This window comes from Falco peregrinus, chromosome 9, assembly GCF_023634155.1.
Source record: "Falco peregrinus isolate bFalPer1 chromosome 9, bFalPer1.pri, whole genome shotgun sequence".
NCBI classification, from domain to species: Eukaryota; Metazoa; Chordata; class Aves; order Falconiformes; family Falconidae; genus Falco; species Falco peregrinus.
In genome coordinates this window covers 12,987,573-13,131,751 of record NC_073729.1, presented here as the reverse complement: position 1 = coordinate 13,131,751, position 144,179 = coordinate 12,987,573, and the positions used below count along the sequence as shown (strand labels likewise).

Here is a 144,179-nt window from a genome sequence, read left to right as displayed (position 1 = left end):
CCTTTAGCAGATATCTTTGAAGAAAAACATCACAATAAGTTTTCTAGGCTAAGGAGGTATGTATTAGTCCAACCATGGGTGGTTTTTTTTTCAAACTGCAATTTTGCAGAACATCCTAAATGTTACTGTAGAGCAAGAAGGAGCCTGTAATCTCACTGTCCCTTGAATCAGACTGAGACACTAACCAGAAAAAGGAAGGATGACTGTCCAAATTGTCACCACTACTTACTCAGAGATCTCTCACAATGATGATCGCTTGCAGGTCACAGCTGAGAGCACGCCATGGACTAACAGTTTAGTTTCCAGTGCAAGGTCTTAGAATATCATTAAAGGCTCTCTGACAGTGAGCCTTTAAAGCGCCTTATCTTGTTTTAATGCTCTTTAAAGAATTAAATAGGACTAATACATTCACAATGAAGTTTATATGAATAGTTCAAGAATGCCTGCATTATGCTCCAATTTTTGTTTTGCAGGGATCGAAGTAGTGACCAGGTATAGATCATATGAAACACATTCAGTTCCCACCAATAAATATCTCTGTACATCACAACTTTGCTCAGCACTTCCTCATGACCTAACAACTAGTCTCTGTGGCTTGCACCTCCTTTTCCTGTCAACACAGTGTGCACCATCAGGGCAGGGATTAGTCTGCGTCATACTATGACTGGCAGGAGTTGAAACACTCAAAATCAGTTCTTGAATCTTTTTGTGGTAGTTGCTGGATGCTACTCTAACAATGCCACAGACTTAAGCTGCAGCACTGTATAATCTTTGACAAATCTTTCCTGAAAAAAAATCTGTGCACCAAGTCACAGGGTTCCTCAGTTCTTAGCTCCAAGCCTTTCAGTACTGCAATAGTTTTAAATTAAATGATTGGTGATGAACAAATATTCTTTCCACATGTATTGTACACTTCAACACACCACTGACAGTTTTAAAAACTCATGCATTAAAATCATTGTCTAGCTATGTATTTAAAACAATTAAGTCATCATTAATTCAGTAAATGCCATAATAGGCTTTTAGAAATTACAAAAGAATCCTTTCCCATGACATACATCGATATGATATTTGTCTAACTAGGTGATCTGCTTATTATGCACTAATTTAATGCTTTCTTAAAATATGTAGCAACAAAATGCACAAAGGAACAGAGTTACCCTATGTAATTATTTGACATCGCAAGTTTCAAAATCCTGACATGCCAAGCTAACTAAAAACACATTAGTGCCACCACAGGACCTCCCAATTCATTTGGCACCAAGGGGTTAATCCCACACATTTAATATCCTACCTCAAACAAGAATAATTGTAGCAGGAAGCAAGCTCTTATGGTAGCCTTAGTAAGACCATGCTACTTCTTCAGAACACAACAGTAAAAAAGCCATGCAAATGGAGATGAATGGAGCACAAGCCACCGAGGTAATTAAAAATGTATTTTCCATCTCCTAGTAATTGAATTGTGTACAAGCTGCAAGTTAATGAGGTCATCTACCCTCGAGCACTGACAGGAAAGCAGGAATAATTATCTTTCAATTTTTTCTTATGTAGCAATTAATTTTAACCATTCGCCTACACCCCACTCTCACTTCCCTCATTCCAGTCAGTCAAAGTCATCGCTAAGCCGAATTGACAAGCAATTGATACGGTAGTGGCACGGAGCTGCCGAGGCAGGCAAGGTAATCAAGGGGCTGCAGCTGTTGAGGGCTAAGCGCTTCCAGGTGAATGTCACCTGAGATTTTGCATTCTGCCACTCGGAGGACTTGGGACACACAGTAGTGCCTGACAGCACATCTGGTGCCAGGTGGGCAGGGAGGGGACATTGCTGATTCGGGAACGGAACAGAAGGATGGACAAGGATTGATGAATGGACAAGACTTGAAACAAAAATGTCTTTTTTTAAGGCTTATCTACTATCCTTGAGTATTGCATGCTACATTTGGTAGCTGTATGAAAAAAGTGTCATGCCTCGTCTTTTAATTCAAAAACACAAACACCAGTTAGACTCAAACCCTTATGATGTCTCCTGTAACTATCTGACATGGACTTACAGCAAGTATACACTTAAAAGGAACTAAACATGTGCCAAATCAAATCTGTGAGTAGGACACAAAGAACATTTTGGCACTCTGACCTGCGGACTGAGGCTTCTCAAGTTCTGTGCAGATGCCCACACTTATAATTACAATGGCAATCTCTGTGGTTGTTCCTTTGACCTGCACCATCTTTCAGCAGCTGAATTGAGCAGTTCTGTTCACAGAAAATGCAGGCAGCTAGGGACCTTTTAACAATGACATCACCACCACCAATGTAACAAATGTACTTAAACATTTTACTAAAACTGTTAAGATAAAAGGAGGATGTCTGAGTGTTCGGTTATTAATACAACTTCTACATTTCACCACCCAGTTAAGACTACAAATGTTATCAGCACATTACATGCTAGACAGAGCACACAAAGATGGCCATGTTGGCCCATACCACAGTGACAACTTGTCCTTGTACATCAGTGTATGCCAACTTGTCCCACTTACCCTAAAGCTAAATTTCTTTTCTGATTTTTAATTATTATTTTGGCTAACATTTTTAGGAAGAAGCCCTTTCCCAACAGCAAGAATTCTGATGCAGATGCTCTTACATTCATGGATTATGACAATGATTGTGTCTTACTCGCGTAGCTGATGAGAGTAGCAAGCTTGTCCTCCAGGTAAAACGCCTTCACATTTGCAAGGTATATTAAAAAGTCTTTCTTATATGCACTACTGTAAGTGCAGAGAAACACCATAAAAATGGTGGAAATTATCTGGGTCAACGGTGGTGTAATCAGAGAAGCAATCTCAGGTCATTGCCTTGGACTCCAAGTCCAGAAGCCAGCTGCCTCCTCCTTTTACTAGCCAATTCCAGGGGGATTTTTAAAGTTGACTATATATTTCAGAAGTTTCCAACAAATATATTTCCTTTCAGATGACCATAATTTTCAAAGCAAAGCTCTGTAGAAAAAGTAACAGAAGTTAGTCCCTAGTGCTTTACCTCATTAGAAATGCAAATAATGTTTATTGAGTGGGTGCAAGTTAGTAGGCAACACCTGGAAAAGTGGTACATGTAAAGGTCACCTCAGCTTCAGTACAAAATTAGCATCAGGAATGAAATCAAGGGCAAGCAAATGCCAACATGTAGAGACTGGAGGGAAAAGGAGTCGTCACTTTCTTTTGAGCACATAAAGAATATAACAACACATGACAGTGCAGTAATACAGTAATAGCAGTAATTTCCACACATTTATCACCTAACTTTCTATGTACTTTGCAAAAGTGTCTTCTACTTTTCTTCCCATTGATGCTGCACTTCACAATCTAAAGCTGTTGAGCTAAATATAAATAGACCAGGAAGCGGAAAATAAGAAGTTTGTTTCTCCTGAAACGAGGATCAATTTTTGCTTCTAGCAGGAGACTTCACAATCTCAATTTTTCATGTCATAGGAAGATGTCTGATGCATACCTGTAGCATATGCGAAGAGCAACACCCTCACAAATATCAGCAAAAGGAGTTTTTACCAGAAAAAATGTTATGCCTTTTGCTTTTACCTTCACTACTGAGCAGTGCCAAAGAGACTAGAAATTGAATCAGTATCTATTCTAAGAACTCACAAATGAAAACAAGGGCACTGACTCCCATCTAGCTAACCAGAAATAAATATTCTTGGGTAATCACAAAATAAAGCCCAAAACTTTTGCTCAGGATTGAAACACCACCACAAACACAAAAAAAACCCGAAGCAAAACAAAACAAAAATTCAACTTCCCCCAACAAGCCCCAGTGCTTTAACTAACTGCAGCTAAGTGCAAATCTGGGACAGTTGTTTTGAACACTAGTGACAAATCCAGGTGAAAAGCAGCTACAGTATTACAGAGGAAAGCACATCTGTAAAGCTAGTGTTCTTCACTCAATTAAATTCATTTGAAAACACTATACACAAGGACATGATGGAAAGACATGAATTGTACTACAAAGGCAAAATCATTCTCAGTGGTTAGTTAAATGTTGTCAGTCAATCCTAACCATTTCACAGCCAGCTTTCTCTCTGTAATGGCAGATTAAACTTGGCAGACTTGATGGGGCGTAATAAACTTCACGTAGCTACCACTCCTCTTCTTTTTGCAAAGCTAGGGCATGTTCATCGCTTTAGGTTTACTCCAGAAAGCCCAGATAAAACAAGAAGATCAGTTTCCATGTTCTCTGGAGGTTCTTCTACTCTCATTAGGAGGGAAAGTTAAAATACATGTGCATAAACCAAGGAAGCTGCTTCATCATCTCTCCTGCCCCTGAAGTGCAAAAGGACGAAGGAGGAAGTGCTTACTCCGACAGTGCCAGTCAAAGAGCAAAGACAAGGCTTAAATAAATGGTTAACATTATACCATTTCTTCTTTTCTGAAGATGTACAATGTTCTGCCAGGTCAGATAAATGATCCATCCTGGCAGGCATCCTGTCTCCAACAAAGGGAAAAATGTTATTTCATAAGAGCAAGCAAACTCTATCATTTTTTGTGGTTTGTTTCCCTGTTTTTCCTTTCCTTTCCTCCCAGTATCCAAAACTGTTGTCTTGGCATATTCCTAGGACACATCCTTACTTAAACCTTTCAGTATCTGTTTATAGACCTGTTACCCATCAACTTGTCTACTCCCTCTTTCGATGTGTGGATACTGTTTCTCTGCAACTTTTTGTGACAATTTTAGAGTTTTACTACCCACTGTGTTAATACTTTCTCTGCTTGCTTGTCTTCTGATTTTTTTGAAGTTCTTATATTATGCCAACAAAGTGTCCCTTTTCCTGATCTACTTCTATCACAAACTGATCCTAGCAGTAGAAACAAGAGGTGATTGTTCCTGAAGCTCAGTATAAATCATGTAAGGGTTTGAGAAGAGGAGGAAGGAGAAGAATAATTCTTGCCATTAGAAGCAAACATCTTGCCTTAACTGTAAAAAAAATGTTTTTGCTGAAATCCAAGATGATACTATTTTCTTATTTTCAAGGATTTAAAATATCCTACCCCAGATTTGGCAGACTTGCCCAATGCTGATAAACTAACTTGACTTATTTGACACGGAAATGACATGACAAATTAAAAAAAAGCAAGATTTTGGAATAGCCTCTAATTATAGAAGGCAAATTGTGATGATGCAAAAATGGACATTTTGGGGTTTTTTAATATTTAGCACTGTCAAATTTTCTTCTGCATATTAGTATCAGTTATATTATTTCTATTGAATATATTTACATATTCAGTCACATGAAAATATTTTGGGGATGCTTTTCTTTGTTACAACTTATTGTATTTATACATAACATCTATGTGAATTTTATGTTCACTTTCTGTAAATCGAAGTCTTCAGATTTGGATTGATCCATATTTCCTTTTCTACTATTCCTGCAAAGCAGCTCTGAGAAAAAATAACACGTAAACTACTAGCCCCAGAATCAACACTCTTCAGCTCCTAAACCAAATGTCTTTCTCAAATCATACCAGGGCTAACTATGAATTGGGTTAACCATGAAAAAGAGAACCACCTCTACCTCAACGCACATTGAGCTCCATAACAGTATGTATGTTACCTGGCTACCAAAAAAGCTCTGTGATCAGGAGAATTCTTTCAGCAAATGCGACTCTGAAAAACAGATTAACAGCTTTCTCTCAAAAAAAAGTCAGAAACCTAAAACTTAAAAACCGTTCTGAAACAAACCACAGCCAGAATACAAAGCGAGAAACTACATAAAATGCTTGGGTCTAGAAAAGCAGACTGAGAAATATAACTGTTCTGCTTCACAATCAAAAGCTTCTAGCACACAAATTAAATTGAAATCTCTGCTTGGATGCTGAAGTATAAAGGAACTTATGTTCCCACTACACTGCAAGCAAGACACATTGTCACAGATACACAGGAACAATTACACCTTGATACAATTTTGTTTAAATACAACCTATTCTCTTCAATAATGATCTGCATAGGAGAGATGATATGATTTAATCCTATGAAAAGTCTGAAGGCATCAAGACAAGCCATCCTAAACACCAACATAAGCACAAATATGAAGTTTTGATTTGTCTAAAATTTGATAACCAAAGTGCCAGTTTGAAAGGTAGAACTTTTCACACATCCGTCTCAGACTTTTTTTAAGTGTAGCTGGGTTTGGTCTAGTATAAGTTTTACAGTGTGAACTGAGAACATTGCACAGCATCCCAGTCTGTTTGCCTATACTGCATTTTCTTTCTATTACTGTGAATACGCTGAGAGAAGCAACCCGGCAGAACCTGCTCAGTCCATTACCTTCTCTTAAGGTAACAGCTATGAGACCCGTCCCTGCAGAGAGATGTGCATCCCTAAACCATACCAATCTGCAGAAGAGTATGGTCCCACTCTGGATGTATGTCCAACCTAAGCTTAAAATCTCAGCTTTGAGTTTTGCATTTACAGTATTTAATTTCTGACATAATCGACGCTAACAACTTAACTTGGAGTTGCACAGACTTTTTTATTGTGAAGAGTTCTAGAGAGTTCAACATAATTACTTGCTAGACTAATGCATCTCCTGTAAGTATTTACAGGATATAACTTTTTTTTTAATGCTAAAATCACAGACACAGGCATTCATGAAAGATTAAGGCTGCACCATTAAATAATCCTGGTTTTCTAAAAATCCCATCTACCTAGCTGTTACTTATCAGATATCCATTTAATTACTGTACTCTGTTGTCTTGATCTGGCTTTGCCACACTGTGATAAATTGCACACAGGTGTACTGCACACTGTTCCAGGCACTTTCCCCCTCCCCATTTCTCCAAAGGGTCATAAAGGGCAACTACATGAAGTAAACTGTTATAGGAAGTTTCACACAAATGGGGAAAAGCATTTTTTTTAAAAAGCCTGAGCTCTTAAAAGGACTTTGATCACTCTCAGTAAATAGTATGTCAACTTAACTTACAAGCTGGCCTGTATTGGGGGTCCAAGGTGGTCTGTACAATGGCTCTGAGATATCCAGGCATAAAGAAAATTATGAGTTATAAATCACAAAAAATGCTGAACACTGTATAGTGTTGTACAACACTTACACAACAAGTATACAACACTTACCTCCAGAGCAGGGGATCAGTTTCAATGATTATAATATTTACCAAGGATCCTTGACAAACCTGGTGGCTATTTCCAGCTGTTAAACTACTAGATCAAGGTTATTCCACAGGATCTCTCTATGCCTTCACAGAACAGGCTGCTGACTGTGCAACTCCACAGTGATCATTTAAAAAAAAAAAAAAAAAAAACAAACACACAACCCAATTTACATTCTTCGTTGTCAGTGCTATTTTAGTTTCAAAAGCACTACCATTTAAGGGTATTGCCAATCACCAGCTGGCTAAGCCCTAATTTCTCATCCACCCCTCTCCTAATCACACACAAAAATTAGAGAATATGAAGTTAATATAGCAAAAATGGAAGTTTGTGCTCAAAGTAATCAGAGAAACTGCTTCCTTGAGACACATGATTAAAGTTCTGCATATGAGTTCCAGCCAAGTTAATTTTCTTAAATTGAAAACTCCAATGCAACAAAGTTACATCAAAAAATTCTGTGCAGCGTTGTTTTTCCTAACTATCCTCAGATTTAAATAGAAGTCACATATCGTCAGTTACAGCAGCCTTAATAGTCCTTCAAAGATCATGCACAGGTAGAGTTCTGAATTACTGTCCCCTGGCATCAACACTGATTTACTTTAATTTTTATTTTACTCTTTTCATTGAAAATGTTCTTCCTTCACTCCCACCTCTCCCGAAATGCCATGATATCCAAATACCTATTCTTATGCACCGTCTGCAAGAAAAGTGATTTTAGTTTCTAATCTAAAAAGGTACAGATTACCTACTGAGTTGAAAAACTAGAATGTCTGTCACCAGCCAAGATATGTTGCTCATCACAATTTATGCTTTGCAGTTCCAGAAATCATATATTTCACACTTTCATTCTGTTCACATTCAAATAAGGTATCTAGCAATCAAATATTTAATGGAACAAAATTCTATAACACTTTTCTTTTAAAGAAATATTTTAATGTGATATTTAGAGTATTCAGATGGTTTGCTGCTTTTCCAAAACATGATTCTATTTTATAACTATTAAAAAATAAATTCTGAATAACACACAGAATACTTGAATTAGTTTTTACTGTGAACTATAGAAGAGAAGATAGAAAACTCAGAGAAATACTACATGGGCCAGCACTGCCTAATAACATGTTTTATACTATTGCGTGATGACATAAGAATATTAATAGAAGAAAACAGAACATGAAGTCAGCATCTTCCTTTATAGAACATCATATTGTGGACTATAAAGGTTTTATGAAACATAATTTGAAGCCAAATTTAGAAAAATGCATAATACTTTCAACACCCAGTCTGCATCTGTGGCAGGACTGAACTTCAGCAAAGCAGTACTGCCCTGTGGCATAGCCCAAAATTAAGCCAAATAAAGGCAGGGTGCAAGAAGATCAAAGTAGTAAGACATCCCTGCTTTTCTTCTGTTTCCTAGGTTACTTCTCTATACCTATGTTTCTTTCATGTCCATGTTTTAAAAGAGTCATTTGACATTTACACTTGAATTAATTCCATCTATAAATACCTAGTTTTGGGATGTTAGCAGCTCATAGTACCCATTTCATTAAGATCTTTAGGATTTTAAGTGATAAATCATTAATTATTCTTTCATGTTAAGTAGTGTCTGAAGTATAACAACATAATCAAATCTAGACTAAGCAGGTCTCTGAAGATCTTCTGCCCTTTCAAATTAGTTGTCTGTCCTTATTCAGTAGCATCTCTTGGTTCTTCAAAACAGTTACTCAGAAAACAATTCCCAAATTCTGATTGAGAAAGTCAACCAGAGACAAGCAGCTGGTTTGAACTCTCTCTGCACCTTTTAATCTCTCTAAAGAAACTTCTACCTTAAGTGAAAATCACAACTCATCACAGTAGTGTCTTTTCTGACAGAAAAACACAACCAGGATGGGTCAATGCGCTGACCGGGTCTGCCAGCATAATGCAACCCCTGTTAAAACAGAAATTTTTTTCAGTCCTGGACTAAATAAAAATTAAAGATACAGTCTTTTCAGCCCACTTTTACCAGTTGACCTTCTCCAGCCATTGAAGTATTCTGCTCTTTCAAGTTCAAGGTCAGCTAAGCCCTCACCTTCCTCCAGCAGTGATGACTGCACGTGATTTCAACGTATCCAGAAAAAGAATGACCCTGTGACAAAGTTTGCTAGCTGAGGTGCTGGGACAGCCTACCTGCATTACTACAGCTCTCCTTCTGCTCTCTGCAGCCACATAATTTACTATGCCCAAAGAAAGATCCTGATCACCTTTTCATAATTCACGAAGCCTAATACTCTATGCCTGCTCTGACAGTAAACCTTACACCTTTTTCACCTAGAAGACACACACTGTGAATTAAAATGTAGGGTTTCTTTTTTCCAGTAAAATAGAAATCAGAACTAATCTTCCCTTAGGTCCTTCCCTTCCCCCCCCCAGTTTATGTGGCACAGACCAGCCCGCAATAATCAAGCCAGAGCCATTTAGTGTATAGTCTAGTCTTGCTGTGACTAATAGGATGATTGGTTGTATAGCTTCTTTATGGTTGTTCATTATATCACCCTTACATAAAGTAATTTAATTTCAGTGGGATAATTAGGGTATTTCTAATCTAACTGATAGTCTGAATGAAATGAGATTCTCAGAGGGAGATTTGTGTACCAGGAGATTGGTGACCTTCGGCCCCAATTTTCACACAATGTATTAAGCTGACAGCCTTACTCCCAAGCCCTGCTGCACCAGCTCTTCACCACTTGTGCAGATCTATGTGCTACAGACAGCAACGTTCAATGAGGTACTTCTAACCAAAATCCCGTTATTAAAGGAAATTGTAATATTTTATTTGAATTACAGAAAAATAATCCAGACCATCATTCACTAGCTGGAAATGCAGCACTATTATTGGTCTGCCATGCAAGGCATGCAACTAAATTCTTGCTTTTAGACTGTTCCCTACAAGGCAACATCAGGTATTTACAACATTGACTTGATCAACACCTACACTTTTAGAAGTATTTCAAAGAAAAAAATTGACCAACTCCACCCCCAACTTTTATGGAAACTTATGCAAAAGTTGAAAAAAGCAGCTTCCGTACCACTAGCAAAGCAAACTGAATCAATGCTATATTGTATTTCTGAACCAAAAAATTAGGTTTCTCCACCTTTTGCCATAACCTGTAGTGTCAAGCAGACCAGACTACCTGGCTGACTAACAGACAAGGAAGGCCCTCCATTTCTTCACTGACACTTATATACCAGCATCTATCTTTCTGTCTTTCTGTTCTCTGAAAGCTGACACATTCCTTTCCCACATCCGTCCTGGCTCAGACCAATCAGACTCTCTGAAAGCAGCAAGGGTCTTTTTCCTTCAGTTGAGTGTGGACTGAATCTGGTTACTGCAGCCTAAACCCTTCCAATCATATCTGCAGTATCATCCCTGAGTTGCACATTCTTCTGTAGATCCTAGTCTTTACAAAGGATGACACTTAACTACCAGAAGCCTTCATCCACAGACCTTTGAAATTATTTCCCTGTGATTAGTAAACATCTTCATTCTCAACAGCTAAGCCTTTAATCCTAAGAGCTAACAGAAGTAAAAAAAAGCTTTATGAACGGAGGAAAACACTTTTCTTTGTCATATAATCTATTTTTAGTGTTCCAATATTTGATTTGAAGACAGCAAATAAGTTATAGAACTTTCAAGCTTCTTTGTCCCAGACTAGCATAAACAGTTGAAGTGAGGGACTGAAGATCCCTCACAGACACAATGAAATCCTGTATACAGTGAAGTCAGAGTTCCCACTAACTTCAAAAGCATCCCCATTTCACCTACAGCTCTACAGTTGCACACAATCAATACAGTGTCAAATATATATAGTGTGTACATGTGTACGTATATACACACGCATTTAGTATGTATATATACATACATGAAACTATTAACCTGTTTCCTATTTCAGCATAATAAAACAATTTAATGAAAGCATGTACACTTGTTCTCTGAAAAAGAAACCTCAACACTTACACTTGAGCACAGGGAAAATATATAATCTATAGTATTTATACCTCAACACTTAAAACAATAGACTTCATAGACTTTTCAAGAAATTGTTCTGCAATTAACACCTTTTAAAGAGAGGTATTTTCATTGTTTTTAAAAATCAAAACCCAATAATCTGCTACATATTATAGCTACTAAAGACATTTTCTTTAAACCACCACATGAAAAAACAGTGAGAATTAAGATTCTGTGTAGATCCATTTTTTAAACCCATTTGCCAGGTGAAGTAATAAATCCAGCATAAGAGCAGCCCACCTCAATCTTTATCTCACTCAGTCTCTCACCTTATCATTTTTCAGTACTGGTCATTTGAATTTTTATTTTTGTCACCAAGCCTTGCACTTGCAGCTATATCAGACCACTTCCTTGGAAATTTGTTGTTAGCAAGTCACTAACATGAAATATAGTAATGACTCCTTACAGAAGTAGCAGTCTTGTCAGGGCCTATTTAGAAGACTCTTTAGTTCATGGTTCATTGACCTGATAAACCGAAGAAGCCATTATAGTTTAATGGGTCAATATAGTTCCCATACAAGAAGTATTTATACTAAAGACAACAAAGGACCATTTTCTACTTTTTGCATACCACAGACTTAATCTTAAATAATTTTCAGAGAGAAGACAGTATCAATCAAAAGTAGTTTTAAAATAGTATTTATTTTATAGTATCTTCATCAGATGGCCATCTTAAGATTTGCCAAAGTATTCATCTTGGTCAAAGACAAAAAAATGAACTCCTTGCAACACTTGCAGATAATCTTACATTGATTTCCCAAAAATATATCTAAGGATCAAGAATATTTCCTACAATAAATCTGCTTTACATTAAATCATGAAACCTGAAAAAGCCAAATCAAAACCAAATTAATTATTATTATACTAGTGTATTTAGGAGAACTGACAATGGATAGTACTGGATTCTGCTCCATTTCTGCATCTGCCATCAAGTTAACAGAACTGTACTTTGGATGAGTCTTCACTGAAAGCATCACTAACTCTCCTTTAAAACATACCCTGACATCCTCAGATGAAGTACTATAGACATTTCTGCTTTAAGGGTTCGATTTTTAAAAAAGTTAGGTGTTAAGGAGTGTGCCCAATTTGAGCATTTAATGCTAATATGCACAACATGGAAATTGTATCTATAGTCAGATGCATGTTTACTCATTTGCATGGGCTCATTATTATGCATGCACAAAAGAAAAAAACTGCCCTGAAGTCCTAGCAGCAGGTTCCTCGCCTGCCAGCTAAGACAGCCTTTCAGCACAGCTCTGCTGCCTCAGTCTGCTTCTGTTCTGGATCCTTTCAACCCTGCCAGGACTTAATTTCTTAACCTTTTAAGAGAAATCAAGAGATTGTGCAGTGCTGTGGTGAGCCAAAGATTGGTTATTTTGCTAGGAAAATAAGAGATTAGAGCCCCATGCTATAGTCTAGTTTTATCCAATTAGGAAGACAAGCACTGAAACCTGCTGGACTGAACTATGTTTTATGTACAAGCTAGGCTAGAGCTGTAAGGATAACCTGAGGTGGAAGAGGAGAAAAGGGCTGTAAAAAACTTTTGGCCCATAAAGCACATCTTGAAACCTAGCTACTCCTCCTACAGCCCCTGTACACAAGTTCAAAACCGTTCCTCGTGCCACTGAGCCTTCATAAAAGTTGAAGGTACTCAGCAGCTCCTAAACAATGTTTCACTGCCTCACTGCAGCTTGTCCCTTGTCCCTGAAGAGGCGCAGTGTTTTAAATCAATAGCAGAAAATTATCTTCTTTGTATTTACTAAGTTATGTCCTGATATCAAACAGAGAAAGCACACAAAAACCATGTCCACTCCCCTTAAAAATAATATATGTATTTTTATACTAATTACAGTTAATAGAGTGACAAATTGCTATGGTAAGTCTGCCAGGGAAAGAGAAGACACATCTACTTTCACGTACTTCAGCAACTTTCAAACAATGCCAGCATTAACAATGATATGCTGCAATCACAAGAAGCCTTACTAAAGCTCCATTTTTAAATGCTCCAACTGCTATGAAGACATGATTATAAAATTACTTTATTTCTTATCCATTATATTACTGTCACCAAATAAAATATTTCAATTTTAAAAATCCAGATAGTTTCAAGAAAAGTTTTGAACTAGCTTCACTGTTAGCACCGTTTGGAGGTGGGGGAGAGCCAAACAGAAAGGAGAAAAAATAATCAGAATTTTAAGACAGAAATCACCCTTTCTTAAATTAATCAAGTAATATACTAAAATTTTTACCTTAGTATTCTACCATATTTTTTTTTGCTGAATTTTATTTAGATTCAGAGTTCATGTCTCGCCCTTAAAAGCTACACAATAGTCAAGTGCTCTGTAAAATGACTCCAATGTTGTCTCCAAAGAGACCTGCGAATCATACAATTCTTTGTGAAATGCGTTCAGTGCTTAAAACATTCAAGATTCTCAAGGAAGAGGTTACCTATATAGGTGTGTTATATAAAACTCATTGATTACATAAACTCTGTCACCACATCTCAGCACAACCCATGTAACTAAATTGAGTAATTCTCCAGCATTGCAATGAAAAAAAGTTTTAAAAAGACAAATACATAGTCCACTACACAATTCATACATCATTCACGCCTTGTGCTGTATCATTGTCTTGTTATTTTTTCCTGGGAACTGCAATTGTTTACCTTGTTTCATCCATTTCTATCGTCTCCACTGATAAGTGGAATCGCATTTCCAGGGTAAACAAGGTGAAAAAAAACACCTCTTTCCCACTGTCCCATTTTCTGTCAGGAAGGCTTGAAGCAAAGTAGGCCTCCCAATAAGTTTTCTAATCCAGATAAGCAGGGCTAAGATATCTGACAGCTGTTTCACGCTCTTCATCATCATCTGAAACAATCAGTACGCATTAGAGAGTACTTTTCCCTTTACAAAGGTGATAATTAGATAACAAGCTGAGATTAAAGTAATTACAGTTAGACAGCTGGCAAGGCAGCACAGTCATGTTGAAATATTGTTGATACTTCAGCATCTGGTTCTAATAACAGCACAGGCTAAAAGATTTTACATTAATTACAGCACATAATTTAATATAAACATATTTAATTACAATTGATGAGCGATAAACTGTTCAAGAATGACTTAACCCCTTACACATGTCAAAATGATTGGAACTTCATATATATCTTTCCACTTTAGGAGCAAGCTACAGTCAGTATGAAAGGTTAGGAATCTCCATTTTTAAGAAAGGGTTCTATCTGGAAAGGTGAATTACTGATATGTTATTTAAATCTAATTCAAAACCATGTTAAAACTGACAGCATACTACAGAATTCAGGACCAGCTCCAGTAAGACATTTAGGCAGAATTGCAGCTAAGCCCAAAATTGCCATCTCAAAAATTCCATCAACATTGCCACCCAACCCTGAGGCATCTACAGCTCCCTGGTGCCTGTTTTCCCAAGGATGCTTTCAATTACCCTGATCTTATCAAAGCAAGGCAACACAGAGCCTCTGCTCCTTCCTAAACCACATTGGATCCAGATTCAAGGGTCTGCTCCAGGAGCACAAGAGATGTAAGGGCCCTCCTATGTATTTAGGTAACCATCGGGTAAGACACCAAACAGCCCTAGGAGTGTAGCTGGTAGACTCTTGAAGGTTCTGACTCTAACCATTAACTTCTGCATCACACTCACTCTTGTACTCCTCTGATCTCATCAACATTGTAATTTCTTGTACGTTCCCAGTCAAAACTATTTGTGGTAAGGAAGGTCCCACCAAGATCGCTACAGCTTAAAAATTTAGAGTGGTGGCCAAGAATGGTAGAAATTAGACAAGCTAATCTCTCTGACAACAAGGAAAAAAAACAAAGCCTGATTTCCAGGGAACTCATTTCACTCGTCAATACTGTAAGGATTCCAGTGCTTACCTCCCCTCCTTATGCTCCTCCTTTGCAACCTATCTGTAAGAAGGAGCACTCCTCCTTCTCCAGCGAGAGGCATATGCGCTAGCTCCCCAGAGCAGAAGTATGGCTCGACCTTCCATACAAATGAACCCTTGCAAGGGTACCTGCAAGGCTGGCTGCACACCTCTGCTTCTATCGTAGTCTGACCATGCATGTATATAAAAAAATTGTCATCCTCCGGCTCCTGTCTGACACTCCCCTGAGTCAGCGAACTCTTCGTGCCTTAGTTACATCTCTCTTTGCAGGAAAATTTTCATGTTTGCACCTGACAAAGCCAAAGCTTTATACCTGAACAACAATAACTATTGTTAAAAAAAACCCTTCTGATATCTGTGGCTTTTTCAGGTGAAATGATAAAAAAAATACAAGGACAAGAGAGGCTGTGTATGTTGTGAGCCTGAAGATGGCATGTGATACGAGTAATAAAAAATGGGAAGTGTACACTAATCGTGATGGGGAACCCATTAATGTACATATTAGACCAAACATGTATTAACATCTGTTTTTCTGAACAAATAAAGTCAGAAAGGTGAAATTAAGATGAGCTTAAAAGACAGCACATGCCCTCTACTATAGTTTGGCTCTTTCTTTTAAAAATGTAATTCTTTTTTCCCCCTATCTTCAAACAGGTAATAAGTCAGCCTGCTGCCCTAAGAGAGAAATAGAAAAACCTAAAGCAAAGGTGCAGACAAGCATAATCCTCTTTCCCAGGCCAACCACCATTACAGTTCTACACAGAACATAGGATCCTTTTGTAGCACACCTTACCTAGCACTGACCCTTGGCATATGTAGCACACAGCCTACACAGTGTTTAAACAGTTCTAGTTAGCATAGACCTCACAGTACCTTCAGTCAGAGGTAATATTTCTGGCAAGGCTGTAAAACCATCTTTTTTATGAACCTACTCACCTAGACTCTACTGAAAATAAAACAGGTATCTAGCATACCACATCATTACCTACAGGGCTGCTGAAAAGCAAACCAATAAAGTGGATATCCTGTGAGATGGTATCTTTAAAAAAATAAAAGGATACTTTTAAACATTAAACTTGAGAGAATTCCAGGAAGGATGAACAGGGACTTTAGTCCCATGATTAAAAGAGACATATGTTCCTTACAGGTACTAGGTCAGCAAAGGGAACGAACACCTTTTGGAAATTGATGAGCATTTTGAATTCTTATTTAAAAGCTTCTGTAAAAATCTAGTCCATTCTTTCAACTAGCCCCACATAAGGACATTGGATTTCTTCAAAATAACCAGTGTTCATCTCTTTGCTCCAACCTTCTTTAGCAACATATATTACACTTTCCTGGGTAATGACACATAGAAAAACTGCAACATTTTTCTGTGCTGTGAAACAAACAGCTGCCATTGAGGGGATGCTCAAAATAACAAGCCCTTTGAAAAGACTATCCTAAAGACTGAGTAGGCTGCAACATAATTAATTCAAGAGAAATCATGAAGAGCTTAGTTTTCTACACACCTCTTTCCTTATTTTCTAATCATTACTTTTAAACTTCTGGACAAATGAGTCATTCCACAGATACCGCCAAATAAAGTACAGTGAGTGCTACCTACTTGAATTCCTGTAGTCAAAGAATAGTCATTAGCTCATTTTCCATTTTATTTACTCTTATGAATCTAACAGCCTCTTACCAATTTTAACAATTTTAAGCTGTCCAACAGATTTTTCCTATCATAAACTTTGTTTTTCTGTGTTTCTGCCAAAAAACCCTCTACATTTTTGTCCTCATCTTGTCTTTGGGATTCAGCACCATCAGTGATGTCAACAGAACTGTGACAGTAACTTGTTATTGCATAAATACAGTGCATTAAATAATTTTCTTTGCAAGGTCTTCTTTCAGCCCTACAAAGACAAGTTCTGAAATAGTTTTAAATATTTTAAGCTTAAATGAGATAATATTTGTCCTCAACTAAATTGCTTTCCACCAATGGTACTCTGGTTTTCTTGGGATTAATTTTAAGTGATTAGTTTATTATCTCTTCAAGGATTCCATTTTTAGGACTTCAAACTGCACAATAATAAACCACCCAACATGTATCAGAAGTGATTTCTAGATAATACTTCCACAGAAAGATTAAATACGTGGCCTGAACAAGTGGACAACTTTGATGAACAAATTTTGATGAACTGCTTTTGCTTACCCTCAGTTTCTTGCCATTATTGAATTTCTATGTTGTGTTAAATTTGGGAAGTCAAAACTACTCAATTATGCTGTTGGAGTTACAGCTTCTCCAGCTGTCTACTTACTCTTCTGAACTACAACCAGTCAAAACCAAATCCAAATTCTACTGTTGACATGGAGGTGAGGTCTGAACAAACTTTTCTGCCTTATCGCCAGTGTCCTCTGTGCACATGGAGAAACAGAATATATGTTGTTGGTGCACAGCAAAGATTTAACTTCATTACTCTATGCAAATGCATCAGCCATTTCCCTGACAACTGAAAATTTGTACACAGCTTGCCCACCTAGATTCTCTCAGCAAGACCACAAAAGGAAAGCATGGTCTTTAGCCTGAAGTGACTGATGCAGAATATACAGTAGCTTCCCTCAGATTTTCTGTGGGTCTCAGAAAATAATGTAAACTCATTCTTCTTCACAGTGCTCCCTGTAGCAAGTAGAAACTCTGATATTATGCTGAAAAAGATGAATGGTATCAGGAGTGATGCATTATTCTGTTTCAGCATTGTCTCTCATCACTTAGAACTACCGTGGCCTCACCCCTAATCTTATGACAGACAAAGCAAAGGTGCGGAAATACAGAGCTAAGTTACTGCAAACTTCAGCTTGAGAAGGGAGATGGACATTAACCAGGGCAGGAGGAAGAAAGAGATGGTGGGGAGGGAACAGTAGAAAACAGCTTTGTATCTTTCAACCTTGGTCATTACTTTTCTAAGAAATAAACTACGGGTTACCTTTTCAGAAGAGGCTGAGGTTGAAGAGCTCATTTTCATTCCATGTTTTAAGACTTCAAATTCACTAGCTCAAAAGAAATAGTTAAAAATCCATTTACAGAACAAGATCACTCACATTACCTCATCTTAGACCCTGACCTTCCCAGTAATTTCAGGGCAGAGAGGCCTCTGAGGATGAAAGTATCAGTACTATACTTTTAATTGTGTTGTGCAGAGTCACTGATGTGCTTCAACATGCTTTGTTTTCTGAACACAGATATGTACAAAGAGATTGGGTGTGCCCTAGTGTTTCATGGTAGGTGATCATGCTTTGGTAAAGGATGATGCATGAAAAAATCTGCCATACTACCTAGGTTTTACTTCCTGTACAATTTAATATTTATGTATAATTAATGTTTGGATTAAAACTGTCTGTTTTAATGTTGCTATACCACTCTACCTTATAAAAATCTAAAAAAATAATTATATTCTGTAGGCACATGATTTTGTACAATAATTAAAGAAGCATACTTTACAACAGTTAGCCCTGTTGTAAAACAGGTTATGTTTTCCTTTATGTCAGTCCCAGACAGTTAAAAGCAGAGATGCTGAGAAACCCTCTTGCAGGACATACGAAGTCTTCTGTTTTGTAATGTGGGTCCTTGTAGCACATGAGACATAAGTAAATGCTAACTATGAAAACCTGAATTGCTTTGTGGCCAAGTTACTCATCTCAACCTTCATTCCTAAATCTTGTGTAAATCCATCTGCTTTGAGTACTATATGCCACAAATACTTTTTAAACAATAAACTAACCTTGGTGTTCCTTTATGAGCTATGAATGTAGTAAAGACCTACATATAGGCCGCGATAATTCAAGTGCTTGTGGCCATACCTTAGCAAGTTCTGTCATATGAAACAACAAAAAATATACAAAACACTTTGCTGTATGTCTTTCTGGGTTGCTTTTAAGCCAAATAATTTAATTAATCCTGCTTAGATTGTCGCCACAGATATCTGAGAAGGCACAAAGCAACTCTTACCACTGACTGGTATAATAGGAGTAAAAAGCTGACAAGTGAAAAGAGGAAAGAACCACTTATATCGCAGCCACTGCTGAGATTGTAACAGGGATAACACACCATCAGAAAAGCATTTCATGGTACACTGCAACAGCAGCAAAGCAAGCTGGAAAGTTTCTTTACCTTCTTGTTCCCATGTGTGCAGAGCTGTTACTCCTTAAAATGCTGCCAATACAGCTGTCTGTGGGGTCACAGTACAAACCCATCACTAAAATGATTCAGGTTAGAAAAAATAAGTTATTTGGATCACAGATCATTCTGGCTTATTGATGATCACAACATTGTTTGCCACACAACTGCTAATCAAAAGCAATAGAGCAGAAGCAAAAGCAGATTGAACCTCCTCTGCCAAAGTAGCACTTCATGGATGGACCACTTCAGTCTGCTTGTGGATTCAATTCACTGCTTTATCATTCTTCAGATCCTGTCAGTGAAGCATAACCTAACAGAAATGCAAGACATAAACATGGCTTTAAAATCACCCATATAAATATATATACATACTAATCCCCATGGAGGCATACACATACATGATCAAATAATAGTTGATTATAAAGTAGCTGTAATTGATAACATGTCCATGTTGATCATGATCCTTCCATCTTATTTGTATTGGTAAGAAGCAAGCATAGAGACTATGCTATCAATTACAAGTCCTCAGTCCCTAATTTCACAAATTAGTCAGATAACAGGTGTTTCTGTGCATTGGCCCCAGAAATCCCATCAAAAGCCTCATTTTTCTAAATAACATCAACACAATGCTAAATTAAAATCAAGTACAAAGGTGTACTAACTTTAGCATCACACTTCTAGCAGTTTATGGAAAAATAATCACAGGTCTCAGATACATAACTGTTACAGTTATGCTGATTAAAATCCTTTATGATATATACAAAAGATTTAGGAACATATTTATGTAACAGCTAAGATAACAACACAGTCTTCTCACACTTCAGCTAATACTGTTGTTAGAACAACCTGAAACCAAAAACATTGACTGTCAGATGGTTTTAGGTTCATACCTCTAAAACACATCTATAGGCTCGCATGCAAAAGATTTTGCACCCCTGTCTTCTCACTCCCTTATACACTTAGCAACCTTATTCTGACACTGTTCATCCCTGCTCTCATTCTGACTGAGGAAGGACAGTGTTTGTTTTGTCACCCATTATTTCTCACACGTCATGTGGCTAACTTATACACAATGTACAGAATTCAACTATATAAAGAGAAAAAAGAAGGCCAAAGATCCCAAGATTCAACCCTGTATTTCCTCTTCTATGCTCACACTTTGTTTCCCTAATCTACTCATGCCTTTCTAATCTTTTTAAATTTTATTTCATGTTATTCACCTACTGCTATCTCCCATTCAACCTCCTCATTACAGAGAATATAGACATATAGTGCAAACCATTGTCCCAGTTTCCTTCTCCTCCTCCTCTGTTCAAAACAGAACACCTCTACCAAAGAAAAAAAAAGAAACCTGAAAACCACATCTGCTCCACAACACACTCCAGATGCAATGCCTATTGGTCATGCTGCAATTGTTCTGTGCAACTGCTCACGCCTCTTTAGAGCTAACATGCTTCAGGGCAGAAATTCCTTCATCTGGCACATCTACCTTTTGTGAACCGAAGCAGTGTGCGCTTGGAGGTGAACACAGGGCACTTTCTTTGATGCAGGTTCAAAAAAAGAAACGAAACCTCATACAAACCAGGTCATCAATATAGACTTAAATTAAAGCCCAGGCTCTGACAAATGAATTTAAAAGCTTCTTCACCTGCACCTGAGAGATTTCAGATAGACGATGACTATTTATATTCACTAAGTTCAACACAATTGAGAGAAAGGGGGTGATTTATAAGATTTGGAGGGAGAGGAGGTAGAGTCTAGATCCAATTGTCCCTAAATTTTGGAGTTCAACTCTAGATCAGTATCTTGCATTCCATGATAACTCCAGCACACGTGGTTTGCTCATTGGGAGACTTGGGTTTTTTTATACAGAATGCACAAGTAATCAAGCCTGTCTACAATGACAGAACTTTCATTTCATTCTTCAGCATTTAAAATAGATCAGGACTCCAGGTGGGATTTTAAGAGAGGCAATATTTAAAAATTAGCATATTTATCATGACCATTTTAAAGCAATTTACATCCATCATTTTTTCTTACAGGTTACATATACACTAATGTCCACCCATGTGGACACATCACGGTACTAAAGAAAGAAAAACTGCATGTGTCTGAAGAGTAGTAGGCAGTTTTGATAGACATGTGCTGCAAGGGCAATGGGGCTACTTAATAAAAAGTAGCTAAAAAGATTTGAGCTGGTAGAAGCTGTTGGACTGTAGCACTGCATGCTAGCACAGTTTGATCTTTTTCATTCCATTAGAGGAAAATCTGCTATGCAGCTCAAGAACCTAGCAATAGAGGACGGAAAACAGATGCATGGCTTTGCTTTTTGCCTTCCTGAAAGAATTACGTTCCACTTTTAAAAACAAAAATCCAGCAAGAAAACAGAAGTTTCAGGAAGCTGCAAATACACATTTGTTTTGATAAATTTATTCACAAGGAGAAATAGTACATTTTAAAAAATGTTTTATTTAATTTAATGAAGAAGTATTCATCTTTTTGATAGGTAATAATTAACCATTATTCTGTCATAAACAGAAAAGAAAGATGTACCTATGCAGCACTTAACTGAGCATTGTGTTAATCACACTGCAATGACTCAAAACACAAAAGCGAAGCAGTGAAGTTTCTTAGATGAAGTGTTCCTTTTGCCAAGGAAAATACAGCCTTAACATCCCTGAAAGTTAACTCATGATCACATAAATAAACCTTCAATTCAGTTTTACCCAATCCCTTTTGATTAAATTTCAAAGACAGATAGAAGCTGCTCAGCTGTCAAGATGACAGATTTAAATAATTTACACTGATGTGGAATATTAAGGCTTAGAAACTTCTCTGCATGCACAATTTCAGGAGCTGTGGAGCAATCCCCCCAGATATCCCATGCTTTAAATTAGACAAAAGCAGATGTTGTTGAACATCTATCTTAGCAACTGATAGAGGCACAGACCTCGAGCTCTACTGAGTTGATAGTGGTAAGAAACAGCAAACAGAAGGAGGATTTCTCCAAAGTGCTTAAGACAGTACCTGTGTGGGGACTAGCTAACACGCCTTTGCATCAGCCCTCACAGTAGGAGAAACATCCAATTCACCTTTTCAAAAAAGCAGTAACCACACACCAACTATGATATATGCTACTTCCTTCAAAGTAGCAGCCAAGACTTCCTGCTAATCAGCAGAGTCCAAGGGTAAGGATCACCAATCAAGTAAAACCTTTTACATATAACATTTTTATTAAATATAGTTAAAACTGAAAATGTATGGGTTCAAGTATATTACTTTAAGCAATGAAGAAAAATAAAGTTTAGGTATAAAGAAATTTCAGGTTCTCAATTGCATACCTTTACATTATAATTTTTTTAGATTTATTTTTCCACTTTTCTCCAAGTACATTAATATGAATACTATGTACTTTTCATAATGGAAGAGAGGATGTGAAGGACTTAAAATACTGTGTACATAAATGTCTTTGAGTGGGTACACTGACATGGCTGATTCTACAGAAATCTATAAATTACTTTACAGGCCTTCAAGAGCCAAATAATGGCTCCAATTTAGCAGTCATATGATTAATATAACCAATCCACTACTAGATTTTATTTCCATCCTATTTAGAGAAAATATACAAGCCAATCTGACCCAGTTCAGTCTTGCTTGAAACCTCCAGAGAATTATGCATGGATCTATGACATGAGAAAACTCATTTAAAAACAGATTAACATGCAAATCTGGTTTGAATTATTCACTTTACAGCATTTATATTTTTCCAGAAAAGTTGGGCAGCACATAGACTGTGCTTACAGAAAAGGGCCTCCATATCTGAACTGCTACATCGCAGAGACAACTACTGTAACATTCTCCATTCTCTTAAATTGAACAATATATGGAAGTCAGACAAAAATTGTGGCAGTTGGATTTTTAGCTTAAGGTAACATCTCATTAAATAAAGGAAATCAGAGAAAAGGAACTTGTACTAAAAACCTCATTCTTGAAGTAAGACAATAATGGTTTGGCCTATCTGGACATAAGTCTAATGAGTTCAGCATCTTTTATTTCAAAAGTAATTTTTTCCTCTAATATCTAATTGCAATATGTTTAATTAAAAAAAATAAAATAGACTGGGGCGGGAGGAATTGCTCTTCCCTAATCTGTTGCTTACTTTTTCTACATCCAAACTCTGTTTTCATCCAAAGCATGAAGATCGAGAGAGAGAGAGAGAGAGAGAGAGTGAGTGCATGTGCGTGCGTGCAGAGAAAATGTGAGTGAGAACATAGAGCAGATAAAATTACCTGACAGGATGAGGATGACAATAAATATTTTCAATGAGTTTTTTTGATTTGTAGTGTTTGATATTTTGCCCTCTGGGATATTTAATGACCATTGACATTAACATAGGAGAGAATGGTCCCAGTCACCATCAAGCACAGTCCAGTTCTTGTATTTTCAACTTCTTTGCTCCCCGTCCACTCAAGATAGTAACAGCTTAATGGTGACTGCCTGGAACAGAACCAAGCACTAAGAAGATAACCAGGCTACCTCTGCTGAGATGGCTTCAACAATCTGTACAAACACGGTATAAGTGTTGGTTGTGATCTTGTCACTCTATACCCCCAAAATCAATGGCCTAAGTACATCCTGAAAGCACAATACATATTTGATTACTGAAACTGCAAAGAGTAACAAGATCCCAGAACTTCAGAAGGGTGAATCTGACACTGGAATCATAGAACAGATGCCTGTCCCAAACCAGAATCTTCTTCAGAAGATGATGCCTTCTTTGCTTCTTCAAGGATAAAAACTAATGAAGTGACCCTACATCATCTGAAACATAAAATACTGCTCCCCCAAGTCATGAAAATATAAGGACTGCCAAGTAACACTGAAACAAATAACCTAGACTCAACATGATCAAGCACAAGGAAAATAAAGATGACACATAACTCTACATAAGCTTTGCCACATGAGAAGACACTACTAGCACATCTTAGAGCTTGCATGAGTAGCTCAGGTCAGTGAGGTTAAGCTGAATCAAGGCAAGGCTAAAGAAAGTGTGCTAAACAGTTCAGTTCAGAGCTACTGCACAGTTTTCTTGACTCAAAGGGCGTGCACACAGTTGGTTAATCCAGTCCACAGTTATAAACTAAATTATAGAGTACTACTTTTGATTTAGGATGCCAACACACTCTTAGATATCATTCCTCATAGGTGCTACTGCCACCTCCAGTTAGCTAGAGGATAATAAACATGAGGCATCACAAGTAATTAGGATTACATTTGCATTGTACAGAAGCCAAGTTTAGCACACCAAGGACAGGCAGTGAAAGGTTTCTCTAGAACTGATCTAGTTGCTTACAGAATATAGGGTGACTACAAGAAAACTGGATTAAAGCCCACTGCTTATCACCTTCCCAAGCTCTGCATCATACCAAAAAAATGAATACTAATGAAACTTACTGGAAATAGTCAAACACAACATACAAAAATAAGTTGCAAAGAATCTGAAATTAACTTCTAACTATAAATGCCAAAATCATTACATTGAGCCTTGCTGAAGTGAAGCAGAGTAAAGGTTTGTCTTTGCACCAAACAGATTTTAAATAAAAGTGGTTAATTTAGGATGCAATGCTTTCATAGAGACACTGGACTAATGGAAAGGCAAGGGAGCATTCAGAGTGACCTAAACCTTGAAGCTATGCTTTGGGAGCCTCAGAACTGCAGAGCACAGCCTGCAGAGAATCCAAGGAGGGCTGCGTTGCAAGCTGCCAGGCAAAACTATGAACTTGCAGCAGCCCACAGGAACTGTATCCCTACTTCAGAGAGCAAAGGAACTTACTGTGTAACTGTGAGTAATCCTCAGGGTATTAAATCATTGTGTCGGCCAACTCTGCACATTTCAGACAGACCAAAGTGGTCCAAAATCTGAAACTGAGCTTCCAAGAATGAACAATGCCACACAAAAAAAAGTTTAGAGTTCTGATGTCACTGTAGACATGCGATTCTAAATAGATATGAATTACTTATTTTGTTGGATTTAAGCGTATTTAGTGGAAACAGTGCTCTGAAATTAAGAATAATTAAGAGCACAGGTGATTTCCAAAGATATGCCTGCCAAGAGCCAACATGATTTTCCCAAGTCCTTGTTTATCTGATTAGCTGCATACATTTCTGAAATTATAAATACCTACACTAAAATACGAATTACCTGAATAGATATAAGCCACATTCTCAGGAACTTATCTGCTAGAACAATTAAACAGCTGGTACATACATTAGTCTAGTGAAATCAGTTCCAAGTTAAAGACTGAAATTCTTTATCTTTTTTGAAATATACAAAGGCAAAATGGAATGTTCTATTAATATTAAAGGACAGCTACTGGTAAAAGTCAGGTAGTTCAAAGTTAAATAGAATGATCTGTTGTCCCTAAGCACCGATACACACATTCACACTAACATCTAAGAACCTATCTGTTCTAACCTCCACTGAGCAGTATTGTTGCTAATTGAACATGGAGAATGGGTTTGTTCCATCAGATGTGTTCATTTCTTCTAAGAACACCCTATGGAATATCAAATGTACTAAATATAGCTGTCAACATTAAAAGCATGCAACTTGAAAGTGCTATTAAAGAGCTAAGTGTACTTCACTTGGCATTATAAAGCCAAAGCCCTCTTTAAACATACATCATGTTATTAGCGACTATTCGCATTAATGCAAAAATAATCATTCTTAATATATTTTACAAGACATGTCTAGGCTACTTCCAGGCTCAAGAGTTCCTCAATTTCTCCCACATTTACTGGTAATTACATAAATGAATCAATAGTGTTTCAAGTAAGACAAAAAGAAATAGTTAACTGTAGCAGATTGATACCTTAGCTTTCCATCACAAACCAACTGCATCCAGGTAAAGCTTCAAAATAAGAAATGATGCAATATCAACAAATGTTTGCCAACATCTTATGCTATTGTATTTATTATTGCATTGTCTAGGTGCTATGCATTTTCAGATGTAATCCTGTAGAATTATTACAGGGTTTTAGTTAGAAACTCTGGAAGACTTCTAGGAAAACCTTTGCTCAGTAACAGGGGTGGGGCGGGGGAGGCACAGAAATAGTGCAAAAATAAAAACATGAGGGAATCTAGAAATAGCTAGGCCTGAGGAACAGCTCACAAATCACAAGCATTGTTCCTATGTCATAAGCAGAACTACTGTACATCTGCTTATTTTCAGAGGCCTCTTGCTTCTACCTCTATAATTCCATCCAAATTAACACCAACCCACTGATACTGTTTGAGAGCAAAATTTAACATGTAGCTGGTACTTTGGTTACTGTCAGAGAGGTCTCAGAAACACTAATGGAAGCTCTATTTAAGCACCACTAGAAGTAATAACATGAATATATTTTGTCTGAAGTATTCTATTTAACATGACCCCTACTACATACCTCTGTTAGCCTGCTTGCTTCCAAAACACACAAAATTCATTTCAAAGACATATGATTTTAAGCAATATGGTGTTAAGCACAGCAAACAATATCTCTCTTAACTTACCCCCCTCCCCTTCCAGTTTTTGGGAACTTATAGAATTTTAACTATTTTATATCTATCCTAAAGAATGCACTGAGATCGCTATCTTATTCTAAAAGTAAGAAGTTAAACAAAAAATGTACTTCCAGAAAACTAAAAAAAATACCCAATAACACTTCCAAGAATTCAGTCTGCTTTTTAGTAATTGGATGGATAGAATTAGCCCTGGTATAAAACTACATACCGTGATAAATAGTCTATAAATTCAAATACAGGCTGCATAACTCTAAGGTGTCTCAATTCCAACAATCCAGATAGATAAATAAATGACTAGATCACCTATTGCACACAGGTAAACAAGAACCTCAGAAATAGTCTCCTCTACAGTAAGTTGCGTCAGTTTAAAATACTAAGAGAACCACAGAACAGTAATGTCTTCTAGAATTCAGAATACCGCTTGGCAGAGCACTCAAAAAACCAACTAATTCTGGCCTTTACTGAGACATTCATGTTATTAGTGACAGCATGGTCTAAAACTGAAATCATACCCATAGCAAAACACAGTAAATTCATGAAAGCGAGACTATTTTTTTTATTCTAGATAAAGCCTACTTAATATTCCTATCTGGAGTTAAACACTAATATTGTTCTTCCAACCAAGGCTGATCCAAGAAAAGAAAAAAATCTGTTAAAAGGAAAGAGCGAGACGTACCAAAGCACATTTTATAATCCAGAAAAGATGTGTCCCTTGTTTACTCTGTAAACCATGCATTATTAGAGCCAAATCCCACAGGCCTTGTTTTTATCAAAATTCCCACTGACTTCAGAGGCCATTTTACCTAGTTTTTTCTCAGCCAGGAAAGACAAACACAATCTTTCCATGACACACAGCAGAACCCTGTTATATAGCTCATCGTCTCTTTATTATTGCTTGCTGTCAGAGAGCAGTGACTTTTGTATGGTTACGATTTTCCCATTGCAAGCCTTCAATGAGGACTAGTCAAACTCTGATTAGATATTACAAAACCTTCTCGGAAGGTTTTCTGAACCACAGCCAGTGGGATTCCCTGCAGCATTAAGGGCCAGTCTTGCTCCCACTACAGTCTGTGGGAGTTTTGCCAAGGATGTAAGTGGCATTATGACTGGTCTCTGACAGCAGATATTACCCATCACGCTCAAGACTTGATTAAAGACCTACCCACCTGCAAATATATAACAAATAAAGGGCCTAACTGCATAATGAAATACAAGGGCTTTTAATCCACAATAGAAAACACCACAGATTTTAGGTAGCCCACATACACCAAACAACTCATTAGATCAGTATTTGCTTGACATCAGTTTACAGGAAGATTGCAGAGGGATACAAAGTGTACCTATTTTCAAGAATCAGAGAACACAAACAGAAAGCAATAAAATAAAGTTAAATAAAAGAATACCACCACAGCCTAGACCTACAGGCAGAAATAATTTCATACTGTGCACACAAGCCTCCAACAAAGATTTTCTTCACAATATATGCATGATGGGCAGTGATTTTGAATAGTAAGTACAGTGCTGCTATTAGACTTTTCCTTTTCCAAGGCACCAGGCAGAGATGTAGCAGTGTACACAAGTGGGGTGTAAAGTCAATGGGATTACATTTTCCTAATTATTTTCTGCTTGAGGTTTACATCACATACACAAAATGAGATCAGCCGGGACTTGCCTCTCTAACAAATCACTCAGACTTAAACATTGCTCAGATAAACAAAAGGGGGGGCAAGGCTGAGAAAAGGCAGAGAAGTGCTTCTTCAAACACAGTTGCAAGGAACAAAAACCTGGAGGGGGAAAAAAGCTGCTGGACCGCCACCAAATCTCCCCCCACTAGAGACAAGAGCCCATCTGCTGAGCTCTGCAACTTAGCTTTAACTACCATTCAACTCGCGTCTCTGCAGAGATCAATCTACAGAGCTGGCAGATGGACCCCTGCTTCCCTGAGTCGCTGTGTTATTTGTTTAATAAATTTAATTAATATCCATACTGCATTGGATTGCTCCCAGAAAGGGGGCTGCAGCTTTCTCTTTCCCTGATAGCAACATGAGTGATTTCCCAGAAAAGACCAGATAACAGTACCCCCAGGCCATTGAAAAATTAGAAGTGCCATGTGCTTACATTACTTCACATGTATTAATTTTTGCAGTGCACTAATTTGTTCTTGAAGCCTATTTTAACTTCATGAAAGTACAGGATTTTGAAAAAGTCATAATTCATTTTGTTTTGTATCAGTTACAAAATTAGTTGGAAAGGAAAAAAGCATCAAATCTAATTTGATTTCCAACAATTTTATCTATTTACAAGAAAAAACCCAAATTGTTAATGAGGGTGTCTCCTTAGGCAATATATATTGTCACAGTTTCTGCCAACAAGTTACAGGCATTCAGGGTCATGTTGGACATGCTTTACTTCATTGTTTAAGAATGTACTTATTTTAACAAATAAAGACATATTCAGCTCACACAAAATAATTCTTAAAAGCATGCAGGATGAAAGAAAACAAAACTACTAGCAAATTTTTACAGTGAAAAGCAAAACGAAGCAACACATGCTGATATTCCAGTAGCAAGAGGAAGCATAAAATATGTACAAGTATTGAGAACAAAAAAGTTATTTGTCTTCAAGATTAGCATTTCATATTTGCTTCATTTAAGGTGCTTAATTTTTCACCTTAAAAAAATGAAATTGAGGCATACGTAAGAATTATTTCAGTCAAGCCTATTTAACTCCTGGAGTTGTGTTAAATGCATACACTTTTCCTTGGGTCCCATTTCCTTATCAACTTACATTACGGCTGGAATATTTCATCCTCATGCTTCTTAGCTCAGCTCCAGCAGCAGGTGTCCTAGCGGACAGTACAGGCTTGTCAGCATCATCTTCAGCATCTAACCTTTCCTAACACCTTTTTCCAGAAGTAACTGGCAGGAAAAAGGTTAAGCACACCTAAACACTGACCTCTGCCTCTGGAGAGGAGAGGGTGAAAGGTACCCATCCCTCAGGTCAGCCAGCACACCTGCTCCTGGGACCAACTCTTTAGTCCACTTCACTTGAAGTCAGCCTTATTTATTCAAATAATGAGTTTAAATATGAGGCTTTTGCTAGAGTAGGTGATTGAGTGAAGCAGGATAAGGAAGAGTAAGACACACAATTATGCACACAAATCCACAGAGGCATTTAACTGCTTTCAGTTAACTACCACTCCAGCTCACCTTGCTGATAGTCTATCCCTGCGCATTAACTGTTTCCACTACCACTGCTGGCATTTCCATAGTGAACGTCTAACTTTACCTTCAGAAAGCAAAACAGTAAGAATACCAGTGACCACAGGTATTCTATCACCATCAAAGAGAGCAATGATAAAAGTCAGGAAATAAGGGCTGGTAGACTTCAGTGGTGTCCAAAGAGCAATTACCTTCTAGTTCCAGAATGAAATTCACTTTTTGAGAAAGAATCTGGGAAGGCAGCCCTGCATGGAAGGGGGAGCAAGTGAAAAGACCTATGCAAAACAGCTGAAGACCCCTCTGTGTACTCTGGCCACATGCTTTGCAGTTGCAGCTCCTGGAGAAGCAGAGGCAGGGCCAGCCACAGGACACAGAGCCTGGCAGTGCCCCCATCTGCAAAAGCAGGAGTCACAGCAAAACAAGAGGTGCCAGAGAATTAGACCTGCTCCATGGATAATGCTGGGGAATTCTTCTCCTTCCAGATCTCAAGTATTGCTACACAGAGCTCACTGAAAGTGTTTTTAGGGAGCTGTTCAGTGCAAAAAGAACTTGTACAGCTCAAAAAAGGTTGGCACATGCACTGACAGATTTTTTTGCAGGTCTTGGGATTTGACTGTGTTCTGAAAGAAATTGAGATTTTTTCCCCCTCGATATAACAACCTAAACAATCTTTTGTCTCATAATTCTAACTTTCTAAAGTACTTATAAAGTCAAATTACAAGCAAACAACAATTACTTCCTACCGAATATTTATGTAGTACCTTTTATTTATTAATAGTATTGTAAGTTTTATACAAGTATTAATTCCTGTCCTGTGGGCAAGGAAGCTGAGACACAAAGACACACCAACTTGCCACAATCACCCTCCTAAGGTCAGTAGTACAGTCAAGAGTAAAGTCCTCATTCACTCATTCATATCCTGAAACTCTGCCTTGCCCAGTGTCTAGAAAGCTCTTAGTAAGTAGCTGGAGTCTTGAGTACGGTGAGCATCAAAAATAAAGCAGGTTTTTTTAACAGGATTTACGTTTCAGAGAGATGGAATGAAGAAAGTGCTATGGAATAAGCCATCGACATGGTACATTCCGCTAATTTTGGGAGCTTCAAAATCAAGTACTTCATGTATACAACATTGCATCACTCAAAGTAGCTGTGCCATCCTTATACAGGGCAGGTGTGATAACCCAGAAAATGAAAATTCTCCCTACAACCACAAAACAGCCTTTGCACAGTGTTAGTCAAGATTTCACGCACCTCAACCATGACTAGTGAAAGTCTTTGGGGTGAGGGCACAGTTCCTCCTTTGTACAAGAGACATCACTGGCTTCTTTGCCAGGAAATGATGAGAGGCTGCAGACCCTGTCTATTAAGAGAAACATGCAACGGGCTCACCATTTCCCATAGGCTATGAATGCCTCGCAACTTGTGACTTGACTTAGAAGAGAAGTTTCTAGCTCTGTTTTTCACTGCCTTGGCAACCTCATTTCCTTACTATGATTCAGTTTTGTTTGCCAAAGGGAGGCTGGTCATTCGTTGTCTCATCATACTGAGCTGCCTTTATATGATTAATTTTTTTTTTTAAGCTTCATTTCTCCCTCCATAACATTTTTGTAAATCGCTGTTTATCATCTTCTAGAGCTGAAATGAAAAATGTCTTTAATAACTTGTATAACTTGTATATTTAATTTCCTAAAATAAAATGAAAAAGTTTTAAAATACTGCAAGGAAAAGGGGAAGAAGAAAACTTGCTATTTGATGGAAAGTTTTAATTGTGATTATATGATTTTGTGGGGTGGGGTGGTGGTAAGATTTTTTTGGATGGGGGGGTTACATTTTTTGATTTTGTCATCTTCTCCCTGAAAACAAATCAACATCAGTGCTAAGGATTTACTTTAAAAAAAATTCAGAAGTTTCAGACATGAAATGCATGTTCAGATGCCCGAAAAGAAAATTAATTTTAATGCAACATAAAGATCAATATTCTTTACATGAGGATCATGCAGTTATATACAGGGCAAGCAGATTTCTTGAACCAAAGTCTGTCTACTTTTATAACAGTATTAATTTTCAAAACCTACCACATACTCATAATAGTATATGAGTTAATCAGACTACATCTGCCTAGATTTATTTTCACATTCTCAATGATATGTTATTAATTAGAAGACTAATTCACCTGACAGGCATTAAAGACACACAATAACATTATTCATATTCCCCTGTGAAGTTATATGCATATAAAATATTGAAGAAAGCACAGGAAAGCAGTCACCTATATAATAGATAAACTGTAAACCCCACACAAGCTGTTTGTAAGACATTAACACCTAAACCTCTCTGTAAGATTTACATCTGACCTTATTTCCACACATACCCCACAACATAAATCCAATGTGCTTTTACTTTCAGGAGTGCACAGTCCTTTCCAAGTTGTTTTCCTTTGCAAATCTCAAAACACTAAAATGACAGGAAGAGTAGGTTTACTATTAACAAGGGAGACCAAAAGCTGAAAAATTATAGGAAATGTAGCTAATGTGACTCTTCCATATAAAGTAAACATGCAAGCCTTAAGTCAACCTTATAACTTATGACAATATGCTCTGCCTCTTCCTTGTGAGTATGGAAATTTTGCCTTACATGAGCTATGTGGACTAACAAGGAGATGAAAAAAATCCTCCAGGTATTATCTTCTTCAATTGCGATACAGAAGGAAAAAGTTATTTCTAAAAGGAAACAAATAGCCCTTTGTCCTTTCTTGTGTCTTTCCCCCAAACAATTGCAACTTGAATTGATAATGCAGTTTCCAGAACAATGAGAAAAGTCCTGTTCTTTCAATATACTCATTATGTTAGGGTTTTTACATTTGGTTGGTTAGTTGGGGGGGGGGGTTGTGTGTGTTTGTTGGCTTTAAGTTTTTTTTCTTTATTTTTGCAATTTCCAAGTCAACAGAGGATTTCAGGTTAACTCTAATGCAATCCATCTGTTACTAAAAGCTTACCTAAGTTTAATGATAAATTTCAGACGAGTAATGAAATACTGTCACTGCTTATCAGTTTATTATATTACTGTGTATATTAACAACCCAACATAACATTCCCCCATGTCTGATTCACTGGACATAATCAATAAAAAAGATCATAGGAGGATCAATTGCAAAGACTTCAGGTCACTGTGCACTTCAGTAAAGGCAGACAAATCTGTGGGTTGAATTAGGGAGAGAAAATGCAGCACTTCAGAGCATAATCCAGCACCCCTTTCCTTTCCTTTAGTCTCTTTTTGAGGAGATCACCTGGGAAGCATGTAGAGCTGCCTCACCTCAATCAAAGGGTGCTACCAATTGCTAGAGGAAGATAGGATCCTGTCATTAACATCTCCAAGTATATCTTTTCTTTGGTTATCATTTTGGGCAACTTTGCTAAACCAAGGAATATTTTCCACAGGCTCACATAACACTGCTAATCTAAGGTCAATCACCAATTCAAACAAAATAGCTAAGGGAAGAATTTACCATGAAAAGGAAGCACTGTCTGTCCTTAGGGCAGGGAGGTATCATCAACATGAAAGGTTAGTAAAATATGAGTTCAAGAGAGCAACTGGAGCTTCAAGCTGATCTCTCATCAAATTATCAAAGATAGAGAATTTATTTACATAAAAAGAAAAAATAAAGGAGACATTCTAATACCCAGACACTACAATTACAATATGATAGATGACAAACAATGGTATGCTTTGACAAGACTACAAATACATATTGACTGTTGTTTAAAATATCAGCTAGAAAATCTTCAGGAGCATTTTTAGGTGTCAAATAGACTTTTCAGAGATCAGAAATGGTGGCAAAATGGGCAAAATTCTTTTGTGTGGCATTCCAGAGTCCAGCTGCTTAATTCTACCAAAACCAAATTAAAACTAGCTATAAGCCTTAACAGACTGAAGTCCGTCCTTTGAGGACATGCTTAGGTAACAAGGTGCCTAAGGCTGACTTGCAGCTTGCCAACTCTGAGATCTGCTAAGCAGCAGTGGACACTTAATTATATATTCAGAAGGAAACAATATTTTTATTAACTTCATTGCATTAGCCATATAACAAGTGTGAGGAAAGAAGCCAGTAAGAGCAATATTACTTTTACCAGACATTGTTGACCCCAGTTGTTATTGGACTCTGGGATTCCCTTCAGGTTATAGTTACTAATACAGGGAGGAAAGAAAATGTGGGAAAGAGATGAAAAAACAATCCCATGTTCCAAAAGCTCCACACAGAGGCTATAACTAGAAGTGGATAACTTGGAGCTTCTGCAATAGTCATTGACAGTTAATTTCTAGAGCAGATAACAAGGCATACTTAGTGAGGTCTAGTGAGTGGGCATTATACCACCTAGGAGATGAATTATCATGTACAGAACTCAAGTGCACTTAATAAGGATGAGCTCATTCTAATAATGCAATCTGACAGGCTGACATTCCCTATTACTGACTTCTGAGGTCACTCAGTGATTTTTTTTACTTAACTGGTTTTCTTAATCCATAGTCTACTAATACATTGAGTGCCAAACCTGTGCCACAAACTGACTTCTACTGCTAGTGCACCTGAATTACACCAATGGGTTAAGTGATCAAAAACTGTAGAAGAAACTTCAGAAAGCAGATGGTCTGAGAAATAATTTTGTGTAAAAACAACCTAGCTCACAACTTTTGTGAAAACAAGTTAGTATCATAAAGCACCACTGCCCAATTAGGATGCTAGATTTCTAAATTCTGTTGTATGTTTCACACTTACAAACAGAAACAAACATATAACGTTAATGATAGATATATATAGCTGTCTGGTATTTTCATTAATCCATTCATCTGCAGATTATTCAAGCAGTTCCTCTTCCAGAAGGCTTAAATTAGAAAACATTGTTATCACGACAAGCAAAATAATGTTCCACATTCTGGACCTGAAGGCGACATCTGAATCCAACTCCAACAGCAGTGCAATTCAGACCTTTGGAAATCCAACTACACTACAGCTAAGCCTAAATTTTATTGAAGTATCTTAAAGCAGTTCAAAAATTTTGAGGTAACTGCAGCTACCTGTAGCATGCCACCGATACTGCAAGCAAAAAAGTAAACATGCGTAATTCAGTGAGTCAATTATACAATGGAATGGAAGAACCATCCTTCATGTTTGTAGGATGTGTATTATACATATAAGAGAGAATTTTAACAGAAAGTCTAAAATGTCACCAAAGAAAAAATTTGGTTTACAAGTTTTGTTGACTAATTTACCCCACAATGTATGGTATGGAGTTACTACAATTTAGAAAATCTGAACATAATGTGTAAAAATTTCAGGATGGAGCATTTCAGGTTCCTACTGATCTTGCATAATTTTTGAAGTCAATGGAAAGTCACAGTATTCTGCATATGATTAAGAACTCAAAGAAGAGCAATCACAACCCCGCTGATATATATCCTGTTAAATAAAAAAAACAGTATGTTTTTGTAAATAAAAACCCTGCAAGCATCAGTTTATTACAAAAAAATGATTGTATGTCACCATTTCTTTGTTTACAATTCAATCTTACAAGGACTCCATCAATTAAGATTACGACTTGAACAGGAAAGGCTGCAGAAGTAGTAGAACTGCCAATGCATTTCTAAGTTGCCTATCATGTAGTTATTACAAACTGCAAATCAGCATGCCTCAACTTAGACTCTGCTGTAGTAAGGTATGTTCAACTCTCCATTCAGCTGACCTCTGTTCTCCCTACTTATTTCTTATTAATAGGAAAAGTTTGATTCCCCCCCCCATCAGGTCAAGACTGAATGCATAGGGGTTGTTTTTATGATTCAGAAACATCCATCTGGTCAGAAGGAATTGAGACAGCTGTGGTATTTTATGTAAACCTTCAAAATACCAACAAGTGATAGTCTTCAGTCACACTATGAACTGATATGAGTATGTTCTAAAGGAGGAAGATCTACTACCAAGCTCTTCAGCAAATCCCTACCTTTCTGATCTGAGTTTCTTTTCTTTTGGACAATGTCATTTTACGACGTGAAAGCTGGAGGCTAGATGGACTCCACAGCTTTCCTGTGGGTTTTTTTGCCAAACAGCAACCTGAAACTCAATCTGACCACATAATTTTGTTGCTTTTTAAAAAACAACACAATAGGGGGAAAAAACCAGCCAAAACCTTTAAAAAAATAGATTAAACCTTTCTGCAATAAAACAACCAACATCAGCCTTGTATTATTTATAAGTGACACAGCATCAGGTAAACTGTTTCACTCTGCTCAAAATTAATTTCACGCCGAATAACCTGACTAAATGTTTCATGTCAAAAACTAATCTTCACAAAAGACACTATCTGATCCTGAAACCTAAGTTTTTGCATTTGAAATACTTACATGTCATTATTTGGTGACCATTAAATACTTTATTTAGCTAAAACAAGGTAGATATCTTCTAAATATTGGATGAAAACCGAATAGTGAATTCCACTAATGTGAGTAGAAGAGCTGGGACAGATGAGCAAAGCTGGCTTAAAATCACTCTTATCTCTCCACTTTTGCTGTTTGGCACTCACACTGCCATCCCCTATATACCATCATCCCAGGTCCTACTCAAAACACTTTCATTGCAGAGAAACAACCTGTATTTTTATGCAACAAAGCTAAACAGATCTTGTGTATATATAATATACTAGCATCATCAGAGAACATCTCCTTAAACTTGGACTATAACGAACAGCCCTAAAAAAAAAAATATATATATACACACACAAACCTTCCCAAATTCAGCCTGGTTTTGTACCATTTGATTTTTTCCAAAGACTAAGCTTTTCTGTTTGTGGAAATGCCACAAATAATGGAGTGCATTTACTCTTTTGAGAAGTTTCTACCTTCCCTTTAAACCAGAGCAGTTCCCTGATTTTACTTGGTGGATTTCTCCACTTTCATTCAACTTCTTTAAAGTCCCATCTTCCCAACCACACCAAGACATTGAACACATTAGTATAGGTCCTGCTGTATTGCATAAATCAAACCAGAAAAAACACCACAATGCACATCTTCAATAGGCAAAATCAGGCCCACTGAAAAAACAGTATAGGGATAGGCTGGTATTCTTCCTCCACAAACTTGGCCATTCATAGCATTACATCTGTTTGAACACAAGCAGCCTTCACTGTATTTTTAGGTCCTTGCAAAATACAAAAAAACCCCATGTTTTGCTCAACTTCCTTAGAAAAACAGCATTTCTAAACCAAAGCTTTTCTAACAGTCTCACAAGTTTTTTTCCAAGCATAGGATAAATTTTCCACTTTCATAAGAAATGGCATACAGGATGACACTTGCTTTAACAATGCTTTTCCACATTATAAACTCTGAGTGTATGACAAATGCTGTAGAGTCTGCATGAGCCACTTATTGGTACAACTTAAGATATTCATTATAAATATCAATTAACTTAACTGAAGGAAAGCTTTTTTCCCCATGTAATTTACTACCACTTCTACACCTACTGGAGTGTAATTTAAGAGCGTTTAAAAGACTCATCCTTAAGAACTGAGGATCCCAAATATGCCTAGGACTCTGAATTTTCACATCCTCTTGGTCTGAAATTATCAAAGTAGAAACCCTTTGAACATGGCAAAAGTCACTCAGGTTGAAAGGTTTCAAGTACAATTTGAGACCCAATCACCTTTTGCAGATTGTCTGCTGATAAATTACCACCTCTCTGAATAGCAAAGACTGCTGGCTTGTGAAGTTTATTTTTAACCGATAGTTAACTTTAACTTACAGTTATATTTTAATTTATAGTTATTTAAAATTTAATTACAGTCATGTCACTCAAAGCTTTGTATGGGTTTTTTTTCCTAATGGTAGACATAAATCAGTAAAATAAATTAAGTGCCACTGACTGCTACATAGTTATATGGCAAATTAATGAAATCACTCAGGAATACACAGGTAATGTAGGCATAAACAATACTGAACCCAACAAGTTGGGCAAATGCGATATCAAACCTGCCAAGCAGCATGAGAGAAGCTAAAGGGTACACCATGAAAGCCAGCTATCTGCTTCTTTTAAGTAGCAGCCTACATACATCTCAGTTATTAACCCACATCTTATCAATTCTGCTGCAGTTGCTGGGGCAGTTTTCTCCTAGTTTGTCAAGCAGTTCTTTTGACTGTTTGCTAGGCTTGTTCAGTGCTATCTCTTTTTATGGCCTGTTTTAAGAAGTAAAAAATAATCATCATCTTGGTACCTATTGGCCAGATGCAGCTCTCATGCACTGATGAAGGTTATCATCCTCCAAGATTGTGTTTTAGAAACAGCATGTTACCATCCGAGGGCTTCTGGAGGGCTTTTACTGTAGCTCATTCCCTCTTTGTGGCTGCCATTTGTAGCGCAAGTCTGCGTAAAATAACTTTTCTTTACCAGCATTCATCTAACTCCACAATGCTACTCTTACATGCTAAGACAGCCAAACTATATTTTACTGAGAAGTCTTGAAGTAACCTCAAAAGCCACAGCACACCCAGACTGTGATTCTGTAAGCAAAACTCTTTCCTCCAAGTTTCCATGGATCCAATTAACAAGGTATGTGAAAATATACTGAATTTCAAGAGTAATATATTTCTGGAGATGCTGGTTTCTGAACAAAATGTAATACAGTCATTCTGTCCTCTTGTTGTGACCAAGGGTCTCTTTTCTGAAGACCAGGAATATTAACCCCAGTGTCCTAACCCAATGCTGAAATGGATATTGCAGCTAATTTCTGACAATGTAAATAGCTTATTCATTTTCAGTTTGATGGGCTTTTTTCTTTTTTCCTTCCTAAAAATGTTATGCAGGCCTACTGCTCACTGTTAAACAGCTTCTGAGTTTCACTACTGAGGTGCTACATGTCAGAGGTGGATGAAGTGATCCTTTTATATCAATTAGCAATTACTGTAAAGTGCTTTGGGGTGAAATGCCACAAAGGATTAGAACTTCAAGGGAAGAATAAGCAGCAGGAGCACATGAACTCATAAATGGCATAGATCCTATTTTATGTAAATTGCCCTAGTAATAAAGAACGAGCAAAAGGTCAGATAAATACAGAAAATGACATATAAGCAGAGTAGTGTCTAAACAGAATATTTTTTCTGTTTTCTTAGGCACTAGTGCGTCTCTAGGCCAATAGCTCCCTCATCTGAGCATCTGTAATACTCAGTAATTCAATATTATTTGGTTTTACCACCCTGTGAGTTAATTTCATTCCAGACTAACATAGTGCAAGCTCATAAAATCCATCACAGGAGAACAAAAATCCTCCCCAAATTTGGTAACAAAACAAACAAGCTCCTCCCCTCTTCCCAAAAGATGTGCACATACATGCCTCCCCACCCCCTTCCTGCATCTAATCCCAGGAAGACCACTATTCCGGGAACAATTTTACATAGGATTGATGAATCTACACAGTATGAAGACTAAATCTAAACTACACAAAGGCTGGAACACATCAATACAGTAACGTAATAATACATATTTGAGCAGTCTTGCAATTTGAGATATTACAGTTCCGGTCTAAAGAAAACTCATTTCCCATTTGTGCATTTTCATACCACAATAACCAATCTAGCATTACCTTTACAAGATATATTACAGTGCTTTCTCCAAAACATGTAAAAGGAAAACAAGAAAATTAATTACTGATAAAAGCAACACATTTGTTCTACTACCAACACATCAGATCTACAATTCATTAAATAGCAGCCAAAAGTTGATGTGTAAGAACTTTTGCTGGTGACACCTGGACTTTAAAAGCTATGAAATGAAGGATCATTTATGTAAAACCTGACTAGGGGAAGCAGGAACAAAATATGACTAGCAAGGATGCAGCAAGTCACATTTGATTCTAAATTCTATTAGTAATGCATTGATTATTCTAAATAAAAGTAAAGTATCCTATATAATTAACAACATGACTTTTTACATCAACAGTTCATGTACTAACTCTTAGTTTGCCTTTACCCTTATACAATGTCTCAACACCAGAAAACTACATATGAAGAGCAAATTATACACTGTGCTTAGCAGGACATTTAAAAGTATCCTCCAAGCATGCACAAAATGCTTCCTTAATAGCACAAAAAAAGACTTTTATCATATTTAATTATTTTCTAATAATTTCTTAGGAACAAACACTATAGTAAACAAAATACCTTCAAAATACCCAAACTCTGTAAAACAAACCAATTTTCATTTCAATGCAAAAAAGACCAAATGCCATATGTCCCATTTAGCATGACTTTCAGACAGTGCATATATACAATTTCTACATCATTAACTCATCTATGTTTCCAAATGTCTTGCAGTTCTGCTGGGTAAGCATTAGTATATTCATGGTTTTAAACATGCTACCTTTTATACACTGGATATTTCACTTGTTCAGTTATTTAATGCACAGCTACTATGGCTGAAACAAAAAAAGAAACTACTAAAAACAGCAACAAAATTCTCAAAACTATTTCTCCTGTGGGTTTACATTTATTCTTTTTTAGATGAGTAGGTTAGAATTGACACCTATATATAAAAATATGACTATATATAAAAATATAAGGATCTGCTCATTTTTATATATAAGTATACACTATTTAATTCAACGTAATTATGCAATTGCAACCCAGTCTTCTTCTGTATGCACATGAAGCAGGTATGAATGAAAAAGCCAAAGGGGGGGGAAAAAAAAAATCACAAATGAGAAAGAACAATCTCTCATTAAAGATCCGTGAGTCAGCGGTCAAAATTTCCCAATTCTGTCACAGACTGACTGTATTACTGCAAATAAGAAACTAGTCTTTCTATGCCTTTTCTTACCTATAAAGCACCCTGACCTCACAAAGGTGTTATAATGCTTCATTTGTTAATATTGATAAGGCATTCCTGTCTGCACACAGCTGTGTAGATGGGCCAGTCATTGGATCCAATGATACATGAAACATTGCAGAAGCTTTCTACTGGCAGTACCTCTCATTTAAAAAAAAAAATCTAGAGACTAGAAGTTTCAAACAGACCTATAACTTTTTACTCAATGGTTAACGTTGACTTGAGCTGAAACTTGTTGAACACCAAAGAAATGTTGCAGAAAGCATTACTACTACATTGGATATTGTAAAGCATTTATGCTAAGCACCTATCAAAGTTGGAAGTCAGGCACTCCCTGTTACCAGCACTGCTGCCCCAGTCTGTCCCCTACACCATCACCCAGCTTCCCTTCCCCGTGGATCTATTCAAAACAAAAGGCAATATACTATCCCGGGAGAAAAGCCCAAGGAAGCCCTTCTGACAGGCAGCCTGTGCATAGGTTTCAATCACTGTGTCCTCTTTGATCATCTATTCTTAGAGTTTGAAAGGCTCATGCATTTTATAAAATCTCCAATGAAATGAGCCAGCCAATTCTCAGAATGAGCCCTTTATCAAGAAGCAAGTTGTATCAAATGGGAAAAAAAATTAGGATTTTTACAAAATGTTCATAATGTCTCCAGAATGCATTCTCTACTCAGTTACAGCTGAATCAAAAATGATTTGGACATTTTTCAACACTTAAAGCTCATGCATACACAGAAAAGTTTTAATACATCATCAGCATCAAACAGTCTCTCCCACACCTTCCTCTTCGGGTCCATCTTAGAACAAATTCTTAGAAGTATTTAAATTTGTTCATCTTAGATTATATATGAACCAGCAATCTATATTATGAAGTTATGAAGCCTTCAAGCACTTCTGAGTTTGAAAAAGCTTATTTAGCTGAAATTGCTTTTGCTCACTTCTGCAATTTCTGCTTTTGATAAGTGGAACTGCTGAAATACAAGAAAGCAAATACTATCTAAAGTATCAGGCCATTTATGAGAAAAATTAATTTATAATGTGGTTTCCATTAATTTCTGCAACTCTTAATAAGAGATCCAACCTTTCAGTTCCATATTTTCCACGAAATCTTTAGGTGCTTGTCAGCTGCAGTTCCTACCAACAGAACACTAGGAACCATTCCAAACCCTGATTGGTTCCCCGACTGGCTGATTAAGAGTAATACAAATGGTAAAGCCAAGCAAAGCAAGATTTCTACAAGATACAGATTAAGAAATTAAAGAAAAATCAAGATACTATTGTGCAGGAAAAGAGTATAAAAACAAGGGAATAAAGTTATTTACAGGAAGTTATCTCCATTATCTGAAGAGCAAAGAGATTCTTTAAGTTTTCACATTACAGTTAAATAACTGACACTTGGAATACCAAAAGCCTGTGTCATGTACCACATAGTTGCTATAACAATTCTTCATTTACAATGAACAAAAAAAGCGAACAGTTCAACACAGCCTCTGTGTTAAACAGCACACCTGTAGACTTGATAAGTGGGGTTAGCATAACACATCAGGTAACTGAAAACAGAGCTTGGCATTTCTCAAGTCCTCACAGATACAGATGTTCTTACCTCTACTCTGAGACCCTCTGTTTAATCCCTGTAAATCAGTCCTAATAATGTCCCTCATTTGTGGTCTCACTACATACAGCATTTTGCAGTATTAACTCAAGTAATACTTAAGTATCTCATACTTATGTAAGATAGTGATACTTGTAAGTATCATGAAACTTAAGAAAGCAATAGTGTATGTTTGAAGTCATCAACGTACACATTACCTGCATTACTCAAAATTAGGCTGGATGCAACAAAACAAACATACCTACCTATCCTGTCAGCTGTCCTGGGAAGGAGGGTGGGTCCTTTAATTACTGTGGTGTGACTTTGTAACTTGGTTCCTTCAGCTTTACTTTTGCCAGAGACTTCTTTTATAACCACCTAAAGCTATCCACTGCACTTCCCCCTGCATCAGTTCTTCAGCAATTACAGCCTCAATTTGGTTAATGCAAGCACCAATACTAAATTCAACATATTACACATCAGACACATAGGCCTCCATGAAATAAGTATGGACAATGCCTTCCTTCTTGCAGTGTATGTCTCATTTATTGAGTTCTTTCTGCAAAGATCCCACTTAAATGCTATGTATTGCATCCAATAGAGTCTAGTTGCTATTGGAATAGCTATTCTGTCCGTAGTTTTTGATGTTATTACACCTGCCAACTACAAAGAGGCGAAGTTCATAGTAATCCTGTCTGAAATACTTTCAGGGTTCAAATTTGGAGCCACAGAAACCAGCAGGTGCCAGTAGTTCCCCAGATACCTTCACTTAAAGGAAAGACTGCTCACAGTCTATTAAGTAGATATTCAAAATATAGCCTGCATATGGTTACTTTCTGACCATGGCTTCAGGTCTGCAAGGATCATGTAGGTCCCTAGGCTTTGTTGAACTGCGTTTTTCATCTATCCTGACTGGAAAAGTGAGCTGCATCACTCCTCAGGGCAGCATGGAAGGTGAGACTCCAGAACAGGAGGATCCTGCTCTGTTTTCACAAGGAAAAAAGTAGCATTTCAATAACATCATGAAAAACAACATAGCTAAAAAGAAACATCTCTCTGCAAACACCACCTTTCTTCAGTTATTCTCTGTTCACTTTTTTTCCCTTCACAAGTTAACAACTGAAGTTTTCAAAAGTAATTGAAGAACTCACTCGAATGATACATTGATTAATAGCAGATTTTTTCCCTTGAACAGGAATTACTACCTAAAATTAATTCTCAAATATTAGAAATTTAGGACAAAACAATCCCTATTCATGCAGTCAACAAAACCACACTGAGTTCAACTATGTTAACAATCACACTTGGGAAAGAATCACACTTGTGCATCTCCAAAGCGGTCCAGAAGCATGAGGAGAGAAGAAAAACACCTTTCAGCTTGCTCTAATTTACCTCCCACACATCACCCTAACAATGGTTCTTAATTACAAGATTTTAAATTTATTTAACTGTCCCTTCAATTACATGCCTATCTATAGAAATATGTAACACTGCATAAATGCACACACAGCATTCCTACAGATGTATGTTTTATTAAGAGAAGTTTGGCCTCAAAAGCTGTTTATTCCTCCAGATATTTTCCCTTAGGATCCCTGTTGTCAGCTATTCCACTTAAGCTTTTTTTTCCTTCTCCTGTTCCCTAGTCTAGTAAAGTTGGAAGGCAGGGTAACACTAAAAACATTAAAGATTCATTAGGAACATTTTATACATTTTTAAAATCCATCCTTAGTTTAAAAAAAAAAACCAACAACTAAACCCACACAAAACCCATACCCCAGTCTGGTTGATCCAGGGGAAAAGTTAGTGTAGGAGTTTAGTCTGCTTTGCCAGTGTGGGCACCTGAAGGCATAGAGAGGTATAGGCAGCACTGTGCAGGGACTCGGTCCTCAACAGGGCTAATCAGCATGGCAAGACTGGCATGCTAACATGACTGCTCTGCCCGAGGGATCCACACTGATTTCTTTAAAAGACAGTCAAACTACATCTGTGTGGCATTAAGCACAGCCCCAATCAAGATGACCTGGTTTCCTTTATTTTGGTTTGCTTGATCACTGCGTGACATTCAGACAATTGCTGTCAGACAGACATCCAGGTTTTCTCTCAACGTGTCAAGACTTTTTTCTATTCACTCATAATCTGGGGGAGGTCCACTACCTGCTGTACAGAGCTCTCATCTTTACAGCTGATATTTTGTATCTCATATTTTAAAATTGTTTTTTTAAAGCAGGAATTCATTCTTTGTTATTATTATTCCTCTTCCCTCTTTCCCAATACATTACTTGATTCTCAAGTCAAGAACGTTCAGAAATGGCAATTCTTAATTTTTAGAGCTTAAGGCAAGAATAACCCAGAGTGAGTTGCTGTTGTTGGGGGTTTTGTTTTGGTTTGGTTTTTTTTGGGGGGAGGATGTTTGTTTTGGGGGTGGTTTTAGTTGTTTGTTTGGGGGTTTTAAAATTTAATTTCTTGGATGTATATACCTAAGATTTGTACACCTTACAGACAAAATGGGTAAAGGCAAACAAAGAGAACATCTATTCAGATCTATAACTAGGTATTACAGAGCATCCAGTTTTACTTTTTCCTTTTAACAGCTGTTCACAATTCACAATTTAAAAAGTTAAATTTTAGTTTATACAGTAAGCATTAAAAATAAGACAAAACTACTTGAGAAAAATAATTTCAGAAAAGACAAGGTAACAATTCAGAAGTCTGAGGAATGAGAGACTAGACTGAATCAGGAACATAAGGAATAGAAGAATCTCTCAGAAAATGGGAAAGATTGGTGGAAAGGTCTGAGCAGTATATCCTCGTTAAATTACATAAAATCTGCATAGAGGGGAACTGATATCTCCCACAGCAATACTTATGTAGGCTGCAAAATGTGTGGAGGGCCTTGTTCATTACTTGGCATGACTGTACAAATGTTGCTACATTTTATGCAGATATATTTGGGTGATGGGTAAAGTAATTATATCACATATGGCACATTAATTGCTCCCAAGAGACATCCCTCTCCCTGTTTATATATTGAATTCTGCATTCTTCCATAATCCTATCAAGATGTTACTTGTTCCAAAATCTTCCACTTTACAAACCAAACTGAAAACTGAAGCCATCAAATTAGTGCCTATGTGCCTGTTATCACAATTTACAGCCAAAAAATTTGCCTTACAGAACCACAGAATAATTTAGGTTGAAAGGGATCTCAGGAAGTTACCTCATCCGGTCCTCTGCTCAAAGTGGTCTAATTTCAACATTAAGTGAGGTTATTCATGGCCTTGTCCAGTCTAGTTTTGAGTCTCTCTAAGGACAGAAATCTCACTTATTGTCTTACCCTGTGTTCCAGTGAAAAGCCTTCCATCTTTTCAGGCATTCTATTCATTTCTATAATTCTTCAGGATCCTTCAGATTTTAATAAAACCCTATACAGTAAGAATAAAAGATGATTTTACACTATTATTACACTACTTTAGCTAAAAGTACTTTATAGATGTGGGAGGGTGGGGTTTTTTGAATATATATGTATATGTATAACTATAAAAGTACTAAGAGTAGTAATATTACACTTGTAAATAGAACATAAGTAATCAGTACCTATTACAGCTATTATACCACCTTGTTTTCAAAAGATTAAAATTAACCACATCAAGGAATTTTCAAGTAATAGAACCATACCTTGTAAAAAACATCATTGTTTGATCCAAGAATCAAGTGAAAGGGAATACCAAACTGAAATTTACTCTTCATTTTCTCAAATTATTTTGTTTCATTACAGTGAAGAAGTTGCTAAGTCTGAATCACAAATATTTAGAATTTTATGTATTAAAAATTCAATCATAAAGCTCCACCAAGTGGAAATCCTTAAAACTACACTAAACAAATTCATGAACAAAATTCACAATGTAATTATAATCACTACCACAATTCTAATTATATACAGTGAATAGCAAATCTCGCTATATATACCTCTAACCAATCATTTTTACCATGTATACTAATTATGTTATTCTTCCTGTCCCCTCCAATCAATAACTTACAAATCATTAACATACTTGATTTTCTCTCCGTTTAGAACACTCCTTCATAAACTTTAATTTTGCTATATTCAGTATGGACTAAAATGATCTCTACACACTGATTTGATACCTCTGTCATCCTGACTTGCTGAAATTCCTATGGGTAACCTTAAGTTCCCTTTCTTAATATGCAGGTTTGGTTATTTATACAAATTAAGAGGCATTGCCATTTTAGGTAGCATAAGATTCTTGAACAAATGTTGTTTGTTAAATGGTTTGCTGTCTCTCACTATTGAAATATTCATCATCTGTGTAATTTTAACAGCCTGATAAAAACTGTTAAAAGCATAGCTGTGCTGCCCAGCAGGTAGTGCCATTTTTAATGAAACCATAGCTATCATAAATAAATAATCAACTCATGAAGTATTCATAATGTACCTCAACTTCCATAAGAAAATTTGTTTTGGTATGGGACTGCAAAACATGCCACAGCTATTCTCATCCAGTAAAAGAATTACCAGAGAGATACTCTAAGCCAAAGCTTATTCTCAAAACATTTGAGCTTGACTTTATTGCACAGAATAAGTAATTTTTACATGCAGAATTCAGAGAGATCTAAACTCACTTGGTACATTTGATAACACAGTGCCCCTCACACATAGAACAGAAGTGTGAAGAAGTATCTCCCTTTTGAAGCAACTCCTTTCCTCCTGTATGGATGCACCATCCCAACATTATGAGGACATTCGATACATGCCAGGAAACTGTTCTTCCAGCACAGTGTGGGTCACTGCCTGCATTTAGAGAACACTACAGAAAGTTATCAACATGGTAACCTGATCCTATTTTATACAGCAGGGAATCCAAGACAGGTAGCCTAGCTTGTAAAGCCCAAACACCAGCAACTGGCAGCGTGTCTATATTAACATTTAGTTCAGATCACATGTGGGTTTTTAAGTGATTTTCAGTCACCACTCTCACATACTGTGCTTGTGTTTGCAACACAGAGCAGTCTTAGAGCAGATCAGTGGGAATTCCTGGAGAAGAAACAAACCCAGAAGCTGCACTCCAAAGGCCAACAGAGTTCTGGTCTGCAGGACAGGTTAGAGCTAGTGCAACATATCTGAAATCAGGTATTGCATGGACATCTGGTCCTCGGCACCAATTGCTCTAATTATAGATATGTTTATACCACACAGCATATTTGCTAATGTAAACATAGCCTTGGATGTCTCAATCCTGCAACTCCTGTTTTACATTTCCTTGGGGTTATTTTGTTTTTCAACTCTTGGGTTCCCATAGTCATAGAGAGTCCTAGTCTTCATTTGAAATAGCTGCTGAGAAACAATTGCAAATTCTTTACAAATATATTAAGAAATATAAGAACTGCTTTCCAAAACAAGGATGGGTCAAACTGAGGTTTTGCTATTACTTAATTATTAAAATAGACACAGTACAGACATACTGGAAAGAGGCAGAATGAAATACTACTTTCTTACCACAAAGAAATGCTTTCTACACTAATTCACCACTCACTAGGCAACATGTGAAACACTAACTACTAGAAGGAAGGATGTTTAAATTTCCAGAACCAGACAAGCAGCTCTTTGAAAGTTCTAACCTTTTTTTCAGAACAGTGTTTCTTCTTAAAAGAAATTCTGAGCTGTAGAAATCCTAATGCTTTACCATTACTTAAAATGGTCAGTAGTAAATGACCCAATTAACTACAGGTTAGTCAGATTAACATCAATACAAAGCTAAATCATGACAAGATAATATATACAAACAGGACTAAAGGATAGCAGGATAATGAACAGTAACCAGCATAGCTATGTGGACAGTAGAACTTGACAAACTTCCTGAAATATATTACAAAACCAACTGATAAGGTAATTGGGTTGATACTAACCATGGTCTGTATCAGACATGACTGCATGACATTTTCTTTAAAGCACGACATTTCTGTAGTGACATTTGTCACTATAGAAAAATCAAGGTTTACCACAAAGGCTGAAAAACAGTGAAGAGATCTCACAAAAAATATGTAAGTGTGGAAACACTTAAGAGGCATGGTTTTAGTAGTCCTAGAGACTCTGGGCTGGTACTGCTATTTTTAGCAATGACTGGAAATAAAATGGATGAATATAAAAATCACTGGTAATAAACTCTGTATAACAGAAGTCAGTGAATTGGGTCAGCTAATCTCACTTGAATTCTAATTATTATCAAATACAAGTTCATGCTTAAGAATAAAACATGCAGATCACTTTCAAGCTGGCAACCTCACCCACAGCCTAAAAAGCACATTATTTGGAGGTAATGATTAGTAAAAAATAGAAAATAAATTCCTAGAGCAAAATCTTTTTTTATATGAATAGCAAGAATGCTGAGGAGATAAAGTAACAAGAGTAAATCAATGCAAAGCACTGAAACTACACATTGTACAGTGCTGCCCTAACAAATATTTCTAAGTTTCAAGAAGTCCAGAAGAAGATCACAACAAGTTAGTCACTGTGGGAAAAATTATTTCTGTCCATAAGCCTGAGAAGTCTCTAAATCGATGTGCTTTTTCAACAGGCAGTGAAGAAGAGAATTAATCAGACACCAGCAGATACTTGCATGGGGAAGATGCTTGTAACAAGCGATGGATAGTATCTCAATCAGAGAATCATTTAGGTTGGAAAAGACATTTAAGATCAAGTCCAACCGTTAACCCAGGACTGCCAAGTCCACCACTAAACCATGTTCCTAAGCACCACATCTATGTTTCTTAAACACCCCCAGAGATGGTGATTCCACCACATCCCTGGGAAGCCTACTCTGCTTAAATCTAATTCCAATGCTTGGATCTTTAATCCAGAAACAAAAGACCTCATCAGATGCAGACACTGAAAGCCCAAGCTAAAAAACCTCAGACTAAAGAAGAATAATTTAACAGTGGAAGTGATTAATTATTGGAACAATATACCCAGGATTCTCCATCACCAGAAATATTTTTCAGAGTCACTTTTTTCTGAATAAGAGCAGCTATAGCTCAAGCAGAAATTATAAACTCCATGATGATTTATTAACTAAAAATGCCTGTTCCAAGTGACACAGGTCAAACCATTTGAACAGAAGGGTTCCAGTAGTATTTAAAAATCCAAGCATCTATGACAGCACCCTAGAATTTTTCACTATTTAAACATACTTTTGTGCTGTAAGCACTAGCAATACAGCAACCTCTGATACATTCCACTAGGCTGATAACTGAAAATCCAGTAAAAATACTGTTTATGCTTATTGATGCACTCAAAATAATTTGCAAAGAGCAAAAGTATCAGGCTGAGTGATCAGAATAACGGCTGTGCATCTGTAGTGTTCATACTTGTTTCTGTTATTCTTTTCACTCACTTGAATTAATCCAAATACTTTCTTCTTACCTGCAAGGGATGTTTTTTCAAGCATTATACCCTGTCCTGTAGGAACATCTTCTATTTTGTTTCATGGGACTAGAGTGTTATGATCACAAATTAGCCCTACAATCAAACAATAGCCTTCAAAGAAACTGCAGTTCTTACGTTCAAAATAAAAATTCTTTGTGGAGCGTTAGATTTTAAAACAAGTCTTTGTGACTGCTCTGGCATTTGGTTTCAGCCTAATAAAAGTAATTTCTAACCAGTAATAGTTCATGCAGTTTCCTTATACCAGTAAATGAAAAACCAACTACTACACAGAGCCTTACTATCAGGCACGTTTCACCACTACTCTTTGAGATGCTATCAACCACACTGAGATGAAACATTAGTGAAGGCCAAGCTGTTATCACAGAAGATACTGTTACTCACAGTAATGGCTGTTTGGAAGGCAGTATCACTTCTGTGGAATTCCTGAACTGCTTTAATGTGCATAAGCCTTGTGTAATAAATAAATTGCTATTCCTTCCAGCGCTTAACACACATAATTGTAATTCCAAATTTATCCGTATTTTCTGTGTTTTTGGTTTGAGTTGTCTATCCTGGCAGCTATCAAGGTGATCTGTACTTGCTGGCCACATGATATCAGACTGCCGTTATTTTTTCTTTTAACTGCATTAAGTGAAGAAAAATACAAGTTGAATACTCCCTTTTTTCCATATAATCAGTTACAGTAACTGCAACAGAAAATTATGCAATTGTCTTATCATACGCACCATATCCTCTTTCCTTTACCCTCACAAACTGTTACCCACACTATGTTTATCCAGCTGTTTTAGGAGCTTCAGAAGCATTTCAGGTAAGCAAGGTTGTGGGTTGGACTCCAATTCCACAGCAGCTGGTTTGTTGTTTCATGTAAATTCACAGGTGAGTTTTCCAATCAGACCGAATGAAGGGCAATGCCCAGTTTATTATTACTGTGCTCAAATACTGCAAAAAACATTGTCAATACCTTTGCCAACCCCCTGTTGTTTTTTCATTGGCAGACTTAGCAAATGGCTAAGCATGACCAAACCTCGAGCACTGAGACATGCTGAGCACTTACTAGGCATTTTGGAATTAAAATAATATAATTTAAAAAGCCACAAAAACCAAAACCAAACAACCTAACACTGAAAATTTTATACAAAGAAAGATTTGGAAATTTTAAAAAAAATATTAGTCTATTACAAGAAAGGCAGAACCTCACAAAAAACTCATATTCAGTCAACAACTTCTGCAGAATGCAACTTTACCAGAAAAAAACTGGTTTGGGGTTTTTTTTCCCCCCTATCCTACTCTATCGTATTTGGATATTTCAAAATAAAAGTCTTGAAAATCAAGAAATGTAAGACATCCAAAAAACATGCTTAAAATCCAACCCAAGTTTAAGGAGGCCTATTTTGCAGAGCTGTTGTAAACAAAGCCATTGAATCTATGAGAAGAGAAATTACTTGTTGCAGTTACTGAGCTGTGTTTAAACTTAGCAGTTGACTACAGGATTTCTGGTTCCGTGCTGCCCTCCTCCCAGACAGCTAATCCTGTCTCCTCTGACCTGTCCCCTTGCCCCATTATTCGGTTGTGTCTGTGCAGGATGTTCCCCCCCTGCCCTGGCAATCGTCTGAGTGTTTACAAGAGGGCAGAATCCCTTCAGTTCTTTTACATCGGCCTTGAGGAGACAGGGATAGGCAAGGGTTTCTTAATGCATTTCATTACATTCTTCATTAGACAAGGAAGTAATTCCATGGTTTTAAATTCAAATAAAGTATTTCTATATATCTTTCACTTCCTCTCCCACTATCTTCCATATAGCCTCTCTACTTAATAAATCTGTCACTAAACAAAAAACACTGTATGTGAAGGAGAGATTCCTGAACTCACCCCACACAATAAAGGCAAATATTTCAAGAAAAACTGAATGGAAGTTTGCTTTTGTCAGGTTTATGCAACATAGTAAATAAATTCTTTTATGTCAGCTACCAGCAAAGGTTGCAATTTTAGATTATGGACAAAGATCCCAGAAGACAGAAGCAAGCAACAGCAAATTGGGAGAGTAACCTAGTGAATAACTTTACTCCAAGCATGAAACTGTCCCTTCAAGTCTAGGTTTCTGAAAGCTCTGTTTATTCCACTTTGGATGTTAGGTCTTCCCCAAGTTATTCCTGATTTCATCTGATGAAAGCAAACAGAGCCCAGGAAATTAAACAGGCAAGCAATTCTCTCTGTATTCCATTCAGTGAATTTTACAGATGTTGCTGTTCAAAAATATCTAAGAAAAAAACCCCAAAACTTGCTATTTCTACATGAACCAAAGAGTTTGAGGAGCTGTGTACTCTGTACATATGAGGTGTGAATGTCATATTGCATACAGCTATCCAGCATGCAAGTAATCTACAAACAACACTACAGACATTTGGCTAAACTAAAATTTCACGGGTTTTTTATCTGTAAAGTCAAAGCTAGTTCGTATGACAGATTTTCTCCAGCAGAAAAAGCTGCATCATTGAAGCACTCTTGGTTCAAATGAGCAGGCTAATGGGAAGTAAACTTCAGGACTAATCTTGGCTTTCAAATGTCACCCTTGCAAGAGCACAATGAACCTGCTGTCCTTCTAGACAAGCCTCAAAACAATCTTGCACACTTTACACAGGCATGTTTAAGTTTAGCACAAAATTAAAAGCATTTAGGTTCCTAGCAACTTTTTGAGGCATGTTATCTGAAGTGGTTCATCTGATTTTTCATACATAATATATCAAAGACAAGTATGTCTTTTAAGCCTTTCCATCCCTTCCCAAAATGGCTGTTAATCAGTTCCCACTTTTGAAAACCTGATGGAGACACATGAGCACTACTTACAGAAACATACAGCATCCATAGCAAGTTAGGGAAATCATTATTGGTGCAAGGAATTCCAGTCACAAAAATAATGGGGTTTGTGTTGTTTTTTAAAGCCAAACATCTGTCTTTGCATATTCAACAGTCAACACTTATTAAAAAAAAAGCAAATAAACTTGGTCAGTCTCTGAAGAAACAGTATAAACACAATAAAGGATTGAATATAACTTCTTTAGGAACATCTGCTTTAGTCTGAGTACATATACTTAGGGATGAATTTCAAGACCCAGTCCAAGTTCTCAAAGTCTGATTTTTTTTTTTTTATTTCAACGTAAATTGGATCAGGCTATTGACTGTTTCTTTTATAATACTTGTATGACCGAAATGGTTAGCTGGAATGGCAACCAAAAGTTTCACTTTCCTCTGTAGACTTGTGCCAGGTTATACCAGTACAGAGTTTCATTTGACTTTAAATTTTTTCTTAAACTCCACTCAACAGCATTCAGATTCCAAACTGACCTTTATCTTTACACTAATAGCTTTTCTTATCAGCGGCAAAATCACTACATCTTCCACACAGCTGATCTGTCACTGTGTTTGGAATAATCTTTTACCCTAACATTTGGTGCTGACTATTAATAAATTAAGAACTAACGGCAAAATAATTACCCTTTCACCTAGGAAAACACTGGTGGCCACCACAGAACGCTCCCTCAGTGACACAGTGTTTTGCCCTGTATAATTGATGCAAATGTGTAACAGGATACTGTTATGTTCTCTGCACTAGCTGTCACTTTCACATACATACTATTTGTCTCCATACTATGGCAGATGCAATAGCCTACTGCAAGGGGGTTTTGTTTGTTTATTAGAAACAACTCTACTTTTAATGTCAAACTATTGTGACAAGAAAGATACACTTTTTTTTCAAAAGGCTACAGATACTGGTGGTGTATAATATCTTATATTTCACTTCCAGATAAATCTGAACCTTCCAACAAAGACTGAAAAATATTTTTTTCCAGCTTGTATGTATAGCATATGACTGAAAATTGGCAGATCTTTCTTAACTGTTAGCAGCAAATGCGTCATAAATTACAGTGCATAGAAAAAATTCAGCATTTCACCTTGCATAAGCATATAACTCCTAGAATACTGCGGATGAAGGAGCAGAGATCCCTTTTCTCCACTACCAATAAATTAAGCTCCAACTTTGTTTTATACATCTGCCAGCACAGTGGTGAACTGAGGTGTTGCAGGCGCCATTGTGATGGACTAAGGAAATGCTAAGGTCTGTTGCTTTACCTCATCAATCTGGAACCCAAATGGAGCTTTCCCTGAAGGTTGCCTCCAAACACATTCCTGAGGAGCACTGACTGGTGACCAGAGCGGCTGGCTGGAAAAAAACAAGTTGTGCAGCATAACAGCGTTAACAGCTCTTCACCAAGACATGCTGCCGCTTCAAGGAAGGTTTTTCACTAGTACTGAGCAAGGGGCTGACCTGTCCTTACAGCAGATAAAATATTCTGAAAGCAAGGCTTGGGATATTTTTTTTTTTTTTTAAGTAACAGTGTAGTATTTTCACATGGTAGTTTTTCCCCCCTGTACTGTTCACATACTAATCAAAGTTAAGAATCAGATTATGCATAGGATACTGCAACCACTGAAGCTGCTCAATCACTTTCTTAACATATGCAGTAGAAAGTGCCATGAAAGGATATTCCATCCACAGCATTTCAGGCACTGTACAGAGCTAGCTAGCAGACATGGATTTTAACCTCAGCCTGTTCAGTGACCCCAGGGAGTACCTTCCCGCTTCACTTTCTTTTCCCACAGCCTAGACATGGCAACACTTGCTGTTTTGAAAGTCTGTAAGATTTCTAGTAAGAAAAGAAAGATGTTAAGAAGGACAGTATGAATGTCACTATAAGGAATTTGTTACCAACAAAAAGATTTAGCTGAGTTCTATCTACAACAGAGGCTAATAACAAACATTATTTACAAAGGATAAATTAAACTATATAAACTGTCACTGAATTATCTAATTGGCATTTTCTCTCTCCCAAATGCGGTCCAGATTAAGTATGTATTCACAATGGCTCTTAAGTCTCCAAACTATTTATAACTCTCCTAAACACTGAAATAATGTATTTACATCAGGATTAATCATCACTATAATTTAATTAGCATTTGACAAGAATTGATTTGGCAGAACTTTTTCCCTTAAAATAGGAAATGGCCATAAACCAAGGGAATGGCTATAAACTAAATGCACTGTTTTTTCTCTCCATCTGCTTCTGGTAAGATGCATTCTTCAACTGCTAATTCAGTCAAGAACTCTGCTTCATTTATTCAGTTAATTAGAGTCAGATGCTGACAACATCAAGATTATAAATCATATCTGGGTATGCAGGCAAAAAGAAAAACACTGCTAACGCTAATATACATGTTTTGATTTCTTACAGACCTACATATGAAAGAAGAGGATAAACTAGTAGCACACCAGGAGCAAAATTACAATTAGATCCCACAAAAGATGTGCCTAAAAGTTATGTACTAGAGTACTAACCTCGTAAACACTTGGGCTCAAAAGCCATGTCTAGAACCTCACACTACTGCTAAGCTGCAGAGGAAACTGAAATTGGGTCTCCTATTTTTAGGGCACTGGCTGAAGCTAGTAGGATCAATATAAGAAATTGTTTTCCATCTCCTTCAGTTATGTTTCAAAAGACAGTGGTATTGACCCCCGTATGTTGTGGAGAGCCTGAACACCCAATCACCCAGCAGGAGGTCCCAGGGCATACCTGGCACATCCTCCACCTTGGATTCAGTCAGCCCTGAATGCCCCAGACTAGTGAAGAGGAGGCCAGTTTAAGGAATGCAGTAATATGCAATTCTACTATCTGCAGAATTTCAAAAATCAAGTGGAGTTGATATTACTGGAATAAGGCAGCACATGCTGGGGTTTTCAAGATTAATTTCATTCTTGAGAACCCATGCATCTACCCATTTTTGGAGGGCAACAAGGAGATGTATGTGATGCCATGTAATCTCCTTGTTGTGCACTTTTTCTGTTTACTCTAAGGGATCACATCTGTGTCACCAATAAAGAAAGCCAATCATAATTAATGCTGACTCAAAAATTACAGAAGGAGAATATTCTACTACCATAGTAGAATTTGCTACTTCTTGCTATGTTTATGCTTAGATGAACATCTGAACAGATGGACAACTTCAAACAGATTGAGAACCTACCACAATACTAAGAAAGCCTCAAAAGTAAAAGAAAAAAAAAAGTGTCATAGTATATATAATTTTCTCCCTACAAAAAAAAAAAAAACCAACTCTTAATTCTAAAGCACAGATCAAGTTATATCAGATTGTAAGGATTAAAAGTACCTTTGGAGTTTCTATCGAAACTGTATAACATTGTTCAGTATCAGTTTTAAAATTATCTATACGCACAAAGCACATACATTGTTTAAGGGTATATAGACTCCTGTGTCACTTAGTCCAGCCTCAAACCACCAAAGTGTTTTCCCATATCTTTGATAATATACCGTAAGTAAGAGTGTATTTCTTTTCATTCTACTTTACAAATATTCATACTCAAAGTAACTACAATCCATAGGCATTCAAAAGTGATTTAAAAAAAAAAAAATCAGGTAGCTTTTCATTTCAATCATTCCTAAACTCAACAAACACTCCTCTGCCCATGAAAATCTGCACTATACAATGGCATTCCTCAGCTCGCATTCTCAATGTATCCTTTCTCAAGGTCTTGCAACTTTGCCACATTTCAAGTCACACAGTATGGCCTCGATGATATTAACTTACCACAGTGTCAGGGCTGTTCACTTTACAGACTAACAGCAGTTCATCAGAAGCACTGGAGATTCCGGGACTCAGCATCAACATTTTGCTTTTTTGAGTGCCAAACCTAGAAGTCTCATATTCTCACCCAATGACAGAGCAATTCCAAATGCTATAATTTAGAGGATCAGAAAGATCACAGCAAAGCATTATAAGACTATTTCAACTACATGTGGGTAACTCAAAGAGATTATGTTGGCTACATGAAGATAAATACTAAGCTTATCCGAAGCTAACATGCCTTGAAATAGCCAAAGATGCAAAAAGCAGATTTATACAGGAAATTACAGTTTCTTTCTAAGTGCCCCAGTCGCACACTGATACCATGTGGCACTTCTATCTTTCTCTGGATTCATGTTGACAGCAGTTGACTGCCCTTACTTAAAGAAACTTTAACAATCTCAGGCAGAAACATCTTGGCAGTAATGATGAAAAACTCACTATTCATTCTGGCAAGTACCACAGCCACCTGTTGTTCAGGTGCAGCACTTGAACAGTTCAAGCAAGAGAATGAAAACAGCAGCTGAGGTGAAGAACATAGTCAAGAGCAGGGCAGACGGGCATAACTGTCCTGGGAGGTGGCCACGCTGGATCTAGCACAATAACATAACCAATGAACAATCTGCCCAAAGGAAAAAAATTGCAGTAGACTACAGTTGCAATTTCAGTAAAGATGGACAACAAATATTGCAATAAACCCATATCAATTAGTTTTCAACAGCTCACCACTCACGGTGTCTGCTATGGGTCACAGGTTCTCCCACTTGTCTCAGCTATGCTGGGCACCAGTTGTTGTAGTCTGAGTCCAACTCAGTTGGCCTCACACAGGGCACCAATTGCTGCAGCATAAACAAACTTGTAGGCTGCAACAAGGCTTTAAACATGGGTCAGATTCTACTATCCATGCTGTTTCTCCTTCCTTCAAAGGTCAGACCACACTAGTCCTTCTCTGTCCAATCCCTTCTCCCCCAATCCTCAGGGCTATTTAACCACTTAGCAGCAACGAGCTACAGCTGCACATTGTCCATGTCAATCAACCCACTGCCTTTGAGACAAGGCCACAGCTGCATGTTATCAATGCTAATCAGCCCAATGCCTTCATTCCTCTACAGACTACAAATCTTGCCTTATTGGTTAGCACATGCCTCCACAGAAAATATTAAACTTTGGAAAGAGTGGACATAAGAATACAGATCTATGTGAGCCAGTCTTCTTCTCCTGGAAAACTTAGCCCTGAGAATTGTAGAAGGTGGGTGTCCTCCCACACCATAAACTAGTGGGATGTCCTGGACTCTCAGATGAGATACAGCTTATGGACAGGTCACATATAAATAATTGCAATTCTAAACTGAAGTCTGTCATCACCTCAGTCTCCAAGGCAATATGCCACAAAACAATAATATAAACCGGTGACATAAACAGATAGCCCAGACCAGTCCTTAGCACATTGCTTAATTTCACTCCATTGATTACACACAGAGCTGAAACAAAGCCTTACACTTAACTTGTGTTTCCAAAACCTTATTGTTCCCAGGCTTTGGTAGGAAACAAATGCTTCAAACTAGCTTTTGCTTTCAGTTACAAAAGCAAAGATCATAAATTATTTACCCTCCACCTATCCTTACCATTAAACCGTAGTGGATGTTTCCATCAACGACCTCAAGTTATTTGGGTGTTTTGGTGGTTTGCTTACAGCATGTGTGACCTACCAATATCATCTGTAACTATTTGGTCTGCACAGTATTCTACTAAACACAGTGATTTTCTCAGAGCTGGACTCTAATAAGATACAGCAAAGCTGTCCCACAATTAAAGAAAACAAACGTGAAGCAAAGTGCTTCATTTTCACCTACATTACACCAGCCAAGATGAGAGAAAAGGGGTAGCCCTATTAAAAATTCTTATCTTCTCAATGCAGCTATTTCATTTGTCTTAGGTATCATTAGTGAAGTGAAATATCAGATTTATGTCATCTGGATTTCTATTATTCTTGAATAAGGATATTTACACATTGATCCATCAGTTATGCTCCAAATGGGAAAGTGTTTTTGTATAAGCACTGCTCAAATATACACATTCTCAATCTGGACGTGATTTTTGAACCTCTCAGAGAAATATATATATATACACATTACATTTCCTAAAAGCATCTAAAAGTTCTACGTTTACTTCAAAAGCCTCACTGTTCCTTAAACTAAAACCTTGTGCTCCGTAGTACTTGACAATTCACTCAGCCTTCAAGATTTATCTGTTCTTTATATAACCTATCTCAGTTTTTACCAGAGTACCAACCTAAGCTACAAAACAATATTCATTCCAAGCCAGCAAATGATCTCATTTCATACGCACATTCTCTATCTGGGTCCAAGTCCCTACAAGGCAAGTATACAATGTGATTTCCTGCAAAAGAAAACCTCTGAAATTAGTCAGGCTGACAAGAAACTGAGATTAGGCTTGGCAAAAGGTTCACAAAGACTTGGCTAAATTGGCTGTTCCTGATTTCTAATGACACCCAAAATCATGTTTGAGCCACTCCAGTTGAAGCAAACCGCTGTTTCTTCTCCAAACTGATTCCCTCCTACAGTACCACAAACCAGTAAGGCAACAACTGATCTGCAATAAACAAGTCCTTACTGAGGTGTTATAACTATTACATAGAAAATGACACCGTTATATAGATACTCAGCAATGTCACAAAATCCAGAAGACACCTTCTGCTGTATTCATAATTCTCCCAAAAATCACTAGTGAAAAACTTCATGCTCACAAAACATAATACAGTTTCAAAAATGAAGACAATTCATGCAAACCAAAATCTATTCTTCATGCGAAAGAGCAGGTCATCCTAAGACACGACTGATATATATTACAATTCTCTACAGGAAATACACCTAAAAACCATGGAAGGAGGTGCACAGTAGACACATCAATCTAAAGTTAGTTTTTAAAAATGCATGGAAAAAATCCATATATGTGTATTCCACTGCAACTGTGGATAAACTAAATGAAAATTTTGACAAACATGAAAACAATCTAGTTACAGCAATAAATTCGCAGATTTTAGTCTAATGGAGACAAGTTAGACATACCTCCAACCCCAGTGAAAACAAGCTGAACTCATCATTCACTTCATTTTGGTTTTATATCCATATTTGTTAACTAACCATACAACAAGAATTTAATTAACAGAATGCTTTCAAATCATCAAATAATTTCACTGGCCAAGCACAAAGGACACCAAATCACCTTCTGAAAGACTAGCAGAACACAATTAGGGAAGTTTAGTTTCAAAACTTCTATTACTGCATGTTACTTTTTTGGGGTGGGAAATCGACCCAATTTTGAAATTGCAGATATTTACTTTCCTTACTTATTGCACTTATTATTTTATGCTCTTGCACTTTGCCTTCTTTTCATTTAAAATGAAAGTGTTCTAACTTGTACTACCCAGGACAGGGAAGAAGAGAAATCATCAAATTCTGGAATCTTTGAAGGCAGGGTTTCCATGGTTTTAGACTCTTGCAGGGATCTGAGACAGAGTACGAGTGATATATCAACTCCTAGTAACTTAATTCCAGTAGGCTTTTATTTTCTTATACTTTGGTTGCTTTTTGAAGTGAACACAAGAGGGCACAGCTCTTGTGCAATCTCAGACTGCATTTGTATTCAGCATATGCCAAATTAAAATCACTTCTTCCTATATGCAAAGCATGTCCTTGTGGAAAGCTTACATGCCAAAATAAGGCAAAGCGGCAAACCAGAAATCTTACATACATATATTTCAGCTACTGTATGAAAACTAAAATGCTGTAAATCAAATAACATAAGATTACCATGTGATAAAGGTAAATCAGGACCTCAAAAATGTGTAGCATGTACAAGTTAAAATATCTATTTCAGGAAACATGACACTGATTCAACTAACATCTGAAGATCCTCAATATAAAGCATCCTGGAAAAGGAAATACAGAACAACTCAGGAAAAGGATCAGCCTGATAACAGGGGGGAAATAAAATGAGAATATAGGATTCTTCCCTGCATTAATCCTTTGAGATCAAGCTTATCAGTCTATTTTTAAGACAATGATTTTAAAAGTAGGCTGAGGTTGAAAGATTTACTTGTTTCTGTCTTCTACAATAGTTAATCAGGTATTCCATTTAAATATAATATTTTGTGCTCCAAGACAATCCAAAGCAATTTTTAAAATTTTAGTTATAAAAAATAGGTAAATGCCAATAATAGAACTGCCTTTGCTGTGTTAAAAATACACATACATACATATATATATATATTAAAAAAAAACTGTAGTGCGGGTAAGCAATGCACATATTCAGATGCTATGCGTAAGCACCAAGAAGCCAATCAAAAGTCAGGGGCTGATAAGAAATATTGTTCAGAGGTCACTGTTAACCACCACTGCTGCAGCTTCTGCTCACACCTACAGAAATTTTTCTCCTAATGCAGAATCAAACAGTTGAAAAATACCAGGTACTTGGCCACCTCCTCAGCCCGCTGCTAAGACCCTGGGCTAATGAAAAAGCCGTGCCCTTGGCTGTGCAGCACCACACCGCACACAAGGCACAGTAGTTTTCATTCAAGCATCTCCAGCCAAGGACAGACAAACCCCACTGTGGTGTGGTACCACCACAACCTACTTCTGTAAGTTAGCGAAACACTTCGTTCCTAAAAGCAGAGCAGCGATACTCTCAGCAGGCAGGCTGTACCTTGTTTCTGAGTTTGCCAGTGCAGCTCTGGTCATATCAGTTGCATTATTTACAGTATCGCTCCTGACTTCAGAGGAACTGAGCCCATGAATTCAGCTGCCCAAAGAAGAATGGTGGTCTTACAACACATGGCAACATTACCAGTAAATGCAAGCAATTTCTGCTTTTTGCAAATATTGACAATTCATATAAGCAACACACTGCTCTGTCTTCTTGGTTCAAAAGCACCTGCCTTCATGGGGAAGGTAAAGCCCAAGGATATCTACTGCGAGGTCTGGATGAGAAAGATGCAGTCCGAAAAGCGGCTCACAAGAAACATGCAAATGAAAATAGAGCCTGACATCAACTCTACGTGGAAATCTGTTCTGAAAAGGACTATAATATATAGGTGAGATTAGAGCATAGACTCAATACACCTTCTGTAGTTTCTGAATTATGTCAAAAATCTGAAAACAGCTTTGGCTATAAGATTTAAATGTACTTTTACATTGCTGATCTGAGCACACTGTTTTTCCTGGATAAACACTTTGCTTTTACTATTAAAATTTTAAAAAGCAAGAATTGGACTGGAAAGGTACTCCAGTCATGTCGTTACTGCAATTCATGAAAGGACTTAAACATGGCAATGCTCAGCATAAAGATACTTGGCTGTAGGTGCTTAGACATGTCTGAAACTCCACCTTCCTCCTAGGTAAGACTCTTCCTCACATCCCAAAACCCTACCCTGTACTTCAGATGTCTATGCCATCTTGTTGGATAAAGATGACCAGCTCACTTTTCTTTGAAAGTAAGCCCAGTGAAAACAACACGTTTTATCTAACAGTAATCAGGGTGTCCAAAAAGCAAGAAACCTGAGAGTACAACCTCCCCAGTGAAAAAACTTCAGAACACCTTCCACCTTCCATAAAACTGCCCTAACCACTAGGCTGCAGCACAGCAAAGGCATCTGTCACCCCTCCTATGACAGCACACCACTGAACACACACAGGTTCTGATCACCAAAAGCAAAAAATAACATTTTCCTCCTCCTTTCTTAATATTATTTATATTAGCAAGCACTCTATGTCTGTTTTTCCTCAGTATGAAGACATAACTGAAAAATAAAATGCTTCTCCACCTCAGGTAAAAATGACGAGAAGCATTTCTAATACATCCAGAGTTGAGTGCAAAAAGAGAGCAAGTTCAGGAAAAGAAAGCAAAATACAGAGAGGAAAGAATAAGCACATCATCACAATGAAAGAATAGACTGATGCTTCTGATTAAGTTTTCAGCCATAGTGTATAGTTTTAAGCAAAATGATCTTCAGGATCAAAACCAATTCCCAAAAATTACAGCCCAACAAAATATAAGGCACATTAACTATCTGCTTTTGCCTACTTCAGTAGTATGACATAATTTTTTCTTAAAAACAGAATTATTTTTTAATTCTTCTGAGAAGTGACCATTTCAAAAGTAGTAACAGGCTTTAAAGGAAAGCAAAGATCACATCAGTCTACATCAGTTTCTAGCTCTGTTCTCTGAAATGTTATATGTTACCATGCACATGTTTGTTTATATCTGTCAGTGTGGTTTATTGTTAGGGAAGTATAGTATCAGCTGTCTCTTCCCTGCCATCAAAGCTACTTCGTTAAAGTTAATAGTGTTTGACTTCCAGAGGATCTCTTACCAAGGTAACACAAAAAACTTCTGCTCATCATTATTTTTCCAACAGTAAGACATCAAATGGATGCAGTATCCCCTTTACCTTGACAAAAAAAATCCATTCCATTAATCCATTGAAAGCATTGAAGAATTCTATTTGCCATTTACTAAATTACTTCAGCTGTGAGCAACCAAAATCTTAACCACACACCATCAGACGGCAGACCACACTGTATTAAAGAATATCTGCCTTGGTTTGTGCAAGACTACTGTACAAAGGTTCCTATGCACCTGTGTTAATATGAACTGCCTTCTGTCTAACATTACCCCTTCACAGTTGTAGCTACTTGCATTAACCGACTTGAAACATTTACATTATAATAGTCTTAACTAAAGAACATTTAGAGAATATAACAATGATTTCATTAATAATTTCTGCTTGGTTTTAACTTAACTAATTATACATTAAGAAGTGTTTGATAAGCTGCATAACTTCAACAATTTTTTCTACACTTCCGAAAACATATTTCTCTTTATGATACAGCCACTGGTTTTTAGTCTTTTTGCATTTATATCCCTCCTCATCTCTATATTCTGCAAGATACTGTAACTACATCTGATTTCAAGAATAAGCATCTTTCCAAATAACTGGTGGTTTGGGGTTTTTTTGGGGAGGGGAGTAGGGGGCAACTGGCAATATATTTTATTACTTTTAATCAGAAATCAAAAATTCTTTATTAATAAAAATACTAAATTTTAGAACTGCAGGAACATAGCCAAACATCATCAAAATTTATGCTGAAAAGTATTCATATTCAAAAGCTGGTTACATAAATAAAATGCTGCTGCTTTAAATAACAACGTGTTCATTTTCACAAAACCGCTTAGGAACTGAGCGTATGTGCTTTAGTATAATACACATGTGTCCTATTAACAGTAAAAATGCAAAGACATGATACAAACATCAGGAACTTGTTCCTGTATAATACAAGTTATCCTAAAAATAACAAAGCCCAGTAATCTTTAAAAAAGATCAACACAGTTTCAGTTATGTTAGAATGGTCTGGCATATTCACAAGCATTTGTTAATTTTAACAAACATTTATAAGCTCAAATACAAGAGGACCCAAGTTCAAATCAATTTTACTCTAAGTATGTGAAATACACTATAAAACTCTTGTGTACCTCAATAACCTCCAGTAACAGAAAAACAAAAAGAAATGTTTTATGCAGTATTAAGAAACATCCAGTCTCCTTAAAAACAGTACAGTAAAATATTGTAAAAAGATAGGGGATTCATCTAATGCTTACAATAGTAAAATTAATAGTTTATAACAGAGCTTTCCCATGCATGCACCCCTTTAGATATGAGCAGGAATTTTTTGTCAGCCATTTTTACCTGAATAACCTCAGTACCATCTTTTCAAAATGTACAAGCGCATCAAGAATACTCATGGTATCTAGGCATACATAAGGTCATTTAACTGCTAAACTGGCATTGTTGAGGAATGAAAGACAAAGGCAGGTATGCATATCTTCACAGCATTTTATCTATTTTCAAAAACAGTGGCTTTTTTAACATGCTTTTCATATTAGTAAGTACATACATATGTGTGTGTGTGTGTATAAAGCTTTTTTGCCTGCCAGAAAAGCATGTCAATTGAAGCGTACAGAGCCAAAGCCCAGCAAGCAACATTTTATTACATAGAATCTGAGATATATTTACTTCATGAGCCCCTCCACAGGAAATTACTGAAAGCGGCAAGGTTGAAAATAAACTAAGTATATTGCATGAATCAACTATTAAGACTTTCAAAAAAAAAAAAAAGACAAAAGCATATACCTCTAGACGATGCCTAGGAAGGTGAAGGCGTGTGAACAAAGCCCTCGGTCGCCAGCACAAGAGGGAGCAGTTGGGTAATATTAACAGGGCTTGCGGCCCTGCTGGGAAAGGTTCAAGGTGCAGGTACCGAACCTGCTGGCAGGCTGCCTCTGCCTACTGCAGGCAGCTGCTTTTCAGACACTCCCTGTCCTGCCCTCAAACAAGCACCTACCAAAAAACGAAAGCTCGCTCCATCAAAACCAGTCTCTTCACCTGCATGCTGCGAAACACAGCTTTGGCAATTTCACCCTGCTGCCTGCTGCAATGTGTTGCAGCTGTCTTCTAAAAAGCAAAAAAGGGTAATTACAGCTGCAGTCTCGGTGCTGTAATTCCCTCAGTTGCGAAATCCAAATGTTTGTGTGGAGGAGAGAACTTCTATACAATTATTTCACCTCGGTAATACAGCAACACTACAAATTAAGTGAATTACAAGACATCAGAGAGTATCATGTAAGTTTCTGTGTGTTCCTGCATGTTGATTCATTTCAAACCTTACAAGAAAATACTACATGTCAGTTTTCCTCCATCCTGAGGGAACTAGTAAGTTGCAGTGCATATTGAAATATATTGAAAGGAATTTGTAAGTCATTGGCCCTTGTGAATTTTGTTGGTTTACTGACAAAAGTGATCCTTCTGCAGAAATCTGGAAGAAGATGCTCAACCCAAGTTCATTGTCACAGTTTACTGTGATGTTCTTCCAGATTCACACAGCTGTAGCGCTTCCTGTGTTTGCTGTCTGGAAACCACCTTCTCTGATACTCAGGACTGTATGCTCTTTAAGGACTCAGAATCCTTTTAGTTTCATATTTGCAAAATATGAAAAAAAAGTTTAACATAATCACCTTCTGACTGTGACTAGCAATCTTTGCTGCTACAGCCAAACACTATTTCAAACAAAAGCTTAAAAAATAATTATCATGATAAAAGAGGTAACTTTTCACACTGAAATGAAAATGGATTTTTTAAAAAAGTAAAAATCACCAAGCAAATAGATTAGAAGCAGTGAAGCAGACTGTCAGAGTCCACTTCTAATCCAGAGCTTCAATCAATAACTGCTTTCTATGTAACATATATTTCATAAATGAAAATACAACATCAGATCTAGGTCTTCATAACACCTCTGAGAATGAAAACTGTAAAATACCAGACAGAAAAATCCTCCATCCAGCAATTACTTTACTAGTACTTATTCCACTTCTCAGATAACTTCATAAAATAAATTCAGATGTGCAAAACCCCACCCAAATTCCACAGAAGCCAGCATGACTCCTTCCACAGAAGACTCTGGAGCTTCACTGACTTCATACTGTTCACTACACCACAAACCACAATCCATCCATCAGCATTTTGAAAGCCACTAAAACACTAAAGCTTCACACACACTCAGGTAGGCTACAATAAATAAATTTTAAACACCTCTACCTTTTTAATTCTTAGAATCAGTTTTATATAAGCTTTTTCATAGACTGAAAGGATCACCACCCCAGTCAAACTTTAAAACTATTACTCTGCAACTCCTGCAAGCAACTTTTATCTCCACAGAACGGAAGTTAAATTTAACCAGCTGAGAAGTCCATGATCATCATTAAAAGAAATGCAACAAAATCCCTTCAGTGCAGCAGAATCTGAACTGCCGGTCCAATAAATCAGCCAGTTAGTTTAATTATAAAGAGCCTATTTATAGTGGAATCACTCCAAAAACATTACAGATAGGCCAATTAGTTACAGTCTTCCCTCAGAATAAAGTGAACGTAAACTGTATTCTTACTTCTGTAGGCTACATGAAGAATTTCATCTGGAATAAAAGCTTTTCTCATTTAAATCCACACTGTCCTTTTTCTTTTTTACTTACTGCACACTGCTGTTAACCAAAGGAAAGATTTAAGGGTTTTTAACCAAAGTATCTGTTGGAAGTTCCAAGTAATGCCTTGACAGGGCCCAGGTTGCCAAGAACTGTGCTTTCTACCAGTAAGCAAGGAAATCTATCCAGCTTGGGTTTTTTAGAGAAAAAAGACATTTCCTTTGGAATTTATTTTATCTTCTAACGATTCAGTGCTCTCACTGCCCAACACAAAGACATACCTTTCCCCAAGGACAGGGGGAAGCTCTGAGCACCCCAGGGGTCTGTGAAGGCAGCCAGATCCCTCAGCCTGGGAGCCTGGGCTGCCATTTTCCCGCCTCAGGACCCCAGCCCCAGGCAAGGGGGCTCTGCCAGCCGGGGGCTGCCGGGCTTTGGCTGTGCCTCCACCCGCCGCATTGCTGCCCACCCTGCCCACAGGCTGTTTCTCAGCATTTTTGTGAGGAAAAGCCAATGTTTTCTTCAGAAATACCATGAGTTCCCGTGAGTATGGAGCTGGTGGATGAGGCGGGAGGGGGAGCGCAGGCACCACTGCCAGAGAGGGCTGAGAAACGGTGGGGTAGAGAAAAGGTCTTAACCTTTGAATGTGTGTTTTAAGGGAGGGGGCAGACTTTTTAGGCCTTGCATTTGACCTCCTTACAACAGGAAAATGCTATAATCTGAAGGACTGCCCTTTAATTTGAAAGGATAATTTTGTCTAAATACATGCATCATCAGTATGATGGACTGATAAATAAATAAAATGAGCCTGCTCCAAACTGTTCATGATACACTTCTATTACATAGTACCCCATACGTTATACTGCAACACTAACCTCTTGATTAATCCAATGCTGACATTCCTTATGTGCCTACGAAAAGACACTTGTGTTATCGAGTCTAGATGGTAAGATAGTCCCCATGCTGCCACCTGATTCAAGGCCAGTTTAGCTGACGGCACAAAGCAGATCTGTCATACATGGTTATCCAGGGTTTTCTTCCCTATAAACTATGTTGTTATCACAGTGAAGGATTTGTACGATCTAATGAGAATGCAGTGAGTGTATCAGAGCAAGCCCAGCTTTCATGGAAGTATTAGCCCTGGGCAGGTTTATTAAAAGGGCCTCTGGAGTGTAGTCATAAAAAAAGGGGTGGATTTCAAAGGTAACTCAGCACAACAAATATCCAAGCAGGAACAACTCCATGTAACTGCCAAGCAGAATACGGCTGACGCTCAAAAATTAAAAAAAAAAGCAGAAACCCGATAAGAATAAAAAGGATGTTCATTTTCAAGTAGAAGATAAGATATGGATTGAAGTCCATTCTCAGAATAGTGCAGAGAAAGTTTTTATGGCTACACTAACCCCAAACCAGAAGATTCGTTACCAAGTTATTTAACTAATAGGGTAAAAGGAACCACAGTGCTTACTGTATGCCATGTGTGCTGCTGTGGGATGTAAATCCTGGCACACTCACACTGCTGGGGCTTCTGGCAGCCTTTATTCTGGAGTTGTGGCAGAATTCAATGTTTATAGTCTTTACATATCCATCTCTGATTTTATCTACATGGACATTAAATTTATTCATTCTTTTATGTTCTTTACCTCCGCCATTCAGTTTTTAGCTTTCCCTCAAGAAAAGGAAATAACCACAAGAAGGGTGGTAACCATATAACCTCTTCCATACAAATTATGTTAACTTTCTTCCTTTTTTTTCATTACATACATATATTTTCTACCCATGTACATCCTGGCCTAATCATAATCATTAGTTAATACATTGGAGAAGGAGAGATGGGAAGGGAAAGATGCTGGACATCAGGGGTCAGATCAGGGAAAGGATTCCTCACTTTCTGATTGGCATGACACACCCTGCAAAATTAACTGGGGAACCAGCAAACAAATGGATTGACAAGGCTTGTATCACCCACAAAATAAGGCAGGGAAAAAAGACCAGGAATATTAATATTAGTTAAGAAGGGATAGGCAAAGCTGTACACATTTTTTAAACTGAAGAAAGAAAGTTGAAGTAGAAAAAAAATCTAAGAAATTTGTGAAGCTTTATTAAGTTTCTCATAGACCTGGGAATGGAGCAGTCTGCAAGTATACATTTAGGCTTCAACAGTGATCTAGGACACTCCTAAAGTGTATAGTGTGAGTATATTGAGTCCATTATTCAAAACAAGAATGAATATGAATGATGTTTAACTGTTAGGAAGCTGGTGCTGCAATTAAAATTTGATTGTAGCATTGCAGGTTCACATTCTGAGTCTCAGTTTCACCACCATTTTAGCTTCACTCAAGTCCTGGGGCAAATCATTTGATCGTGGCAGGTCTCTTTCTTCTTCTGTAACAGAAAACTGTTGGTAATATTTCCCTTTGCCCATTCTTTTTGGAAGCAGGCGATAAACTCTTCTGAACAAGGACAGCCTCTTGCATAAAAGTGCTACAGTAATAAAAATAATGATTTCTGAGGTTTTTTCACACTGTAAATTCGTGATTTACTACTAAGGAGAAATACCCTGGTTTGAAAGACTTGATGACATTTTCTAAATTGTTGTGATTATGTATGGAGATACACCAGAATTCACCAGAAGTTCATTAGTCACCTTTTCAGGCCGTTTCAGATGTATTTCATTAGTTATATGTGGAAAAGAACAGCAGACTTTTCCAGTGCCTTTCTTGTCCTACCCTTCCTTTCATATTTTTCTCCCACTCTCAGCTTCACTTCTTTTTCCATGTTGCCTCTTATAGTTTGAATAACTTCCCATCTGCCACATGCCAAATCTCCTTTAGATCCTTCCTTAAAACCTACTTCCTTCACATAGCCTACTTATGTTGATATTTTCACGACGACATCTCCATTCATTCCCCATCTGAACTATTGTCCCATAAATCATATTTGTCTTGCTTAGATTGTCAGCGCTAAACATAAAGCATGTCCCGGACATTCTAGCAGTCATTCCTAGTCTGCTGCCACATGAATGATAGCAGGGTCTTGTATCAATTTCTGTACATTTCCCAGCAGGACAGAGGAGAAAAAATAATTCAAAGAACTTCACAACAGCCCTCAAGGCTTGTCTGTATTACACAGCTGGAAACAAACATTTCTTCCTCCTGTGAACTACAACTCACAACATTATTAGTTAACCGAAGGTTAAATGTAAGTAACAAATGTTTGTTCCTATTACACCCAACAGATCCTTACACATTGACAAACATCTCAGCAAATATTTAAACATGCTTTTCTTCTTGGTTCTGGAAGTCAATGTTTCAAATGACACGGTAGCTGAACCTGAATAAAAAGAATCATTATTAGTCCTTAACAGTCAATAACAAATAAGAAATGCTTAAAATTTGATGAGAAAGATCTGTGAACAGTTTTGAAAATTAATTTTGTCAGGTCATATTTAGTTAACAGCTCTCTATTTCAGTTGTGAAGATTAATGTTTTTTCCATGAAACTAATGCCAAAACTTTGACTCACTGGAAATGAAACATTAGTTTAAAGAGCTACTCATTATCATTTGTTTTACAGTAAAAAATAAATTTCATGAATTAAGATATAAACCATTTTGTCATATAACAGTATGTTGGATAAGACATGGAAGGTGACCTGTGTACAAATAGTTCATCCATTGTTGCCAAGTTTCCAACTACTGTAACACTTGCACCATTTACATGGATAGAGAAAAGTTCTGCTTGCTCAGACTGTTGACTGAGGTTAGCTTTCCTCTGTAAAATAGAAATTCTAATGCATACCTTATGGGAGTGTGATGATGACTGACTATCATTTTCATTATCTGTAGTGTGCAGAACCCTTCCCTGTATGTTAACGCCTGCTGGCCTAATATCAGCACTGGCCTGGACGCACAGTCAGTGAGATCTTCTGGGACATGACACCACTATACACGTGAGTAGAGATTTCTCATATGCATCAAAAAAAAAAAAAATCCTGGCATAGGGCAAAGAGGTTTTACAGGTTGTAACTACAAAGTAATTAGTGTTTCTTAGAAGTACCACTGCACCTTCAGCATGTGTTGCTTCTTATGTGAAAGAAAATAGATCCTAAGGTCACCTTCTTGCTTGCAAAGATTTTATTCCCACAAGAAAGCAGCAAAACCTGGTAGGTTCAAAGCATTCTGGGAAATGATGAATGGAAATGGATCTTATCTTGCAGGATAAATCCATGTTTGTTTGAAATCAAAATAAAAATCTTACTTTAGCATCAAAAATCTGTATTAAATATCTAAATGCAACAAGAAAAAGAAATATAGGAATGATGGGGGGGGTTTAATGTATATTGATATTACCTGTCGGTACCGGAGTATCAAAAAATTATACCAAGAATTCTTGCAAATTTTGCAAATGCTTACCTTCATATTCTCCTGTATTTCCCAGAAAATACTGTGGACAGTAGTTGTTATTCTGTCATATCAGGAGAATATATCTCATTTTATACTCATTTAAGGTTTTATTCTCTTTTTTTGCTTTGTGACACACTGTTTTGTCAATTTTGCTTTCAAACTAGATTATTTTTTCATATTTTTTTCCTACAAAATATTTAGACTTATTCTTAACCTGATGAGATCTGGAACTAGTATTCTTGGCTTTAGGGATGCTCTAAAATGACACTGAAAAAGCACTGGCAGATAATGCCTTTGCAAGTGGGGGCAGAGTTTTTGCAAAGGCTGAGAAGCTAAGGAATCTGCAGCATTCCTAAACCCCAGTGGGTTTAATGCTCCTTGCTGTCTCTGAAATACCAATGTTTTGATGTGTGTCCCATTTCCTGGATTCACTAGCACTGTGAATTTTGGGATCTTTTCAGACTATTTAAGTTTTCACTTCTGAATATACATCCTAAATATTTAGAAAAAACTGATTTTTCTGAAGAAACTATCAGTGAAAACATTGTTAAAGTAAAAGTAGTTCAGAGCACATGTAAATAACCTGAAATGTATTTCCTCTGTAAAAACTGGTTTCTCCAAAGTTCCTAATGCTGGTCATGATTTTGGTTCTACAATATGAAATACTTTGAAAAGGTTGTGATTCTTCAGAGGACAGATGAGTAGTTTCAGAAAACAACACATCTTCCTTTTAGAAAACAGTACATCTTCAGTGTGCCCCCACTTGGCTACTTAAAAATGGAAACATTCAAAGTTTCCAGTTACCATGGATAAACTGGGCATAATAAAACCACTGTGAATTTTTATTCTTACTGCCTCTTGTTCCACAGCCAAAAGTGCTCAGTTTGCAAATAGGAACCTCATCTTTCTCTACTGCCAGCTTTCCAAGCTCATTTGGATCTTAATATTTACAAGAGAGACTTTTAATGCTTTTCACATTATCGCAGATGATAATTGTTCAGGTATATCTGTGAGAGCTCACCACCTTCATTTCAGTCTCTCTGGTTCTAACTCAGGAATGCATTTCAGCAAATCCATCATTTCTAAGCAGTGTGTAGACTACAGACATATTCAACATTTTTCTGAATGGGAATGTTTTCTTACAGATCATACAGCTGGAACCTACTAAATACTTAATGTCGTGCAGCACAAGAAAGAATCGTATTCAATCTTCCCAAGTTAACTGTACTAGGAATAAAAAACAAAACAAAACAAAACCACCAAAACCAAACACCAAATAAAACAAGAACAAAAAAAAAAAAAAACACAACAAAACCCAACAAAAGCAAAGGAAATACATTGTTTAGAAATCAAGTTGCTAGAACGACTGAAGGAACAGGTTCCTTGAACAAGCAACTTTATGTTGCCATTTTTAAAAGTCAGACTGGACTTGAACAGTTGAGTAAAAACCAGTAGTTACCTCGATGAGGACATTACAAAACTTGGAGTTAAGAATAAATTTTAAAGAGACTGCCTCATGGAGACAGTAAGATCTTGTTAAATTATGTTTGATGCTCTAATAGCCTAAGAGGTAGTGAGTGACACTGTTGTTAGGAAACTGGCACTGCCAAACACAGTACACAGTTAACTCCCATCTGTGTTGTGTGTGAGAGAGAGATCTAGTGCCTGGCCCGTAGAAAGAACAGTTGCGATCACGGAAGGTACTGTTTACATTTCAGAAGCCTGCATATTTTTACAAAAATAACCTTCATCATCATTATCTGATGCCAGCTCCACAGCATGTACAGTGGTCCACCTCCTGATTACAGCAAAGTTCTTTAGGATCCATACTTCCATTCCTTTAAACAGTGCCAACACTCAGACTTGAGGAAAGTCAAAATATTGTGTGTCCAAGGGATATTGTACCGAGCACACTGTTCATTATTTCACTCAATAAAATCTCCTTTGTTGAAGCTACTCAACATTGCCACAGGATTTCCAGTCTACTAATAAAGTTCAGAGTTGTTATCCCAGTGATCTGTTCTGGCTTGCTACATGACATAGAAAATATTTCTTGTAACTGATTAGCAATAGATTGTTTTTATAACGATGTGTTTCTGTACACATACCCTCCTCCAATATCCCTCCTCTATTCCCAGGACAGAGACACCAACTCAGTAGTCACAGACTACTATATTACATCAGAGAGCCTCATTAAATCACTGTAGACACAACTATCTTTTGTATCCATCAAACCATGAAAGGTTACCTGAGTTACTAAAAAATTCCAGGCTTGTCTTCCTAATAAACAACAGTATAGTGATTAATTGCTAAAAGAATCTGGTGCTTTAGGAGTAGCTTTTATTTGGAAAGTTTAACATACTCATTCACCAGACAACTGAACTCTCCACTTCTCACTTTCTCAGGTCACCTGCAAGTACTAAAGATTTATGTGAGCAAGAAATATTGTTACTTTTTAACATGGCGATGTTTTTTTAAGCAACATATTTCAGATAGAGATTTAGCCCCATGGTGCATACAAAGAGACTTTGCCTTGAGAGGATTTGGTATGAACTGGGTCACAAAGGCAATTGAAAGTTGTAAACCAGATGTATTATGTCAGTTCTATCCTTTTCGTTTGTGTCAATGGGTGAAATCGTAGCATGGTACACTCTGGTTCATTTTGTCATTCTAAAGCTAGAAAATATGTAAACAAAAAAGCAGCTCTGATTTTTTTAGTATTGTGAAAGAGAGTCATTTTATTCCACTTAAATCAATGATAAATTCAAAGCTGGAAAATGCATGTGTATTTTTAAAGATTCTGATTTTATAAAAGTGCATTCTGTAGTCTGGATTCGCTTCAATTGTGATTGATTTGTTTTCTTCTATATCCCATAGTATCTATACATTGGATGAAACATATATAAATAAATCACACCATTAACACTGTGTTTTCATTCACCTGTGGAATCCTTCATAGGAATTACCATTTCATGTAAAGCACACACTAACTTTCACATGACTGAGCTGAGCTTCCAAAATGTTTTCTGCTTCCAAGGAAGATCAGTTTAAATACAGTGAAAAAAGTAAATCATGTAAGTGGTTGCTCAGTACAGAGTTCCTCAAGTTAATTATATTTCTGTTGGTTTTGGCTAATAACTAATGCTACAATATTTACTTTAATAAGCTGAAGTAAGCTCTGAGCCTCTTCAAAATCACACTGTGTAGAGTGCAAAAACTGTAAACATTGCAGAACGAGGATTCCACTTAAAAGTAGATACATTACTTACTTGCCAAACTTCCTGCAAATGAGGGAGGATTAGCTATTCTCAGTAAGGTATCTTTATAGGTAACTGCTGGGAAAACCATTACAATAATTTGGTGGCACTGAGCAGCTGGTGCTGTGGCATCATTCCTAAAAAAATGACATCTTTGAGAGCCTACCCTGTGGGGAAGAGTAAAAGTCTCTTTGGCCTCTTTGCTGCTTAAGAGAGTGAAGATCAGTACCTAGTAAGTTAGTAAAACTGACTAGCTTACCTGTCCCCTTCTCTGCTCTAGTCCCAAGGAGCCACTGCGTCTGGCTGCCCAGGAGATCTCCAGAAACATAGGACGTTCTGGCATAGAGGCATTACACTCATTCCTTCAGGTTTCCTATATTCCCTATGACACCATTCCCTCAGGCCGAACTAATCAAAATGGGTAGAAAATGGGTAGAGGTTTCCACAACTGCACCTCAGAAAGTTCACCTTCATTAACCATTCTGTTCTTTTGTCAGCTCTCATTGTTTGGATTATATTTGTGCTCTCACCTTCACCTGTGGGACTTTCAACTCATGCCTGATACAGTTATCTGCATTTTGTAGGGGGAAAAAAATGCCATATGCTGTCCCTAAATAGCTTACTTTCCATAGCCAGACAGAAATGTGCCTGTAATTTGCTTTATACTGCCAATACTTTTTGTGAGAGGAAATTGTTGGGGCACTTGAAGTTATTTATTTTCCACTATATTTTATTAGGTTATTTCCTGTTTTTCTTCCTGTTCCTTTGCTCTGTCTAATTTGGCAGATTGATTTTCTTCTTGCACTTTCCTTCCTTTTAGTTTGTTCTCCCAGTCCTACTCATGATCTACTTATCCAAATCTTCTGGACATCAGTTGAATCTTAGAAAGTAGAGCTGGCCAAAGATATCAACATTTAAAATATGGATAAAGCTTCAGCTAATTCAAACCTTCAGGCTTGCCATTAGAGTTACATCCAAATCTAGAGAACAGTCATGTCCTCTGTGATTTTTTTTCATATTTATTTTTCCTTTTAATTTATTTTCCCCAAATCTAGCTAGCCCCTGCTTTATCTTGTTCCTGTTCCCACTAAGGTCACAGTTAGACTCGCCCAATTCTTCTACTTTCTATTTTAGGTATCAGAATGTTTCCAAAGACCCAAGTACCTCTAGCTTTTCAGCATTTATACTGGGATGAGTAGAGGGCAAAAGAACTGGGAAATAACACAACACTCCTGGTAGCACCTGATGAGAGTTGGGCAAAATGGGACATTTGTTTGGTGTTACTTAAGTCTACATGGCATAAGACCTTTATTGCTAAACACATTCACCTTCCTTCTCTGCTAGTTTCAGTAAAGTATAATTTAAAAAAAATGTACAGGTAAGTACAACATTCAACTTTGGTCTCCAGCTCCATCTCTGTTTCATACTGCATATTTTATTGTTGTGTTAGGAAGTGAAAACTGCACATTGCATGACAAAAAAATAACCATATTGCTCTGAAGGTGAATTTGCCAATCTACCAGATCACAGATTTCTAATGAAATGCTCTATCCTTCAGGAAACAAGTCCCTTTAAAGTTATGTGCCCCTCTAGACTGAGATAAGTTGAACAGCATTAGATGCATCTATACCTTGGGAAAAGAGATCATTAAGTTCAACTCACAGAGAAATAGCCCCAGGGGATCTTGGGTTTATTCAGGCTAGCCAAAGGCCATAGCCAGCACAGCAAAAATTCCAATATTTGACATATTTAAGCTATTAATTTGAATTGCCAAATAGTCTTTAGACATATTGTTACAGAGCCCTGAAAGTGGAATTGCTCAGTGGTTAATTTTACTCATCAGCTGCATCAACACATGTTCAAGGAAGGCAGGAATGTTCCTGCAGCATTTTATGATTTCTCTCTTCGGAAAAAAAAATTGGATTTGTATTTATTCTTAATAAACGAATTACTTCTGTCCTAACTCTTCAAAATAAAACTATTAAAGTAGTGTTACAACACTATTGATTCACTTCAGTAGCACATAAAACAATTGAAGAAAAGTGACTTACCAAAATGTTATCATTACAAAACCCAAATGAGGAAAACTCATTTATTTTAATTATATATTTAGTAGTAACTGCGCACAAGCCATCAAAACTGGAAAGGGAAACTCCTAACATTGCTTTCTTAATCAGTTTCTAAAATGTTATCTAAGTTTCAGCATTTGTTAACTAAGCACAAATTTGATAGCATTGAGGGGAAGCAATACACTCAAAAGAGATTACAGAGACAAGAATATGCTGATACTAAAGGCAGTGAAAAAATATTTTTTATGCCAAGAAAGAAAAAAACTTGGGGTATGACCTGGAAATTTGAACACTTGAAGAACAAGGGTTCAGCATTTTTTATTTTTCATTTTTGGCACACTGTGCGCTCCAATTTACTGCTCATGCGTTTGGACACAGATTCGACTGTCTCCTGTATCCAAGGATAATGACCTACCACTCCAGTGATTTAGTAAACCTCAACTCTGTGCAGCCACTCAATCAGTGATGGGCTAATCCCTTAATGGCCATTTGTGTCTTTCCAATGCATCCTAAAGAGTTCTGTAACACTCTGATTCTGCTGCACAAAATTACGTGCACTTCTTCCACCCTCGTTATCTTATCAGGTAGCTAATTCCCACAAATGATCATGCAGTTTCAAGTTTAAGATGAAATTGCAATTGAATCATAAATTTGTCACTCTCCAGACAGCTGCTAAGTCAGTAAAATCTTGATCAAGTAGGGATTAGTCACTGGGTTGAACAATTAAGACCTGTGAGTGCATCTGGCCCTCTGTCAGAGACATGTTTATTGATAAAAAAAATAGTTTATGTAGAGGTTTAAAATGTTATTAATTCTTAAGTGGGGCATAATCCTTTATCTAGTATATTGTGACACATAGCTAACTATCCCACTAAAGTCTTGTTCTGCTCAATTGACTATTTAAACAGAATTAATCTTTTGAAATAATGACTGCGAGCCTTTACAAATTATCAGAGTAGAGTGCAGTGAGAGATGTCATTTACAAAAATTGTTTGCTTCCATGGCTTTTTTTTTTTTAATCTGTAAAAGAAAACAGCCTTTCAGATCATCACCTAGTTATATTTTTATTAAAAAGTTCATATACATTACACAATATATTTCCTACACAAGAAAAATATGTTTCCTGCAGAGAATTGGCATATATGCACATCTCTGAGCCCTATTTTGAAAAAATTAAGGCACAATGTTATACGGAATGCTATTTTGCACTGCTTGTTACATAATGGAAACAAATAAAAGAGATAAGCACTTCCCTCATGTTAGTGACCCCTAACCAAAGCTTTCTCAAGTAAAGTTTTTTCCCATTGTATCACGTATCCATGTTTTACCATGTTCTATTTTTGTTAGTTTATTGTAGGAAACAGTAGATCTCTGAAATGTCAAATGTTACTGTTCCATGGCTGTAAATTTTACACCATTTATATTTTGAATTTTTAGATAGTTTTTTAACTACAGGTATAGATGCATTGACATTCTGGGTACTTCTACAGTTCTTCAGTTGCAGAGTTTTCATTGTATTGACAACTAACTGTGAAGAACTCGGCACAGGCTAAAAGCCTCATTTCAAGCATACTACTCACAGGAGTAATTTTTGTTCATCTTTGTTCTGACTGGGACTTCAACTAGTGAATTAAAACTAAGTGATTTAAGGTATAATTAACCAATGATACCATTAATGTGTGCAGTCTTGTGACCTGATAGATTTGGTGCCTGCCAGGTCTGTAGCAGGTGATCATTGACCAAGCTCTTCCAGTGCCACCAGTATCAGTTTTTCTGATTTATCTGGTGTGATGAAAAAAACCGCAGCATTCCTGTATCTGTAGATAAAAATGTTATTTGCTTACCTGATGGAAACCTCCATGTTGTACTTGCTTGTTATGAAAATGATTCACTGGAATTACACCAGACAAAGCAGAAAATGTAACTGGCATTTTCTGCAGCCCACTGTTCTCATTCCATAGTGCTGAGCACAAAACTTCTTTTTTAAGCAGATCTGTACCCTTCAATCCCTTTGCTTTTCTCACAAGATACTGAAACAAAATTCAGTTTGAGATTTGAGAGAAACATCTTGCTCAACTTGACATAACAGTTTCCAGCATTTTATTTCCACAAAAGAGACTCAAAAGGTTACAAGTAAATTTGGCTCAATGAAACCGAAAATTGGGACAGATACCTAAGTTTGGCTGCCCATATAAAAAATAAATACATATCCCTAATTAATTTAGCAATTTTCTCTATACTGCAATGTTTCAGACTTCAAAGCCACATCAATATAAGATCAATGCAACTCCACACAAGAACCTATTCTTGTTATAAAGGAGATTAGTATCTCCTTATAGTAACATAGCAACGGTATTTTATCTTGCACAGTTACACTGAGCAGCACCAAATGCAGTAGCATGTGCAATAAACAATTATCACAGTGTTTAGCTGTGTTAAGTGTTTACACTTAACCGAAAATAAAGGTATATGTAATTTCGGCAGTGCATAATTACTTTCTGTATCTTTAAAACACTATCCACCACTTGTTACCAGCTCTGTGACTGGTGCAGGCTCTAAGTAAAATGTAGCAATAAAACCAAGTACGGTTGAAAGTGTTCTCAAGGAACAGTTTAGTCAGGCAGGTACTTTTACCTGCCGTGTTAATATTGGCTGGATTTAGTGCAGGGGTACGGTGGAAAACTTCAGGTCTAAATTAACCATCTTCTGGTTTTTTAGCTGAAAAGATGAAGGGAGTGCCAGCCATTTCACAGACATAACATTTCTGCAGCCCATCTCGCACAAGGAGGCCTCACACAGTGATCTCGATGGCTTCCTCATGCAAGCCAAAAAGATGCCCTCAAAGATACCTTTTGCAGAATCCCTGAAGTGCTTCATGCACACACAACTGTGAACACACAGGCTACAGCACACAGGAAGGGAAGTCTTAGTCACTGTTCAGTCAAAGGTAACAACTGCCACAGGCAACAGTGTGCAGAGCTGGCCAAGTCCCTTGGGACTGCTCCTCGTCTGGGCTTTGCCCAATGCTGCACTAGCACTGAGGGTCGTCTAGGTGGGTGTTTGGGGCTGGGCCACGTACACCTGCTGGAGCTGGAATGTTTAAATTTGTATTCACTATTGCAAATTCTGCCTCAGTATCACACCCTATGTTCTTTGTCAAATCACAGCTGAAGGGCCTCTTGCTCAAGGAACACAGCCCAGATTCTTCTGACAACCAGGTTGGATTAGGGTGATTCACTTCATGAATCAGACAGAACATGCCCTACACTAGCCATTGCTTTTCCATGCTGCTTAGAAGCATAACTTTGTAAATACTCTAAAATCCTGCTCTCATGGGTCACAGTCATTTCATTTTGCCCTTGCCTATGGCTGATTAATGCAAATTAAATTTCAAGCCAGTCAGCTCAAGCGATCTGCACAGTGTACAGAAATCCAGAGGTATCACTAGAAGGCAAAATTGTTTTCACCAGTTAGCAATGTTTTCGGAAAAGGTCAGAATTCTAAATGCACTGATCTAAGAGAGAATAATTAAAAAATTCAATCACAATAATCTTTGATTTAAAAGAAAAATTGAAAAATCCAGCTGGGTTACTTAAGATTTTTTTTCTGAGTTTAGTGTGTGTCTGAATAAAAACATTTAATATGTAAAACAACAACACTGCCTTTAAAGATGGATCTCTGCAAAAACAGCCAGGAATGTACTAAGCTATTTCCAGTAAATAGCCAAGTTAAACAACACACAATGACAAAATTTCCCCTGACTAAAACCAATGTTATACATTTCATGACCATTCACTACATTGCTCCTGAAGTGAGTTCATGGTTGGGGCCAGTATTTCAACTGGGTCTCAAGATTAGCTCAGCCCTATCTTCTAATATTGAATCTCATTCCAGGCAGAGGAGAATTTTAAAAGAACAAACAAACAAACAATCTAAACCTGCCCTAGGTTTCTTTCTCACCTGAAATTTTATTCTACTCAACTAATATACAGATCTTAACATGTTAAATGCAGAATCACGTATCAGAGGTACTAGAATCCAGCTGAACTACACGATATACAAAACATAATCCTAACACATAAACTTTCCTTTAGTCTTGCTGTGACAAGAGCATGTGTCACAGAGATGTGACAGAACATCCTCTAACTGTATACTCATGTGGAATAACTAGGATATTAATCTGGAACGATCAGTGGGTTTTGAACTTAACTCAGCAATTTCTGATCAGGTAGAAATCTTACCCAACTTCAGGAACATGGGGCTTTTCTAAGAGTCTAAGATTGCAGATTCAGCAGAGGTTCATACTATTAGAAGTGCATTACATTATATTACCTTTATTAACAAGGGAGATTAGTGTTTTAACTGGCTGGTCTCAAAATTCATAGTTAATTGTGAAATCCAGTCTTTAGTATTTTTTGATTCCCTACAGTACCTTGTTCCAATAAATACTCTGGTGCCATATAGAAATTATATTGTGTAAGTCTCTATTAAACAAAACATTTCAAGATGTTAACCCTTAAAAAGAGCAGTATATGTTTTGCTGAAGTCATCCCCAAAAAATTGGTTTGGGTCAATCTGATTTTTTATGTGATTTTGGATATCTAGCCCATACAAAACTTTTTGTAACCTAATTACATGAAGCAAAATAGCACATCAAAGGAAAAGAGTGAGCTCCAGTGCCCCTTCACTAAGAAAAATTTACTTTTTTTTTCTTTGACATTTTTTAATGAAGAAGTTTAGCACTCTCTGAAATGCCCAAGAAAATATTTGTTCTCTAGGCAAATGTCACCTATCTACCTAAGAGGTTTTAAATGTGGTTCTAAAGCAAGCATTGATGAATCCAGAATAACATTACCAAGGTATCAGCTGCTTCATGTTTGCCATTGTGGATATGAAAATTCCCCTGTTAGCTGAGTGTCTGTAATTCAGGCCAAGCTCATAATAAAATGTTTGGCTGGATGATCAGTGATTGATGTGCAAGGAGCTGGGGGACTTCAGTCCAGCTTCTAGTGGGGGCATTCTCCACATGCACAGCCACAAAGGATGAAAGCCGCAGACTGGGAAGGCAGGAAGACCAACCTGTTACCTCCACACCAGGCGCTAGTCTAGCACTCTCCAGTTTTGATCTGAAGTACAGTGGTAAAAGCCTGAAGTGAAAAATATACAGCTACTGCCCTAGTCTCTCTGTGCTGTGTAGGTAAAAGCAAGGCTCTATCACTTCAGGCAGGAGCACTTCCCTATCAGTGCACTCATTAATTTTTTGCCTTCTAATAGTTAATGATTTGTTAAGGAGACAATGGAAATGTCTTCAGTGTTTGATTCAGCTTTAGAATAAAAGGGAGATTCTGAAAGACTTAACTATTAGGCCTGTGTGTGGTAGATGAGAACTAAAGGGTTAAAAATACTAATCGTGGGCAGCCATCAAGCAGCAGAGAGTAGCAAACATACTGGATATAAACAGGTGATAAAAGGCGATAAGAGATGACAAAATTAAGAAAATAAAGAACACTGTTATAAAGATTTATAGATCAGCTAAAGCAGAGAAAAATAAATGATAACAAACACTGATAAAAAAGCAATGGGGCATCAGCCATATAAACAAGCAGGAAACTTCAATGCTTCTGTATAGTACTATGACACTGGTTTGTTTACACCAGCATTGACCTTTTGCTCCCAAAGAAGTTTATTAACCGTCTTGGTCTTTCTTTGTGTTGCTTTACTCATCAGGAGAAAGTTGTACAGGGCTGATTCTGATGAATGGCTTTTTCAGAAAGTCAAGTTATCCTTGACTAGATGCAGATGGCCTAGTAAAAAAATGAATGCTGCCAGCAGACATTGTCTTTATCAGTAGTAAAAGTTCAGCAGGGACTAGACTTCCTCATCTCTGGCCAGAGAAACCCAGCCTTCTGTTTCAGCACCATATCACATATTGTCCTAATGAATTCTTGTAACACACTGCAGCCCAGATAAATATGCTTATATTAATGTATTTTGGCAGTCTGGGGTATGGTACAGAATTGACACAAGTGTTTGGATTCTGCCTGGAGCAGACCTTAGGAATTTATACAGCTTACAAATATTAGACTGTTGTTAGGTTGTTTGTCCTGTGTGACAACCTGCAAACTGCAGCTCATCCTCCCCAGCCTGGCTTCACAAAGGGGAAGCCTGTAGCCACGCTGAAGTCCTGCAGCTCGGCACAGGGTAAGGAAGCAGCTCACTCACTACTGGGTTTCATTCATTCCACAACAGCACCAAAACTAATTTGAGATTTATATTTCAGGCAGTCCAGTGGATGTTCACCAGGGAGATATCCACTGCAGGCAATTCAGACCCTGCTGCCTTTTCTTTCTTTCATTCTCTACTAATTCTTCCTTCTAATAACAGAAACACGTTATCGCCACGCTTCTGTGGTAATGAGCAGTGCATGATTTACAGCACATCTCTCTTCAGAGCATGAAGCACCATCCCAGGCAGCCTCAAGGACAGCAGGAGCTTGGCTTTTGAAGAATGCCACAGGCAACCAGATTTTTACAACTCTGTAATTCTCAATAGCTACCCAGATCCACTTGGATAAATGCTGTAATTACAGTAACAGCACAACTGTGTACTCGGGCAACTGAACTACATTTTGAGTTGTGTTACATGATAGTCTTCAGCTCTGACTGCTGCTTTGTAAATCCTGTAACTTTCTGTTGCAAGTTAGGAAATTCCTCCAGCTGGAGCAGGCAGTTCCCAGAAACGCAGCTGTCCTAAAAGCAAGAAAACCCTCCAGGCTAGCCGTCTAGCGGCTGAGGGTGAAACAGCTCTCCTGCTCTAAATATAGGTCTTTGTTGGGCTGGAGTACTTGCTGTACAGCAGATAAAAACCCTTTTATTTGCCTTTACAATGCACCTTTACTGTGCAGCTAGACCGATAACTTAACCTAAAAACCTCAGCGATGCTGTTAAAAATGTCAGAGACCTTCCTGGGAGGAAACATTAAGCAGAAGTGATTCTTGTACCAGTAGAGCACGTGCACGAGGACACGCCATTTCCCAAGAAACTCCAGAGCAAGATTTTTTCTGGGCAGTGAGGTTACTTTTTTTTTTTTTTTAGTTATGTTTTTCAACATTTCATTCAAATGAATGGGAGTACTGGGGCATGACTCAGATGAGAATGAGCCATAAAAAGAAACAGTCTGAGAATAAATACGGTTGTATTTCTCTCCTGCACCTCCATACTAAACTGTCCCAGTATCCTGTGTTTTTTATAATCCTCTTGCACCAAAAAGGGCTTTTTTGATGCTGGGGAAGGGCAACTAGTTTTATATTAGATTTATCTAGTCATTCAAGCCAGGTTGATCAGTCAGGTCTTTCCATTACTGCTCAGCCCATTTTTGCAGATTAAGATCTTGGTTCTGCCAGAGTTCATCAGAACATAACTAGCCTGTTTCACACACACAAAAAAAGCAGTGATGCTATTAAATTATATTTATACCTACAGGATATGCATTTAGTCATCAGGAATAGAAAAGCCCTGCCTGGGACTATACTTTCTCACTCAAGATTTTCAGTGCCTTTAAACATCTGTCTTTTAAAACCTTATCTGTGGCTTGCAGCCTCTTCAGGGCAGAGTCTTCCTGCTACTCAGTGTTCTTACAACACCTAGCACAAGATTTGGCCGTGTTATGTGTCTTCTAGAAGAACGCCATCTTTCAGACCATCCTCACTGCCAAAGCTAACTTTTTTAGCAGCGGAAGCTGGCATTTGTGTTTGGATTGCTATCTATACAGAAAACCGCACTTATTTATTTGATGTTCTGGCCTACTTCCAGTGGCCGTGCTGGTCTTGGTTCCCTCATCACCATCATTTAACAGCCTTACTGTGCTGGTGGAACCACACCTGCTCATTGGTGCAGAGACTGCCAAACCCAGCACTTAAACTAGGCTTCATCATGCTGCTATTTGAAACCATGGACGTTCTGCCAGCTTTTTTTATGGGAATCAACACAGGCTGTACTGACAATGTGAAAGTTTGCAAAGCTTCGTACCAGCAGAGAAGAACATAATCCTTGTATGTTTTGTCTTTCCCTCATTTGAATCATATTCTAGCCAACCCTGCTCTTTCCTGTATTACAAGCAGTCTTTCATGAAAAAAGAAAATAAAAGTTTTGGGGTGGTTTTTTCCCTGTTTTTTCTTTTGGTGTCTCTTCCTGTGCTTTGCATTGGTAACTTGCAGGAAGAGAAACTGCTTTGGTAGAAGTTTTTCAAAAATTCACTTTGTAGCAAGTCTGTCAGGGCATCTCACTAGTGGAACTAACTTAGGACCAGTGCATTAAGAGCACACCCATTCCTGCCTGCCAGGCTCATCTTCCTTTCAGCCTGTTCTGGCAGTTTCCCTTCGTGCCTCGCCAGATGATGCCGGCAGCCCTGGTAAGTCTCCCCTGAGCACCAAGAGCTGCTCTGCTCCTCTGCTAAGCAGCCGGGGCTCAGAGCACTCCCCGAGGCTATTGGCCTACCACTGTCCTCTGGGTTTATCTCAGCTCTACCCCCGGTTTTGTCACTGTATCCTTCAATCCCCTCTCTCCCCATAAAAGTGTCTAGCTGTCTCTTAAACTCACTTTACCATTTGCTTCTTTGACCTCACTTGGCAACTTATCCTTGTGTTTATTATTTGAGGTGGAATAGTTCTGGCTACATTCCTGGTTTTACTCTTAATTGTCTAATTTTTAGAATGGTGTCAGTGGGGTTGGGATTTGGGTTCGGGCTTTTTTTAACTCATCGCTCTTGTGACCAGGTCTTCTCTTTCATTAGGCTCCTTTGTGTCATCAGGACTTCCAATAACTACAAGAATTCTAATGAATCTTTTATTGGATCTACCCAAATATTGCAGCTGGGCTTTCTTGTCCATTAGTGCCATTCTGAACTACATACACTGCTTTTAATTACTTTTTTGTTAATTGGGGAAGGGGGGGAAGGAGGATTTTCCCCAAGCAACAAAGAGTTCCCTAACTAAAAAGCTGAGTGATTCTCCCTGCCTGTACCAGCCCCAGTGGGAAGGTACAAACAGGGCTCAAGCAGGACCGAGCAGCAGAACTTGTTCACGCCCTCTGGCAGCATACCTGTGCCTGCTGGTGGCCTTTGTGTACCCACCTCCTGCTCAGTTCAGGCAGCCCCGAGGTGTGTGGCTGTGGCTGCCTCCCTGGAGCCTCTCGATCCACTCCAGAGCCTTGTCGGGCTTTTGGACAAGGTGCTGGGAGCAGCTTGCTTACCATATTGGATTTGCTGTCAGGTCAAAATGATGACAGGAAAAGACTGTGCATGACAGGGTTTTCCAGTGCCTGTCGCCTAGGGAAAGGGAAGGAGGAAGAAACACTGGTTTAAGGCACCTACCTGCATCTTCAGGAACTGTTCCCGGTTGCTGTAAGGTTGGTTGGTGGAGCAGTGAAAAGAGTCCTACTGACATCCTGAAACAGATAGGCCTGGCTGGAGTGGCTTCTAAAATGAACAACTCCCCTAACCCACCAAGGAAAAAGAAGGAAAGCGCTACTTCTTTGCAAGTCCCCCCTTCCCTTCCAGGAATCGGCACCTGTCTGAAGGACGGACTCGCCTTCAGGTCGGTTGCCTAATTGCAGCAAGTTAATGCCTTCCCTGTTTGTTCAGTACAGTCCGTATCCTTAAAGAACATGATGTGCACCAGAAGCAGACCATGTGGTTACAATTCAGGCACGTTAGCTCTCGTGTTTTCCCAGAGTAGAAGGGACCCTTTGCTGGATTCACCTACCTTGAAAAAACTGGTGCAAGTGAATTCTTGAATCCCAGCTGATACCATCGAAGAAGAGATCACTTTCCCTTTCCTGCCCAACATATCTTGTACATCATGAAGCGACAAGAAAAACTGGAAGTGTTGTCTCTATAACGAACATGCTCTATTCTGGGGTGCTATAGAAGCTACAGGACAGGAATGGTGTGCCAATCACAGTAAGACATTAACCATCAGCCAAAACAACTGGTCACTATTTTCAGTTGAAGAACAGAGGGCAGAGGCATGAAAGATTTGCTCAATTAATTGTGGGACTGAAAATTTTCCAGAGAGCTAAGGATACTTGTAAGATATAATAGAGTGCAGCCCCCTCATCCTTCATATGGAGGTCAAGCTCACAGAGACTTGGCCTGCTGCACAGTTTCTGCTTGCTGAAAAATGAGGAATATGCTGCATGCTGCAAGAACCAGTGTCTGGGGGCTGCTTCTAAGAAATTCATGTAGGAAAGCACTTCAGTAAAGGTGGCTTACGTTACTGATAGAATCCTGAAAACAAGGAAATGAAAGGGGAGACATAAAATGCCTCTCATGACAAAGACTGTAAAATAACTGGGAATAAAAATTTTAAAACAACTTGTACACATTTACCATTGTCCTCACTGTACTCGGCAGGTTGGAGGTTGCAATGATCATCAAAATCAAACAGTGGAGTAGCAGTAAGTACTTCCGTTGAAGAAGTGGCAACAGCAAAAACAAAAGGACATGCTCTGTCATTCATCAACCCACGCTTCATTTTTTGCAGCCATCCATCATTATTGTTTGGTATGCAATTCGCTAAGCAGCAAAACCATGGCTGTAGTTATTTACAGCTTACTGGAAGTCTGGCCTGCGCTGCAGTAGAGGTTTGGTTGTATTTCACAAAAGATAGTTTTATTTATGTTTGACTAATGCAGGCACAACTGGAGGCTGAGTTTTCTTTTTTTGGCTTTTAGTGTAAACACTCATGGCAGCGCTCTATTTTGGGTGCAGGCTGAAAACCAGATTGTTTTGTAGTTGCAGAAGACTGCTGGGTAAATCAGAGGACATCGTTATTGCGACTGAACTTTTCTCTCAAGAAAGCAAGGAGGAGTTGCTTTAGTTTTTAATTCTGTGCAGTTTTAGGTACACCATTCACTCCAAATATTTGATGTTTGCCACACTTGTTATGAGTTTCTCCAGAGAGATGCTGGCTTTTGGCAGCAAAAGATAAAGTTGACTGATACAAATGAGTCACAGTACCCCAACAGTAATTAACAGTGATGCAATACCCATGCGAAAAAGAGGACTTGAAGAATTAACTGTTGAGTTTTCTTGACGATGCAGCTGCACTTTAAGAGAGAAAGCTCAACCCATCATAGAACTCCATTGTGTACATTAGAGAAAAAGCTTGGCAAGATACATTAAAGATTTTTGCTAAAGAGATACAAATATTTTGCAAGGTCAAAGGGTGTTGAGGCAGGCTGTACTTACTTCCAAAGAAAAGTAGGCAGTATGACAAAGAAACAGTAATTTTTTTTTATCTTCATTTTCACACTTCATCATCTAAGAAAGACTGTCTTTTTCAACCTGCTGAACTGATTTAAGCCACCCCAACTCTGAGTTAACTTTTACTTAAAAGTCAGTCTATGACATCCTAATCTAAGAAGTTATTTGTGCTTATGGTTTCAGCACAATTCTACAGAAGGCCAGTACTGCAATTTATAAACTGGATTTTACTGTTCTGTAAAATTCTTACACAAATCTTACAGGTCAAAAGAAAAGGAAGAGTTTGGTAAGAAGACGGATGATTGAAGCAACTGCTTTATAGCACAATATGAAACTTGACACTGTTTGCTGCTGCCAGTATGATTCCCAAGTGAGATGGATAAATTGTGGTCAAGACCTGGACAGGTTAACTAGTGGTCATCAGTGCTGGTGGTACCTTTATATACAAAAAAAAAAAAAAAAAATGGATACTATTGGACAGGGCATTTGAAATTTAATACCAGACATGAAACAAGACATCTGTTGGACTCTCATTTGTTTCTCTTTGAATGGGCTTTAATTGAAAGCTCAGTGAAAAATGCAGGTTACATTCTTAGTGTTATCAATAGCTTGTAACAGCAACAACATCAGAACAGTGATGCATCTAATATTTATACACTTTCTAATTTTAGATGTCTAAAAGCAATACATTATCAGATATATATATATACACACAATCTCAAGCAATTAAAAGTAAATAATAAACCCCTCCTCCCAAAACCCTGAAACAATATATTTCCTTACACTAATAATGTCTTCTTCACATATACTTGACAAAGAGTCTTTTTAAGTTACTTATCTTAAGAGTAATCTGTTAATGGAGATCCTGGACCAGCCCCATTAAAAGTTCAGTTTTAAGTTTATACAGCTTGCTAGCCACATAACCAGTGTGGCTTTACATTGTAAACAAATCCCAAATGTCTACAATGATTGGAATTAGTTTTGTGTAAAGGAGATCTATGCATCTCATGATAGAATAAATTTAATCCAATACATTAAAAAGAAAGAGAAAAAAGGAGAGAGTTAATTGACAAACAAAACAGTCTTGGGAGATCAATTATGCGATTATTTAAAAAAAACAAGTTAACTTAATGGTAAGATTCTTCTTTTCTGTACAGAAGCTCTGGTTCATCTACGTTTAGCTGCTCTAGAAATATGTCCTTTAAAAAAAGGTTTGATTTGTGAAATTCAAAAGCAGATCTTCCAACTTTAAGAGCTTACCCTTTGGCAGTACAAGTACAAAGTTTACCAAAAGTATCTCAGGTGATTGTTCCATCTCGTTTGGTGAGGACAGCTGTAGTAGCATTCGGAAACCTCCACACATGTACAGATGAAGTAAGCGTAAAGCTTACCTTCAACAGGGAGGAATCACTCTCATCCACTGCAGGGCTTAAAAAGGTACAACAATGTGTACCTAGAAAAGTTCAAGTGAAAATAAAACCAGAAAACTGTAGGCAGATGTGAAGGTAAGCATAGTTTATAATAATCTTGACTGTGGCAATCTTGCTTACTTTTTAACTTACTTTTACTTTAAAAAAAAAAAAAGTTTTTTTTTAAAAAACCTATTACTTACTTTAAAATTACAAATTAAAATCCCTTGAACTTATTGAATAGGAACTTGTGTAAGTCCAAATGGAAGACAAGGCTGAGTAGAATCCTACAGTTTAGTTAACTCGTGTCAAATGGGATGCGAAGACAGCTGCAGCTTTCTGACAGAGGTGATCGAAGAAGGCTGATAAAGTTTGCAGTAGCTCTTAATGTCCCATCTGGTTTATTCCCTTGTTTGAACTGTCTAAAGGGCCAACTGCAGTTTAGTCATGTTCCTCTGGTGCATGTTGTGATGACGAACTAATTCATCAGACCTGGCAAATTTTTTTTGACAGCTGGGCCACCGGCAACTGAAAGGCTTTTCACCTGTTAACAAAACACCCTGTTATTAACTGGGTATACAGCTTGCCTGAGACACTTATTTGTCTTCTCTCTGCAGGGCTGTGAGGAGCTAGGCAGAGCCCCTGCCAGGAGGAGAGGCATCCCAGCCTGTCCTGAGAGGGTGTGGGAGTGCCCTCAGTTGCTGCTCACATCAGCGCTCGGTGCTTTCCTGCATCTCCCTCAGCTGATCTTTAACAACAGCTTTTTCAGACGACGTAGAACATTTTGCAGCGGTTCCTTCCTGAAGACAGGCCCCTACTGAACACCATGGCGCCATGTCTATTCTGCTCTCGGCTCTCGAACGAACTAGTTTAAAAGTCACTCTGGCATTTGCACAAGCTTCAGTCACACCTTGGGCTGCGGTGCAGACATACTCTTAGTCACTGTGGAAATTGTCAGTGACTATTTAGAGCTTGACCTCAAGTCAAGGAGAATTTTTCCAGCTAGTTCAATGAATTTGGGCTGAAGTTCTTTGAAACTGGTGAGTGTAAGTGAATATGGTAGAAGCAAAAGGGTTCAGCATGAAGTCTGCTGAGTCAGACTGAAAGTTTCCCACTACTGTCTAACTAAAGTAGACTCACATCTATGGGAGATGTTAAAGGCTTAAAATATTCAGTATTTCTCTAACATTCCCGTGGGCATGATATTCGCTAAAAATGACCCCAAGCAAAGCACACTCAATTTTAACAAGAAATGACACAGCTTCTTACAATTTAACCTGGTCTCTTGATTTTCTACACTGTTTAAGTGGAATTTCAGGCCGTGTGTCTGATGCCATAGGAATGCTGATGGAATACCTCAGAGCAGTACCCAGTGACCCATGTTTCTTTTAAAACTGCATTTTCTTTATTTTCCCCCAAAATAAACACTATATTTTAAAGTAGGTTCAGCGCTGGGACTGGGCTTTTCAGTGCTGTCTGTACACCTTGTACTCTCCAACTCAAGACACACTGGGGTGGCACAACCTCACCCAGACATCTTCTCCTCTTCTTTGCCTCACACTTTGTGGATTTCACAAACATCCAAATTCAGGCAAAGGGGGATCTGGAATTGGCATAAATATGTATTTCTGTTTGCAAAATCCCATGCAATATATTTGGTGGCATACGGTGGGGTGTTAAAATCTACTTTATCCACTTAACATACATGCTGGCAAAAGCATCAACCATCTCACATGAGTGCATAAAACAGTATGGGACAACACTGGTCTGGTCAGAGCTACTGATAAAAATCACAGATCGTATGAAGTGGTCTTCTTCCATCTCAGCAGCATTAGCAAAATCATCCTGTGAATTGATGTGAGTTATCTATAATGGCCAGTTTTTCACTGAACTACCACAGTAAAAGAGGCACAGTTTTGCTGTTTCACAAGCAGTTCTGGTTGTCCTCTCACAACAGGGGACAGAATCTCTGAGCTCTGTGCTGGGCACAAACTATTCTGTACAGCTTCCCTGTACAGGTATCAGAAATCACACTTCGTCGCTAAAAATCTATATAGATGTATGAAGTTTTCCTTTGATTAATTTTTTTGCATTCTACAGCAAAGATTGCTGTCACGGTAGGATTGCTTGTGGAGACAAAAAAAATGAATTTGTTGCTTAACAAATAGTTTGGCAGTTGACTTAAAATTAGGATGGAATTAGATGGAAGTCACGTGTGCTTTGCTTCATCAAGATTTAACATGGAGCGAGTTCACTTGAGCTAGGTGTTTTGTTGCAAAATTTAGAGGGTACCAGAAAGAAAGAGGAATGAAGCTAAAGGGCTAGATGGAGATGAAAAATCCCCACCCACCACTCACGCTCATTCCCCTCAGGACATGTGCATTTTACAGTCAAAGGCGCATGACACATCCAAAACCGCCGACAGGAGTATCATCACAGCAGCATGCAGCTGGGCTGCAGAGCTCGCGCAGAACCTGAGCCAGTGGCAGGCAGCAAGCCCACGCAAAGGTCTGTGCTAGGAGGTTATCGGTGCTCAAGTGAGGCTGCTTTCAGCAGTGAGTGCGCTGTGGGCTTGGATCACATGGAGCAAGGAAGAACTAGGAAAGGGAGATGAGTCTCACTAGAAAAGAGAGCCAGTTCTTCACTGGTTTAGCTATGCTGGGATAAAAAATTACTGCAATGAAACGTGATGGGGAATGTAGTTTATCTTGACTTGCTAGCATGCGACACCCACTTGCCTTTTTGTCTCTACCAGAACGTTACCTGTTGCTGATTACAAAAACAGCTTTATTCATGGCAATGTGCACAGATCCAGGCCCTGCAGCTCAGCATGAGGCTACGGGGAGGACCCAGAAACACTGCCATGCCCTTTACCATTTGCAGACTGCAAGTGTAGATATGGCCATGACTTGAAGTGTTTATTTGACTGGCTGACTTACTCTCAGGTAAGTCATTTCCTGTATTGAAATATCTTTTTTTATTTTTGAAAGCCTTAAGTATGGGGTTTTATGGTCCAGAAGAGAAAAAAGACTCCTTAGCAGGGAGAAAAAGATTTTCAGGATCCTCATCCACCTATACAGAGACTGAACTTAAAAGGTTAACACCAATACAGAAAACACTGTGACATCTAATGACATGTCAAAGTGCTTGGTAAACAATTATTTGGTAAAAATACTGCACACATAGTGGAAGGGAACAGAAAATGTCAGTTCACAGGAATAATTATAAAACTTAAAACTAAAATACAGAGGTTGCTGCAGTTGTTCCTTAATGGGGTTTACAATTACGTGAAGGCAGAGTAGGCTAAAATGGCCTCCTATTTTTCCCCCTGTATTTATATGAAACACTGTGGTTTCTACAAAAAGGTCCGTGAATATTTGAGTAAGCTTTTACTTTAGTATCTGTCAGTGTGAGTTTGCAAAAGGCACTCCTTTTATCTTCTGCAGAGATTACAGTACAAGCAGCAACAGCACGAGCTTTGCCATGCTATCCTGCATTAGGCTCAGCTGACACTTAGGAGAAGTATGAGTAGGCATGAATACTTTAGATTACAGACCTTCGGCTGAAGCTAGAATTAAAATTTCTATCTTGTAGGGTTTTTTCAGTTAAGACAGTAGATCAACTTGACATTTGTGGGCTGAAACCATGATGTTCATTTCACAATAGCTGTCAAAATACATTTTGCCAAGCTGAAATTCCTTTAAAAATGAAGAAAAAAAGCGTAGTTTCCAAAGTCACCTAAACCCTTTGTGAAAAGTGACTACAACACTTGGGAAACGCAGTCACACTGAAAAATCAGCACACTCTGAAATTCCTTCTGTTGTTCTGAATATTTAACTCTTGGCTAAGAGACTTTCTAATCATGTAATTTACAACAACATTGATTTAAACTTAAAACTTAAAAAATAATGAAATATAAATGTGAAGAAAAGTTTACGCACTTGTTTTACCTGTATGAGTCCTGGTATGAGTCTTCAGATGATCAGATCTGGAGAACTTTCTCTGACAGGTTTTACACTGGAAGGGCTTCACACCTGCAAAGACAAAAGAAGGCTATTCTTATATCCCAACACCTTTTGGAAGGGTGAATAAAATCAGCTATTTCTGAATTTTCAAAAGCCTGCATTTTTTGGTAATAGTTACTGTAACTGCTTCTCCCAGCTTCATGCCTACACGATACAGAAAGTCATTAATCAGGCTGCCATCCCTCTGTAACCTCCTCTTCTGAAGTCTGGGTCTGAAGCATCCAAACAGCACCACCAGAAACAAACACCCACGTACGCTGCTGGGCTAAGGAAGATCTGCAGACTTTGTTAATTCTCGTCCCGTGGCTTGGCCCTATTGGCATCACGTATGTGCAAACATGACACAAGAAGGTATATTTTTATATTCTCTCAATAGGCTTAACTTACTTCACACTTCTACTATTTATGTTACACACTACACCTAAGTCTTGGGGATTGCTTAACACAGATATATATGTTCTAGCATGCAGCGGCTAAAAATGTATCATCCCACCAGCTTTCAGAGATGCTGCCTACATCTCTCAAAAACACCATTTTGAGTGGGACAGAGCATCTTTAGCAGGAGAAGTAGTAGGCAGAAACCCACCACAGAACAGTGAGTAAACCCGCTGCCAGGCCACTCCCTGAGAGATAGGAGACCCAAACACAATTTCTCGCTGTAGCTCAGTCAGAGAAGTACCCTGAAGCCCTTTCTCATGTTCCATGCAGAGTGCCCTCATAGTTTCGCTTCCAGCCAGGAGGCTGGAATCCTAACCATCTCCTCTTCTGCGACTTTGAGAAGGGCAGCTGTCAACATAATTTAGACCTCCAAGAACTCCTGAAATGCTGAAATGGGCTGCCTTGACATTTCCAGAAAATGGTGTGTGTGCAAAAAACAACTTGCTGAATTTGGACTGAACTCACAAGTAGTTTTGGCTGTCTCAGAACATTTCATCCAGTCAGTGATTCACTGAGGAAGACACACAAGCCTAGCTAGGAGCTGGACCCATTTGTAACTGCCGCTGCCCTCGCCGCTGTATGTGAACTGCTGTACACTCTCCAGGCTATTTGTGCAATTCAACCAGCCATACCTTTGATGTTTCCCTCTTTGCTGCTCCTAGAATCCTTCTTTAGTTGGCAGAATTCAAAAAAGGCTCAAATTTAAGCTTAAGCTTAAAAATTCAGCATAATTTGCTGAATTATGGTCTTAAGCATAACAGCTAGGGCGGCTTTCCCTTCTCCACTTCTGTTTTCCATGTGTAAGTGCACAGCAATTCCACCAGCCTTTCAGGTTATGCACATGCAGCATTCACCTATCAGCGCTGCCACATGAACAGTGGAAGTGTTTATCAGGTTACTCACTGACAACTTTTTCTTGCAGAACTGTTTGGTTTTTAAAAACACTATATTCCCTATATTGGGGAAACAGTATAAAGCAAACAGTTTCATTAAGAAAGCTGTTTCAAAAAGATGGTGGCAGGATGAAACTGTCACCTATACAACAAGAGTAGTGCTGAAACGTCAATTTAAAAAAAACCCAAATACAGTCCACTCCTCAAGCTAACTTCAAGAATTTGGCACTATGGGTATCATGTATGAACAGACGGAACACCAGAAAACCAGAAGTTCAGAAGTATACTTTTCGGATCGCAATTCACATATAAAGCTGAACTCTAATGAGCAGAGATGTGATGTCAACAAACCTGTGTGTCGTCTTTGGTGCCGTTTGAGTTGGTCTGAACGAGAAAATCTCCGTTCACAGTCCTTAAAATCACACTGATAAGGTTTTTCACCTGTAAAGGACAAATAGTTTATCAGAAAATGTGGCTAAATGAAGGAACACATCAACTAGAATCAGAATGTGAAACGTTACGCTAAAAGACTTCTCTCCTGCCTAAAGCAGTCTGGTGTTACACCGGGATTCATATGCTATAAAGATGTACAACTGGGTTGGAATCAGAGAGGAAAGGCTGGCATAATTCTACTGCACTGACACTGGTATTGAATCTGCTTATTCTAAAAAAACCAGCCCATTAGGTTAAAACTACAAAAAATTTCAGGTTCCATGAAAATTTTTTTTATTGCCTTCTGCTGGAAAAGAATGGAAATCTCTTGTTTTATATTTCTCAAAAAAAACCCCACCTCTAATATATAAAGCCTTTTCCACCAGTTTCAGTAATGTATAATTTGTACAAGGGAACAACTTACAGTTTGCTTTAATTGGATCTGAAGCAAAAATGAAACCAATGACATCCATGTAGGTGGTAATTTTAACCACACTAAATGAATTAAAAGAAAATTAAGAGCAAAATTCAACAACAGAAAAACACATTCTTCCCCAAAATGCAAACGATGTTCCTTCCATAAAGCACCATCAAATAGAATTTCTCGTGTAGCTGCACACCTCTCGCAGGTAAACATAAACATAATAAATATATTATGTAAATATAAACTCTCCCTCCACCTCCCATACAGTTCAGCAGAGGCCCTCTGGATGGGTTTTCTCTGGGATGAAAAGTGAGATCCTGACTTTTTAAAAAACAAGCTAGCATCTCAAATGATCCTGGGTTTCAATGTAAGGGACTTCATCAACCACATAAACATTCAAGAAGCAATGTAGCAATCAAGGAGCCTGAGGAAAGAGGGAAACACTGCTCATGTAGCAAACCACAGAGCTGGTAAAATCTGGCCAGCACAAAAAGCCCTAATCCTTATGCTGTTACAGGAGGAGCTGTATGATCTTTCAGATCTGATTCACATCTAGTGTAAGGCCCCTTTCCACAACACTGGAATCCTGCACGTGCCCCAGATGTGATTACATTTATACCTGCAAAAAGTCTGTTTATGGTGCCACAGCCCTGCACAGAGGCCTCTCAGCACAAGAAGAAATGAAACATCTCTCACTGCAAAGCTGGGAAAATCCTGGGGTTTATCTGGAAGGTACAAACAAGGCCAGCTGGGCCCTGCTTTGTCTGTGGTAGAAAGCCGAGATGTAAAACAAAGGTCCAGTAGGAAGGACCTAAAGAAGAGCATCAGCTGAAGTGAGCAATGAGTTTAATTTCTCTGGGTATATTTTTAAACACATACCACTTTCATAAGTCTTCACTGCAAGTGCCTGCATTTCTCATTTTACTATGACGAAAAAGTGATTCTGAGATACCAGTGCAAACTACCTCAGTTTCCAGCAGAAGGATTCTGATTGAGGTAGCACCATATAAGTAGCATATTAAGAAGAGTGTTCCAAATCCATACTGCTGTGGGTCAGATCAAAATTTCACAAAAGCAACTAAATCTGCGAGAACCAGTTAACTTCCTGTGACAGTCACCCAAAGGAGTTTACAGATTCTCAAACCTAGGTGTGGACAATTTCCACGTCTGCCGTGCTTAATTTATTAGCATAAGGGATTAAAGTTGCCACAGGTGTTTGAAATAGTTCCGTACACTTTGACCGCAAGGACTCCCTGGGGGGTGCCTGCTTTTCAGAAAACACTTACTTCCAAGGAATTCAGCCCTCTGGCAGATTTAAGAGGGGGAATGTCAGCAGAGCAGAATGCAGTGACAGGATGATTGTCTGCTAATTGCAATATAAACGCAGAAGATGGTTAAGGAGGTATTTGAATAAAACAGTATAGCAGGTCTGATGGCATGCACGTGAAAGTATTTAATTAAATACTTTGAAATACAATCTTGATCAAAGTAAGGACAAATTTAACCAATGCATCTATTAAAGGAATCAAACCAAGATGCTTACAGAGAAATACAATGACACTGCATAGAAAATAAGCAAACAAAGAAAAAGAGGCACAATATTTGGACAGAAAGTCTAATTTCCCTTTCCTTCTATATCTCCCATGCCAGTTAGTGCCACGCAAAATGCCTGCCCAAAGCCAACTGTCACATACCTGTTAATCCCCTTAAGTTCCATCGGAACAGAACGACAGAAATGTCCCTGATTAGAAAAAGTCTGTTAGCACCTCATTAAATCACTATACCAAGAGGGGTTAGAGCAGTGTCTAGTTTCCCCAAGCCTATTAAAGCCTCCCCAGTAAAAGGCTAAAGTCTTTTAATGTCCAAAAACCATCCCATAATACTGTCACCTTCCTATGTGACCACATACAATTTCAAAACAAAACAGGAGATGAAGATGGAAGCTTCATCAGTCCTTCCCCCTGTGGCTTGGAGGCTTCCATGATTATTTACATTTCATTACTGAAAGAGGGCACATGGAAGAAAGGCTAAACTTAGTCCATAATGAAGTAGTCAAGATGAGAAGGGATAAAGCGAATAGCAGTTCTTTAATATTTAAGAAAATATTTAGAAAAAATAAAGCTCAACAATTGCAGAACAAGTATGAATCAGACTTTGCATGTATTGCAATAAATGTTTCTAATAAAATAAATCTATTTGCTCAAAAATAGTTAACTTAAACTAGAAGAAGCACACACATTTTCTCTGGATGAAACCTATTTGCCCAGAGGCATGGAAAAACAGATATTCCTACTGCTGTAGCATTGCACAAAATATTCATAATTATTGTATTTAATTAAGGAGTGCTGCAAGAGCAAAAGCGCACCGCTAACAAGAAAACATGAGGAGAGGAGGCAGATCTTGAATGAGAATCTGAAGGCTTGTCTATACTCCCTTCATCAATTTAAACCTCTTTTCTTGTATACCCACTTAATTAAACGAGCACAACCCCATAATCACAACTTTACCTCGCTAATAGTAACATTTTTCTATTCACTATTATTTGCTTTAGCAAACTTAGATAAAATTTATGTTTTCTTATTTAGTAGGAAGCCTTTATAGGTAACGTTTTCTGTCATCTTCACACTGTAGTTCAGGTGTGAGATGTCATCACTGTTTTGACACTAATCTTGTATTCTAAATACACAAGTGCCCTTATTTTATGCCACAGAAATGAAAGGCTAAAAGCAGCCCATGCTGGGCAGGCCAGCAGTCTCCCACCATGGCTCACCGAAGATGCCCGCAGGAGAGCAGAAGATAGCAAGGATGCAGCAGTATTTTCCCTGGACCTCTCCTAGTACCCAACAGTTCACAAGTTAGCAGCTTTATAAGCCAAAGGTGGCTTTTTATGTAACACGCGTTAATGGGAATTTCTTTCCATTAATCTGTCCAGTTGTTTCTTGAACCCCTGTAAGCTTTCAGCTTCCACAGTATTCTGCAGAAGGGTATCGCACAGCTGAAGTACGAAGGTCAGGATTTCAAAGCGACATCGATGAAAGCGTGCTACCCTGGGAGCTACCACGCTAGACTCTTAAGGGGAGAGCCTATGCAGCTCCCTGCTCCGGCACAATTACACCCATTTATCAATCTATCGTCTTTGTATATAGAGGACTGGGCTCTGTCTTTCGGAGGTGTTGTAATGATGACCTGCACTAATGACTGTAAAGCATTTAGCAGCACGGTGGCACACACCACGGTAAAAGGATATTTGCTTTTGTCAAAGCAAGGAAATGATTGTTAGATGCTTAGCATAAAAATCATTATTAGACTGCATTACTTACACCCCCCAGAGCTTCAGAAATCCCCCACCAAGACCTGAGTCCCCTGCCACACGAAGGACAACCTTCCTGGTTTACAGACTCTCATACTTCATTGCAAAAGCTCATACCTGTAGTTGAGCATATTTAGGCTGAAGAATGTCCCTGACAAACAGGTAGAGGGTATTTTCTCTGCAAAGATGCCCAGCTTTCTGTTAGGATAAATCCAGTTTTTCCAATGTGTGACACTGAGCCCAAAGGGTCTCTGGCAAGAATGTTGATGTTTCCAGCACAAATGAAATGTACAGAGGTCTAGACAACCATTTGTTTCTGCAAAGAAGTCTCTGAAGTCTGCCACAGGATGACAACTCACATTATTTGCTGAACTGTTGAAAAGTTACATGTATTTTTGCATTTCCTTTCAGAGGTCTATGTGCTGCAGCAAAATACACTGAGATAAGAAAAAAGCTTTTTTGGCTGTACATGTTTCAATAAAGGCATTGTTAACAATGGATACGCAGTCTTGGAGGGTACAAAATGTCAACATATTTTCAACTAAGGCTATGTTGAAACACTGCTAAAAACTGATTACAGAATCCAACTTTGTATTTCAGGGCCCTGCTCAATTTTGCAGTAATGCAACTGATGAAGAATGGAAGACCTGATGAGCCAGTCCTCTGCAAGTATCTATTATAGAAAGAAAAAAGATAATCAAGAGCCAACATTATCCTGCAAACGTACTATCCGCTGGTTTAATATTAGATATATGTAACAGCTTGTTTTCAAATCATGTGTTCATAATTCAAAAAACTGACCTACCGCTACACTAAGAAAGGTGGAAGAGCTTCAAACCCATGAATGAATCCAGAACCACCTTACAGGGGGACTACTAAAATGTTATGTTGGCTGCAGAGAGGTATACCATAACACCACCAAATTACCCTCCGCTTGAGCTGACATCTGACAGCTCTCCCGACTTTACACTGGCTCATCAGGATTCCTCCCCATCGAAACATTGAAGCAGAAGAAGAAGAGACACATCCCTTTGTCTAGTAAATACATTAGGTGTTACGTTTGCCAACTACTTTCTGTCTAATATGCTAATTCCACCAAGCCCAATTTCTGTACCGAGTAGAGAACTCGAGAATGGGATTTTGGAGTTCATCGGGTTACAGACAGAAAGATGATCAGAGAGCTTAAGAGACAGCCACCTAATTATCAACCTAAACCAACAGCCTCGCTTGAGTCATACCGGCCCCTTAAGATATCCCCTAACACATAAAAACAAGCAGGTGGAGATAAGAAAGAAGGTGCAGAGAAGGAAGTGTGAACTGCAACTACCGTAACTGTTACGAAGACACAAACATTCTTCATCATGATGACTGATCTGGCCTTGGAGAAAACTGGTTTCCAAATTTTGCTTTTGACAAGCAGCTTTTCCACATGCAGGAGACACAAGTCAGGGTTAGATAGAGAAAGACATGAAGTTACAAAGGAGACTGGAAATGGATTTGAATCACAACAGTCAGTTCAAACTGCCCAGGACTCCTGAACAGTGTGGGACTGAACAAGACCATTATGGCCACTGAGTCCAGACCCTCCACCACACCAAGCAGCCAAGAAACAGGTTAACTCAGACGTGTTTGTAGACTATCCACTCCAGATCTCCCACACAGTACAGCTCACCAAGCACTCCCAAAAACTAGGACTGACAGACCACAGGAGGAGACGAGAAATGAAGAGCATCATATCCTAAGCCTCTACAGCAGCTGGGAATTTGGTAAGTAAAATTTCCAGACAGTAATTACAGAAAATGGCTAGTACTCATACAACAGGCTGAGGACAAAAACCTGACAGCCCGATAAAGGGGAGAACTCCCTTCTGATCCAAACTTTGAATGCATCAGCCTGGCAAGTTACCCAAGCAATTATCATACCAACAGTAGTGCTTCCTCTCTTTAGCTGCAACCAACCCTGAAAGCTTGTATGGTCTTATCAATGGCAATGTTTGTATCGGTAAATACAAGCTTTGGGAATCAAGCTGTCTTCTTGCAGAAAGTAACTTGCAAAGGTCTGAGAATTAAATAAGTTTTGTTGTCAGCACATCAAAATACAGTGGCAGAAGGATATGGGCCCACCTGTACATAAGAGGCGTCTGAGGAGAAAAAATGTTTTTCCTCTACCCTGTTCCACTGTAGTGTAAAGCAGAGAAGGGGCATGTGTGACCTCAAAGACAATGGGAGAAGCCTCTCTAGGGATATTAGATGGCCATAGTCTTATCCTCTATGTCTTTGGTGACTCTACATGTCTAGATTATATCTGGTATAAATCTGAAAATCTCCAGTTAAGGGAAAGAAAAAAAAAAAAGATGTAAGCTGAAGTCCTTGTGATGCATCCATAAATAATACTGTGAAAGACAAGCAACTAAATGGAATCAAATACAGGAGCAGAACAAACAAATTACGACTGTTAAAATACAGAGTAAATCAATTTAAGAATGAAAGAAATAGTGATTATGAGAAAAGGTCTGAACAGTTTAGGAATACTCGAGAAACATACTGCAGTTAATGGACCCCAAAAGACCTCCAAATTTTCACATTTCCAAATTATTTACAGAAAATAGAATAACATTTCTGTAGACCTTGATCTCTAAAGACTAAATTCCAGTTACAATCTAAATTAACTTGAATGTGTAATCTGAGAAATACTGCAGATGTCTACCTGAATATTTTGTGACTTGCCCATTTCAAAACTAAAAATGCTTTGTAATGTTCATTTCTCGCCTATAAGTATTTTATGCAGTTAACAAATGTCACTACATGGTCTCCAAAAGGAAAAAGTTGCAACTATTTTGTGTGAACTGTTAGACAATCTGCTATGTCACAGCAGTATGGACTGCCTTCCTGTTTCATCCCTTTGACCATCCGCCACACTAATGGCTAACCGAGCATCCATGGTTACAGATTTTATCCACAGATTTCTAGATTAACACAGAAAGAACTGTCTAAATAAAAACACAATAGGCAATCAAAAAATGCATAAGGAGCATACCTAAAGGTATATCATAATTTTACATTTCCAACAGTATAAATCTCCCAGTAGGAGAACTAATTCTCTTTACTCTTTGGCAAGGTGCAACAGGGCATTTGATTTGCACATTTTGAGACGTAACTTCTATTGCCTGAACTTAGAGAAAATCCCGATCTTAGTCTGCAAATAACTGGCTTCGGGCTCGATTCTTCATGGAAAGATCCCATAGCAAGGAAGCTCATCTGCCAATCCCTGCCTCCATCCCCAACCAGAAAAGGCTTACACAGGACTAGAGGATGCTACATGTCTAGGTTCCTCTTGCAGAGGAAGCTTCTTGATAGTTAACGCAAGATAAGATTTGGAGCAAGCTTTGATGCTCCCAAATGAAACGGGGGAAAAAATAAGAAGGAAGATGGCTCGCAGCCCCAGTGATGCCCTATAACTAAGAGAGGGAGGGAGGTGAAGTACCTGCCAGTGCTGCTCTGTGGTTTTCTTCACTAGATTCAGAGAGTCTTCTGCATCCGACAGAGGGATTGCCCAGATGACAGAGCATATGTACTCATCTGACAGATTCTCACTACGCCTGACCTGGCAGATCATTTCTTGCACCTTATGCTATTTTAAAATCACCCTACCCACTTTGCCATCCAGCGCTGCAACGGGATTTATCCCAATCCATGCTGACACTTACCAGTGTGCTTTCTGCTGTGCATCTGTAAATGGGACAACTTAAAGTATCGCTTGTTACAGCCAGGGTACGCGCACATGAAGGGACGTTTTTCATTTGTCTCACTTGCTGATCGGACAATAGTTGGAGCTACTCCTGGCACCCGTCGGACATCCTACAATGACAGAGACTTGCTAATGCAACATGTACGTTCCCAAGCTTTTACTTAACAATCAGAGGCATTTCTACATGACAAAGAGATACTTAAATACATTATACTGCAAACAGGCAGTTTTATTTTATTCTACATTAACAAAGTATAACCTTAGTATAACTTAACCTGTTCTTTGCACAGAGTATAACAATTATTTGAAGGTGAAACACAGTGAACTCTACTTATTAAATTCTCTCACAGTATTTATATGCATGACTAAATGGACCACATTTTGACCTCACGTATAATCACATAATCCTGGAAGAACATTCACTGGTGTATGAAACAGTTTCAGGCTTATACCACTGTAAGAGATAAGAGCACAAGCCAGAGTACCATTCTCCTCTCTATTTTAAATATTCATACGAAGTTAAAGGACAGGGAAATTAATGTTCTGAGTTAACGCAAATAGGTAAAAAACAAAACAAGAAAGACTGTCTAGGTGGAGCTGGTGAATAGTTCAGCCTTAATGCATTTTGGCCACTGCCACAACGTTCCATCAAAGACGATCTTTTCCTTCTGGGACAATTAACTTCCTTAAACAATGTCCACTGCTTACTTTTATTCACTCAACAAAAGCTGGCTCACAAGCCTATTTCTGAGAGCTTGCCACTGAATAATGACTTGTTAAACTATACAGAAAAGGAAAAGGAGAAAAGACGCCATCTAAAAACATTGATGCATGTTGACAACACACAGCAACACAGAGACAGATACTATGTAATGACTTTGCCATCAGTTTTAAGAAAGTACATCTTTCACAGTGGCATTTATTGATGGTATGACTGTTTTAGAATGGGAGGAAATTAACTCCCATGAATGGTAAGTTCCTTCCAAATATTCACTAATTACTTTGTCATTAGGAAACAATCACTTATTATATTTTGTTTTAAGGAAATACGTTTGAATTAGTAAAGTTTCAGAAATCCATAAAAGCAAAATGTCATCTAATACTTTCTTATATACAGTTATCAGACATAATCCATTGTAACCACAGACGCTTGACAGCCAAAGCGATTGGAGTTAGAAGGTGGAAACCGGATCATATATTTTGGACCATCCTGAGAAGCTGGTAAGGAATATTGCCTCGCAGATACACTTTAGAAGAAATACACAATTCTAAATGACTGTGTCAGAAAGATACCTTACATTATACTTCAATGGCTTCAGTGAAGTCAGGACACTTATGTCAAGCATTTCTTGGTAACGCAGGGAAACCGCAAATCAAGGACAGAATTATAAAAACCATGATAAACAGTCAGCAGCTTTACTCCCCTATAAAGAATGCCCTACCATACTCACTTGTATGCCTCTAAAAACTCCATGGGTGTGTATTCTGTATTGGGCCCCACAGCTGTATAACATGGGAGCGCTGTGGTTCTCATTTTCATATCCTGCTGTATGGCTGTAAATAAAGAGGGAAATAATGGAAAAATTAAATATTTTTCAGTACTCAGCTCCACGTGACAGGTTTCGTTTCTTAAGTCAGTGACAATGTATGCAGAGTTTGCTTCTATAGCTTGGATATCCAAGTTCAAATGAAATTCACCAAAGGAAGCCTGCTCTGGCTTTGCATGGTGCTGCTCCCGCTGGCACAATGCAATGACTCCATACATACATCTAGTAGTAGCCATTAAGACAGTCCAGTACAAAAAAACCCCAAAAAACCCCAAAAAAACAAATATCATTAACTCTTATGTATTTCCACAAAGATTTTAGGTAAGAGAAAAAATCCACATAGCAGCATAACTGTGTCATGTGCACATATACACATTATTTATCAGTTGAATGTGGGGCTGACTATTGCTAATATCTTTTGGAATGAGCAAAATGCCTCAAGTTTCACATTAAGTGCAGTGGATTTTTGTCAGCACCTCATGACTCAGATATTACCAGATACTACCAAGAAAGTGATGACATTTATAAGAATAGCAGTCATGTACTCATAAACAGAGATTACAAACCAGTGTCCAAATTATTTATCCCACATATCAGCTTGCAGGATGCGCTACAAATGAACCCTTCATAAAAATTAAAAACAAAAAAAAACCAAAACCAGGTTATACCTTTCTTCTAGGTATAAATTTTCAAGATTCCTCATGCAGCATCATTACAATAATTTCAAAAATTTGTAACCTTTGTTGTGTTTTGGGGTGTCACAACCACATGTTTTATCTAATCGTGTTCTTCAAAAGCCTGTGTTCTCCTGTCCAGAACATTAGGAACATTGCTGTTTCTTGTTTGCAAACTTCTTAACATCAAAACTATGTAAACAAATTTTAGGTTTTATTTTTAAATTAATATGTTACACTAGCATGTACATTGCCACATGTATTAATATACACTGGCAACGGTAAGTGTTCATGTTTTACACCACGCTAGAAATTAGAAAGCCCAGAACAAAGCCCAAGGGCATGCAGCTAGGGACAAAGATGGATACATAGGATGTTATCCCAGGCTTTGCCAAATGCTTGCAATAGCAATTTGAAGGGGTCCCTGAGGCCCAGACGCTCATTTCACTGGTCCTTCCTTTCTCTTTACTCAAAGTTCATGTGCAGAGTAGAATTACAAGGAAGTTTTAAACCTCTTAAGTGATTTGCAGAACAGCCAGTGGAACTGGAATGCAGGAGACGTCTAAGAGGTTTGTGACCCTCGCTAAAGAGGAGGGGAGCAGTGCTTGTGAACAGCGCTTACTGCAGCATGGGGGTTGCGTTCCTCATTACACGTCCCCACAGTGGCTTGCAGGCTGCCACCTGGCAGATGTGTTCCTTTAGATCGCTTCCCTGGCTGCTTAAAATACTAGTTTCAAATCCTGGCTCCACCCGGCTACTCAAATCAAAAGGGACACCTTTTAGGAAGGTATGCTCTCTTTATTTCAATTTTAAGTGGCAAACAGGTGATCATAATGAAGTAAGTTATAGGGTGGCAGCAAGAAAGTATCTCTGATCTGTAGCAATATCTGTAATAATAAATAAAGGAAGATACCATTATCTGATTTAAATGGATTAAACTCTTTTCTATGTATGTAGCGCATCAGGCTAAATAGGGTGTCATCTCTGCTTAGGGCCCAGATGTGGCCTTTTGTTCCCTATCACAAGTAACAAATTACTATTTGCTCAGTTCAGGTTCCCCACCAGCAGGCAGCAAGTCCATAGATGTTAAAAAAAATGGCTGTAAAGCACCCAACCCAGGGTGATATCCATGCCGATCACAAATTAAACAGTGCACTTTAAAACAGAAATTAAATGAGAACTACCATTTGTAAGGAGGAAGTCCTGCAGTAGAAGCTACTGCCAGTATGTAACGTAGCAGCAAATCAAGGGTAAACATGAACTTCGGCATTAGTCACCCCAAGTAACCATGTAACCTCTCATTCACACCTCTACTACCAACTTTACACATTACAATAAAAATAATACACAAAACAGATAGGAAGAATTAGATAAGAAGAATTCCCAGGACAGAAACTTTAGGAGGAAGAACAGGAATAGGCAGTGAAAGCTTATACCATGAAACACAGCCTAACTTTCCCTCCAAACTCCCGTGGTTTTCATCTTTCAGTGATAACTGGTTTTGTAATGACCAGTCAGTTCTGAAATAATTCCCCCCCAGGAATAAAAAGCAGAACAAAGTCCCTGCCTGTGCCCTAAGGAGTGGCTCTGTGAATGGGAGGTATCCTCCAGATGATCTCCATCTCAATTTTCATTGCACAGTTGGGAAGTCTTCCTCAGCCTTCAGCTTTTTTCATATTTCCTCCCAGTATTTCTAGTTATACCTCACTAAAACTGCACATACAACTGCAAAGCCTTAAAGATTAAAACCTGTTTTCTGAGCCTCTTGACCCATAACATACTAAGTACTTAACCAGCTCCCTAGGAGAGATGCTTTAATAACCAGGAACCCTAGTTCCCATTTTACATTGGGCACGTTTCCATCAGCATTGGCTGGTACTCAGCGTGGTCATATGGATGATGACAGCAAAATGGATCTGTGAGATTTCTCAGTTAAAATGCTATTTATTCACTACGAAGCACTATGGAATAATCCGACCTTCGGGGAGATAGAAAATAACAGGTGAATGTTCTTTCCAGTCAGTGGAGAAACTGGAACACTGAAGGAGGAGTTTTCACAAACCATCCCTACGCCACCGCTCTCCTGAGCTTCAACCTTCACTCTGCATCGATAGTAACCTCACTGTGAAATACAATTTTTTTTCTTGCAGCATCTTTACTCAATGCATCCGTGATGTATGCCACGGTTCGCACCACTGGCTTGTTTCATATTGCTGCAATTTATAAACTAATATAAAAGCACTGATAGAAGAACGGATCTAAGTCTCCTAAATACATTACTGAAACTCAAACACCTGCTTTATTGCATACAACAGATGATGATCAGATGCAATGCCACATACATGGGTAATACAAGTATTACTTAAATTTAATTTAAGATGAATTTTACCTGCAGTACATTAACTAAATGGAAGTCTTAAGAGGATAGGAGATTCTTTAACTTTCACCTTTTCTAGTCTGTGTTTAACTAGGCAAAGAGACAATGCCTTATCATAGTCACACAATCATTTAGGTTGGAAAAGACCTTTAAGATCATCAAGTCCAACCGTTAACCTGGCACTGCCAAGTCCATCACTAAATCGTGTCCCTACGTGCCACATCTACACGTCTTTCAAATACCTCCAGGGATGGTGACTCAACCACTTCCCTAGGGTTACACTTAGGCCACCAAACCCACCAGCATAACAATGAAAATTTGTCCTAAGAGCCTCTGAGGACTAGACAACAGCCTAGATCTCCACCAAAGCACTGCAATGTGTACACTGTACACCCCAGGTCTGCTAATAATATTTGCATTATAAATTAGAAAGAAGATGCATTAGAGATTGTCCTGCCCTGTTCAGATGAACAGCGATAATCCAGGGTAGGTAAACACTGATACTTTGGGAGTGACAGGCTTCTGGGACCAGGAGCCACGTGTTCTCTCCCAGCAGGATGGGCTGCTCAGGCAACACCACAGCAGCCTGGAGACCTGCCAAGGGAGCTGCTCGCTGCCCTGCTGCAAGTGCACTCAGAGCACGGCTGAGAGCGCTGCCAAAGCTGCTACGCTGCGTCTTCCCCGGCTCCACGGGCTGAGCAGCCCCCAGCAGAAATTCAGCTAAGCCCAGGGGGCTAATCAGGGGGAGAACAGTTGAATTAATCAAAGAAGAAGAAGAAAAAAATTTTTTTTAAATCCCCAGTAAGGCCCAGAGTTACAGTTTGGAGAGACACTAGAGCAACTCCTCCCTCCACAAGTTCTAAAAGGAGTCAAAACTAAGCAAGACTTGATGCAGCCAAACGGGCCTGCCAGGATCCAACAGACATTTTTGTTTGAGCACAGACGGAAGGATTTGGCCTCACAGCCTGGTTCTGCCTTTACTCGTAAATATACAACTCCCTTTAACTTCGATGGGAACTACACAAAGGCAGAACCAGATGATAAATATTTAGAATTCAAGTTAGTTGGTGAAAAAAAAGGACCTGGTGTATTTTTTCCTGTGGTTCTAGGCAGTCAGAAACAGACCTGGAAACACAGCCATAAAATGTAACTCTAGGTAACTGGGAATGTAAAGCGCCGAGCAAGAGCTCGGTGTGCGTTGCAGGAGTATTTAGAAGTGCTTGCGTTTACCATTAGCCCGGCAAATCCTTAGCACTCGGAGAGTAGCTCTTTTAAAATGATTAATCACAAAGTTGAACAGATTGTACAAAGATTCATAAAAATGAAGGTTTTACCGATGAGAATGTGTGATGGAAAACAGAGCAGCTTTAGAGAGTTGTATCAATCTAAGTGGTTATAAAAAAAACTCATAAAAGATGTCATTCTAATCTGAAAATTTTAAAAAATAATCAAGCTGCAATTTCTCTCTCACACCATTTTTACTTTGTTAACTGAAATTGTCTGTCTAATGTATAAAGCAGTTACAACTTAATCTGAAGAGTTAAGCTTTTTATTATTATTTCGTAAACCAAAAAAGGGAAGCTTTAGGGCATACTGAGGAGAGCTAGAAAATTTCAGACGAAACGTGAATACACGTTGATTCATGAGATTCAGACTTGGAAGAATAAAAAAAGCCAGAAAGCAAGATTACATAAAACAGGCACCACATTAAGCCTCAATTTAATTGTGTTTCAATGCAGGAACAGGAATTTTAGGGTTTAGAAACAGAGCCAAAAATGAGGCAAAGTGAGGGTGTGGGCTAGTCCCGTTGATAACAGAACATAAAGGAAGAGAAGTAGAGTTAATTCCCTCTGCTAAGATATTTACCATCCTAGCACCCTGGGAAAAATATGTATGGAGACAGCAAAAAGATTCTGATTAGTTATATAGAAGATCAGGTTTCTGCCTGTTTTTTGTCTAATACTGTAACGGAGGGTGGAGTATAAAGCTGCATTTTTATCTGCACTTTCCAAGGCAAAGGAATATTAAAAAATGTGATTTCACAGATTACAGCCCTTCTGCCATCTTCAATGAGAAAACCAGCTGGCTGATGAAAGGAAGGCACGGGAGATTCAGGGGACCCCAGTCTCTCCGACTTCAACAGTCTTTGTTTGGTTTGGGTTTTTTTTACCACTGACCCAAGTGGAATCAGGATTTCACCCAACACTTCCCTTCAGCATGAGACCCTCAGCTATCAGTGGGAAAGGGGAAATTCAGGATTAGAGACAATAGGTCATTGTCCATTTCTAATTCATCTTGATTGCAGAACTGAACCCAAGTAGGAAGTTCTGCACCTCCAGATTTTACTACCGCCACCACCAAAGCTAAACAGAAAAACCTTTACAATTCACTCCTAGACAAATAAGTTTTCACTGTCTTGTTTTAGATGCAATTTTAATAGCGTTTCACAGAGATGATACCTAATTCTCCTTTCAGCGAGCCAGAGCAAACAGCAACAAATACAAACTTCCACAGAACACACTATTTAACACCCAAGCAAAACCAAAAGGGAAAAAACCAAATTTTGTCTGGTTATAGACTATATTTCAGATGACTATTGGAAATATGGATCAAAAATTTTTACTCAAGCAGCTGAAGAGACAACTATGCAGTATTTCTGTCAAGTCTTGCTGTTGGGTATGCAGCTACACTTCTTGCCTACAGTGCCATATCATTTCCTGCTTGCTATAAGTTATATCTGTGTCACTTCCATACAGAACTCATCAAAATATCAAGGAGGGGTTTATAGTCATGAGGTCCACCTCTACAATGACACTATGAAGGGAAGCAGTATTTTCCACATTGGACAAATAAGAAAGCAACACAAAAATATTAAAGACAGAAGCTGAAGGGGAAGGTGTCCACTGACGTGGGACGCTCATTTTGAGATGTCTGGGACACAAGTTCTCAGGGTAATAAACAAAGGACCCACTGACTTTCCTGCAAGAGTATAAATCTGATCTCAGCTGCTCCAAACAAGATACCACAAAATGAGGAACAAACCATCTGCAAATAGTCTGAAGAGATAAAATCCAGCCCCACCGTGATGTTCACTGACTTTAACCACGAAGCTTTCCTTTCAGATCCCTGAGGCTGCCAGTTTGTGTGACAGCTCTCGCAGACAAGCCAGCCCTCCCTCTTGTCTACCCAGAGTTCAGAAGGTGACAGAGCAGTTGTGGACAAACAGGCAACACATAATCAACAGACGAGCTCCCAAGGCACCGTTCTTCCCTCACACGAGTTACAAGCACAGCTTGGGCATTCAGAGCCTAAGTGACAATCTACAACTCTACAACACAGACTCAGTTCGTCTGGACTATGTGGTAGCTGTAGTGGGTTCGCCAGGGATGACAACTTGCAGACAGAAGATCAATTTGGGCCATCAGACCTCCTTTGGTTTGCCAGCAAGTAAAAACATCTAGAATCCATGACTGCAGCCTTTTCTATCTGCTTCCCCGTTTACACCTCTCTCCCCTTCCCCTGCCAGGCTATCACGCTGTTGTACTCTGCCAGAGGACAACATCTCTGTACACCTTGTGTGTCTTTCTCTACCACGTAGTGCTGGCTGGCCAGGGACTCCACACCCTTTGCTGCGCACCTCTGCTCGTCGCTGAGGCCGTGCCTTCTGCAGTTCCCTAACGCTTACACCTACTGAAAGCTCTCAAAGACCAAAACCCACTGAGACAAAGAAAATTCTTGCCCTCAATTCCAATATCCGAAACTGAAATACCTGGGAAGGAAAAAAACATTCAGGAAAAAAAAAGTCTTCCAAGGCCTTAAAGCCATAGGCTGAAGCAGGCTCTGAGAAGATAAAATAATTCAATAGTTGAGCTGCCAGGCTCCTGCTTCAGGTCACACCCAAACAGGGCTGTTGGTAAGCCTGCAGCCCGACAGGAATGGGTATCACAATGAGCGAAAAGGACACGGCTTCGGCCACCTGACAGTATCCCTTGCCAGATTTCAAACTTTTAATCTGGAGTGAGGCGATTCTGGAGCTGGTCAGTCAAATACTGGCAAGAATGTAAACAGCTAAAACCAGAACGCTCTTGGCTAAACTGCTAGATAACTTCAGCGCAGAAGCGGCTAACTACCTCTACCTGAACTGCGTGGCAACAGCTTCATTCCAGCACATTAATCTTATGCTGAACACGAACCCAGAAAGCAAGCTGCTGAACTGATCCTCTGTCAAGTAAAATGCATGTGACCCGTAAGTTTTATATAACTGTAGAGTCCTTTATTTGCAAAACTTAGCGGTAATGTTTTCTTCCTTCTTGTAACACGCAGAAGTCTTATTGAAGCCAGGAAGAAGTGCTAGGGAGAACTCAAGGCAAGGAGCTAAACAAGGACTGTCATCGTTGGACAGAATCTAGAAGCTCCATATTTCAACAGAAAGAATGCTTCCAAAATTCTTAAATTCCAACTACAAGATTGAGAAAAGTATCTGAAATACTAAACGCCTGGAAATCACTTATGAACAGTTCATATATTTTAAAGATGTAAATCTTGGGAAGAATACCTTATGTTCATGGCAACTGAGATTGGAGGTACTGTGTATTGTAACTCTCAGCCAGAAAAGACAGATAACTATTTTGGCTCGTATTACCAGTGATGAGGCTATGTCTAGCACTGATTTTCCACAGATTCTACAATCTTGGCCTATACCAAAACTTTCAGCTTTGTTTTACCATAGATCATTCATCTTGATTTCTCCCCCCCGCCCCCTTTCATGCATCCTAGGTCACATAGTTTACACTGCTAACAGTCTGACTCCTGGACAAGTAAGAAGCCATTTATTTTGTTCAGTACTCCTTTAATATTTCTATTGTGTCTTTTTTATTTATTTATTTATTTTTTATTTTACTGAGTTCCCCAAAGAATAACCTCTTCCTTGCTTTAATAACTTGGACCTCAGTCAAGGTTGATGAGTTTCTCCATTTTGCAGGATATTTTCCTCAGAAGAGACAAAACAGTGTCTAATATTGCCATGACTGATCTTTAAAGGGTACAGTTTAAAGAGGAAATAAAAAAGACTTATAAAAAACCAAGAGTAGGAAATAACCTTTAAAAAGAAAGGATTGGCAGCAAAGACACCGATCGGTACACAACAGTAGGCTCTGGGGATCTTCTCTAACCACGAGAGCTCCTCGACAGATCTCTTCAGGCTCAATTCTGTTGTTCATGTCAATACCGGCAATTTGCGACGCTACTGTCTGTTCCCTCCAACCTTCACAGGCCACTTGTGAATGAGCTGGAAGCAGCCCCACAGTATGTTTTCCTCCACCACACTACAGCACTGGACACAAAGCCTGTCTTGGACAAGGTTTTCACATTTATGGACAAGGACATGACGGCATAGATGGATGCGGGCTTTCCTAGGCTTCCATGTGGGCTTTTCTAGGCTTCCACCATCCGCTTGAGGAGGCTGCACATGCTTCGAGAGAACTTCTCCAAGCCAGCCAGTGCTACCTACCTCGGGCAGGGGACCTCTCATTGCCACTTTGCTGCCCACAGCAGAGCTGGCAACCTTTGGCTTCGCCTCGGCCAAGGCCAAAAGGTGGCTCTTTTGCCCACGGCGGCACTCGTCGGTGACACGAGGCACAGCAGCGCCAGCCTATCCCCGCCGGCCTTACAGGACAGCGGGCGCGGCGGGGACCGGGGCACCGGCGGCTCCGCGCCACCTCCCCGGTTCCTCTCCCTTTGCCCCGGCCCCGGCCGGCAGAGCGGGAGGCCGGGGGCCGCGGGGGCGATGCCCCTCGGGCCGGGGCAGCGGGGGCCGGGGCAGCGGGGGCCGGGGCAGCGGGGGCCGGGGCAGCGGGGGCCGGGGCAGCGGGGGCCGGGGCAGCGGGGGCCGGGGCAGCGGGGGCCGGGGCCGGGCAGCGCCGCCCCCCCAGCGGCCGCCACCCCGGCGGGGCCCCGCGGCGCCTCGGGGCCTTCCTGCCCGCCCAGCGGCAGGAAGCCCCGCGGGGGAGGCGGGCCGGAGCCTCTTCCCGGCAGGTGGGAGGGCGACAATGGCCGGGAGGAAGGAAGCCGGGAGGCGGCAGGGCCGGGACACAGGACGCAGGGCCTGGCGAAGGGAGGGAAAGGGAAGAGGGATGGTGGGAAGGGGCGACAGCTCGAGGAGCGGAGCGCGGAGGGGCCGCAGCTGCCCCGGCCCCTCGCTCTGGGCCCGGCACTGCGGGGGCTCACAGGCCGCGGGGCCGCCGTCGAGCTGGGCGGTGGCTGTCCGTGCTGGGGAGCGGGTGCCAGTGGTGAACTAGGGGGGAAGGTCTGCACGGTACTGCAGCTACACCGGGGCGAAAGGTGAAGTAAATAAAAAAGGATAAAGCACCTTACCCCTTCAGTGTGGAGCCCAAGTTCATTTGGTTCCATGTCATGCATTCAAGCTGTGAGGTCATTTGGTACAAATTGTCACTGTTGGGAAAATGCGGAGAATTAGAACTAAAATGACAGCCGTCAAAGAAAAAACAATACATCAAGGCAGCAATATTTTCCTTCGTTATGGTTTTTCAATATATAACAGCAGAAAGTCGATTTATTTTATATAACCCCTTTTACCGACGTATTATCAATTTTTAAAACAGCAAAAGGAAACGAAAGAAAAGAATGGCTATGGGCTGAAAAGTCTCTTTGCATCTGCAAGCCCGTCCATTTGTAAATAGCTGGAAGTGGAGGCGTAAAACTCTTTCCTTACAGAAAAGCAATATCCGATATTGACACACTGAAATTAATGAAACGAATATAGGCACCCCGGCGGGCTAACGAAGCAGATTATTTGTTTTTTAAAAAAGCAAATCTGTTAGCTGTTCTAACCAGGAGTGTGAGAGACCACGTGGTTAATGGAGTGAAACAGCTATCGTGACTCGTGATGGATGTTACTACATAGAGGGGCTTGACAAGCAGGAGAAAAATGGAGTGGCCGCGCGATAAGCGCAGCTCCCCGCGGGAACACGCTCCCGCCCCGCCGGCACACACCGCGCCGGGCGGCCCAGGCAGCAGCGCGGCCGCGCAGCCCGGCCACGGGCCCCGCCGAGCGCCCCGCCGAGCCCGGCCGAACCCCGCCGAGCCCCGCCCGGCCGCCCCCCCCAAGGGCCGAGGGCTGCCCGCGGAGCCGGCGAGGCCGAGCAGGCGCCCCGGGCCGAGCCGCGGGGCTCCCGGGACGCAGCTCCCCGCCGCCGCGCAGGCTCGGCCCGGCGGGGGGGGGAAGGAGGCGGGAGCCCCCGGGGCTTTCAGCCGCGCTCCGTGATTGATGCCGGGGAGCAGCCGCTCACAATAAGCGCGAGTCTCCCCGTTGATTAATTGCACCTAAATTCGCTGGACTTGTGCGGTGAATTTATATCGTTTTGTTATTAAAGAGGGCATTTTTTTGTTCTTATTCGTTTTCTTCGTGGCAGGTAGAAGAGACCTAAAAAAGTCAGATTCCAGTGGGAAGCTTTTGCATATAAAACCAAATTAAGTGACTTCAATCTCGAAGTATGCGTAATATCATTTGTCAGTATCACTGGACACTATTATTCATTAGTGTGTCTGAAGTGCTATTATGCTACTACAATGTCCTGCATATCAGCTCAGGAATTGTTAAACTCTCCCGCAGTTTCCCCATTCGCAACAGCAGTCCGTGCTGGTCTGTGCCAACTACGTTTTGCAATTCCACGAATTCTTCCTGTAATGCTGCTGTAATTAATTCCTCCAGGACCCTGATTTTTATTAGAAGTGCCCGCCCGATGCATTTACAGCAGGAGATTTCCCTTTAACTTTCTTTCGCTTGACAGTTCATTTATAAGAGCCTCCCCCACAATATCCACTTTTCCCCCTCCTTTGCTTTTTCATAAAGCAATACACTCATTCATCTTGTCACTAGCTCGCAGCCACTGTACCGCCTGCCGCCGGTGGGTGACAGCGTCCCAGACCAGCCGCCCCGAGCCCGGGCCGGTGCCCAGCGGCGCGGTGCAGCTCCCCGTCCGCACCTCCTGCTGCCCGCCCCGGCACGCAGCGCTGCGCTCCCGGGGCTGCGGCTCCCGCAGCGGCGGAGCCCGGGCCGGCCCCAGCCTCGGAGGGAGCCGGCGGGGACTCGGCCGGGCTGCGCGTCCTCCGAGGCGCTGCGAGCGGGGGCGAGAGGAGCCGCTCCGGCCGCTCAGTCCCGCTTGGCCGCGGCCGGGGCCTCTGGCTCAAGCGGCCACGCTGCCCTCGCACCCCCGTAGCCCTCCCGCTGCGGTTGCGGCGGGGCAGGAGCGGGGGCAGGCAGTGCGGGGGGGAGCGGGCGCCGGCCGCGGCACCCCAAGCCAGCCCGGCTCGGACCCACGCCAGCCCGGCTCGGCACCCCACGCCAGCCCGGCTCGGACCCCACGCCAGCCCGGCTCGGACCCCACGCCAGCCCGGGCTCAGCACCCCAAAAGCACCCCACGCCAGCCCGGCTCAGGTCCACGCCAGCCCGGGCTCAGCACCCCAAACCAGCCCGGCTCGGCACCCCACGCCAGCCCGGCTCAGACCCACGCGAGCCCGGGACGGAGCCGAGCAGGGCGCGTTGCAGCGGCGCGACGTGGGGGGACGGAGCCGTTTGACTCGCGGCCCCGGGAGCGGACTCCCGCGGGATGCGCTGCGGCCCCTCGGCACGCCCGGGCGGGCTATGCCCCTGCCCTGGGAGGGCACCCCCACCCCCCTCCGAAGGGTTGCAGAGGGGGTGCGCGTGATCCCTGCCGCCGGCAGCGGCCAAGGGCAGAAGCGGGAGAAGCACCTTTCCTGCGGCGGTGCTGAGCCCGGGGCCCTGCGGCTTGTACCTCGGGAAGCGGGGCTGCCCGGGCTGTGCCAAGCCGTGCTGAGGCGGCCCTGGGACGGCGGCAGGTGGGCCCCGGTAAAAGCAAAGTCAGGCACGTTTGCCCGGGGGCCGTCGGGCACCGACGCAGGCTTAAACATCTCGCATCTGACAAGTGACAGAGAACAGGGCATCCCTAACTCCGTTTACACCTCGCCACGATCGACTATTGACAGTACCGTCCGATGATCTCATGGAATTAACAGCTCCTCTCCAAATCTCGGCTTTGGATGAGGTTTGAATGATTAGAAGGAGAGCGGGGTCTCCGGGGATATGCCTGCACCGATCCCAATCTGAATCCTTGGCCCTCCAAACGGCCACAAAGACGACGCTAAAAATAACTTATTTTCATTACAGAGATGCTTTTAAAGAGAAACGAGAGGAAGGGGGGGGAACGTTCCTACAACGGGGATTAATGTAAGTTGGAGTGGAATAAAAGGAAGTCAACGCTGAGCAAAAAGGGAACTTAAAAGGAAACCAGTAGTAGATCATATAGAGTTTGTTTTGGCCTGCATTGCAGTATTGCCGAGTTCTTGACCTCTGCACAGAAAGAGCTATAATCTGAACCAAGACTCCTCCACTTTTAAAGTCTTTGTAAGTGTGACTCACAGTAAATTTTCAACATCGAGCATGTTTACTACATTAAACAGTGCGAGGTAGAAAAGTTCACATCACCATTTTAATGGACCCACAAATGCTAGTCATCTAGCGCACACTTGCAATCTGTGCGGGTTTGTCATCCATGTCCAGCTATCAACAACAGGCGCAGTACTCCTTGGCAGAGGAACGGGCTGCGCTATAAACACAGCGAGTAGTTGCCGAGGCGAGAGATTTCCGAGATACTTTTGCTTCCAGTGTAAGAATTACGATCTTTTAGCCATTTCTTCCAAGCTGTTGCCTTCCCGACGGCTTTGCCGTGGCCCGGGAGAGAAGGCACGGCAGCTGCGCGCTGCATCGGGGCGGCACCGCCGGGGTGGGCGCAGTCCCTTGCGCGCCCCGCGCAGCGGCCGCCCATGGGCGCAGGGAGGCGCGCAGCGGGCACGGGCACGGCGGCGGGCAGCCTCACCGCCCCATCCCTGCCGATGAGGCAACCGAGCCACCGGTCGTCAAAGCACAGCCGGCAAACTCCACCTGAGCCGCGAAAAGCAAAACAAACCTTCGCAAAGGAGGTGCGGAATAAATACGGTCTTAAAAAAAAAAAAAATAAAGTAACGATTTCGCCATATCAATATAAATATGGATAAAGACAGTGCGGTCGGTTTCCAGGCCGTTGGGGATGCGGCTAATGAGTCATGTCCGTTTCTGTACCGTAACTGCTCATCCACCGCCGTGACACCACTTTCTAGGAAGCACACTTGTGTAGCGGGAACCCCGGTGTTCCCAGGTGCTGTGGAAGGTGTGCGGGGGGACAGGGGAGGCCGTACCGAGCCCACCCACCCGTTCAGGCTTAGATGCAGGCACAGGCTTTGCACAGCTGCCCTCGACGTGGAACAAGTTCTGCCCTGATTTACACCCCCGCACATCAGTACGGGCTCGCGTGAGGTTTAAGGGCTTAAACCCTGATCCCACCGCAGCAGGCAGTAAACCTCCCAGGGAGCGGAGCGGTATCAGGGCTCGGCTCGGGGAGAAACAGGCTCCGCAGCGCTGCCCGTGCGCGCCGGGCTCCGCGCCCCGGAGCTGGGCGGGAGGTGGCGGCGGCGGGGCGATGCCAGGCTGGGCTCACCCCCCCACACACCCCCCCGGGGCACCTGGAGGTGGGAGCTCTCGGCAGAAGCAGCGGCTTCCGACGGGGATCGCACCTCCCCGGCCTGGGTGGCACCGCTCACCGCACAAACGGGCAGGGCCGGCGCGGGGGGGGGGGCGCCCGCCGTGCTCCCGCCTCCACCGGCGGCCCCGGCAGGGCGGCAGGGGCGAGCCCCACGGGCTGCGGTGCTGGGGAGAGCGGTGGCTCCGAGCTGCCCTCCCCTAGCCTCCCTACACACCGTATTTATAGATTTCCCTACGAGGCGAGCAATCTCTGTCACTTCAGCGCAGGAGTTCGCCCCGCCAATTATTCTGCGAGCTAATCTCTCTGGATAGGCTTCTTTCCTTCCTTCATTACCTCATTCCCTCCTTCCCTTGACGTCAACTCACGTTCATTAGCAAAGTGGCTTCTGGAAGTGACAGAATTTTGTTGTCCCACGTCCAGTGTTGATTAATCAGAGATGATATAACCGGCCTACGAGAGGAGCCGCTCACAGCTTCCTTCGCGCAGGCATATTGTTTTGTATGCGAGAGTTACTTAGCAACTCCAAGATATGGGAGAGGCTCCAAGTTCACAAAAAGTTGAGGAATAAATTTTGGGGAACTTCTTTGCTCACTAAAGACGTTGTAAAACTGCAAGAGACACGCCCGGCCTCCATGCCAGACCAAAGAAAACGGGAAGCCGTGCTTGCCATGGACCTGTCTGTTGGCAAAGAGCGTTTGTGCTTCCAGCAAAGCTCCAGATGCACCTTTCTCCCGGCACGGAAATCCGATAGGTTTATTGTCCCGTTTTCAATAAATAACCTCCTTGCAGGCCAGTCCCTGTCGCTCCTGGGAGCCATTGGAAGGGCAAAACAAAGCCCCTGGACGGAGTCGAGTTTTCATTGCCTGTACCATGCTCTGCCCATCGTGCTGCGCACCGCTGAGCCCTCCTGCACCTTCCCGGCCTCGGAGAAGAGCGGCTGGGGAGATCGCCAGCACCGGGTGCAGGGAGAAGGCACAGGGGCAGGGGCCAACCGGTGCACCTTGCAGGTCGGATCCTGCAGCTGGGGTGGACGCCCTGCGCTCCGCAGCCTGAGCCGGGGCAGAGGGGATGGGTGCAGTGTGGGGGTGCTGGGGACGGGCAGTGAGGGATGCTCTGGAGCGGGGTTTGGGGCAGGCTCTGCTGGTGGAGCCCCACAGCTGGGCTCTGCTGGCTGCCGTGGGCACCTGTCCCTGGCGTGGATGAGAGAAAATCCCAAACCCTTCGCACCAGAGGGTTCCAGGACTGGCATGTGCCAGGGAGGCCGGGCAGTCTGGCTCCTGCTTCCCAAAGGTGACCAGCACCTGCGGCCAGGGAGCAGCTCCCCCGAGCTTATACAGCTAGGCCCGGGGCAGAGGGTGCAGAATCTTTTCTGGTTTTGTGGTGTTTTTTTTTTTGTTGGGTGGGTGGATTGGGCTTTTTGGTTTGGTTTTTTTGTTGTTGTTGTTGGTTGTTTGGGGTTTTTCTACGTGTGAATCTATTTTTCTTTTGAGAAAGGAAAAAATATGTTTCCTTGCAGAAAGGAGAAAGCTGAACGGCATGCCGGGGAGAGACCACGTCCGAGCAACAACCCGCGCACAAGGAGGCCAGGCAGAGCTCCCTGCCGGCGGAGGTACCTGTTGTAGGGGTTCCGCAGGAGCAGGGCCTGACTGCCCGTGCAGCTGTCAGTGGGGGTGTGACAACCATACACCGGGGGTGGCACCGAGTACTGCTGGTCCCCTGCGGAGAAAGCGGCAAAGAGTTAGCCCCTGTGGCCACCGGCTGGTCCCGCGCCCTGTGCTGCGAGGGGGCTGCAGGGTCCCGGGTCCCAGAGTTTTGGCAGCTCCAGCCCCGTGCCAGGCTTGCCGGGGCAGGTGAGGCGCAGTGGCACGACTCCGGAGTCATTCCAGATTGCCACCAGCGCCCTTTGGGACGGGCCCGCGGAGGCTGCAGTTACCTAGGGAGGGCTGCTGGCTGATGGGGTCCTCGTGTTTGAAGGAGTGGTTTGTAAACTGCGCGGCGTGGTGAGACGGCGTGTGGCCGTAGCTCGGGGTCCCGTCAAACGCCACGGTGCCATAACCTGCCGGAGAGACCACAGCGGGGTTAGGAGGTGCCACCAGCTTCCCACCAAGCCCCTTCGAGCAGGCGACAGGAGCCGCAGGTCCCCACCGCCATGCACCCACGGCACCGCAATACTTCGCACTTATCGCACCAGGTGGATCTGCCCCCGCTGCTGCTGCCCACGGCGAGGGAAAAACCACGGCCAGGCTGTGCCCCTTCCGTGGCTCCCCCCCCCCGCCCCCCCCCCGCACAGGCACCTCGTAGGGCTGCGGGCACGGGGCGGGGGGAGCCCCCCGGGACCCCCCCGGGCAGCGCCGGGCCGGGCAGCCCGCTCCGAGGGGCGGACAGTCGGAAGTCTCATTCGTGTTTAAAGAGAACAGATCGGCTTCGGTAATAAAAAGGATGTTTTCATTAATTGTTGTTCATATTAAAGAGGAAGATTCCCATCTGCTCAGCGTACTCCTCTGCCGTTTCCAATTTAGAAGTTACCCTTTAATCTTTCCTTTTTTTTTTTTTTTTAAGAGCCGCTTTCTGAAGAGTCTGCAATAAAGAGGCGGAATGTTACATGCAAAAATAAAAACTCCTCCTTTCAGCGAAAACTGCTCTCCAAAATAATAAACAGGCTATTTTGTTTCCTACATCGAGCAGATTCAGATGGAAAGAGACCACCTCTGCTGACCCCGGGCCGCCACGAAATCGTAAATCAGGTGCTTGGACACCAACTTTCATTAATGACTTGGAGCTGGCTAAACAACTTCAGCTAAAAAAGTAATTACAAAGTAATATTATCTCAGAGGCTTCTCGGCTCATCAGCATTTACCCCGAGAACCAAGCTGCTCCGAGAGCCACTCTTCCAAAAAACCAAAACAAAAGTCCGACGCGGGCTGGGAAAAGAAACCCAAGGGGCGACGAGCACCCCCTCCCTCACCCCCCCTCTCTCTTAACCCCCTTATTCCAGCACGGGCACACACCCCCCCCCCCAGCCCCGTCTGGATGGGGCGTGTAGCCGGGGGGGGATTTTGTGAGTCGAGGGGGAGCACTCGGGGCTGTTTGCAGGCTCCTTTCAGTTCCCTTCGGTGCCAGGTCTCTGCTTCACCCCCGCCGGTCGGTAATCACGGGGGGGGGTGGGGGGTCAGAGAGGACAGAGTGGGGGGGCAGCAAAGGGATCCGACTGTTGCTTCTCTATTTTATTCTCTCTGCAGACAGCCTGGATCCAGGGACATTACAGGACTTAATTAACAACCTACGGGGTTGCGAGGATGAAATGAAGCGAGCGACGGGGAGGGAAAAAAGTAATCCAGAAGACTTTGAAACCTTCACCTTCGCGATGATTTTAAGCTGGCCCTGAGACTGCCGGGGCTGGACTGGCTTGTCCCGGCCAAGTCCCTCTCACATCCCCCTCGTCCTAGGAGCAGAGCTCCTTTCCCGGCGATGGGAGCAGCGTTGACAGGCCGGTACCTTACGGGCTCCCATCCCACAGCTGTTTCTCGCTCCTTATCTCCTCCCTTAGCCCTCAGGGTAGAGGATCAACCTTCAACTCCCTTTTTCCCCATTTCCCTCTGCCTCATTTTTTAACTTGCAGAAAACAGACACTTTCTACGTTGCTTCTGGCCCGGCGCAGACTTGCGGTGACCTTCAAAACGCAGCTCGGAGCAGAACGAGGTTTTGGCCACATTTTCCGGTGTTGCCTGACCCAAAGCTTCAGGAATGTGATAAGAAAGTTGAGTTCTGAACCGAGCTGCCGATAGCGAGGTCTCTTTAATTAGGGCGTTATCAGAGCCAGGCCTGATTAAAATGTGCTGAAAATAATTGAAAGTTGTACATCTGCTGGAGAATGGGGCGTGCTGGGGGCATCCAGTTGTTGGAGGAGCCCAGCTGGATGAAAGAGACAAGCGAGGGAGAAGAAAATTGGGCTGAGGTTTCAAAGCCTTAGTTTCCTAACCCCCACCCCATCCCAAACTTGGTAGAAATGTCATCGCAGAGCCAAGGTAGTGTCTTTCCCACGGTCGGAGGAACCGGCTAAAAAAAAAAAAAAAGAAATAGCAGTTCAACCTTGAGAAGAGCCAAAGCAAGAACATTTTATCCATCCACGAAAAAGAAAAAAAAAAAAAAAAGTGCAAACAAACACCCTTTGCCGAATTCCTTCTTGCCGAAGGAGCCCGCTGCGTGTCGCCGAAAATAGTTGTGGCTAAGGCAGCGCTGCCCGGGCGGGGAGGAAGCCCCGAGCTGAAGGCCACCCCCCTCCGCGGCCAGCCCGCTCGGCCCGGCGGAGCACGGCAGCCAGCCGGGCCACCGGCCCCGCTCCCCGCCGCCGCCTTCCCCGGGCTCCGGCAGGGCGGCGGGCCGGCCGAGCGCGGCCGGGGCGGTGTGAGGCCGCCGGGCACAGGTGTGTGCGCAGGGCTGGCGGGGCCGCAGCCGAGCAGGGCCCGCACGGCGTCGCAGCCCCAGTGCAGCCCGGGCCGGGCTCCGCGGCTCGGTGCGATACCGGCTCCGTGCCCCTTTGCGGCGGCTACATGCGGACGGCAGGGTGGCGCGGCTGCTCTGCCTCCCGCCCGGCCGCTCACCCACCCAGGGCTGCGTCCATCTCCCTCACCCTCCTCTCCACCTTCTCCTCGCTCTTTCGGCCCAGCTGCCAGTCCTCTCCCACGCATAACCCCCTTCCAGATGCCCCCGCAGAACCCCGTGGCCCGGCACGGCCTGTCTGTGCGAGGCCGCCCCCGCCGCTGGGAGCCTGGGGCTGCCCGGGGCGCGCAGCGGGTGCGGGGCCTCGCCGCCCCCGAGCCCCAGGGACGCGCCGGTCCTTCCTAGGGCACGGCCCCGTGCCCCGCTCCGCAGCGTCCGACGTTAGAGCCCGGCGCCGGGGGCCGAAGCAGCGGGGCGGTGGCACCGGGACCGCGGCCCGGCGCTGCCCGGGGGAGGCCCGTGCGCGGCCGCGCTGCTGAACCGCCGCTTCCCCTCCGCCGCCGCCGTCTCCCCTCTCGGCAAACCTCGCCCCGGGCCGCCTCGCCGGCCTCGGGGCACCCCTCGGCGGCCAGCACAGAGCCCGCCCGGCCGGCCTGGGCCGCCGCTCTGGCCCCTCGCCCTGCCTCCCTTCGCCGGCCGCCACAGAGCCGGGGCCGCCGGCCCCAGCCCCTCCCTGTGGGCAGGGGGCTGCCCTCCGCGCCGCACAGCAGCCCGAGCCGCGGGCAGGGCGCCGACGACCCCGCACCAAAAGCGGCGAGACCCCGGCGAGCCGTTCCGCTCGGGCCGAGCCACGCCACCCTCTGCCGCTGCCCTGTCCCCTGAGTCTCGGGGCCGCGACGGCCCGACTCCCCCTCGGCCAGACACCCCCGGCGCCTCGGAGTGCGGGGCAGGCGCCCGGCAGCCCGCGGCTCCGGCGCTGGCTGAAGGAGGGGGAACAAGACCCCAAAGGTCTCGGGCGAGCTCTCCGCACGCTCGCCCCCTTCCCCTTCTTCCTCGCGTTTGCACCAGCAGATGTTTACACTGCAGCCGCTGGAAGAAAAACGATTAAGACGCTGATCCCCGGTGCCACACGCAGGGGATGACCCATCGCCCGGTCGTGCAGCCCACGGGAATCTCTCAGGGCGGTGCGAACAGCGGGGGCCGCTGCCAGCTGCAGCGCAGCCCGTCCTGGCCACGGGGTGCTGGGGGGGAGCTACGCGGCGCCCCTGTTTGCCTAGCCCGGCCGGGGGCATTCATTGCTCCCCAGGCTAATTCGACAAGGGACTTGAACACACTGACGTGCGGGGAGCGGTTTTCGGATTCAGGAGGCGGTTCGGAGGTACACCCCCCACCCCGCCACGGCCTGTGCAGGGAATTGTCTCGGGGCACCGGGCCCATCTCCATCCCAGGGCTTGCGCCGTCCCCGGCCCGAACAAACTTTTGCGAAGCGAGAGGCTGCTCCAGCCCGGGGAGGGAGACGGGGGGCTCCAGCCCACCTGGCAGAGCCGACCGCTGCCCCGCCGGGGGGTGGGGGTAAGCAGCAACTCGTGGCTCCTAAACCCCCCCCGCAGCGACGCGACAGGGAGAGGAGGCACGGAAGGGCTGGCTCGCCTGACCCTGCCCGGCCGCTGCCGAGAAAGGCCGGGTTTGCTGTTTACATCGGGTTCGGCGGACCCTCCGGGGGCCGCCCCCCCCGAGCCCGGGGCGCCCGGCGGCGCTGCCCTTACCCTGGTTGCGGATCGCTTGCTGGCTCTCCAAGCAGTTGGGCAGGTAGGGCCCGTTGGGGAACATCCGAGCCTGGCCGGAGGGCGGCTGGCTGGGCGGCGGGGCGCCGAAGGGCCCGTAGCGGCAAGCCCCGGCCGTGCCCGTGAACTGGCCGGAGAAGTGGACGGTGAAGGCGCTCAGGTATTGCTCCTCGTGCGGGTCCGATCCGTTCCAGCTCGGCTCCTGCTTGATGAAGGAGTGCGGCCCCAGTGAGCCGTAGGAGGCCCCCGGGGGGAAGTCCAGGACGGGAGCCCACTGCGCCGCGCTGCTCACCGGCATGGTGCAGTTGCTGTTACCCGGCAAGGAGGGCACGGAGGGCAGCAGCGCGTTGAGATCTCGGACATCGGAGCTCATCTGCTCGCAGACCTTCTGCCTGCCGCCGGGCAGCCAGTCTCCCCCCGGGCCGCACTTGTTCCAGGACACCTGGCCCCTGCCCGCCAAGCCGGAGGCCGGCTCCGGCTGCAGGCACCAGGCTGGCGAGCTCAGCCCTTTGGGGGAAGTTTGCTCCGCCACGCAGCTCCCCGGGTCCAGCCCTGCGGGAGCCGGCAACAGCGACAAGGAAAGGTTGTTCTCCAGGATCGCCTCCGGGGTTGCGCCCGCTGGCAGCGCAGGGCAGGGCGGCGTGCGCGGCTTGTCTGCCTGTGCTTGTGTCTGTCTGTCTGCGCCTGTGGCCGTCTGTCCGGGCTAGGGGGGCACAGCCACCTCGCACGCCTCACCTCGGATGCCTGCTCACCCTCAACTTTGCAAAGCTCAAATAGAGGCGCTTGCAGGGGAGGAGGAGTCAGCCAGGCCGATCCTCCATTCACACAACCTCCGCCGAGGGGCTGCCCACAGCCCGCTCTGCTGAACCCAGCCGGACCAGACACGCGGGCGGGGAGGGAGGGGGGAGGTGGGAGACAAGGAGAGCCGGGGATGGAGGGGGAGAGGTTACTGTGGGAGAATATATCTCCCCTACACATCACTCCCACCCTGCTTCTGGTGCAAGCGCCACTAAATCTCACCCTAACATCCCTTCGGCTTTAGGAGAGGCTGGCGAGACTGTTAGAGGGATCCAGGTGGCCAGTAAGTACGTGCTGGGCGACTTCCCCGCCAGCTCCGTGCATGTCCGCGGGGACTCCCGAGGGCGGCAGGGTCGCCTCCGCCCTTGTAGGAGCCAGGGGAAGTGACCCAGCCCGGGGCGGGCGGCCCCCGTCCCTGCGAGGGGAAAGTGGCTTTCCAGGTGCCTCTCCCGCCGTGGGAGGAACCCGCGTGTCCCCGGGGGTCCGGGCTGCCTGCCCCCGCCTCCGCCCCGCACACCGAGCGCTCCCTGTGCCGGGCCGCGGCACGCCGCTCAGAGCCGGCCGTGCCAGGGTACCGGGGGCTCCGCCGGCGAGGGGAGGGGCGGGAGCCCTTTGCAAGGGGCCCGGCGCCGGCGTGGGCCCCCTCCCAGCTCCGTCCCTCCGACCTGCCCGTGCGTGAGGGGGAAGGAAGCGGCTGGGCAGGCGGGGGAGGATCGCAGGGCCGTAAGCAACCTGCTTTTGGGAGATCCACCTGGCACTGCTCCTGCGGAGCCCCGGACCATCTCTTCCCTCCCCAGCCTCCTGGACAGCAGGTCCCCAAGCGCACATCCCGGGGGCGGGGACGGGGACGGGAGAGCCCCTGATGGCGTCTTACACGTTATTCCCGGACGGTCCGTCCAGGCGGCACGGCGGGTTTCGGGTGGGCCCTGGCAGCGTCCCTGAATGGGATGCCCTGATTTTGGCGGTGCGGGAGCCCTGCTAGACCGGCTGCCCTGGTAGGACGCCCCGGGGAGGGCGGCAGAGCCCCGCAGGATGTGGCGGTACCTGCCGGCACCGGGGGCAGAAGCAAGCCCGCAGCCCCCCCCTCCGCCCCCGCGGGGGACGCTCTCACAGAACGCGACAAGAGGGATCCTACCGTCTTTCTTCAAAACTAATTAATAATCAGTGGGGGTGGCGGTGGTGGGTGCTTCTGCGTGCACGCGTGGGACCGCACCTGGCAGCTGCGGCCGCTCGGGGGGTGTGCGGGGGCAGCGCGGCGGTCCCGCTCCCCCGCGCATCCCCACCGCCGCCGGCCGCTGTTGGAGTGGCGGCTCCGCAACCCGGCGCCGGGGCCATGGGTGCCCCCAGCAGCCCCCGGCGCACCCTTCCCGGCCGCCTCAGCCTCCCCTTGCAGCCAAGTCATAAACGAAACGCCATGAGCATTTACCTGCCGCTGGAAAGACCCAGCCCGCTGTCGTCCCGGTGACAATTTACGTTCCTCCTGAGGCATTAAAGATTAGCGTAAGCGTTGCCGATCTTGAAACGCTGTTTTCAAATGCAAGGGGTAAATGCTACAACAAAAGAAATTAAAATAGGTCGTTGTTAGAGTAGCCAAGTATTTCATTTTCTCTTTACACTCTTTAACCAAAACGGTCTGGTTTTGTTATTAGTGAAAATACTTAAATTTTCACAAACTTTCTTCAGAGAATTCCATTTAAGATCGCTTTTAATGTGTAGATCTATTTGTTACGGAAATCTACGTGTAACGTAAGAGCGAAAGATTTGTTGTTTGTCTTTGCCGGTATTAAAGATCGTCTGAGCTTACAGGATCTGCCGCTTGTGCCGAGTATACGCAAAGCTAAACCGCTCTCGGACGCCGTTTGCGAGCGCAGCCCGTGCCGGTGCGGAGGGAACGCGCTGCCCGCGCTGGCACCGCCGGCTCCGGCTGCTCCCGCTCCCGTCCCGCTCCCGCGCCGGGGCTCCCCGCATCCGCATCGCCCCCTGCCCTTCCCCCCGCGCGGGCCGTGCGGAGCCGGGGAGGGGGGCTGCTGCTGGATTTGCCCATTTCTGGGAGGGACCGACACCTGAGGTCGGTCCTTTTCATCTCCGGCTCTAAGGTGGACAACGTAGGTACTGAAACAAGTCTTTGGCCAGCCTGGGCGGAGTATTTCATTTCCCGAGAAAACTTAGACCTCTCCTAATACAAACAGAAAAAGCCCTTCCCCCAGCGGACTATTTTTCGAAGTAGTGTGGGGTTTTTTCTTTGCTCAAAATAACCTAGCTTGATAAATCTTCTTGAAAGGGAAAGATGTTTTCTTGATCACTTAGGTCTGCGTTATTCCACCTGGGAAGAAGAACTGCCGAAGTCCTTCCGAAGCTTCGCCTCTCTCGCACTTCCCAGCGGTGAGACAAGGCGACCCCTCGGCCAGCAGCGCACCCTCCCTCCCCGCGGCTGCCGGCAGCGCCCGTGGCCACCGGGGGAAAGCGGCGCTCTGCCGGGGCTGCGCTCAGCCCTGCGCAGCGCCCTGCACGGCACCTGCGCCCCCCCGGGCCACCTCCGCCGTGCGGGCACGGAGCGGGCCAGCCGCACACAGGGGCGTCCCGGGATGTCCCGGGAGAAACCCGCAGCGGCGCAGCCCGAGGAGGGGAGGGAAGCCCGGACCCTTCTATCCCGGGACAGGCTGGGGCCCTCCGAAAAGCGGCCAGCGCCCCGTCCCGCAGCCGCGCCCCTGTAGCCGGCAGGAGGGAGAGAGCACGCTCTCCAGCCCCGGCCGGGAGCGCTGGCAGCAGGGCCCCGCGGCAGCCCAGGGGAGCCGCTCCTGCCGTGCGGGGGACATCTGCTCGCCTCTTCCCCGGGGATCGCGACCCTGATTGCAGTCGCATCCTGGCGTAAATCATCCCCCGGCCCGCAAACCGGGCGCCCGCGCCCGGGCTCCGGTGCCCAGCTGAAAGCAATGGCCGGAGAGATGGCGGTTCAGGGACAGCAGGTCCTTTGTCGGTGCCCAGACCCAGGGGCCCGGGACCTCCTGCCCTCTCCCCTTCGAACACCGCACGATCCAAACCTCTGCCAGGCAGCAATCAGGCTGCATTGGTTTGCCCGCTATTCCATACCTATGCTGATTCCTGATAACGCTCTATCTTCGATTGTGCTCGAAGGCATACTCTGCAAGATTAAACAACGGATATTCCCTGGACGAGGATTATTCTACTGAGAGTCCCACTCGACGCCGGGCAAAACGGGCTCGGGAACCTGCTCCAGCCTGGGTAGAGGTGAAGCACCTTCCCGGCCGGCGTTTCCCGTTCCGCTCTCTCCCCTGCCGTGCTAACCCGTTAAGGGACCGGTAATTCTTACTGCACTTAAACTCAGAAACGATCCCTTCGCGGCTCGGAGCCGGGGGAGACTGACATAAAGAGAGATGAACCCCCCAGCCCGTCCAATCCCGCTCACAGCACGCAGGGGGGATCTGTCTCCTTTCACTCAGGGAGCTGATAAGAGTTTAATTGACAAGCGCAGCAGAAACCAAGCTGCGAAGCCCCTGCGGGAGCGCAGGGTGCGGAGGGGCTGGAGCTCACCACGGCGGGCCCGATCCTGCCCTCCTGGCTGCCCCTCAGCGCTGCGGGCACGACGGCAGCCGCCGGCACGGCGGGAACGGCCTTCCCTGCCTGGGCTGACGAGGGCACTGGCACCCTTTCCAGCTGGGGAGAGGACATTCTGGTTTTCCTTTGGGGGGGGGGGGGGGGCGGAAAAGCCTTTTTCGATGGCGCAAGGAGGGAGAGGTGTGCGCCCTCTCCCCGGCTGCCCGCTGCGCGGAGCAGGGCGCGGGCGGGCGGGCGCTGAGGTCCCCCCCGGCCCGGGACCCCGGCCGTGCGCCGGCGCTGCGATTTCACCGCACGTCCCCTTCGGCCCGGCTCCCCCCGCCGGCCCTGCCGCCCGAAGCGGCGCGGGGCTCGGCCGACTGAGCGCTGCCCGCTCCCCGCGCCCCCGGCCCGGCCCCGGGGCCAGCTCACGGCCCCCAGGCCGCCTCCCCAGCGCCGGGACCGCCGTGCGGCGGCGGAGCGCGGAGGGCCGGGCCCGGCCGGTGGGGCCCGGGCCATTATTTTACCGTAAATCTTTGAAACGCTGGAACTAATTACGGAGAGGATATGTCTCAATTTGTTCCGCATTAGCGCCGCGCCGGGCCGCAGGCACCGAGCACGGGAAATTGATGAGCGCGGCCCCGCGGCGGCTCGCCGGGACTGCGGCCCTGACCCCGCGTTCAACCCCGCCTGCCGCACCTGCGGAGCCCCCCCGCCGTGCCCGCTGCGGGGCCGGGGGCTGCGGGGCCGGGGGGCGCCGGCGGAGGACGAGGTACCGCGGAATTTATTGGCATCCCGCTAAGGCTCGGCGCGGTGTAAATCACGGGGCTGTGCAGGGCCGTCCAGCATCCCCACGTATCCTGCCCTCGGCGGGTTTCTGGGGAATAGGAGGGCAGAAACAGCCGGGTATCAGTAACGTCCTTCAGATCTGGCCTTACGTGACATTTAAAATGTCTTAGATACACAGCGGGATATACTTATGGAGCAGCTAAAACTATCATACAGAAAGCGTATAGGTGTTCTGGCACACAAAAGAAATGGCGGGGGGGAAGCTCTTGGGTAATATGCTCAGTTCTTGGCATTATCTATAATGGTTTTGAAACTAATAAAGTTATTATTTTGGGAGGGGAAAATAAAACAATATTCTAAAACATAATACATTATAAATGGATGTACGGTAACTGAGATCTAAGGAACTAATTTCTCCCTGGTTATGTAGAATGCATATCCCTCTCTAAAGGCATACCGAACTCGAAATGTAATCGTATGTAAGCAGATCAGCAACACCACCCATCATGGACACAAATCCAAAGAATTCTCTGAGCCGCCTGGAACAGCATCTTTGAGTATGGGTACACGTCAGAAACGCAACCCAAATTCACACATTCAAAAGTGTTAGGAAGGCTCCAGCTGACACGGACCTGCTGTCCCCAGCCCCACACTGCGGTATTTCTGGTACCTCACGGGTAAGGACAGGCAGTTTGTAACTGCCACCAGCAGTCTCGAGTCTTACTAACCCTCGGGTGTTACAGGACAGGGACGGAGGAGGAATTGTCCTTTACCAGTTTCTCCAGTAGGCTGACCATGAACAAGTTTTCCTCAACACTAACCTTTATCTTTCAACTTCATTCTTGAACAGACTCCAATAATGCAAGCAAAGTCTTGCAAAGCCCTTTTGCAGCCCTGAGCAAAGATACTCTCTTGACCAGACCTTCCCAGTGGGAAGCTGGTGGGGCTCCAGTGAGGCTGGTCTGCCCTACTGCAGCCAAGGATCTAAACCCATTTACACGGGGTTTTGGTCTCATCCTGCACACTTCAGAGGAATTCATGCATGTAAGCACCTGATGAAGGGTCCCACCGAAATCAGTGCTTAGGGACTTCAGTCCACCAGGGTCTTAACACCTTGTACCACACTGTGGGGAGAGCCAAGCGTATCCTCTTTGCCTATGGGATGTTCATGGGGTGCGGAAGACAAGCAGTGAAGACAACGTGTCTAATGCCTCAAGCAGACGAGGAACAAAGGCTCCTCGGTTCTGTTCAATGCTTTCTGCATGCTTCGGAGAAATGGAAGAACTGACCGGTTTTGCAAAAACAATGGGGGACTCCAGCAGTATTTGTGGAGTGCTTGGAGACTTTGGGTAAGCAAAGAAATGCAGATGGTTGCTGAATTATGCAGCGCAGCTCAGTGTGATCTGCCAGCGATATGACCTGTGAGGGGGTGGCAGGGCTGGAGCGCTATTGCAACACGGCAAGTCCCTGCTCCCAGTCCCATTAGCACAGCATACGCCAACGGCTCCTTCACAGCCTGGGGGGAGATTCCACTGCCCACAGCCCCCCAGCACAGCCCTTTAGCTTTGTTAGTAATTGAGCATACCCAGCCCTTCATTTAAGTGCAGCTACATAAAAATACGTGTCTCTTTTCTCTCTCTGGACTATATGTACTGATATGTGTGGATTGCAGCAATACACAAAAGGCAAAACAAGATAATTTTTCTCATCTAGTTGGCTGAAAGCAACAGGCAGCAAAAATGTAGCTCCAACCAAAACAAGAGCTTTCCCAGTTCTTTATTCTGAGGTTACCCACTCAATATGTTTTTTTTCTTCAAAACCAAAGCATTACAGTCAGCCTCTCCCTTGTGTATGTATCACATGCTGCTGCATGGGATATCTGCTCTGGTCATGAGGGTGAACAGTCACCTGAAAACTCCATGGCTTCAGGGCCTCAGCTCAAGAGAGGTCTGCTGCAAGCAGGGACAGAAGCCCTGGTACCCTCCACTGAATCAAGCATGACCTAGCTGGGCTCTGCAGGTGCCTGCACAGTTCTCATCAGCACGTTACTGCAGGACTCGCCGTTTCCACAGTTGTGACTGTCACTGTTCAGCAGCAGCCTCTGCTGACCCTACTGTTGCCGACAGACTTGTCTCACACAGCTCATGCTGAGGGTGAGCTATGCAGGGACAGTTAGAGATGAAGCTTGCAGGGAGAGGTGGGGGGAAAGGGAGAGAAGGGAGGGAGCCCATGTGTTGAGCTTGCCTTAGAAGTCACATTTCTTCTTCGTGAGACACAGGAGATTCTTTTCCCTTCAGATTTTATTTATGTTTGATTCCGCTAAATTCATCTGAGTACTGCTATTACACAGGAATGAAAAGCGCTGAGGGTTTGCTGTAGCCTTTGAGTCACAGACTCAGTCTGATCAAACCTACCACTTGTTTTTCCTTCTTATTAAATGAAAACAGAGTTCAATAAAGTTCAGGTCGGAAGTAAGAGCTACTTTCGTAACGTCTTGACAGACCTTTCTTAAAATACTTAACATGTTAGTTGAAAAGAAAGAAGCACAAATAAACCCTGTCAACTTGTTATTTATAGACTTTTTAATAAATGAAACAATGAAAGGAACAACTAAGTAAGTGTGATTCCTTTCTCTAGATTGCACTACCATAGTTTATTAGCTCTATGAACAGATTTGCAAGTAGCACCATCATGCTAGTCAAGATATTAAAAAAGTTTATGAGCAGTTGCTTAGAAAATACAAGATAAAGCCTACAGAAATCTGATACTGGTCAATGGTGCATTTGTTCAAAACATAATACTCACTTCATGTCTCCATAAATCCTTTGCAAATGAAACTTCCATTGTGATCACTGTTCCAGATCTAAACGATTTATTATTTTTTTTTCTTTGGTAGACATTAGATATCTCTCAGAACGTACAAGTTATGTACCTATTGATACAGAGTTAATCATGCCTCCATGAGATAATAAATATTAAATTCAAATAGGGAAATAATTCAAAGAAGGAATTCAAAGAAGTTTTTTTTTATTTATTAGTGGATTAACTTACATGAAAAAAAACACATTTCTGTGTGATCTGTTTCAAAATTCTGAGCTTCCACAGTTTCAACCAGTTAGATCCTGGGAGCAGAGCAGACATTGGATCATGTGCAGGGTCAAAACGGAGTTCTTAAGAATATTATCTCATTGCTTCACCCTGAGCTGCAGCAGCCTTTGCAATTTCTATGTACACTTGAGGAAATGGGTTCTACTGCTTTGAGCAGCTGCTAGAAAACAAGGAGTATACTGAAAGGCCAAGCAGAAGAGACCCTCCAGGAAAAGTCTGTCAGCCCATTCTCCTAACTCCATGGTCTGAGCTTACAAATTTGTAGAAGCATTGTTGTATTCACTACCTCTAGCTTTCTAGGCTTTTGCACACTTGTCTCCTGTCTCCTAATTGTTCAAATCCAAATGAATTTTCAGTTACCAATTTACTCTCAGAACCTCTGGGCAGAAGTCAAAAGAAGTTCAGCAAATTGGTTGGATATCAGCTGAAAACACACTTAATTTTTCATTAGATAGACTTCTCTCAGAGGAACTACTGGAGTCAGCTTTAGCCAGCCACCAGACCTATAATGAAATAATTCTATGTATTGTTAACATGGACACCTTGTCGTGGCTACATATGCTTTATCACGGAATGAAAGTTCTTGAATAAGTTGAATAAGCTCCTGAATGTTTTTCCTTATTTTACTAGTCTCTGCTTTGCATACAAAAACTCTCCAGCCAAATAAAGGTTTCAGGGTATTTCACACTTGCAACATGCTTCACTCCAACACCACCTATCAATAATACCCATTCAGATATTGTAAAAGGTTTGGTCCCAGATTTACGGGGACATGTGTGAAAGGCATATGCAATTGTCACCTAACGCATCTTCAGAGGTGGTATCCCTTTGGACAGTTGAATCCAACATTACAGTTTCCTGCACTTAGCATCAAAGAAACACAATCAAGCCCATAACCACAGTAAACGCATTTGCATGCACAAGCTCAGAGGAGGCAGGTTTTCTTCAAGACCTGTAATATTATTTAGTAATCCTAACTGAAAGAGAAGCTGTAGGCTGGCCAGCACACAAGGGATGCTCTGGGCTGCCCAGCAAATGCAAAGAATCCAAAGACCCTCAAACACAGTTAAAAGATGGGGAGCACTATCCACTCCTGGGTGCCAAGTTATTAGGTGACTACAGAGCTATGCTTTGTGGAGCACTGCAAGGCTCCGAATAGTCTTCCGCAGCTTTTCCCAAATCACAGAAGTCCCCTGGGAAACGTCAGTAATCAAACAAGATCTCGTGGTCAGGAAGCTTTTCTTCATCCAGCCAATTTTATTTCCCCTTCATCATTCCATCTATTACTCATTACATCCTCCTGCCAAACTCGACATAATTCTTCTCTCTCTCTCATGCTTACATGTTTCAGTTACACATAGACCATGTCCTTTCATCCCAGCTTTTCCTACCCCTTCTTCAGGCTGCACGTATTTAGTCCTTTTCATTTTTCCTGCTGTCCTCCTCTGAGCTCTGTCTAACAGCATCTCTCCTCAGAGAAGCGCTCTGAGTTGAACTAAATATTCTGCAAACAGTTACATTTGGCAGTCTCTAAACGCAAGGACACACAAACCAATGACTAAGTCACCTTGAACAGCTGAGTGAGAGTTCAAAGTCATAAAATTGTCAAATCAGGATAGGGAACTCTGGATGACACTGCAAGATCAACTTCACAGGAAGCCCTCAAGTAATGACATCTTCAAAAATTTCCCAGGTCTGCTTTATGGTCCTTGTCTCAAGGAATGTGTCATTAAGTACATATTTGCAGTGATTTTTACATACAAAATATTTTATAAGCATTCTGCCACTGCAACGTTTACTGGTAAGCACATATTATCCTTAAAATCTTATAGTATATTCTTGAGACACAACTTAATTATTGTTCCAAGAAACTGAAGTACATGTGAAGGCAACTTTTTACCCAATTAAATCACTTACTGTTAGCAACTCATGCTTAAAACATTAGAACATCACTGAGTTGCACAGTTACAATAGTTTGCTTCTATCATCACATCCCGCTTCAAAGAAACAGCTTCCACAGCCTTTCACTGCCAGAAACATGTGGCTCTTATCCATAAACAAGGCAAGGTCATTCCACAGATTGGAGCATATTGCAGATTTCTACATAGCTTACAATTCTGTAAGCTCAGGTTGAAAGACTTCAAGTTTAGTCATCTGAAGATGCTGAATGTGGTAATTTAGCTCTTCAAAACCTGGGAGCACTATATATTTGAAATTGGGTTTACATCCAGTTAGGGAAGACAGTTGTCTAGATACCCATTTTTGCTAAACTATCGGCTTTATGACTAGACGCTGATAATGGTGTAAGTTTGTGTAAGGTGCCAAAACTTTACAAAAAACTAGAGCTACATTATCACTCCCTGAACTCGGAGCCTGATTTTCCTTTTATAGCAGAAGAGACAGGTAAAATCACTGGAACTTCAGAGCACACATCAGCCCCCAGGAATGAGATGAGAGACAGGTACTGGTACTGTGACATGCAATGTGGCATGCTAAATGAGCTGTGTGCAACACACACACAAAACAGTAACTTCTGTTTTCATCTGTGGAAGGTAGCGTGTGCTAGGACCGCTCTAACAGCATAGCTCATTGGGGTCACTGACACTTTCAGCATGCGATGGCTGCACTATTAAGACAACTACTGTGTGACCTGCAAGAGCTCTCAATGCCTGAGCAAGAAACCCCTGAGCAGCTTTCAAACTGGAAAGGGCAACTAGCAGATTTAAAGGATCATGAATACCCCATAGGAAGTGAAGCACCTGCCTCTACCGGTTAAGCCTGCACCTTCACAGAGCAGAAACGGCACATCATGTGCATGCCCTAAGCCAAACCCAAATATTGGTACTAGAACTACGCTATTACAGGATGGTTTCCATCTTCCCATAAAGCTACTCTTTCCCTCTCCCCTCAACTTCTGTGCTTGTTCTCCTCCCCCTGAATTTGTTTTTGTTATAAAAGAGAAGGACACACTCTGTTCCCGTCTTTCCTAGGTAACTGGAAGGAGCTACACAACACGGAACATTTGTAGATAATTTTCATGCCAAAGACAAGAAAGTGCTCTGATTACCTGGCATGCATTTACCAGGGGGAAGGGAATGAAAGGAGTCTTAGCCCCGCTCCCCTGCCTTTAACACTGGCTGCTGCAGCACATGGCTCTGCCTCACCTCACGAAGTCCTGGACTCTCGGCTGTTCTCTGACTTTTCCAACTGTGAACCAGGGTCACGTTTTTTCTTGATTATGGCCAGAAAAAATAGGTGGCACAAGGTATGCAAGGTATCAGGCCCTACGACCACTGATAAATCTCTGAGTACTTTATGTGGATTATGTTGGAAACATATTCTTAGAGACACTGTTCATGTTTATAAAGTCTTTTGGGGTGAACATTGCTTAATGGAAAAGCAGCATAGAAATTTAACAAAAGCCACGCTGCAAAATGTAAAAAAGTAATTCTCCCACAGGAACTGAAAGGCATTTCATACATGTCCAATGAGACATTAAAAATAATTATGTGGAAGAGTAATAGCTCCCTTGGTTGTTTTAATATATTTTTGTCTACAAACAAGAAACGTTCTCTAAACTGCTGCCTTGGCTTGGCTTGAAAGGTCTCTCAAACAAAAGCCCTTCAAGTGACCCTTAGATTATTAAAGCTCAGTAACAATGAATGTAGATCTCAGTTCAAACAAAGACTGTAAAAATAAAAAGACAGCAGTTTCGGTCTTGGAAATGAGCATGCCTGAATAAACTGGAAACACACAGAATGTATTTTTGATCAATAGTAATACCTTCTCTGAACAAAACTAAGAACTATTGCGTAAGTTTTTCGACGTTGTTTTTCCTCTCAAACAATAACTGCAAATAGACTCACTTCTACTACAAGTGGAAAGGTTGGATGCTGTGTCTGAATTTGCACTTCCCAGAATTCATTCAGAGAGTACTTCAGATCACCAAGGGTTTTTTTTGATTATATTCTTAATGATTTTTCCTCCAAAACCTGCTAAATGTTATTAGTATCATTGGAAACATTTGTGGTGAACAAAAAATGCCAGCAATACCAAATTACAAAGCTCAAACACTGATCTGTGTCTCCCATGAGAAAGAATAAAAGGTTGAGATGTTCAATGACAGACATTAATGTCAGATGCCAAAGCAGCAAAAGCAAACATAGGAGTGGGGAGAGATATATAGGCCCCATAGAATATCTTGTTTTGAAAGTCATATGTCATTTAAATGGCCTTTATAAATGAAGAAGTTAATTCAGAATATCTTTTTGTGTAGTTTTCTGGCAGAACATACACTGCTGCCAGTTGACAGTCAGTTTTGCACTTGTGAACTGGAGTCACAGCTTCATGGCTGTGAGCACCGACAGCTGTCCACGGCACTCTCTCTGGGCATAGGCCAAAAAGGATGTCACCAGAGCAAGTGGGCTGTACAAAAATCAAAATCATCACAGTTCTATCTCCTCTGTGCCTACCAGACTTGCTCTTGCAGCTAGTGGAAGAACCGGAGAAGCAGGGACTGTGCATATAGCTGAGAGAAGGGGACAATCTCCCTACAGAAGCGTGGTCCTCTGCCCTTTCCATCTCACTTGCCAGGCAGCTCACCAGTCCCTCACCAGTTGCTCTGGCTTTCTGTGTGTGCTCTGGTCTTTCTTTTCCCTCCCACTCTTCTTCCTTTAGAAGCAGCAGCCCAGCTCTCCCGTCTCTGTGGCACACCTGTCACACTTCTCTAATGAGCTCTGTTGGCTATTATTGGCTATTATCAACACAGTGGCATCAGGCAGACACAAGTGTTTAACCGTTCCTTAGCTGGGTAGACCATGCTGTACTAAAACAGTCTCTGATGTTTTCATCATGGAAGTTCACCACCACTGGGAGTACTGCTAGAGCTGAACAGGTGGACAGAAATGCAGCACATCTTCCCAAAACAGACACCCTCTATACATTAACAAAGGCAGGCAACAGATGTGTAGAAATGATCCTTCTCATTTAGCACAGGCAATCAACCCTGTCTCTCTGTTGGCAAATTTCTGAACTGAAAGCTCTGATGGGCTTGAGATTTGTAATGAAGTACAGGCAGAACTGTGCATCTGCTTTAACGACTTGGAAGCTGTAACATTGCTTCTCTACACAGGGGTGCGTAACGACTGGAACTGGATTAGTATCCTTGCTGACCAAAGTTTTCTATTCAACCTATTTCTATTCAGAGCAGTAAATGAGCTACCTTTGTGTTATGCCTGATTCCTGTCCAGAGGGTTAGGGAGATGTTTGTTCTGCATAACCATGGCAACAAAATTGGCAATTAGCATCAAGTTTGGCTATTCCTGTGAACAGGAATTACCCTGTGAACTCCACTTGCCAGACACCAAGCAGCCAGCAGTGCAACAATGATGCATTTAATACAGTGATGTATTTAGTACCATCAAGACTGGATTGGAATACAGTAATAATAAAAGACACTATAACCTACCAATCTACCTCTTTCTCAGTCTCTCTCATGTTTCGAGACATTTGTATTTTCTCTTAGATTTAGTGAGCATCTCTCTTTCCTGCCTTAACAATCACCTCCTTGCTGTTGCATTGCAAAGGCTAATGCGCTAAAGCTCACCTGTAGCATGGAGTGATCACACAGTTCCCTGGAAGTATGACTTCTCTTAGCACATTTTACACAATGCATTAAATGAAACACAGGACAAAAGTGAGTAAGTATATGCAGGAGGAAAACATTTCTGCATGAGATCTGGAAATAACGAAAGATGAAAAGAAGACATGTGATTTACTGAATAGATTAGTAGTTGATAACGTTGTTATTGATGTTCTTCAAAGCACTGATTTACATTTAATGAGAGTTCACAATTACGCAGGAATCTCCCTTCTGTTCTGTTTATGGTGTTTAGAGCAGTGTGGCAGTGGTCTGCCACCAGGGGTTCCTAGGTGCTCCAGCAGTACAAATAAAGAATGGCAGCAGGTGATAGAACTGATTACTAGAAACTCTTAACAGCTTAGCTTAACATCTGATACTAAGAAACTAGGGCCTGGATTTCAACACAATTCTCAGACTGCTTTTGCCAATTGCATCATTTCTATAGTTTGTACAACTCTTCTGAAGTTAGATAGATGATGATAATATTGATGGCCTCCTGTAGTTATCTTTTTATTACTGTTCTTTCTATATAACAGTATAGTAATAGTAATTAGCTCCTTGTTCAGAAAAAAAAACCCTAATCATGCTGTGTCTCTGCAAACACCAAAACCACATAATGACCTGCAATGTATTACAAAATGCTGGTCACAATTGTACGAGTTAGGAAAAGAAAGATGAATTTGAGAGAAACTGGGTCTAGTGAATGAGATACTTATCAATTAAGAGTTGAATCTTTTTTTCACAAGGATGTCAATCAATGATGATGGATGCTATGCTCATAAAGAGGAAAACTAAATACCAATAAATAATATTGTTAAAAATGACATGGCAACACATGCCAGAAGACTTCATCCTGGTATTCATCTCTACCTGTCAACAGAAAAGCCCAAACAGAAGCATGATGTCAGTTCAAGGAAAAGGCAGAGGACTTGTCATTTCAAAAGCCTATGGTTTATTAATACTTAAGGTGTGCTTAACCATTTCTTTATCATTTTTGATCTTCCGTATTAAGTAAAGCTACCCAACACCTGAACACTTGAAACCATGCTAAAGTGACAAGAAAACCACTTTTGGATTAAAACCATAACCTTTTAAGAAGTCAGCAAAGTCTCAAACTTACTGTGTATTTCTCCCACAAAGACAGCAACATTTGGGTGATGCATTAAAGGCAGAGGGAAAGAAGATGGATACCAAACAAATAGCATCACGATCGCAAAAATTCTGTGAAGTCAACAAAAACTAGGCAGGACTAGCTGTACCATGCTTTGCTTATAAAATATGTAAAGAAATAAATCCACTGATAATTTTAAAAAACAAAATACGTATAAACTGACAGAAAAGTAGTAAAATACTTAAAGTATCATTTCATACACATATGTAGTTTAATCCAAGCAATTAACAAGTCTTGGGAAACAAAGCAAAAATATTTTCTCTTGGTTCAAGCAAAGCATTTGAAGGCAGGTTCCCTTAGGAAACAAAGCTTATGTGACTGCATTGCCAGTCCATCTGTCTCGTGAATAACTTCTCAACCTCAGACCTGTTTCAGCCAAATTCTGTAGAGACATGACATTTCCAGCAACACTAAATGTGCACAAACATCAAGAACCTGGCAGCTCAATAGAAACAAAGTCCTAAACTAGTGCCCCCACTAAAGAAGTGCTGCTGTGTCAGCATTTGTACAGTCTGGCTCCCCCCTGGCCAGTTACTCATCATCAACAAAACATGCGCCCATTGCCCCGCTGTTACTTGGGGAGAAGTAAGGGAAGTGAAGTTAGCGGGAGTGGGAGGAATCACAGGGAAAATGTAGGGAGCAGGGGTTGAGGGGTGGGCAAAGAGCTTAGAGGCAAGTATTCCAATCCAGGCAGCTAGGATTCATTAGTTCCACTGTCACAGAACAACTTGTCAGCCAAGAAACTAGTAATAATAAATAACTAGGAGTTATTTGCACAGCTCAGTTGATATAGGACTTTCAAAACCTTTATTTGCTGGCATTTCAGATCTTACTTCCAACCATGGAGGCTTATGCAAGTAGAAGATTTGATCTGCCCGCAGCAAGCTGAACATTTACATTGGTGGGGCAAGGAAAAGATGTGTAATGACATTGATCTAGGATGCAACAAACATCAGGTTGCTTTAAAAACTCTAGAAGAGTTTGTATCCTTCAAAAAGGGGGTATTTCCTGCTTCTTTTCAACTGCACCATTGTCTACTATAAACCAATCTTGTACTCTGCTTGGGAATAGTAGAACGTGTGAGTAAGGACAGAGTTTACTAAATGTTGAATTAGTTGGGATTGATTTAACCATTTAAGCTTTTACTTGTGCTTAGGGAAACATGCTGAACTTTGAAGAAGTTTTTTGATGCCATCTCTTCTAAGCAGGATGTAAACTGATTCTCTTTCATTTTCTATAAAGGAGCCCATAAAAAGTTGTCCTGTGACATACACAAAAGACAGCCAGAAAAAAAAGACCAGCTGACAGAAACCACCCCAGACAGATGTATTTGTGAACTTTATATCAATTCCCCTCTGTCAAAAACTGACTAGATGATATAAAAGTGCCCAGGTCACTCTAGAATACATAGTCTTACAAGAAAAAGTTCAGTCTTCTCATTCTCAGTTTTCAGCTTTTCCCATGTGATAAGATCTGTGACACCAGCTCCGTTGTTATGGCTCTCTCCATTCCTGAGTGTCATTAAGCATGCAGTGACACCCACAATCAGCTTCAGTTTTGCTCTAGGTAAGGCAAAGAGCCAGCCATTAACAGTGGGCTTGACAAGGGCAGAAGCAGAATCATCACCAAAGGACTGAGTTCTAGTGTCTATCAGATCAGCAGCTGTCACTTAACCTCCAGTTGTTATTTCTAACAAAACCATTCCTAAAGGAGTGGTACAAACTCTCAGAAAGCCTTTTCTGGTTCCAATTTTTTTACAGTGCAGACATCTAACTCGTCCACAGCTTGCCCCCAATACTGGTAGCAGTTGAGGTTCCCAAAGAGCAAGTTCAATATCTATGGGAAGGAGAAGCGCTGACTTTTCTTCAATACCTTGCTAGCTACGGGGTGGGACTAGTAGCACTTGGGGCTAAGCCTTCTTGATAAAAATTTCCCATCCCGGTGGCTGTGTCTGTCTAAACTGTCTGAAGGCACCTGCTACAGCTGGTCCTGAAGACCTGGCCCCAAGTTATCCATGTGGCTTCCACTGGGCCTCTGGGGGTTTCTTCTTCATTGCAATTGAGAGCTGGGAGCAGAACAGAATGAAAAAGGTCCCACTCAGAATAAATGGCCAAAGCACACTGCAGAGAGGAAAAGGGTCTTGGTCATTCAGTTCAGGTGGAACATGTGGCACCTTCATAGAAAGAAAAGCAGCAGCGTTTGCCCACAGAGCAGTTTTAATAGATGGTTTTGTCATTTGTGTTGCAGCATTCTGCAGAGGCAAGAGGAAAGATAAGATGCAGGAGCCAGAAAGGACTATGCAAACTCCCTGGCGGAGCAGACCGGGGTATCTCACTGTGCAGCTTAAAGTCCTTGCTGAAGAGACAGCAGAATCATTTCAGGAGTGTGGAAGGATGCAACCAGATTTGGGAGGAAGTTAAAGATGGTTGTGGGAGACAGCTGTATTCACACAGCTGCCATAATCTCCTGTCCAGGGTATGTCAGACATCTCTCTTCTCTGTTCTCTAGGTACCACCTAACGGGTTGTGTAAGGAAAAAAAGATAAAAAAATAAGGTGGTCGTGGTGGTGAGGAGTGAGCTTTCACACCAGAGAATTCACCAGTTGCTTTTTTGGTAGTCAAAGCTGGATGCAATTTTTTCTCATTGCTGACCTTTCATCTGGACAGACACGTTCACAGAGCTATAACTTGTACCTGTGAGAGCTGCATGCCCAAGAAAGCCCAGACCACTTTCTGTTGACTCCATTCATCCAGCATTTGTGTTCTTAGATTTCCTGTTGTCCAGACAAGGACTCTGACAGGGCTAAACAACTCCACTGCCAGCAAATAAATCCAGAGCATATCAGTGTCTCATATATCAGTGTTTCATATAATGCACCACTGACTTCCCATACTTCCAAAACAGATCCAGGAAGAGACATGAGAATGCCCCATATAAGCTAAAGAATCCCTTGCTTGGAAAGTAAGCAGGATTACACAAGCGTACCCTTCAGCAGCAGACCTACCTCTATTCAGCAGCACCTAGGGCTGCATAAAAGGAAAAGGGAAAGGGGATTACAAGACATGTGTTTGAAACATTGCCTTATTTTTGCTGAACAAGGCTTGCATGAATCGTAACTCAGAATTGCTCAGAACTGAGGTGCACTTAATTTTTCTCTTCTCTTCGGTGGATGACAAGGAGAGGCCAATTTTTGCTGTGCTTAAAAAGAACACTGCCACAGCTCTCCGCACAGCAACTGCAACCAGAGGTTCCTGAGACCTAACCCAGTTCTGACACCAACCCTTCCATGAGTCTGTCACTGGCCTTTAGTACCTTGGTTTTCGTACTGATTCAAATTAGGATGCGAGTGACAGTGGTGGGGCTTGTGTACAGCACAGCACAGATCATCCTGCAGCTCTCTGGATCATCAGTGGTAGCACCAGGTAACTTAGTCAGAAATTAAGCTTTAACTGAACTTGAGTGACTAGTATGTTCACACCAGAATCTTTCCTGTGGGTTTTAAAAATTTAATTATATTCCACCCCCAAATTTTCCTAGTGCTACTCATTGAAAATACACAGCTGCACTGGTGAAGCTTGTCAGTGAAAGGAAGTTAGAGGTTTTGGCAGCTGCATGGAGGGGAAGAGGTGAGGCCCTGGACTCATGAGAAGGTGTTGGAGACAGTTTAAGTTTGGAGATCTCTGGAGTCTGCTGACATTTTTGGCGATCTGAAGAAAACTCATTTCATCCCCACCTTGTTGTGAACAAGGCAGAGGTGACTAGGTTACAAGGCAGTAGGCCTTCGTCCCAGCTCCTTCAGTGACATATCATATCACCATAGTCAAACAGAGCTTGGTTCCCACCTCCATCTGTAAAAAGGAGGAGATGCATTTCTAAGATGAACATCAAGATCTAGGGCAGTTTGGGAGAAGAGTTCTTAGTTCTATGAAACAGATGCGTTTGAGCATGTGCTGATGTTCCAAGCATGGATTGTAGCTCAGGAACACTGCATATACAACTCTGAGCTAGGGGATCTTGTCAGGAAAGAACATGTTCATCATGCAAGTCATTCTGAAGGAGCCACACCAAGCAAAGAACAGCCTTCCTGATATTTATTTTCCTTTGCACACTACAGAAATATTTTCTTTTTGAAGCAAAATTCACCTTTTTCTACATTTATACAGCCCCTGTCACTGGGAAGGGAGCCAGCAGTGTGGCTCCAAGGCACTGCCACAGAATAAAACAATAACAGAAATAATAATTCTCCAGGGAATTTATTTTCAACCTATTTTTTAGTCACTCAAAATGTAACAGAGAAAAGTAAAACCCACACGATGTACAAATATCATCATAAATTCCCGGGATTGTGAAATACCATAGGAAAAAAAAATCACCACCTTCAAAACAAGGTTGTCTGAATAAAATGGGACTTTCCTGTGCAAGAGATGCCATTTCACTGCAGTGGGTGAAAAGTGCTATGTAAGTATTGACTAGTGTTAATTCTTAGTGCTGCTGTTTGAGCTGCCTGCACTACACAACAGAGAAACATCTCCTTCCCAGCCATGCAGTACAGCAAGACAGTTTTGACACAAAAAAGCCAGTTTTCAAAGCACAACTTTACAGGAGGAGGTTCAATACCAAAGCTGCCTGGCATTACACTGCCACTGACATTGGTATCAGCCTTGCAGAGCACTGCTTTCAGTATGACTATTTTGTTGCCGAATCACACTCATTTTTAAAATAAGTGAACATCACTGCCTGGGGGGATGTTCCACAGTTCACATTGCAGTATGCAATAATACAAGTATTACAAAGTATTGTATAATCCAAATAAAATAACGAGACACAATAAAGACACATTATTGAAAGGAAGAGATTCAAGGCATCTCTAAGAAATACCAATGCCTAAATCAGAAAACAGCTCTCACCAAGGAGTGTTCATGGAAGCAGGGAGGAGCTGTCTGCACAGACCCTCCAGAGGGTGGAAAATTCCACATTTCACAAACCTGAGTTACCAACTGCTCAGTAGTATGGGGGTAACAACATACCTCTCACAACAGAACGTCCATCTAGGAAAAAGTATTTTCTCTAAGAGCTTGCTACTCGCTTTTGCAGCTTCTGCAGTAAAGTCTTACTAACGCCAGTCCTGAAGCACTCTGCCTTACACACACTGTGCAGGTGTAGATGAACTGGTGATATCTAAGGTGCTGTTAATCAGGACCTGCTGCTTCAGCAGATATGAAAGAAAAATAGTGCATGTGCTTTCATGGACACTGAAATCCCCTCTTTCCTGCTCTGCAGT

The 144,179-nt window shown here is 41.5% G+C and overlaps 1 protein-coding gene and 1 long non-coding RNA gene across 4 annotated transcripts; one reads left to right on the top strand and one right to left on the bottom strand.

Moving 5' to 3' along the window:
• Nucleotides 1–85,255: 85,255 nt before the first annotated feature.
• On the bottom strand, nucleotides 85,256–124,702 carry WT1 (WT1 transcription factor). 3 transcript variants are annotated; one of them, XM_055814254.1, is made up of 9 exons: nucleotides 123,819–124,344; nucleotides 119,546–119,668; nucleotides 119,226–119,328; nucleotides 113,369–113,446; nucleotides 103,850–103,952; nucleotides 102,358–102,508; nucleotides 94,837–94,926; nucleotides 93,080–93,163; nucleotides 85,256–88,156 (listed from the first exon to the last, which is right to left on the bottom strand). In XM_055814254.1, the coding sequence occupies exons 1-9, from the start codon at nucleotides 124,207–124,209 to the stop codon at nucleotides 88,131–88,133; spliced, it is 1,149 nt and encodes a 382-aa protein (XP_055670229.1). In that variant the 5' UTR covers nucleotides 124,210–124,344; the 3' UTR covers nucleotides 85,256–88,130. The 3 variants fall into 3 exon arrangements, with proteins under 3 accessions (XP_055670229.1, XP_055670228.1, XP_005231534.1); XM_055814253.1 differs by lacking the exon at nucleotides 85,256–88,156 and adding an exon at nucleotides 88,254–89,673 and having other exon boundaries at nucleotides 93,071–93,163; nucleotides 123,819–124,702; XM_005231477.3 differs by lacking the exon at nucleotides 85,256–88,156 and adding an exon at nucleotides 88,254–89,673 and having other exon boundaries at nucleotides 123,819–124,538.
• A 114-nt stretch (nucleotides 124,703–124,816) lies between these two features.
• On the top strand, nucleotides 124,817–126,442 carry LOC129785171 (uncharacterized). The gene is made up of 2 exons (XR_008748801.1): nucleotides 124,817–124,917; nucleotides 125,432–126,442. It is a non-coding gene; the product is annotated as an uncharacterized LOC129785171 (long non-coding RNA).
• The last annotated feature ends 17,737 nt before the right edge of the window (nucleotides 126,443–144,179 follow it).

Coding starts and splice junctions, on each gene's coding strand:
- WT1 (XM_055814253.1), bottom strand. CDS start 124,209: ATGAGCTCCGATGTCCGAGATCTCAACGCGCTGCTGCCCTCCGTGCCC. Junction 119,329..119,545: donor CAGCCAGCAGCCCTCCCTAG/GTAACTGCAGCC, acceptor CTTTCTCCGCAG/GGGACCAGCAGTACTCGGTG. Junction 93,164..94,836: donor GCACCAAAGACGACACACAG/GTTTGTTGACAT, acceptor TTGTCTTTGCAG/GTGTGAAGCCCTTCCAGTGT.